Source organism: Ovis aries, chromosome 3 (genome assembly GCF_016772045.2).
Source record: "Ovis aries strain OAR_USU_Benz2616 breed Rambouillet chromosome 3, ARS-UI_Ramb_v3.0, whole genome shotgun sequence".
NCBI lineage: Eukaryota > Metazoa > Chordata > Mammalia > Artiodactyla > Bovidae > Ovis > Ovis aries.
In genome coordinates, this window is record NC_056056.1 from 41,264,026 (window position 1) to 41,408,204 (window position 144,179).

Consider the following 144,179-nt stretch of genomic DNA (forward strand, 5'->3'; position numbering starts at 1 on the left):
GAAAAGAGCACATCAAAGAGATGAAATTCAAATGGATCACTTCCAATTCTAGTCGTTATCATGACTGAAAGGTGTGATGGAGAAATTTTAAACTATTGGCCACTGGGAAGTATTCCAAATTTAAATAATATATGTACCCTTCCCATCACCCACACTCACCCCAGAACTCTCTAGAGCCTGCCCTGATTCTTTTCTTCATAGCATCTATTGCCTTGACAGACTATATATATGTAGTTATTTAGTTGTTATTTATATTCTCCTACTTAAACTATAGGCTTCACCAAGGCAGGGATTTCTGTTATCTAGTTCATTGCTAATAGTTAGCATCTATGAGAGTATCTGCTACACAATAGCTAAATAACCAGTATTTGTTGAAAGAATGAAGGGTTTTTTTTTTTATTTGCACAAGTATAAAACAATAGATATATTTTATAAACTAGGTTTGAAATTACAAATCCAAGCTTGAAATGACTTTCTCTGGTGCCTTCTTTTAGCTAGCAAACAATTTTAAAACTTTTCTTAGACTTCTAGTAAAACTTGGATCCATGCAGAACATATTTAATTCAGGGAAGTGTATTTTAAGGAAAATGGAGTTTCACTCTTTCAGGGAGCAAGGAGAGAATGTGAAGACTTTTAGAATACTGACTTATTTTACATATCTTAAAATTGCAAAGATATATTGTTTTCCAATGTACTTTTAACTAGAGATGAATCATCCTCTATTGAGACTAGGATCACATATAAATTAATTTTCAAAATGCTTCAGTTAAAAAAAAAATGGTTAATGCTTTCAACCCCTTCCCTGGCAGAAATATGAGACAGAAATATCGCAACTCTTAGGGTAAAACATGGTGGCCTGCAAGCTTGCACTAATTTTTGCTCCTCTTCTCCAAGTGATTTTTTTCTTTGCCTGGGAAGGTTGTACCGCCTTCCCTGGGCTGCAGCAACCTCCTTGGCTCCTCACCATTCTGTTCCCCTTGACTCTTCCTCCTCTCTCCCCTATCCTTTGAGAGGAGGTTGCGGTCCAGTGATCTGCAGATAGTTAACAAGCATTGAGCAAGTGTGGGGTCCATATGATCCCTTGGGTCCATTTGTTCCCCTAGAGTTAAATACCAGGTTTCTTTCAATAAGTACCATCCCCTCCTTGTTCAAGGAGGAGATGCTTGTGAATGAAACTCACTCCTGCGTGGCTCACTATCAAAGACAGGCTTGTTAAATAGGTCATCAGAGGGCTTCCAGCTTTCAGTGACTGGGGTACCATATTTCCTTGATAGAAGCAGGTAGTCAACCAGGACGTTTATTCACTGAAGGTCAGGCTTTTGTATTATGAAACTACTAGCACATGTGATAAGCACTAAATTGCAGATCTACCCCTTTTTTTTTCACTCCAGAAAGTGTGTGTGTGTGAAATCAGCAGAATCCTGCCTCTCTGTGATTTATGACCCACTTTTGACCAACTCTTATCAGGTTCCCACAAGCCCCTTTCTGATGTCGCCTGTGTCTGAATGACAATAGACAAACCAGCACCATTATACACCCAAATCTCTCTCTGCATTCTATACACCAAGATTACATCTGGGGCATTGATTTATTGCTGCCATTCCCCCCACAGGGACCAGTTTGTTCAGTCTGAACAAGATCTACTATTATTAAACGGAGTCAACAACTCTATGTGAACTTGGGAAAGAAATTATCATTGGCTCTCACCAATCTCACAACACAGGCATATAAGGAAAAGCCTGCATTTAAATATTTAGACTGTTTATTTGTCTCCGCTAGTCTCTTTTTTAAGCATGCAAAATAAGATAAAACAAGGCTTGGGAAGAAGGGAATCTTTGTGGTTTCTCAGATGTTGAAACACAATGTGCTTTTTTTTATGAACTGCACTGAAATGATTACAAATCTCTGCTTTGGTGTGTATTTCTGAAACACCTACTATATCTGTAGCAATGAGGTTTTATGACAGCTTTAACAGTTTCTGCAAAATTTATATGTTCTACCAGTAGATCATTTGGGGGAGTGATATAAATTTTACAGCGCATCAGAGTTTTATATCACCTACAAATGCCTGATGCAGGATTCACTATAAGCAGGCCCTACATCCACCCACAGTTTTCTATTCTTCAGGGTATTTATATTATCAGGCAAAAGGGCCCTTCAACACTTTTCTCTTTACAAATGATCATTCCTCCTCCCTTGTTACCTCTCACTTTAACATCACTCGATCTGACTATTTGTCTATGAGATTCGCTCCTCCTCTCATCAATTTACACAGCAGACAATCTCTGCATTACTTCTGCTCTCTAACTCCCACAGAGGTGGGCAGTGGCTTCTCTGGAGTTTCTAGAGTCTCTGAAGACTTGAGCTAAATGATAATCCCAAAGGGAAATCCTTTTCTGTAGAGCTCTTACTTTCTGAACCACCAGTTGTTACCTATCTGACATATGTTAGTGAACTTAGGAGTGGCCTCAGAACAGAATACTTTCAATTATAACTGCTTTAAGAAATCTGGGCCCATTATTGCTAAATCTGTGGGAACATTCTGGGTCATGATCCCAGAGATTTAGACACACTGAAGAAAGTCAAATTCAGGTTCAAAGCTGTAGTGGTCCTTTTGTTGAGGTTGTTACCAGAATGCCATTTTGGGAAAACTTTCTGCCACCTTTGTTCATTAGGTCAGGAATCTTGTCTTTCATCTTTCTCATCGCTATGAGCCCTATTCTTGGTGCCTGAATATCTGAAAGATTTCCTGTAGGCATTTCAGCATAATGGATGAAGAAAAATATGTGTCTTGAGAGATACAGTGGGCATATAGAAGTTTGCTGTTTCACTGGGAAAATCATATTCTCCCCCTCCCCAGCTTCTGCACCCACTCCAAAAAAAGAAAAGAAATGTTCTCAATCCACTTGGTTTGAGTAGGAGCAGACCTAGACCTTCAACTCAATTTGGCAGATTTCTGACCTAGGCTTAGCCAATCAGGAAGATTCTCTTTGTGTCTATAGGATCATGAGCTACATGAATGATACAGGCTCAGGACGACAGGGGCCATCATGGAGCCACACAGAGAAAACCTGTCTGAGATTGAAACAAAGCAGATGAAAACAGAGCCCAGAGTTGGAGACAAAGTTCTACAACCTCAACTGCTCTGACTACAGCCCCTTTCACCTCTTGGACTATTCATTTAGGTCAGTCAATAATATTCCCCCTCTTTCAACTTAAATCAAAACAAAGGGAAGGATAAACACCAATGCATGCTCGCATACTCAGTTGCTTCAGTTGTGTCCAGCTCTTTGCAACACTATGGACTGTCGTCTGCCAGGTTCCTCTGTCCATGGGATTCTCCAGGCAAGAATACTGGAGTGGGTTGCCATTTCCTCCTCTAGGGGATCTTCCTGACTCAGGGATCGAATTCATGTCTCCTGTGGCTCCTGCACTGGCAGGTGGATTCTTTACTGCTGAACCACCAGGGAAGCCCAAACACCAACACATAAGGAGTCAATTCAGATAAACCACATTATACCTTGGGGACCTCACAGCCTATGCTTTTCAAAATAAACAAAATTCACAAGGTCATTTGTCTCTTTATGTCCTGTGCTATGCTCATTTATGATTTATGACATTGTTTGGAACAATAAGTTGAAAAGTATAGGGTTCTATTAAAGCAAAGATCCCAGTACCAGTTTCTATTATAGTTGGCCTGAGACACCAGTCTGAACAAAGGACAGACCAGAGGTATCTGGACTTAATCCCCAAGCAATAGGGAGCCAAGATAAGTGTTGGAACAAAAGAGTGACAATTACAGATTTGCTTTCCAAGAAGCCAACACCAGCAACTGTGTGAAGAAAGGCAGAAAGTGGGGAGAGACTTAGAGAAGGCACAGCTTCTCAGCCAAGGAGAGAGCTGCCAATGCAGTGGCAGAAGCATGGAAAAAGAGAAAATGAGCTTGGGGAAAGTTTCTGAGGTTGAAGGACTCAGTGATTGAATACATGGGTGTGGGAATGGAGGTGTCAGAATTCTAGTAGAGACAGGTGGAAAGTGATGATGTTACTGATACTAAGAAGGGAATGAAGAGCATTATTGAACAGGTGGAAGGAAGGAGAGATGGACGTTTTCCATAATAGTTTCAGCTTTGACTATTGTTTTTCTGCATTCAGGATAACCAGATGAGTTTGGAAGTGAAGAGTGGTGTTAAATCTGAAGACATTAGTGCAAGAGATTTCTACATTTGGTGGCAGTAGAGTCGTGAGGATGAATGCATTTATTCATAGAAAATAAACACATGGGGCTAAGGGAGAAAGAAAGGCAGAGCCACAGGGACCACCAGCATCCAAGTGGCAGACTCAGTCTAAGGAGCTAGGGAAGGAGGTCTAGCAGAAGCTGTCAGAGGTGAAGCAGGAGGAAATAAGTCCTCAGGACTTAATATGCAGAACATTTTCAGAGGAGAGTAGTTGACAATCTCCTAAGTGACAAATGGGGGCTTCCCTGCTGGCTCGACAGTAGAGAATCTGCCTGCAATGCTGGAGACCTAGGCTCAATCTCTAGGTCATAAAGATCCCCTGGAGAAGGGAATGGCTACCCACTCCAGTATTCTTGCCTGGAAAATTCCATGGACAGAGGAGACTGGAGGTCTATAATCCGTGGGATCGCAAAGAGTTGGACACAATTGAAAGACTAACATTAAGCTAAATTACAAGCATAAGGACATCCCTGGACTGCTCAGTTTACTTACAAATGAGGTGAAAGCACCATTTACTGAAGAGCTTAGTTGGGAAATAGCATTGCTGTAGCACTGGCTTTTGTTGAGGGGAAAAGTCCCTTCCCAGGGACAGTAATAAAGGTAAGAGTATATTAAATATCAACCAAAGAAAGCCTATGCCTTTCCAATTGTAGAATGTTCTTTTTCCTTCCCACTTGTGTGTGATTCACCCTCCAGATCATATTCTATTTCTGAGAACCCAATACCTCTTTTTTTGCCCCTGTATCCCATATATGTGTCCTTCCTGAACTACTAGCATTAAGGCTATATTATATTGCTGACACTCTTTACATGCCCGGCACTGTTCTAAGCACATTGCATACATGTTAACTTACTTAATCATCCCCCAAACTCTATGACATAGACAATATTATAGCATATGAGAGCACTGACATATTGAGATGTTAAGTGACTTTTCCATGTTCATACAACTCAAAAGTGCAAAAACCAGGGTTTGAAACTGGGCTATTTGGCTTCATTATACACCAGACCACCTGACCTGCCTCTTGAGAAACCTATATGCAGGTCAGGAAGCAACAGTTAGATCTCGACATGGAACAACAGACTGGTTCCAAATAGGAAAAGGAGTACGTCAAGGCTGTATATTATCACCCTGCTTATTTAACTTATATGCAGAGTACATCATGAGAAACGCTGGACTGGAAGAAACACAAGCTGGAATCAAGATGGCCAGGAGAAATATCAAGAACCTCAGATATGCAGATGACACCACCCTTATGGCAGAAAGTGAAGAGGAACTAAAGAGCCTCTTGATGACAGTGAAAGAGGAGAGTGAAAAAGTTGGCTTAAAGCTCAACATTCAGAAAACGAAGATCATGGCATCTGGTCCCATCACTTCATGGCAAATAGATGGGGAAACAGTGGAAACAGTGTCAGACTTTATTTTGGGGGGCTCCAAAATCACTGCAGATGGTGACTGCAGCCAAGAAATTAAAAGACGCTTACTCCTTGGAAGGAAAGTTATGACCAACCTAGATAGTATATTGAAAAGCAGAGACATTACTTTGCCGACTAAGGTCCGTCTAGTCAAGGCCTTGGTTTTTCCAGTGGTCATGTATGGATGTGAGAGTTTGACTGTGAAGAAAGCTGAGCTCCAAAGAATTGATGTTTTTGAACTGTGGTGTTGGAGAAGACTGTTGAGAGTCCCTTGGACTGCAAGGAGATCCAACCAGTCCACCCTAAAGGAGATCAGTCCTGGGTGTTCTTTGGAGGGAATGATGCTAAAGCTGAAACTCCAGTACTTTGGCCACCTCATGCGAAGAGTTGACTCACTGGAAAAGATTCTGATGCTGGGAGGGATTAGGGGCAGGAGGAAAAGGGGACGACAGAGGATGAGATGGCTGGATGGCATCACCGACTCAATGGACGTGAGTCTAAGTAAACTCCGGGAGTTGGTGATGGACAAGGAGGCCTGGTGTGCTGCAATTCACAAAGAGTCGGACATGACTGGGTGACTGAACTGAACTGAACTGATACGTGGATCACGTTTCTGCGGTCTGTTTTGTGAATGTGCATGTGTGTATGTGTTTGTATTTAGTCGCTTGGTTGCGCTGTTCAGTGACTTTCCAAATAGCTTTCAAACCCATAATTGAAGTGCCAAGATCTTATACTTATTTGAATTCTTCTTAGAATTCAGTAATAATAGCTCATTTATTAAGCTCTTACTAGGTCTCCAGTCCTTGTTAAGTACATACAGAGTTAACCCTTGAACAATGAAGGGTTAGGGGTGCCAACACTTTGTGTATTTGAAAATCTGCATATAACTTACACTGGGCCCTCTGTATATGTCTGGTTCCTCGGCACCTACGTTTCCTCTACATCTATGGAATCAACATTTGCAGATCATGTAGCACTATAGTATTTACTATTGAAAAAGATTCACAAATAAATAGACCCCTGTATTTCACCTGTGTTATTCAAGCATCCACTATATTTCATTTATTGTCAGCTTCAATGACATGGATGAGAGGTTATTATTTTTTAAAAGAAACTTTACAATTGGGGAATTTGAAGTTCAAGGAGATTAAATAACTGGCTTAAGGTCACAGAGTAGGTGGGAGAGTTAGGGTTTAAATGCACATGAACACTGACCTTTAGATGCTGTTCCTTTACATCCTGTCAATTGCATGAGTAACTTCAGTAAGTAGAGGACTTATTGATTGCCTGTAATCATGCACAAGACTGTAGGGATGAAAACACATTCTCTTCATGCAGTCCTGCTTGATGGCCATGTCCCTTTTCCTATTTTCCATCTGATTGTTGCTGTTTAGTCATTAAATCGTATCTGACTCTTGTAACCCCATGGACTATAGCCCACCGGATTCCTCTGTCCATGGGTTCTCAGGCAAGAATACTGGAGTGGGTTGCCATCTCTTTCTCCAGAGGATCTTCCTGACCCAGTGATCAAACTTGCATCTCCTGCATTGGCAGGCATATTCTTTACTGCTCAGCCACAAGGGAAGCCCCTTCCATCTGATGGGGAGCCTTGTAAGCAGGTGTTAGACTCAAGACTATATGGGGAGCTCGATTATCTGAACAAATCAGAGCTCAAAAGTGTTCAGTTTGACTAATACAGTTTGCAGATATTTTTTAAAAAGGAAGAATGAGAGAAATTTTCAATTTCAGCACGTCAGAGCATACAAGGTAAAGGAAATTGGCTTCGGGGAGTCATTTGAATAATGGGACAGTTCAAATAAAGGATGTTCCGATTACTGAGTTTGCACTGTACTTAATCTACCATTCAGAGAGCAGCCCTCCAGAGCATTTGCTTCCACACTGTGTGTCTCTCTCAACATTCAGCTCAGCCATGCTCCCCTCTCCAGCTCATGATCAGGTTTTGAAAGTCCCGGACTCTTAAAAATCACTTTTCAGAGAAGAAATACCTTGCGTTATTATTCTTACTTTTTGTAACATGTTAAACTGTGTGTTAGCCAGGGATACATTCCTTCCAGCTGATCTCTAGGTTGGGACCATATTGTCACCTTCTTTCCACAAAAGTCCTAAGAATGGTAGCAGCAGGAATAGTGAGGTTTGCCTTCCGTGTGTTCATGCGTGTGTGCTCAGCTGCTCAGTCACTTCTGGTTCTTTGCAACCCCATGGACTGTAGCTCGCCAGGCTCTTCTGTCCATGGAATCTTCCACGCAAGAATACTGGAGTGTGCTGCCATTTCCTAATCCATCCTCTCTCAAAGGTTTAGTATCTCATTGGGTATTTCGCTTGGAGCACAGTCCAGACACTTGACCTGACCTAGGTCTATCAGGGGAGGTCCATCAGGAGGAGAGAGGCAAGAGAAATGCTTTGGCTTTCTAGTTGAGGATATCGAAGATTGATTTATTCCTGACTGGTACTGCCCCACCTCCAGGGCAAGGCATATACCACCCCACGGTAGCAGAAGAGGCAGTTTGACCGGCCCTCAGTTGAAAGACCATCTTGATCATTCGGATGGTCTTCTAGCAGAAAATCATTTTGCAGGATGAGGTGTCTGATTGTCCTGGGAATGCTCTAGCTACAGGATCTGAATTGTCTCCCACCACCCAAATGAAATGGAATGGCTGAAATCTGGGAGAAGAACAGACTCTGGGAAAAAAAAAAACAAACCATAAAGCAGAAAAGTAAAGAACTCTCAGGGGAGTCAAAGAGCCAGAAGATGGCAGGTGAGAAGGGAAGATCCAAAGAAAAGGGAATTATTCTTTGCTGAAGTCAGCAGTATTGTCTACCTGGGGCTTCCTGGAAAACTTAGGCCATAGAATCCACCCGCATGCACTGATGAGAAGAAGGGAGCAGATGAACTGGATCCATTTTCATATCTTCATCTATGCCCTGCTTCTTGTAGATGCTATGGCTTAGAAGACATGAGGAAGGAAAGGGGGGAAAGAAGGGAAGGAAAGGGGGAAAAGAAAGGAACAGAAAGGGAAGGGAGAGGAGGGGAGGGCAAGGGAGGGAAGAGAAAAGGATACTTTGATCCTGGAGTTGACTCTACATAAAGATAAAATGCATTTTTTACGTCCTTTCCATTTAGAGAGATTGTTTGACATTTGTTCCAAGATATTCAAAGTCTTTAAAGAAAACATGTAATTCCAAACCTTCTTCCAATTGTTTGAGTTACTAAAGGTAGGATTTTGAGCAGAGACTGCTCTTAAAGTTAGAACAGCATATTGATGGTCCTCTTAGTTAGGAAGGACTATTCATGAGTAGGAATGGGAGAATTCTCTCTGAAGACCACAGGAGAAGCAGGGTGGAGCACCTTGGCCTTGAAGAAGTGTGGATAGTTATACAGGAAGGGGAGCAACCTCCCCATTGCAGTGTGTCAGTCAGCTGATCACTAAGGGAAACACCCACCCTTGAGAAAGGAGTCCATCAACTTCAGGAATGATAATATCTACTGTTGTCCCATGTGCCACAAAACAAGCTCCCTTTGTTACTCTCGTACCCTTATTGACTATGCGTTTCTTACAATAGTCTGTGTTAGTGACACTGTCAGGGAGTTAGTGTGTATGAAGTGCTCACTCCTGGAATGGGACAGGAAAGAGAATTGCAGTCTCCACATATCACACCTGCTTTGGGGTTAGCAGGAGGCCAGAAGCATCACTTTGAGAGAAATCAGTAATCCTACATTTCCAGGAGTCAGATTCTCTGAAACCCAAGGTATCCTGGCTAGGAACATTGGGAGGCAGTGAGAACAGAGTGGCGGGACCAGTGTGAATTGATTCTAGGAGGAGAGGCAAGCCAAATCCCCCTTTCTCCAAACATAAAGGCAGATGGAAGGATGGAATAGGGGAGCACTAGACTAGATCCTGCTAATATGTGGCTTCGGACAAAGCAGATGGCAGATAATTGAGTTATAATTCATCCAATAAGTGTTTATTGAGCACCTGTTACATGAGAGGCACTGTGCCAGGTGCTGGGATATAAAACCAATTACACAGACAGCATCCTCAAGAAGTGTGCATCTAGGAAAAAAGACATCCACGTGGGTCAGCAGTTACCCATCAGTGAGATGAGTAGGATGATGACTAGAACACTGATAACAAGCATCACTTCTCTTCACAGAGTAAGCACTGTGCTTGGCATTAAGCCAAGTGCTTTTTACATTCTACATTTGCCCTTCCTAACAACTCGACTTGAAAAGTATTAGTAGAACCATCTTATGGATGAGGACATGGAGACTTAGATAATCTTTTTTTGGTCAAGTTCATAATGCTTATGCTATTCCTAAAGAGGGAATGGAACCTCTTGGTCTAATCCCAAAGCTTGTCTTCTTCATAAGGTGCTGCCTGGGAGACGGCCAGATGCACTGGTCAGCCCTGAAGGCTTTAGAGCAAGAGATGAGATACTTTTTGATTTGATATTAAAACATAAGTAATAGCTTCATAAAAGATGTTGGGGTGGGAGTAGGGGAAGTGTGTGTATGCAGACTGCATGGAGGAGAGTCACATGGTGCTTCATGGAGGTTGGATGCCATGCTATGCTGACATACTTCAATCCGATTGGAATATAGGGATGAAAGTGAGTGTTGAGTGAGCAAGGAAGAGGGGAACCGTGGTACATGGACAAGTGGATTCTTATCATGGAGGGTGTGGTGCGCCAAGTCAAGGAGAGTGAAATATAAAGGCTCTCAATCCATGGATGATACATCTTAAGGAACAGGATGATCTCATCTGATTCTGATGGCAGGGGTGACACAGACATGGGTATGGGTGGGGAGGAGAGAGTGAATCGAGTTATGAAGGTGATGTTCCTGTTGGTTTGACCTAGTTCGTCACATCCAAGAAATGAGATAGAAGGCAGTTTAAGAGAAAGTAAGAAAATAGACCAAGAGAAGAGTTATAAAAAGTGATTCACAGAGAACCCCACAGACCGTCTGTGCCTTCACACCGTTCCTTCATCACCACCAAGACCAGATCATCAAGGTCCTAGGAAATTATAAACTCAGGTATCATCCTTGAAGCACACCTTGGGACCTGACTTACCTCCTAGCATATCTCCTAGTGTGCCCAACAAACTTCATCTAGATGCCAGAGAAGGAAAATGGGGCCAGGCAGCTACAGTGAGGGTTCCTTATTGGGTCAGCAGGTGAAGAATCTGCCTTCAATATAGGAAACACTTGTTTGATTCCTGGGTTGAGAAGATCCCCTGGAAAAGGAAATGGCCACCCATTCCAGTATTCTTGCCTGGAAAATTCCATGGACAGAGGAGCCTGGCAGGCTACAGGCCATGGGGTTATAGAGTTGAGCACCACTGAGTGACTAAGCATGCATGCACTTTGGCCTCAAACTTCTTGCATTTTTAAAAAATTGAAGTACAGTTACTCTACAATATTATATAAGTTATAGGTATATAATAAAGTGATTCACAATTTGAAAGATTATACTCTCTTAATAGTTATAAAATATTTGCTGTATTTCCTGTATTGTATAATATATCTTTGTAGTTTAATTTATACCTAATAGTTTTTACCTTTTAATCCCTTACTCCTATAATGCTCCTTCTTCCCTCCCAACTACTGGTTTTCTCTTGTGTCTGTGAGTCTGCTTCTTTTTCCTTATATTCACTAGTTCGCTGTATCTTTTAGATTCCACATAAACTTCTTGCGTTTAAGTTCTATCTCTGTTTCTCACTATCTGTATGCTCCTAGACACTTTTTTTAAATGCCCTATACTTCAGTTTTCTTGTCCATAAAATGGAGTTTAAATAGCAATAGTAATCATAGCACCCACTTCATAAGATGGATGAGAATTTTATGAAATAATGCATACAGAGCACATAGACGGATGCACATACCAAGCGCATACTGCCTGATGGATGGAAAAAGTTAGCAATGCTTTTCCAGATAACCACAGGCCTGATTTCTGGGGGTTCTCCTTTTTTTGCCAAGCAGGAAAGTGGCTGTCTGAGTCCAAAGCCAAGGCCTTTTGGCTTGAGGAAACATTTTCCAAGAGCTCTTTAGGCCCTCCAGCTCTATTGCGGGGGCCTCTGCACCCTTCCTTTAGAACAGGAAGCTGTCCCTTGGCCCCAGTGTACTCACTATTCAGGATGACTTCTAGCTCCCAATGAAACGCAGGCTCCTGGACAAACTTCACAGAGCTTCTTTTTCCACGAAGCCCAAGACTCAGGCTAAATACAACCTCATTCAGATTTTTTTTTTTAACAGTGAAGACAGATGGAAGCCTGTATTCTAGATGTGTCTTGGGCCATGAGAATTTGTTTTTCGTGCCAGAAAATTCCTGTTTGCTTCCTATGCTAATAAACATAGTCAAAGACGATCTCTAATCTGAAGCATCCCACTTTGTGATTTCCTAAGCTACTCAACAGCTCGGGTTTTGTCCTCATCCATCATTCAGAAAGCCCTAGATGGAATAGGTCAAACAAAAAGATAAGTTTGAATCCTTGGCCCGTGGAGGGGGTTTGGGTTCTGTTGTACAGCCATAACATCTCCACAGTCAGGCAAGGAACCCAGAGACATGGAGTGGGAATCCCTGTGCATGATTAAAGCCATGTAGGGATGCTTGCAGTCCATCAGGCTTACTGTTTCCCTGCACCAATTACAGTCTTCTCAGAGATAAGCCCAATCTGAGGCTATGGAGGGGACATTTTCATCCTCGAAGGTTAGGTCTGCCCCAAATCTACTCCAATTCAATTTTACACCCTTGATATCTCTACTACTATTATGAACTACTATATCATTAGGTTTTGACATGGGCAATTCAATTTAGAGTCAATGCTTAAAATCAATACTTCACAGAAGCCAATTCAGTTGAGAAGATAAGCTTCAGTCTACAGTCAGAAGTGGGCTTCCCAGGTGGCTCAGTGCTAAAGAATCTGCCTACCAATGCAAGAGATACAGGAGACATGGGTTCTTCCCTGGGTTGGGAAGATCCCCTAGAGGAAGAAATGGCAACCCACTCCAATGTTCTTACCTGGAGAATCCCACAGACAGAGGAGCCTGACAGGCTATAGTCCATAGGGCTGCAAGGGGTTGGACATGACCAAGTGACAGAGCCCGCATCAATGCACAGCCAGGAGTAGCTCTGTCAAGATTAGAAGCTGAGCCCACATGACTTGAGCATGCTTTTGCAGCATTATCACCTCCATGATCTCTAGCTCTGCCTTATATACACTTTAGACATCAGAACCAGAGCGGAGAAGCTCTGAAACAGCTGGAAGAGGCCACCCCAACAAAGAAATCTCTGCCCAAACTGTTAATACCAACACGCAACAGATGGGGCTAAGCTGAACTTGGATAAGTAGCAGACAGATGTCTGTTCTCAGCAGTGTCTGACTAAATTCCAGAAGTCCCAGGGGATATTCATTGTACCAAAGTGACCCTATTTTCCAGGAGAGGCCAGCACCCCATCGTAATCACCCTGGCTGCTCACTGCAGTCCATTCAGTTCTCTGAGTGATCATCAGATTCATCGTGTGCCCTGAATTTCACAAGTCATCTTTAACAACTTCCAGAACATGAATTAGCCTAGAAGTCCAAAAAATCACTGCTTATAACTACCTCTAACTTCAGTGACACCATCACCATTAAATGGATGTGTCCCCTTCCACAGTCACAGCACCATTCATGTGGGAAGCAACATCTTATTAGTGATTCCTCTCATGCCTGGGGTTACTGTCTTGTCTCATAACTGACATCATTCTGCTTATTAACAAGTGCATCTCTAAGGCTCCCCAGCACTAGATCTCTAACTGAAGTTCTGTGTCACATTCCAGCTTTTAAAAATACCTTCAAATTCTGCACACCTGTATGTATCCCTGCATTGGCAGTCATGCCCAGGAAAACGGTAAGGAATGAACACATCAATAAGCCTTAGACAAGAATTTCCATTTCTGGATACTTGACAGCCAGAACCCATCCATCCATACAGCCACTGCGGATTTCCTATAAAGATTGGTATCATCTCTTCAAAGCACTGCTTCACAGCTCTCCCTCTATCTTCCCTCTATATCTGAAATCCCAAGCCCACTGCCATTTCAGCATGTGGACCATAATTAGTAAAACCATAAGCCTCTCAAGACCTGCTTGATTCATATTTAATGCACAAGAGAAAAGCCTAAACATATGACAACTAAGCCTGGGATATTTTGAGATGACATTCAAGGGCATACATTTATACACATCACCAACCTCTAAGGAGAACTAAAACATGAATCCCAAAATAAACAAACAACCACACACACACACACACACACAAAACACAAAACTCATCTGCAGCTGCCCATGACCTAACCAAACTGCTTCATTTTACAAATTAGCATAAAAATTTATGAAACTTTCCTAAAGCATTCTAAATGGTAACACATTTTTTTTCTCCAGCTCTCTTGAGATATAACTGACAAATAAAAATTGTATATATTTAGGGGTTGGAACGATCCCCTGGAAAAGGGAATTGCTACCCACTCCAATATACTTGCCTGGAGAATTCCATGGACAGAGGAGCCTGGTTGGCTCTAGACCATGGGGTCACAAAGAGTCAGACACAACTGAGAGACTAACAATTTCACTTTTTTCCCCCAAGGTATATAACATAATGTTTGATAGAGAGAAATGTGAAATGCTTACCCCAGTGAAGTCAACTAACATCTACTACTTCACAGAGGCATCATCCTTTTTAGTGAAAACAGTTAAGATCTACTCTTTTAGAAAATTTCGGGTGAACCTACAGTCTTAACTATAATCACCATGCTGTACATTAGACCTCCAGCTCATCTGAAACTTACCCTTTGACCAACATTTGTCCTACCTCCAAGGCCCTGGTAACCAACATTCTACTCTCTCCTTCTATAAGTTTGAAAAGTTTAGATTCTACATATAAATAGAAATCATACAGTATTTGTCTTTCTATGTCTGGCTTATTTCACTTAGCTTAATGTTTTCCAGATTCATCCATGTTATTGCAAATGATAGGATTTCCTTCTTTTTAAGGTTAAAGAATATTCCTGTGTGTGTGTGTGTGTGTGTGTGTGTGTGTGAGAGAGAGAGAGAGAGAGAGAGAGAGAGAGAGAGAGACTTTATCCACTTATCTGTTGATGGATACCTAGATTGTTTTCAAACCTTTGCCATTGTGAGTAATGCTGCAACAAACATGGAAATCGAGATACTGATTTTATTCCATTGAACATGTACCCAGAAGTGGGAAGCACATTGACCTTTAAAATTATTTAAAAGCAATCTATGAAAGCTGTGAAGAGTATAACTTAAAAATGCCTATAGCAACCTGTCACCATCATCATTATTACTACTGTTTTTATTATTGCTATAATAATTATTGTTTCAACCAATATGCATTGAAGATCCAAGGCGTAATGTAGAAGGGCATCTCCCTTCACCCTGAGAAACTTAACGGCCTAGTTGGGAAGACATGACACAGCAAATTCTTCAGAATCCACTGTAATAGGAGTTTAATAAGAATAAAATGAAGCTATGAAAAATTCTGCACTCATGTAGGGGAGTCAGAGGGAGGATTATATGATCGGTCCCTAGACAGTCACTAGATAGCTAAGGACATTCCAGGGAGAGAGAATAACAGGAACAAAGATTTGGAGACAGGAAAGAGGAAGGAATATATTAGTTAAGGCTTCGAGCTAAGTTGTTGTAATAAAGAGGCTAAACTACAGTGACTCAAGGAAGATAGCAATATGTTTATTTCTCTGTCCAGATGTAAGTGGGCAGTCTGGAACCAGCAGACTTCTTCGCTCCATGAGGTCAGTAGGGTTTCATATTCCTGACTTTTGCCATTTTCCAGCAGTTGCCAACATAAGGGCCATGTTGCAGCCCACAGGAAAGGAGGAAGAGAGATGGAACTTTTATAAGCCATTTCCTCTTTGCACAACATGACCTCGAAGTTGTACAGATCACTTTCACTCGCATCCCATTAGTTGAACTTGAAAGCATGGAGTTACAAGGAACCTGGGAAATGTAGTTTCCAAGAGGGCCATGACAGCTAGCTGAAACTCAAAGGATTTTATTATGAGAAGGAGGGAGGGAAGTGCAGATAATGAGGGTCAAATCCGAGGAGTGTTTGAGGGAACTTTTGTGACTCTTGCCTGGATACCGAGGACTAGCAGGCGATGAAGTTTTTTGCAATGTGTGGTTTCATAAAAAACTCAGTCAATAATCAAAGCAGAGGAAGTAGAATGCAGAAAAAAAAATCCCAATAAAGGTGTACACTTAAAATGGAAACAACCTATTAGTATTATTGTTAGGGTCGGTATTGTATAAACTTCTGATACGATGGCTTCATTGGCAAAGAGAGATTGCCAACTCTCTGCTCTTGTATTCTGTTCTACCAAAGTAACTCATCATAAAAGACGTTAGCTTGGAATGCTTTATATAAATTTCTGTGAAATAAAAATAAGCAACATCTCAGTCGAATAGAAACAAGGGATGCATTTTCAATGTGCTTCATAATATGTATTGGTCATTAATAGAAAGCAAGACATCTTGTTAATTATGGGTATGCAAGTTCTGTGCTTTATTGCAATTGTCGATTAACTCAGTTTGGATGGAATATCTATATTACAAAATCTTAGGAGAGAAATCCTTAAGCAGGAGGACCTGGTAAGGAGGAAGAGTTGTAAAACGTGTAATGAGTGTGCTATATAAAGTAATTTTCTGCTTTCTTGAAGCACACAGAGATCTAACACTTATGTCATATTACAGAGAGGTTTAAGCTAATTACTTAGAAAATCCAACTTCTTTCAAAGAACCACAATTACATCTAAAAGGCAAACCATCACTTTGGACATCTCTTGATTTCTCATACTTGGAGTTTCTTTAGTAATTGGATGGTTCATCCTTGTAAAAGAGGCTACAGTTAATAAAATCAGATGGATGCTGACCATGATCACTGTGCAAGGGCATCTCCACAGTTAAAATAACAGCTGTCTCGGTGGCCAAAGACGTTTTCTGGACCTTGAGATACCCAGAGCAATGGCGGAACTTTCTTATGGTCCTCCCTGTTTTGTTAAGGCCTACAGGACGTTAGCTAGCAAGTGACAACTGGGAAGTACTAGTGACAGGTTTTTAGCTTCCTATCCACAAGACCAGCTGCTCCATGGTGACCCCACTTTGGCAAGCTCCACTGGCAGCTGGTGAAATGTGTTGCGCTTGGCAAGTACCCACCAGCTGTTCCCACCTGTGGTCAAATGCAGGATCTGTCAATGACGCTTATTAGATCTGTGAATCTGAGGGATTATCCAACCTGTTACAAAGAGCCTCATGCACAATGTATGAGCACCAAATTTAGTGAATTCCCTTTTAATGTGTGATTATTTTACACACGGTGTTTCTGTCTGGTTCTCTCATACCCTCACAACTACACCATCTTTGATTAAGAAGCTAATTAATTGGCAAGTCATTCTGCTATCGGATAACAAATACATAAGACTTCAGAGTTCAATCTACCACTGAGAACATGCCTTTGCTCAAACCAGTAATTCAAGAACCCATTTTATTCTCTCACTTTTTACTTTCTCCTTCTGCGTGGCAGTTTAAGCCATATAATTTGCTCTCTGAAAGAGTTGCGTAAGGCACCAAGCAATCACCCTGTTAATTAGACTCTCACATCATAGGATCACAAAAATTAGAAGTGTAGAGGCTCTGCAGCAATCATTTTTGCCCACCTTCATCCCTTCTGCTTTCTGCCCAAACGGGATGATTTCATATTGTATTTACTAGTTCTTTGTCCATTTAAGTAGGAAATAGATTAAACATGGCTCTTTTCAGTGGTCCATCCAGCGTTATCACAAAAGGTCCCAAAGTAATTGACACTACCTCCCTTGAACCTGTATGATGAATCCTCACTCGGTGGCCTTTCCTCTATAAATACAAGGACCTGTCCCAGCTGACATGCTTGTATTATTGGACAGACTCTAATCTCAGCATTATACAGACCCACATTTTTCCTCTGCCAAACGCTATTTGCAGTTCTGTCCCAGATGTAACAACCTAATCAAAACAAAATTTCATAGAGCACCACACAGACGATTGGTTTCTAGGGGACTGTGCAACAGGTATCTGAGTGTTTACTGCCTTCTTTTACAAAACTTGATACAATACAATTGGCAGATTACACACTGAATACTGGGACTCCACTCATGAGAAATTAATTGTAAAAATAAGGTTTAGTAATGGCTAAAAACATTTTCAAGTCCTCATAATGCCAGCTTTCTCAACTATAATAGCATGGATGTCAAATTAATGCTGCACACTTCTGACTTCTACATCCATCTTTTTCTCGGACCCTATTGTCAACTGAATTGCATCTCTGATAGTGAATGCTGCCATGTTTAGGGTGAAGAAGAGGAACCATTATTTCAAAGACCTATAGAAACAAGAATGCCTTTCAGAGCACTCTGCCACAGAAATGGTCAAAAGACAATGGAATCCATTAGAAATTGAGGAGGTTTGACCTGAAAGAGTTTTTGGAAACCACCTACTTAGAAAACATGCATTTGAAATATGCTCTCTAATTAGAATAAACAATGTTACCCAAAATTAAATAAAATGCCACCACCCTGCCCCAAAAAATGGAAAGCCCAAATTTCAATCCTTGGTCTGTCACCCAGTAGTGCTATTGAATCCATGTAAGTATCTTGATTATTCTGAGCATCATGGCTCTCAAAAATTGTCACATTGGGGTTTACAAGACCTACCTGCATTCCCTACTTTTCAGATGGCTTTTAAAATAATCAAGTTAAACCATAACCAAAATCACTTTTTAAATAATAAAAGTCTACATAATTGCAAGGCATTATTAAAATTCCTACCAGGAACAATATCAAATTCAACTTTTTCATTTTATAAATGCAGAAATTGAGGCTCAAAGACACTAGAACAGTCCTCCAAGGCACCAGATGGTACACACCAAAGCTAAGCCAATAACCAAAGCCTGTCCTTGCCCACTGGGTAAACTTCCCTTTACATAATACAGAAGATTCACAAAATTCCGATTTGCTTGAAGGTAAGTGCAAGGCAAAACTGTGATAGGATCCTCCAAGAAAAAAAATTCCACCTTGCTCTCATACCCAGTGGTCCCTTCCATGGTAGCACTTCTGTAATAATATATTATACTTGCAAACTGAGATATGACAATTAGTTAATTGAATCTTTGTAGCAGATGGCGGAAGTTTATGAATTGCATCAATTAATGAATAAATAAAAATAAACTGTTGCTCTCATTAGTGTCCCTAAAAATATGTAAATAGCATGCATTCATTTTCCTAGTTCACAGATGGAGGTTTCGAGGCCTATCGAGGTTCCATTTGCTCTTGGGCAGGTGGATAATAGACAGATACTCAGTCTAACAAAAAAATGCCAACAGGCTATCATTATCCTTTTTTTTCCCTTTCTCATCCAGAATAAAGCTTAGTAGAGACTGTTTACAGTCTTTTCTTCCTATCTTCTTATCACTATTTCATAATCCAACCACTAGGTCTTGGCCTAGGACCGCTAGTTACACCATCTGTGATCAGCTTGGCTATCAGTCAAGGCTTGTCCTTTTCCCTCTGAAAAGTCTCACAGCCACAGGGTCAGAGAAAAGAGAGCTGGAGGCCTTGGAACAAGTGCCCTACAGGGAACTATGGAATCTTCAATCATGTAAAGCATTAGTAACACTCGAGATGTCCCCATTTCCAGTAGAGTCTATGTAGCAGGAAAGGAGGGAGACAGTTGAGTTGACCCTGGGTTGGTGTTTCCAACAGTAACATCTGGAGGAACTTTGCTTCTGTGCAAGACTGACTGCTGCACCCCACCCCCCACCGCAGCCTTGCCTGTCCCGTCAGCCACCTCGGTGGTCCTGATCCTGAGTCAGAACTTCCAAAACCTTTTGTGAGGCAGCCTCATGCTGTGCAACACGCCACTGATGGTTAGGACCACATTAAAATGTCATTTCAGGCAATTAATATTTTATTTATAAACACTTATAAATATTTATTATAAATGACTATTTAAATAGCAGCTCATGAGAAAACAAATCTATTACATTTGTATTAAAACATCCTCAGATGCTTAATTATAGGGATATTTAGACAAACCATTAAACATTTATGCTGACTTTCTTGAGAAGTCTGGGACAATCCCCCTTAGACTTCCTCATTTAGCTGAGGGGGTACATTTGATAGGATGCCATAAACACAAGGCAAAGAAATCCACTTTAAGTTCCCCTGTCTAGTAGCTGGATAGATTCTGCCTTCATACTAAGGAAGTCAAAGGACAGCTTTCCTTTTAAGAAAAGTCGTTCCTTAAAAGTTGTCAGGAAAGATGAACTCATTCTGGACAAATTTCCCAGGAAAACATGGAGACAAAATATGCCAGGCCTTCAAATGTATTGGCCAAAGGAACTTTTTGGCCAAACCAATATCTGACTAAGCATTGTCAGCTATTTTAATCAATTCCCAAACATGCAATCGGCAGCCCTATTTTTCAGCAAGAAAGAAAAATGGTTATTGTCAGAATTGATCTGTTGCAGAGCACATCATCTTACCCTACTCAGTTTCAAAAATATAATTAAAACATTCTATTTTAATTCTGGTAACTCACCAAAGTATATAAGAATCTAGGTGTAAGTTTTGCTTTTTTTAATGGCTCTTAAATTTAGGAAGAAAAGAGAGTAAACAAGACTGAGTCTCCTTATTGGCTGTAACATTTATTTCTGTTGAAATGCATTGCCATTTCCATATATCATGTATTTCTGCCTCAATTAATACATTATTTGATTGGACTTTAACTTTCTTCTCGTATTTTCATTATAGCTATTGCACAAACATCCATAAAGACGTACATACATTTGGAGCTTTAAAAGTACAACAACCAATTTGATAAAGTTGCAGTTTCTCCATGTTATTTCCAAAATTTGCTCTTTGGAACATTGTGTTATTGTCACAACATGCCTCTCAGTTACACTCACTTTAGTTGCTCTTGGCTTTTGGTATGAGACAGGTTTACTCCAGTATATTACCAAGTGGTTTGAAATAGCATCGTAATTCATGAGTCATCTTGTGAATTTTAGAACCATCCAACCCCTTTAGCTACTTTTAATGACTGGAAATATATTTTTTAAAACTGGCATTATCATTTGTAGCAGAGAATATCATATAGCATAAAAAATATGGACTGGATATTTTGCATAATCAAATCAAGATAGAGATGGCCAAGCATTGTAGAACAGAAATGCGACATCTGGAAAGACAAGCTGATGGCCGTATCTGATGGGCACAGCTTTGAAATAAAACCCTAATAACCTAAGGAAATCATTTTAGACTCAGAAAAACCCAGGCATACTAGAACAACTAGTTCTTTGCTTGGCATTTCCCCCCAAAGACACAGTAAACAGTCCTGAGTGCACTTAAAATTTTGACAACATTGTTTTGAAATATTCACCATAAGGTCACATGCCAAAATGAATTTTCCACTGGAAATGAACAATATGATATTACTAAAAAAGCAGAACTTAAGGGCTTCCCTAGTGGTCTAGTGGTTAATGCTCCATGCTTCCAATGCAGAGGGCATGGGTTCAGTCCCTGGTAAGGGAATTAACATCCAAAATGCCATGTGGCACTACCAAAAAAGAGAGAACAGTTTAAAAAAATCCATTTAAAAAGCAATTATATATACAAAAGCACAATTTCTGCATACGTAATTCCAATTAACCACTTGAAACCTGGTTACAAATATAAATTTGAGTCGCTTGTTCAGTGTTCTCTTTTTCTTCTACAAACAAAACCATGATCCAGGATTACTGTGCTTTACTCCAATAACACAAAATGCTATAATTCTCAAAGCAATAAGACCTATTCCAAAAACATCTAGCTGTCATTCCACAAAGAGTGTGAGGTTTTGTTTATTTGTTTGGGGTCAGCTCTTTTATTCCAGAAGCAGCGGCTATTTTTGGATTCTCCCTTTAATCACACCCAGAATGCAATGCTTGTAAACTGTCCCAATGTGTCACCGCTCCTCTATTTATTACATCTTATGCTTTAAATATCACCTCTGACAAACAAAAGAAAAGCAAATGTCCCTAAATTTCCTGAAGGGCTCAAACATCAAGCCCGGATTATTATTGTTTATGTCTCAGCTTTAGCAGCTCCAGTGTCTCCATGGTCTGCTGTGTGCTGGCCTGGCAATGATGGATGGCCATTACGGCAGCTTATTGGAAATGGCTTGATTTATAACCTGTTCTCCTGCCTCAGTCTAATGGCTTCATTTCTTTCCTCCAGTGCGTGATGCCACAGCCAAGGTCATTGCGCCAATGGCCTTTTGTTGTTTGTCTGCTGATGACCAGTGTGCCTAGGAGTCAGCATAGGGAGGGGTGAAGGGGAGGGGGTGGAAATGGGAAGGGGGGCGAACCACAGGGGTGGGGAAGTTCCAACCTTTACATTTTAATTTTTTTTTTTTATTTCAGTCCTTGATAACTGCAGTAGAACAGTAGATTAAATGCTGTCTTCTATTTGCTTCCCGTACTTGCCAGACAAGGAGCTGCTTTATGATCCTCAGTGGGGAAGTCTATTACTCACCTCTACTTTAAATGACCAACATCAAATATATACAGCTCCCATTAAAGCTGAGATCAATAAAAATGCCATTAAGATAGTAAAAGTTGCTGATATTAGTGAAGCCCCCAAACAAAATATTTGATTTTCTTTCAGGTTGTTAGTGAGATGGAATACGAACATATAAGTGAAAGGAGAACTAGCCATGCCTATGGTCAATAATTTATCTCAGAGATTCATTCAGCCTCTCACCCAATATTTCCCTCCTGTCTATTGATTCCTCATCATTATTTGTCATAAGCTGTCCTAACTCAAGGAGAAAATATGCCCTGCTGGTCTAAGGGGAGTCATACCTGGAGAAATAGAAAGGAATTTCATTAAAAGCAAGAAAGAACGGCTGTGGCTTTGAGAAAGCCCAACAGCAAGTTGCTAAGACTTTTGTTAGAGTCTTAAGGTGAGTTGTAAGGAGCTCAGTGGCATAGTATAGGACATTGTGAACCCTGGGTTGTGGTTGCTCTGTTTGGGGTTCAAGGAAAATCAAAGGCCTTCCCTGTGTATGATTTCAGCTTGCAAAAATTGCGTGTGCCTGTGAGTGTCTGTTTGTTTTTCCTTTCATATTTTCCCTTTCACTAGAATCTTCCAAGTTGATTTTTCCACTGAGCTCTCATGGATACTAGAGATAAGTCAATGGTTACAGGGACATATGAGTAAAGAGTATACACAGTATACAAGATTATGTTTCTGTGGTTAAGTCAAACTAAAACCCCAAAAGTAAAGGCATGACTTTGGAAACAGGATTAATTTTTTAAAGCATGACTATTTGCTTAGGGGAAATTTTAAATAAGTGGACTACATTTTATTTTAATGGGATATGTGTTTGTGATGTGGCATTCAGTGGTAATCTTTGAAACTGGTTTTGAACAGTTGCTTATGCACCTCTAAAAGTCAATGTCAGAGAATTTTCTTTAAATTAAATCTACTTGAATTAGCTAATCCCTTACAACAAATGATCTTATTTAAATTTTCTTGAATCTTAGGTCAAGTTAGTCTGGAAAATAAATCCATAACATCTTAACACTGAAAGGGACCTGCAGGAATACCTAGTCTCATTCTTTTAAGCAAAAAGCAAAGGAGAAAGGGAAAGACACAAGCATCTGAATGCAGAGTTCCAAAGAATAGCAAAGAGAGATAAGAAAGCCTTTCTCAGCAATCAATGCAAAGATATAGAAGAAAACAACAGAATGGGAAAGACTAGAGATCTCTTCAAGAAAATTAGAGATACCAAGGGAACATTTCATGCAAAGATGGGCTTGATAAAGGACAGAAATGGTATGGACCTAACAGAAGCAGAAGATATTAAGAAGAGGTGGCAAGAATACACAGAAGAATTGTACAAAAAACATCTTCATGACCCAGATAATCACAATGGTGTGACCACTCACCTAGAGCCAGACATCCTGGAATGTGAAGTCAAGTAAACCTACGAACAAAGTTAGTGGAGATGATGGAAATCCAGTTGAGCTCTTTCAAATCCTGGAAGATGATGCTGTGAAAGCGCTGCACTCAATACAATATGCCAGCAAATTTGGAAAACTCAGCAGTGGCCACAGGACTGGAAAAGCTCAGTTTTCATTCCAATCCCAAAGAAAGGCAATGCCAAAGAATTCTCAAACTACTGCACAATTTTACTCATCTCACAAGCTAGTAAAGTAATGCTCAAAATTCTGCAAGCCAGGCTTCAGCAATACGTGAACCGTGAACTTCCAGATGTTCAAGCTGGTTTTAGAAAAGGCAGAGGAACCAGAGATCAAATTGCCAACATCTGCTGGATCATTGAAAAAGCAAGAGAGTTCCAGAAAAACATCTATTTCTGCTTTATTGACTATGCCAAAGCCTTTGACTGTGTGGATCACAATAAACTGTGGAAAATTCTGAAAATGATGGGAATACCAGACCACCTGACCTGCCTCTTGAGAAACCTATATGCAGGTCAGGAAGCAACAGTTCGAACTGGACATGGAACAACACACTAGTTCCAAATAGGAAAAGGAATACATCAAGGCTGTATATTGTCACCCTGCTTATTTAACTTCTATGCAGAAGTACATCATGAGAAATGCAGGGCTGGAAGAAGCACAAGCTGGAATCAAGATTGCCGGGAGAAATATCAATAACCTCAGATATGCAGATGACACCACCCTTATGGCAGAAAGTGAAGAGGAACTAAAGAGCCTCTTGATGAAAGTGAAAAAGGAGTGTGAAAAAGTAGGCTTAAAGCTCAACATTCAGAAAACGAAGATCATGGCATCTGGTCCCATCCCTTCATGGCAAATAGATGGGGAAACAGTGGAAACAGTGTAAGACCTTATTTTTTGGAGCTCCAAAATCACTGCAGATGGTGATTGCAGTCATGGAATTAAAAGACGCTTACTCCTTGGAAGGAAAGTTGTGACCAACCTAGATAGCATATTAAAAACCAGAGGCATTATTTTGCCAACAAAGATCTGTCTAGTCAAGGCTATGGTTTTTCCAGTGGTCATGTATGGATGTGAGAGTTGGATTGTGAAGAAAGCTGAGCTCCAAAGAATTGATGCTTTTGAACTGTGGTGTTGGAGAAGATTCTTGAGAGTCCCTTGGACTGCAAGGAGATCCAACCGTCCATTTTAAAGGAGATCAGCCCTGGGTGTTCTTTGGAAGGAATGATGCTAAAGCTGAAACTCCAGTACTTTGGCCACCTCATGCAAAGAGCTGACTCATTGGAAAAGACTCTGATGCTGGGAGGGATTAGGGGCAGGAGGAGAAGGGGACGACAGAGGATGAGATGGCTGGATGGCATCACCGACCCAACAGACATGAGTTTGAGTGAACTCTGGGCGTTGGTGATTGACACGGAGGCCTGGCATGCTGCAATTCATGGGTTTGCAAAGAGTCGGACATGACTGAGCAACTGAACTGAACTGAACTGAACTTCCTTTTATTTAATAATAACAAAAATGCCACTGCTATTACAATGCTTATGCCATGCCAAACATTACACTAAGCAACTTACATCTTCATCTTGCCTTTATGAAGTGAGCAATATTCCCACTTTATAGATGCAAAAAGAGATAAGGTAGTCTGCCCAAGATCACATGGCTCATAGTGGTAGAGTCAAGATTCATACCCAGCTCTGGGTATGAAATTCATCCCCAGATCTCACAACTAATCATAAATGGGATATTTAAAATCAACTAGAAGAGCCTGATCCACTCACTTAACTTCATAATAGAAAGTGCTAAATTGAAGAATACCAATAAGACAATTTGGATATAATTTTGAGAATATTAAGAGATTCGATAAAACTATTTACTTTTACTTTTATTAAAAATAAAAACCAGAGAGTCACATACTTGCAGTTGTAGAATTATCTTTCTTCTTTTTTCTTGCAAATAAAAGATAAATATCAATCCTCATAATCCCAAATGTCAGAACCTGTAGTGTGCCAAGGGGCATGAAAGGCTATTACAAAGATGAAAATTGTAATTTACTTGGATATTTGCTAATGTCCAGATTTGATTGTGTTGTATTAGTTAATAAATTAGAAATTAGAAATGATGTCTAATCCTTTCCATTATTTGACTTGAAATCTATAAGGCTATATCTTTTTAATTTTGTGGCTTTAAATATAAACTTTGAACAAACCTCTGAAATCTCCCTCTTAGTTCTTAAGCAAAAATTACTTCTGAAGAAAAAGTAAACACTGGCTTGTTTGCATTCATATCATCAGGAAATGGAGTTATCTCGGGGGAAAAAGGGAGGAAGGCTCAAATAATATATACAGACCCAGTCTCATATCGACTAACAAGTTATTAGTGGGGATATTTACCTAAATTTAGTGAGTAACAGATGTTAGTGATCTCTCCATTTAGTCGTTTTGTTCATGTGACTCTACTGAGTAGTTCGCAATTATCAGGCCTCCACTCTGGGCCAGAGGGACTGATGGTCCATGTAAGGGAAGCTACATGTCTAAACCTCATTTATTATGGCATTTAATTCCTGGCGCAACTCTGTCCACCGCAATAGTCTACAGATAGGAAAACCAGTTAGGAGATGCACGTCATTTAATTTCTAGAGAAAGACTGTAGAAGAAAGGGAAGAGCAAAGGAGGAGGAAAGGGCAGGAAAGAAGTCAGGAAGAAATAAAAACAAAGAACAAAGAAAGGGAGGACAGTACGAGGGAAGGAAAGAGGGAGGGAGAGAGGGAGGAGAGGAAGGGAGGATGATGCACTCGTGTGGCACCTCCAGCTTGCCTTCAGGTCAGTCCTGCACGTCCCTTCCTCTGCTGTTGTAAGAGCACTATTTGGACCTATAACCCCTCCGCATGGCCTCAGCTACAATCACCGAACACTTGGTGTGGCTATTGTTCCTGCAGTGATCTCTAGGCGGTACATCATTGAAAGAGTTGTTTCCCCAGCTGTTGGGAAGGTTACCCACTGACTGCTGTCCACTAGTTACTCTCTTCCAACACAGCTTCTGTTGAAGATGGGAGCCAGCAAGTGGAGGCACATCCCCTCCCAGGGGAGCCCCCTCATTCAGTGACTATGGACAGGTGAGGAAGTCAGTGCAATAAAAAGCAGCTTCCAGATCCCAAGTTCTTCCTGACCCGCACTAAGCGTCCTGTACTGTCTTCATTATCACAGAGTACACATACAAGGAATCTGTGCTTATGTGTGTACATTCCTTCCTTCCCCCAACCCCTGGCAACCACTGTTCTACCTTCTGTCTCTGCAAATTGGACTAAGCTAAGTACTCTATATGGCAACCCACTCCAGTATTCTTGCCTGGGGAATCCTATGGGTAGAGGAGCCTGGCAGGCTATTGTCCACGGGGTCTCTAAATGAGACACGAGTTAGAGACTAAAAAATAACAACAAATGTCTTCAAATTGCATTATGTTGTAGCATGAGACAATATTTAACTCCTTTTTAAGGCTGAATAGTATTCTATTTTGCATATATGCCACCTTTCTTTTCTTAATCCATTCATCTATCAGTGAAAATTCGGGCAATTTCTACTTCTTGCCTATTGCAGATAATGCTGATCTGAATATGGCTCTGAAAATACCTCTTCCAAGCTCTACTTCCAATTCTTGTGCATATATACCCAGATGTGGGATTGCTTGATCACACGGTTGTTCTATTTCTAATTCTTTAAGGAATAACCACACTGTTTATCAAAGCAGCTACACCATTGTACAATTCCACCAGTAATGCACAAGTCTTCCAATTTCCCCACATCCTCATCATCATTTATTATTTTCTGGGTATTTTTTTAATTAGTAGCCATCCTAATAAGTATAAGGTGGTATCTCATTGTAGGTTTTTATTTACATTTCTGTAATAATTAGTTATGCTGAGCATCTTTTCATGTGCTCGTTGGCCATATTTTCTGTGGAGAAATGTCTATTCTAATCTTTTGCACAGCTTTAATCAGATTATCTTTTTGTTGAGTAGTAATAGGAATGGCATTGTGGCTCAGGTGGTAAAGAATCCGCCTGCAATGCGGGAGACCTGGGTTCGATCCCTGGGTTGGGAAGATCCCCTGGAGAAGGGAAAGGCTACCCACTCCAGTATTCTGGCCTGGAGAATCCCATGGCCTGTATAGCCCATGGGGTCTCAAAGAGTGGGACACGACTAAGCGACTTTCACTCACTTCACTTTGAATAGTAATGGCGACCCACTCCAGTATTGTTGCCTGAGAAACCCCATGGACAGAGAAGCCTGGCAGGCTATAGTCCACGGGGTCGCAAAGCGTCAGACATGGCTGAGTGACTAACAGTAGAAATTCTTTATGTGTTCTAGATATTAACTTTTATCAGACATATGATCTGCAATTATTTTCTTCCACTCCATAGGTTTTATTTTCACTTTGCTGATGGTATTCATGGATATGCAGTTTTTTTGTTTGATTTAGTAAATTTGTCTGTTTTTGCCTTTGTTGCTTGTGGTTTTGAAGTTATTGTCACATCCAATGCCATGAAGCCTTTCTCTTATGTTTTCTTATTAGCTCTGGATCTTACATTTAGTTCTTTATTCCATTCTGAGTTAATATTTTGTTTATGGTGTAAGGTAGGTAGGAGTTCAGCTTTGTTCTTTTCAATGTGAATATCTAGTTTTCCTAACACCATTTGTTGATGAGATTGTTCTTTTACATAACCATGACTGTGAATTACCCTTAATGCTTACCTCATATTACTCATTCCTCGCCTCCTTGGGAAAAAAATTTTTTTTTTCTCTATTCCACTGTAGACTGTCTCCTACATTGCATTTGTTTGGATTATAAGGCTCCTCTGTAATTAAGTAAATTCCTTCGGTGATACCTTGAATTTGCTTTATATGAAAAGAGAATAGGCAGGTGACCCATTGTTAGTGGATTGATGAGAAATCTGCAATAAAACTGAAATGAGCAAGACATGTCACATTTCTTTTTCTTTCCTTTAAAAGTGAAAGTGAAGTCGCTCAGTCGTGTCTGACTCTTTGCGACCCCATAGACTGTAGCCTACCAGGATCCTCCATCCATGGGATTTTCCAGGCAAGAGTACGGGAATGGATTGTCATTTCCTTCTCCAGGGGATCCTCCTGACCCAGGGATTGAACCCTGGTCTCCCACATTGTAGACAGATACTTTACTGTCTGAGCCACCAGGGAAGTCTTTTAAACTACTGAAGATTTAAATTACTGGTCTGTATTCCAAGAATGTTGGAAAACTCAAACTCAGAATTATATAGATTGGGCAGACTACTTCTCTAGAATTCTGGAAGCTCATATAGAGCCCAGAAAATTGGTGAAGGGCTGCTTCTTTTTCAGCCAGAGTATCCTTTCTGTCCAAAGACATAAGGTCCTTAACGGCAAAAGCTTCTGCTCAGTTCAGTTCAGTTCAGTTCAGTTGCTCAGTCATGTCCAACTCTTTGCAACCCCATGAATCGCAGCACGCCAGGCCTCCCTGTCCATCAACCAACTCCTCACTCAGACTCACATCCATGGAGTCAGTGATGCCATCCAGCCATCTCATCCTCTGTCATCCCCTTCTCCTTCCACCTTCAATCTTTTGCAGCATGAGGGTCTTTTTAAATGAGTCAACCCTTAGCATCAGGTGGCCAAAGCACTGGAGATTCAGCTTCAACATCAGTCCATCCAATGAATACCCAGGACTGATCTCCTTTAGGATGGACTGGTTGGATCTCCTTGCAGTCCAAGGGACTCTCAAGAGTCTTATCCAATATCACAGTTCAAAAGCATCAATTTTTTAGCATTCAGGTTTCTTTATAGTCCTGTCTCTGCTTTTTAATATGCTATCTAGGCTGGTCATAGCTTTTATTCCAAGGAGCAAGCGTCTTTTAATTTCATGGCTGCAGTGATTTTGGAGCCCCCCAAAATAAAGTCTGCCATTGTTTTCACTGGTTCCCCATCTATTTGCATGATGTGGTGGGACCAGATGGCATGATCTTAGTTTTCTGAATGTTGAGCTTTAAGCCAAGTTTTTCACTCTCTTCTTTCATTTTCATCAAGAGGCTCTTTAGTTCTTCTTCATTTTGTGCCATAAGTGTCGTGTCATCTGCATATCTGAGGTTATTGATATTTCTCCTGGCAATCTTGATTTCAGCTTGTGCTTCATGTGCTCAGCATTTCTCATGATGTACTTCTGCATATGTTAAATAAGCAGAGTGACAATATATAGCATTGAAGTACTCCTGTTCCTATTTGGAACCAGTCTGTTGTTCCATGTCCAATTCTAACTGTTGCTTCCTGACCAGCATACTGATTTCTCAAGAGGCAGGTCAGGTGGTCTGGTATTCTCATCTTGAATAGTTTTCCACACTTTATTGTGATCCACACAGTCAAAGGCTTTGGCATAGTCAATAAAGCAGAAATAGATGTTGTTCTGGAGCCCTCTTGCTTTTTTGATGATCCAGCGGATGTTGGCAATTTGATCTCTGGTTCCTCTGCCTTTTCTAAAACCAGCTTGAACATCTGGAAGTTCACGGCTTGCAGCCTGGCTTGCAGAATTTTGAGCATTACTTTACTAACGTGTGAGGTGAGTGCAATTGTGTGGTAGTTTGAGCATTCTTTGGCATTGCCTTTCTTTGGGATTGGAATGAAAACTGATCTTTTCCAGCCCTGAGTTTTCCAAATTTGCTGGCATATAGAGTATAGTACTTTCACAGCAACATCTTTTAGGGTTTGAAATAGCCCAACTGGAATTCCATCACCTCCACTAGCTTTGTTCGTAGTGATGCTTCCTAAGGCCCACTTGGCTTTGCATTCCAGGATGTCTGGCTCTAGGTGAGTGATCACACCATTGTGATTGTCTAGGTCATGAAGATCTTTTTCGTATAGTTCTTCTGTGTATTCTTGCCACCTCTTCTTAATATCTTCTGCTTCTGTTAGGTCCCATACCATTTCTGTCCTTAATTATGCCCATCTTTGCATGAAATGTTACCTTGGTATCACTAATTTTCTTGAAGAGAATCAAGTCTTTCCCATTCTATTTTTTTCCTCTCTTTCTTTGCACTGAATCACTGAAGAAGGCTTTCTTATCTCTCTTTGCTATTCTTTGGAACTCTACATTCAAATGGGTGTATCTTTCTTTTTCTCCTTTGCTTTTGGTTTCTCTTCTATTTACAGCTATTTGTAAGGCCTCCCCAGACAGCCATTTTGCTTTTTTGCATTTCTTTTTCTTGGGGATGGTCTTGATCCCTGTCTCCTGTCCAATGTCATGAACCTCATTCCATAGTTCATCAGGCACTCTATCTACCAGATCTAATCCCTTAAATCTATTTCTCACTTCCACTGTATAATCATAAGGGATTTGATTTAGGTCACACCAGAATGGACTAGTGGTTTTCCCTCATTTCTCCAATTGAAGTCCGAATTTGGCAAGAAGGAGTTCATGATCTGAGCCACAGTCAGCTCCTAGTCTTGTTTTTGCTGACTTTATAGAGATTCTCCATTTTTGGCTGCAAAGAATATAATCAACGTGATTTCAGTGTTGACCATCTGGTGATGTCCATGTGTATCTAAGTATCTTACATAAATGCATTTAATCCTCACATTCACTTTGGGAGATTATTTCATTATTATTGCTACTTTATATAGATCAGTAAACTGAGGAACAGAAAATTGGGTAGAACAAGGCCCGGTGCCCCCACAATGAGAACCTATGATTTAAACCAAGAGATAATTGGCTTCAGAGTCTGTGCAGTTCATCCCAATACTTCCCTTCCTTCTTTACAACACTTCATTTTCTTACAGAAAGATCCGCAAACCACATTCTTCTCAAGTATACAGGTAACATTCTCCAGGACTAACCATACGTTGGGACCCCAAGCAAGCCTCAGTAAATTTAATAAAATTGAAATCACATCAGGCATTTTTTTTTATCACAATGCTCTGAGATTAGAAATAAAGTATAAGAAAAAACACAGTAAAGAAACACAGGTACATGGGGGCTAAATAATATGCTACTAAATAACTAATGGATCACTGAAGAAATTAAAGGGGAAATCAAAAAAAATGCCTAGAGACTAGTAAAAATGAAAGCACAATGGCTCAAAATCTATTGAATTCAGCAAAAGCAGTTCTAAGAGGAAAGATTATAGCAATACAATCTTGTCTCAGGAAATAAAAAAAATCTCAAATAAACAATCTACACCTAAAGCAACTAGATACAGAAGAACAAATGAAACTTAAAATTTGTAGAGGAAAGAAATCATAAAGATAACAGCAGAAATAAACAAAATTGAGACAAAGCAATAGCAAAGATCAATGAAACTAAAAGCTGATTCTTTGAAAAACTAAACAAAATTGGTACTTTCATCAAAAAAAAGAGGAAGCAGACTCAAGTCAATAAAATTATATATGAAAAGGGAGAAGTTACCACAGAAATATAAAGGGTCATAAGAGACAACTACAAGCAATTGTATGCCAAGAAAATGGACAACCTGGAAGAAATAGATAAATTCTTAAAAATGTACAATCTCCCAAGAAGAAATAGAAAGAACCAGGAAGAAATAGAAAATTTGAGCAGATCAGTCATAAGCATTGAAATTGAAACTGTGATTGAAAAACTCCCAACAAACAAAGCCTGCTGGCTTCATAGCCACACTGTATCAAACATTTAGAGAAGAGCTAACACCTATCCTTCTGAAACCGTTCCAAAAAACTGTAGAGGAAGGAACACTATCAAACTAACACTATGAGGCCACCATTACCCTAATACCAAAACCAGACAAATATACCACAAAAAAGAAAGTTATAGGCCAGTATCACTGCTGAACATAGACACAAAAATTCTCAATAAAATGCTAGCAAGCAGAATCCAATAATACGTTTAAAGAATCAAACACCATGGTCAAGTGGGATTTATCCCAAGGATGCAAGCATTTTTCATTATCCACAAATCAATTAGTGTGTTACACCACATCCACAAAATAAAGAATAAAACCATATGATCATCTCAACAGATGCTGGAAAAGCTTTTGACAAAATTCAGCATCCATTTATGATAAAAACTCTCCAGAAAGTAGGCATACAGGGAACATACCTCAACATAATAAAGGACATATATGACAAACCTACAGCTCATATCATACTCAATATTAAAAAGCTAAAAGCATTTCCTCTAAGTTCAGGAACAAAACAAGAATGTCTACTTTCACCATTTTTATTCAACATAGGTTTGAAAGTCCTAGCTATGGCAATCAGAGAAAAAGAAATAAAAGAAATCCAAATGGAAATGAAGTTAAATTGTTACTGTTTGCAGATGACATGATACTCTACACCCAGAAAACTACTAGAGCTCATCAGTGAATTTAGCAAAGTTGCAGGTTACAAAATTAATACACAGAAATCTATTGCATTTCTATATGAAACAATGTAAGATCAGAAAGAGTAATTTAAGAAGCAATCCCACTTACCATTGTATCAAGAAGAATAAATTACCTAGGAGAAAACTTACCTAAGGAGATAAAAGTCTTGTATTCTGAAAAGTGTAAGATGCTGATGAAAGAAATCAAAGATGACACAAACAGAGATATACCATATTGTTGGATTGGAAAAATATTGTCAAAATGACTATATTACCCAAAGCAGTCTACAGATTCAATGCAATCCCTCTCAAACTACCAATGGCATTTTAAAGATTTTTACCAAATCCTAAAATTTGTATGCAGATACAAAAGATCCTGAATAGCCAAAACAATCTTAAGAAAGAAAACAGAGTAGGAGGAAACAGACTACCTGACTTCAGACCATACTAACAAGATATTGTCATCAAAACAGTATGATTCTGGCACAGAAATAGAAATATCGATCAATAGAATAGGATAGAAAGCCCAGAAGTAAACCTACACACCTATGGTTAATTAATCTGTGCCAAAGGAAGCAAGACTACCCAATGGAGGAAAAACAGTCTCTTCAGTAAATGGCACTAGAAAAACTGAACAGCTGCGTGCAGAAACAATGGAATTAAAATATTCTCCAGTACCGCACACAAAAATAATCTCAAAATGGATTACAGAGATTAAATATGAGATTGAACACTATAACTCTTAGAAGAGAATATAGGCAGAAACACTCTATAGCATAAACAGCAACAGTATCTTTTTGATCTGTCTCTCAGAGTAATGGAAATTAAAACGAAAATATTAAAATGGGACCAAATTAAACTCAAAAGCTTTTGCACAGCAAAGGAAACCATAAACACAACAAAAAACACAGCCCTCAGAATGGGAGAAAATGTTTGCAAATTATGTGACGGACAAGGGATTAGTCTCCAAAACTGACAAGCAGTTCATGTGGCTTCAGTTCAGTTCATTTCAGTCACTCAGTCGTGTCTGACTCTTTGCGACCCCATGAAATGCAGCACACCAGGCCTCCCTGTCCATCACCAACTCCCGGAGTTCACCCAGACTCACGTCCATCGAGTCAGTGATGCCATCTAGCCATCTCATCTTCTGTCATCCCCTTCTCCTCCTGCCCCCAATCCCTCCCAGCATCAGAGTCTTTTCCAATGAGTCAACTCTTTGCATGAGGTGGCCAAAGTACTAGAGTTTCAGCCTTAGCATCATTCCTTTCAAAGAACACCCAGTCTTGTGGCTTAATATCATAAAAAAAAAATTAAAAAATGGGCCAAAGACTTAAATAGACTTAAATAGACATTTCTCCAAAGAAGGCATACAGATGGGTAAGAAGCACCATGAAAAGATGTTCAATATTGCTAATTATTAGAGAAATGCTATCAAAACTATAATGAGATATCATTTTATACGAGTTGAAATGGCCATCATCAAGAAAATCCACAAATAGCAAATGCTGGAAAGAATGTGAAGAGAAAGAAACTCTTCTACACTGTTGGTGGGAATGTAAATTGGTATAGCCACTATGGAGAACAGTATGGAGGTTGCTTAAAAATACAGTTACCGTGTGATCCTGCAATCCTACTCCTGTAAATATATCCAGGAAAAAAAAAAAAAACATGATTCAAAGGATGCATGTACCCCAATGTTCATTGCAGTACTGCTTGCAATAGTCAAGACATGGAAGCAACCTAAATGTCCATGGATAGAGGAATGGATTAAAAAAAAGATATGGTACATATACACAATGGAATAGCGCTCAGTCATTAAATAAATGAAATAATGGTATTTGCAGCAACATAGATGGATCTAGAGATTGTCATACTGGATGAAGTAAATCAGAGAAAGAGAAATATTGTATGATATCACTTATATTGAGAACCTAAAAAAAATTTATACAGATGAATTTATTTACAAAAGAGAAACAAATATACTGACTTTGAGCACAGACTTACGGTTACAGGGGGGAAGGGTGGGAAGAAGGATAGTTCAGGAGCGTAGGACTGACATGTACACAGTGCTACATTTTAAATGAATAATCAACAAGATCCTAAAGGTATAGTACAGGGAACTCTGCTCAATATTGTGTGACAACCTAAATGGGAAAAGAATTTGAAAAAGAATAGATACACGTGTATGTACAAGTGAATCACTTGCTGTACACCTGAAAGTATCACATTATTAATCAACTATTCTCCAAAATAAAGTAAGTGATTTTAAAAAATAAATAAATTTTAAAAAAAACAGAGGCCAACGCTGCCTGAGGGCAGTTGCTTCTCAGCCTATGCCAAGAAGGGGACAGGATCTCCTCCATCTTACGCTCCTGATCCTTGTCTTCCCCTTCCCCTTGTCTTCCCCTTCCCCTGCGTTATAGCTACAAGCAGTTCATATTTGGCAGAAAAACAAAGATGGAAGGGGAGTTTTTTTAAAGCAAATTCTGCTCTCTGTCACCAAAACAAGTCCCATCTTACCCCACTCCTTACCCCATCAGTGGAGCAGAAGGCCCTGGCCACCTGCTTGGCATAGGAGTTGAGAAGAATATCCAGCTAGGACTCCAACAAATAGCCCCATACATTTCCCTGCCAGGTTATTATAAATCTTTCTCACTAAGGGCCTTGCTGACATCTTGTAGGAGCTGAGACTGGTCCCTTATGTTTGTTTATTCATAAAAGGCAATATAGATTTCTCCTCGGTCAGAAATGTCTCCTTGAGGCAATCCATAGAAGTGACAGCACTGGAGTTTTCCCATGATTGGTGCATCACCCTGACAGGAGGAACAGTGCTGGCTAGGCCAGATGAGAGTGGAGATCTAGCTCCAACACTGGGAGGGTGGACTCTGCCTTGTGCCACCAGGACACGAGTCATCAGAATACAGCTCTGCATCTCCTGAGCCTACCACATGCTGTTTGGTGGTTCTTGTGAAATAGACACATGGGGACCCAGGGTAGATTGCAGGAGGCCCCATATACCATCCTGGAGTCCAGAGATGAATGTCCGGATAGTTGAGGAATAAGATTGTCAAGCCCAAAACAACCATGGTCTCTGTTTTCCTTGTTCTTTCCCCACATCCCTTCTCCACTAATAACCAGACATTCATCAAAATGGTTTAAAATACCTCCAGAAAATTTAAACTAAACTCTTAACCCTAAAGAGTTAATATAACATGTATTCAGTTCAGTTCAGTTCAGTCACTCAGTCATGTCTGACTCTTTGCGACCCCACGAACTGCAGCACACAGGCCTCCCTGTCCATTACCAACTCCCAGAGTCCACCTAAACCCATGTCCATTATGTTGGCGATGCCATCCAACCATCTCATCCTCTGTCATCCCCTTCTCCTCCTGCCCTCAATCTTTCCCAGCATCAGGGTCTTTTCAAATGGGTCAGCTATCCACATCAGGTGGCCAAAGTATTGGAATTTCAGCTTCAACATCATTCCCTCCAATGAACATCCACGACTGATCTTTAGGATTGACTGGTTGGATCTCCTTGCAGTCCAAAGGACTCTCAAGAGTCTTCTCCAACACCACAGTTCAAAAGCATCAATTCTTCGGCGCTCAGCTTTCTTTATAGTCCAACTCTCACATCCATACATGACCACTGGAAAAACCATAGCCTTGACTAGATGGACCTTTGCTGGCAAAGTAATGTCTCTGCTTTTTAATATGCTCTCTAGGTTGGTCATAACTTTCCTTTCAAGGAGCAAGCATCTTTTAATTTCATGGCTTCAGTCACCATCTTCAGTGATTTTGGAGTCCAAAAAAATAAAGTCAGCCACTGTTTCCACTGTTTCCCCATATATTTGCCATGAAGTGATGGGTCCAGATGACATGATCTTTGTTTTCTGAATGTTGAGCTTTAAGCCAACTTTTTCACTCTCTTCTTTCACTTTCATCAAGAGACTCTTTAGTTCTTCTTCACTTTCTGCCATAAGGGTGGTGTCATCTGCATATCTGAGGTTATTGATATTTCTCCAGGCAATCTTGATTCCAGCTTGTGCTTCTTCCAGTCCAGCGTTTCTCATGATGTACTCTGCATCTAAGTTAAATAAGCAGGATGACAATATACAGCCTTGACGTACTCCTTTTCCTATTTGGAACCAGTCTGTTGTTCCATGTCCTGTTCTAACTGTTGCTTCCTGACCAGCATACTGATTTCTCAAGAGGCAGGTCAGGTGGTCTGGTATTTCCATTTCTTTCAGAATTTTCCACAGTTTATTGTGATCCACACAGTCAAAGGCTTTGGCCTTTGACTAACATGAATTAAATAAGCATAAATATGTTTCAAACAAAAGTCACTGGTGAGGGGGGATTTTAACAAAACTGTTTATCCTTTCTATTGAGGTTATCTCTTTATACCTAGGATAAGAATTTTTAAAAGAAATGTCGGGCATGGATATGGGAACTGGAGGGTTTCAGTAAGCCTCTACTTGAGAGATTATCACTGATAATGACATATCTCACCAGTTTATGATAAGGACAAAGTTCATGAGGTAATACACACATTTAATGAATGAACCTATAATGAAAAAACATTGGCAACATTAGGCTGGCAGGAAAATGACTTTCAAATAACAAGTACAAACCACTCCCTGAGCTGGGATTATCAGAAACAGATAGAGTTTGTTTTTAGAGTATAAATGCAATACCACTGCTGCGATTACCCAGAAAAATGAAGCTAAACAAAAGTCTGTTTTGAGAGGCACAGAATACTGAAGAACCAGAAATCCATCCAATCAGATTCACCAAGTACTGAGCAAAAGAACAGGTAGGTGACTGCCGCCATTATGGACTCAGAACCTCAGTGGGACTTTTCCCCTTTACCTAGAGCATCACACAGTTGGGAGATCAGGGTGGGACTTTATACACGTTCTAAAGCCAGAACTCCTTGTTTTTTTACTGGCTATGATTAATAAGTTTCAGCTACTAGTTTATGTTTCTTTTCTGGTCGGCAAATGAAAGATAAGTCCTATGGAAGAATCAGTGTTCAGTATCTCCAGGCTCTTGGCAAATGCCGGCTCCTTGATCCCCATAGCAGTTATAGCATGAAAAGTACTCCAGGCCTTAGGAATGAGTCACCGAGCATTAAACAGGCCTACCCACAGGTTGTGCAAAATGTTCTATGGGTGTGAGGAAGGCAGGCTTCCCCCAGATCCCAGGTGGAAACAATGAATGTTTTCACAGTCCCCAGCCTCTCTGAAGGAGACATAGATGGTGTGTGAACTGACATTGTCTCCAAGTGATCTTGGCTTCAGAAACACAAAATCTTGTATTCATCCATGAGTAGCCAAAGACTGTGAAACTGCCAGAAGTATCTTTGGCAACTTGGCAGGACGACAGATGTTAAAAGAGATGATCACTCTCCAACATATAGAGTGGTGGTTGAGAGCTCAGACTTTATAAATGCCCCACTTTGTCCTTGAAATCTGCCTGAATCTGGGCAAATACTTTATTCTTTAAGCCTAAGTTTCCTTATTTATAAAAAGAGACTAGCAAGTGTGCCTTCCTCCTAGAACACTGGTTCTTAGCTATGGCCATCTGTCTTTGAAGGGACATTTGGCAATGTCTGGAGACAGTTTCGGTTGTCAAAGTTGGGGTAGGGGCTGGGAGATGTTATTGGAATCTTGGAGGTAGAGACTAGCAATGCAGCTAAACATCCTGTAGTGCATAAAACTCCTCACAACCAAAGACTATTAGGACCAAAACAGTCAACAGGGCTAAGGCTGAAAACATCTGCCCTTGGGTTATTTTGAGAATTCAGTGCAATGCTCTGTGCAGAGGGTGTGGAGAAAGAGGAAATCATCTACACTGATGGTGGAAATGTGAACTGATGCAGCCACTATGGAAAACAGTAAAAACTAAAAGTAGAATTGTCCAGAAGGCTACTGGGCATATATCCAGACAAAACTCAAAAACACATGTACCCCTATGTTCATAGCAGCATTATTCACAATAGCTAAGTCATGGAAACAACCTAAATGTCCATTGACTGGTGAATGGATAAAGAAAATGTAGTTCATATATACAGTGGAGTGTTAGTCATAAACAAGAATGAAATATTGCCATTTACACAGTACATGGATGGACCTAGAGATTAGCAGACTAAGTGAAGTCAGAAAGGGAACTAGAAATACCGTATTATATCATTTATATGTGGACTCTAAACTAGGCCACAAATGAGCTTAGTGGGACAGTGGAGATAATGGAGGATAGAGGAGCCTAATGTGCTGCAGTTCACGAGGTGGCAAAGAGTCAGACACGACTTAGCAACTGAACTGTGAACAGGAGAACTATATTCAATATCCAGTGATAAACCATACTGGGAAAGAATATGAAAAAGAATGTGTGTGTGTGTGTGTGTGTGTGTGTGTGTGTGTGTGCTGGAGAAGGCAATGGCAACCCATTCTAGTATTCTCGCCTGGAAAACCCTATGTGCAGAGGAGCCTGGTAGAGTCGGACATGACTGAGCGACTTCCCTTTCACTTTTCACTTTCATGCATTGGAGAAGGCAATGGCAACCCACTCCAGTGTTCTTGCCTGGAGAATCCCAGGGACGGGGGAGCCTGGGGGGCTGCCATCTCTGGGGTCGCACAGAGTCGAACACAACTGAAGTGACTTAGCAGTAGCAGCAGCAGTGTGTGTGTGTGTGTGTGTGTGTGTGTGTGTGTGTGTGTGTGTAACTGAATCACTTTGTTGCATAGCAGTTATTAATACACTATAAATTGACTATACTTGAATAAAACAAATTTTAAAAAAATCATACTCCATGTAGAAGCTTTTAAAAATGGACCAGTATCATAGTACCAAAGTAAGTCTTCTGTTACTATTGTAGGTTTCCTTTCATAAGACATTACATTGTCTACTTCTAGGTGAGTCAATTAACTGTAAGAGATACATATGCAATTTGTTAACAAACATAAATAATTCACACCCTACAGGGATTACTTGTCATGCACACACTAATGTCAGGGCTCTGCTCTAGGAGAACAAGGCTGCTCCATCTGTGATAGGCCTGATGTGGGTAGAGCTGGGGACCCCGAGCAAAATGTCAAGGCTCCATCCAGACTGGAACTGATTCGAGAAGTCAGTGCTGAAGGAAGCAGCAGCTGCAACAGCAGGGCTATAACCCATCCATTCTGTCCTCTGGGTACTTGACGGGGAAGAGAGAGTGCCTCTCTCTCTGGGCCTCAGCTTAACTGGCCTATTTCATGGCTCGACACACATAGGCTCCTCAGCTACTTTTATATCCTTGACTGAGCTGTAAGTGTCCAACGGTGTGACATAAAGCAAAGCTGGAATGTTATGCTTCAAGGGCAGTGTGTAAAAAGAGGAAGGCCTCCCAGACAGCAGGGCCAGGCCGAAGCCCCTGATAAGGCCGATGGTGGAGCGGCAGGTTTCCTGAGGCCCAGGGGGTGCTGAAGTTGGTGGGGCATTTCTGTGGACCTGTTGCCTCTCGGACTTCATTCCAGCCCCTTTGGGGCCTAGTGTCAACAGTGGGCATTGCTATTAAGAGGAGCCTTTCTGTGGTGCTGATGTTCTAATATCCTTTCCAAAGCCTAAAGTCCTGCAAATCTCCTCAGGTTCAGAGAGTGCTAGAGAAGACTCTTGAGAGTACCGTGGACTTCAACAAGATCAAGCCAGACAATCCTAAAGGAAATCAATCCTGAATATTCACTGGAAGGAGTGATGCTGAAGCTGAAAACTCCAATACTTTGGCCACCTGATGAGAAGAGCTGACTCATTGGAAAAGACCCTGATACTGGGAAAGACTGAAGGCAAAAGGAGAAGGGGGTTGCAGAGGATGAGATGGTTGGATGGCATCACCAACTCACTGGGCATGAATTTGAGCAAATTCTGGGAGATAGCGTAGGACAGGGGAGTCTGGCATGCTGTAGTCCATGGAATCGCAAAGAGTCAAACATGACTTGGGGACAGAACAACAACAACCAGTCAGGAAGGCACTTGCCTGTCACCTCCCAGACACTCCTCCCAGCCACACGTGAGGCTGAAATATCTCTGATGACTAAAGGTCTAAAGACCAAAGGTGTCTGAAGAAACTTGTTGTCATGGGGAGTGTGCTTCTGTGGGGCCACTACCTACTAGGTGTCCTGCTTCATCCTTAGTGAGAAATAAAGTTCAGTCACCTTCTCAGGCCCAGAGAGCATTGCTGTCATGGGTGCGTTTCTATGGAGACACTGCCTTCTATGGGTCCCTCTAGTCTATCATGAGGTTTATAGTGCAGCAAGCCTCAAGTTCAGGAAGCTCTGACCTTGAAGGCTTTACCTATGTGGGTTCTGTCTTCAAATCACTCTTCCAAATTTCCTCAGGCCCTAAACTCAAGCGCCAGATCTTCTCAGGCTCAGAGAATTCCAGTATTAAAGAGGACTTTACTCAGAAACTTCTTGCCTAAAAGGTGTCCTTCTAGTCCTTGGAGGTCCTAAAGATAAGCAAGAAGCTTCCTCAGATTCAGAGAGCACTTCTGAGAAAGAGATCTGTTCCAAGGCGTAGCTGCCTCTCAGACATCTTTCCCAGGCCTTGAGGAGGCCTGAATACGATCAAGACATTTCAAGGTCAGAGATCTGTCCTGAAGAGCAGAAGAATTCTGAAGAATAGCTGCCACCTAAAGACCCTCTCCAGGCTTCTAGAAACCTCAAGGTCAGCAACAGATCTCCTTAGCTCCATGAGTGGTATTGCTGAGAGAAGCATGTTTGAAAGCAACCCTGGCAGCTGGTCCCCATCAAGAGACCCAGATTCTCTTGACAAAGCCAAGAAACACAGCCAAGGCTAAGACTCTGAGTTAAAGCGTTAGTCACTCAGTAGTGTCTGACTCTTTGCAACCCGATGGATTGCAGCATAAGCCTAGCTTGCCAGGCCCCTCTGTCCATGGAATTCTCTAGACAGAAATACTGGAGTGGGTAGCCATTCCCTTATCCAGGGGATCTTCCCAACCCAGAGATCAAACCTGCATGTCCTTCATTGCAGGCAGACTCTTTACCATCTAAACCACCAAGACTCTAAAGATCTCATTAGAAGAGCATCCCAAGAGCATCTTGCTTCCAAACACAGAACTTACCATTTCTGCCTGGCAAAGATCCATTTCTAAGGTTTCTCATTCCAAAGAGAAGGCCGTCAGTAAAAACTGCCCAATACTCAGAAAGTCCAAAATCATTTAATAAAGTGACCAAAGAGAATGCCATAGAAGATGGCAGTTTTAGTGTATCCATCAAAGAAACTGAAATTCTTGAGAAGGATGATTGAAACTTGAAGCAGAGTCACGGAAACTCTCTCTTTAAAACTTTGCAGTATAGTCGCTGAGTAAATACCAACAATTTACTTCAACTCTCTGGGCCTTGTATTCTTATTTATACAATGATACCAAACATTAGATATGGAACACCTAGTGAAATTTGAATTTCAATAAAAGTATGTCCTAACTGTTGCATGGGACTTCCTCAGACTAAAAAAATTGTTGTTTATCTGAAACTCGAATTTCCCCGGACATCCTATAGTTTTATTTGTTAAATCTGGCAATCCTAGATGGATGGACTGTGGCTGGGGGATAGGTGGACAGATGAGTGCATGAGATGGGATAGGTTATAGAGATAGAACCTTTGGTATAATTTTCAATGGTCAAGGGGTGTGTGTCTCTGTGCTTACGAAGAGTGGATGTGAGTGTTGTGTGAATCTGTGTGTTTTCCTCAGAATTAAACCAGCAAAGGAAGGCCTATGATGAGAATTTGAAGAGATAGTCCAGCATAGAGAACAAAACATCTGCTGCTGGGGAGATGAGAATGTGAACATTTGCACTATGATTACAGCAGTGACTCACTGTGTGATCTTTGATAAATCATACAATCTCTCTGTTATACAGGGTTTCACATTAATATAGATGAGATAACAATATTGGTTTTATTTCCACACAAGAGAACAAGGTCACTTGAGTATTACTTACAAATTCCAGAATTGAAAAAGAAGCAAGGTACAGGTATTTTTGTTACATTATGTCAATGAGAAGGAAGAATCAGAAAGCCCCAGGTAAGCTTGGGATTTCTTTCTAGTATCTATGGGAAGCACTGGTTAAATAATGATTCCAACCTAATATAGGATGCACTGATTGCAACCCATACTTTGCTTCCAAGCCTTAATTCACACACCTGAGTGTTTCCCTCGTTAACTGCACACATCACCCTCTCACTGCCTCAGAGGAAATTAGTAAATTCAGACATCAGCTGTTTCTTTACTGTGTTTAACGGGAAGCCTATTGCAACCCAGTGACTCCCCAAAATTTATTTTTTCACAAGTGCCAACTCCAGCGGAATCCAGGCTGGGACTGTGTGCCAATAAAAGCTGTTTGTTTTTTTTTTTTTCTTCCCTGTGGTCGAATTTGTATTGAATCAGCAATGAATAGGGCTCTCTATCTTTGGAGGTAGAAGTCTATTACATTTCACTGGGTCTTTGTTAATTTGCTAATAAAACCAATACAGCCCAAGCAATAAGAACAGTGGAGGGTGGCAGTGTTAGTCCTTTAAGTGATACTCTCAGAAGCCTCCAAAGCACCCTCCTACAAGTGATCAAATGGCCATAATCCAAAGCAAGCATGGAGTTGGAATACAAACACAGGGGAGACCCCCAAAGAGGGCACAAGTAGAGAGGACTCTGGCTAGGTGGTGAAAGCAGATGGGAGACTGTTTGAACCTAATGACCCAGCTTGGAGACAGTGCATCCCATACCACCTTCTAATGCAGGTGGCCTTACAGTGACTGTCATGAAAATCATGAAATAACCATTTCTTCCTGGTCATTCACAAAGAACTCTTGCTTACAGTAGCTCAGTTCATCCTTACTGGATTGGTGAGAAAACCAAATAGCTTCCTCTAACGCATATGAGAGGCAGTATTCAAAATCAGGGCTACTGAACCCAGGACCAGGACTCAGCAGTATTTTCCGAGTGGTGTAAATTAATACCTGCCAAAACATGACCTTCGTCCTCCTATCTACAGTTGTTGAAATTCCCACTATTAGAGTTCCCTTAGGGGATAGAGAGGAAACATACTCTATGTTGTATAACCTGGTTTAGGTAGTGCCAGGGAAGGAAAATAGGGACCAGTTCTTTCTGGATCTTTCATCCTTGATGTCATCTTGGAAGGCCACCATTCCATCATGGAAAATGTGATTTATTGGCATTCATTCATTTGTTTATATGCTCATTCAATAAACAATAAATTAATTAATTTTCTGTAGGCCAGAACTTGTTCTAGATACTGTGTGTTGAGTGGTGAATAAAAGAGAGATGGTACTTGCCCTTGTGGGGCTAAGAACGTGACAAAAGGGACAGACAGCAAAGAAGGAAACAAAGGTCTAAGCATCTAATTAGTCACTGTGAAAAGTACTGCAAGGGATAAAGGGACAAAAGTGCTGCAAAGGTGTTTTACAAACAAACTATAGAGGTGGCTAGTGCAGCTTTATCAGGCCTCCCTAAGGTGGTAGGTGATCTGATGAATGAGTAAGGCCCCTTCTATATGAAGAGTGAGAAGAAAAAGCTTGAGTGGAGGCTGGAGGGGAGAGAGGTCTGTCCTTTCCAGCAGCTGGACCAAGACTCCTGGAGTTAGAAAGAATTGAGCGGACAGTGAGAGAGAGGATGGTAGGGCTGCAGAGGAGGAGGAGTACCGAGAACCAGCCTGGGCTACTTGTGGCCAACAGTGGAGAAGGGAAACACCAGAAGGGCAGGATGGAGGTAAACTTTGCTCAGTTGCTGGGTGCTTACGGTTGACCTGACACCTCCATTGGTAATTTATTCCCCCAACTTTGAATACTCTATCACTAATCCTGCGGAAGCTGAAACTCCAATCCTTTGGCCACCTGATGCAAAAGAACTGACTCATTGGAAAAGACCCTGATGCTGGGAAAGATTGAAGGCAGGAGGAGAAGGGGATGACAGAGGATGAGATTGTTGGATGGCATCACTGACTCAATGGACGTGAGTTTGAGTGGGCTCCGGGAGTTGGTGATGGACAGGAAAGCATGGTGTGCTGCAGCTCACGGGGTCGCAGGGGTTGAACAGGATTGAGCAACTGAACTGCTCAAGGTGCCTAATCCCACCTCCATATCTACATTATAATAGTACTTGATGAACATTTCCTGAGTTTTGGTTTTGCAGATATAAAAAAATCTCCCCCTCTCCAACAAATGGAAAATGTTAACTACTTGACCTTCAGCACATAGCTCCAGGTCTCCTGGAGTCTAAGAAACTGATAATGTTAACCCCTGTGACACCACTCTGCTATCTCACAATTAGCCAATCAGAGAATTGTGCACAAGCTGATCACAGATCCCGCGAGCCCCCTCCTCCACCTGACTTTGAAAAGTGCTTTGCTGAAACCCTTTGGGGAGCTCTGGGCTTTTTAGAGCAGGAGCCACCCGTCTTCTTGCATGACCCTGCAATAAACCTTTCTCTGCTCCAAACTCTAATATTTCAGTTTGTTTGGCCTCACTGTGCATCGGGCACACAAATTTGCCTTAACGATGGTTAAATGGCCTTCAGTTCCACACGAGAACAGGGGAAAAACACAAGCTGCCAACTAGGTGTGTCAAAAATATTTTCCCAAGCGCCAGATGGAGACTCTGCCCTATCTGGAAAGCTTCTGGCCACCTGCGGAGGCAGTTCTCTGGTGCCAGTCCCACTTTTCTCCCACCGCTTTGTTGGCTGTTTGGGGCTCAGGAAGTGTCCCATCTCAGTGTTGGCTGGTGTATCAGTAGAAGTAACTGATTAACAGCGGTGGCTGTCGAAGTTCTGGAGTTTGGTTTTCTGCAACCTGAAAGGGTGCTTGCTTTATGATTTTTTAATTAGAGTGTAAATAGTGCAGGCCCATAAACCTCTTGATCGATTGCTGACAGGTGTGAAAGTTTGCACTTGCTAGAAAAGGCACCGAGTCTTCTGTTATTTCCAGCTTCTGTTTTCTCAGGCTCCTCTTGCAGCTGGCTGGGTTGACACACAGGGCGACATCCAGCAAAATTGCCACATAGAGGGCTTCTCCTCCGAACTCTCCATTTATCTCCTGTGGAGCATCTTCCTCTCTGTCACTTCCCCTTCTTTAGGAAACCACAGTAGGACCTCAGCCTGGTGAAGAACTCCTCACAATGTCTCTGCTGTTTCAATCATGCCCCATGTTCTGATTTCCCTTCTGACCATATCACACATTCTATGGGCCTCTCACTTCTTGAACTGCCAAGAAACAGAAATCAATTTAAATATTTATTAATGGATTCATTTGGTCAATAAATATTAAGTATGGCTTCAGCTACAGTACATGCATTATTTCAGGTGCTTGAGAGATAGCAAAGAGCACACTAAAGTCCTTGCCTTCTAGAAGGGGGAGGTAAGAAATACACACATCACTAAATAAGTTAAAAAGATCATTTCAAATGCTGATAAGTACTATGGAGATGATAAAATTGGGGCACATGGAAGAGAGTCATTGGGAAGACACTTCGGCCAGAAGAGCAGGAGTTTCAGTTATTTTCTGCATCTTTCTGCATGAGGCCCCTCACTTCTGTTTCTCTTGGAAGATCTGTTTTATTCTTCTTGTTCTCACACCGTATTGATTTGCCTATCCATATGACAAAAACAAAAAAGACTATATCTCTTTTCACATTGATTCAGTATAAGCAATCAACAAGGACCAATCATCCTCCCTGGCTCCCTACTCCTAAAAAGTAGAATCTGACTGGTTCAGCTTGGGTCAGTGTTCCTCTTGATGAAAATCACCCTTGAGCAAATCTAAGTTGTGTCACCTAAGAGTGGGACCTAAGTCCTCATTGTTGTGGGCAGAGAGCATTTATTCTACAGAAGGAGGAGAGTATGGCTTGGGAATATGCCAACTAGTAATCTTGCTTATGGATAATTGTTGTATTGTAGACTTCTCCATTCCTGTATAGAGGCAATAACCCAGGAAAGAAGTAATAGCATCCTCAACTGAGAAGGCAGAGTACATGAAATGAAGAAACAGTGGGACTTTTAGAAGCAACATGTTTGGATAAACTGAACTAAAGCTTAGAATTTGAAATCTGGACATCTCGAGGAAGACACCTGAAATAAAATACCATGGCTATTTAATATACTCCTAAAGTTCTCCAGAAAAGGAAGAAATATTGCTTTTCAAAATATTTTGATATTTAAAACTTCTCAGTTCCTATCGTCACTAATTGCTTCATGTGCAAATGAAGCAAATTTCCTGGGTTGATACACAGGGTGAAACCCAGCAAAACTGCCACATAGAGAACGTATCCTCTGAACTCTCCATATCTCCTGTGTGGCTTCCCTGGTGGCTCAGAGGTTAAAGTGTCTGCCTGCAACGTGGGAGACCTGGGTTAGATCCCTGGGTTGGGAAGATCCCCTGGAGAAGGAAACGGCAACCCACTCCAGTATTCTTGCCTGGAGAACCCCATGGATGGAGGAGCCTGGTGGGCTACAGTCCACGGGATTGCAAAGAAACCCAGCAAAACTGCCACATAGAGGACGTGTTCTCTGAACTCTCCATATCTCCTGTAGAGCATCTTCCTCTATGTCACTTCCCCTTCTTCACAAAACGGAGGTAGGACCTCAGCCTGGTGAGGGCAAATGCTCCAAATCAGGTGACAGCATTTATGTGAACCTGTGTAATCATTCATAGTGCTCATTTTACTCAAACTACTGTCCCAGTTTGGATGATAAATTAAAAATCTTCATACTCCTAGGGCAAGTTTGATAAAGGTAACCATGTCTATTATTTCAAACATCAAGAAACAAGACAGGACAACTTTAAAAAGTTTCTAGGAATTTGAGATATTAAGTCACATGTAAGTTTCTACATGGGCTTTCCTGGTGGCTCAGTGGTAAAGAATCTTCTTGCCAATATAGGAGTCGTTGGCTCAATCCCTGGCTCAGGAAGATCCCTGGAGAAGGAAACAGCAACCCACTACAGTATTCTTGCCTGGGAGATCCTATTGACAGAGGAGCCTGGTGGGATGTAGTCCATGGGGTCACAAAGAGTCAGACATGGATAATAACAACAAAGTTTCTAAGTGATGGTGGTCACTCTTTATAGATTTTGGAGATAATACAAAACTCTTCTTGTACAGCGTTGGTGGCATAGTGGTAAGCATAACTGCTTGCAAAATTCTTTTGATATTATTATGCTTTCTCTGATCCTTACTCTGTCAGGTAAGTGGCTCTGCCTTAATGCCTAAGATTTTATTCCCAGAGCAAAAAAGGGAATGCAAATGCATCATGGCCTTTTGCTAAAATGACAGCTATTACTATCTTTGGCCAGAAGAAGAATATTTTTGACAGCAAACCAAAGACCGAGCAGCGTATTATCATCTTTTCAAACACTAGAGTGAAAAAATAAATGGAGAGAGGATTTGTGTGTCATTCAGCAAAGTTTTAGTGTCAGCCATAACAGTTCTTAGTGGAAAAATGTTTAATACCCTTGACTTAATCAAAACTAAATTCCTCATAAATGACTGTTTGATAAAAGGAAAGAATTGTCTGTGAGTAACTTATCCTACAATGTAAAATTGCTCCCCAATTCCAAAGAATGAAGTAAAGCTGATTGAGAATATTCTAAGTACAGTGTTAAAGTTTTGATAAACACCATAAAATCTCAAATACCAGATCGCTCAGTCAGTAACAACAATTGGATAACCTTGGACAAGTTGATCCCCACTGATTATTTTTCCCCAGAAGCTTAAAGTGTGAATAGAACATTCTGGCATTTCTCTCTCTCATCAATTTTTACATACTACAGTTTTCAAATTTCTCATACCATTGTATCCTATTATCCTCCTTTATCTTTCTTGGAGTCTATTCCAGGAATTACTCATGCATAAAGATTATGTGAGAAGCCTTCATCTCTAACACTTTTTTCTAATTGTCAAATTTACAGTAAAAAGATAATAGCTAGTGAGTATCTATTGATCCAAGTTTTCATAAATGCTATGGCAATTTCGAGAGCAATCATAACATAGTTTGCACTGCTGCTGCTGCTGCTAAGTCACTTCAGTCGTGTCCGACTCTGTGTGACCGCACTGCCCTAATAATCAGGTGCTTTCCAAATTTAAAAAAATCTGAGCATATCTAATTCATTCATTTTGATAATGGAAGGCAGGAAAAAAAAATGTCATTGGAAATGCAAAGCCAGTGTTCAATGGAGACAATTTCTTCATTCTCTTCATTGATTTAAGCTTTGTCTCTCTCTTTTTTTTTTTTTCTTTTGAGTCACAGGCCAATCCTAAAGTTAGAGGGGATGGCATAGCTTAATGGTTAAGAGTGAATATAGCAAACAAAAAAAGAACCAGACTATAGGTACAGAGAACAAAATAGTGGCTACGAGTGAGGAGAGGGGAGGGAGATGGGCAAAATAGGAGTAGAAGATTAAGAGGTACAAACAGTTGTGTATAAAATAAATAAGCTACAAGGATATATTATACAACACAGAAATATAGCCAATATTTTATGATAAATAAACATTGAATATAACCTTTAAGAATTGTGAATCCCTATATTGTACACCTGTAACCTACATAATATTGTACACCCACTATATTGCAATAAAAGTAAGTCAATAAATGCAAATAAACAGGAAAAAAGTTTTTAGTTTTTTGGTGTTTTTTTTTTTTTAATCTATGAGTTAGAGTTACAATGCCTATGTTCTAAATCCCAAGCTCTGTAACTTGCTATCTGGATAGGATTCTTAATATCTGTTAGTCTCAATTTTTAAATTTGTAACATAGAATATCTGTTGTACCTATTCCAGTGAGTTAAATCCATATTTAGCATCAACACAGAGTCTGACATAGCGTAGAAATTTAATAAAATATCCTATGACATGAAAGAAAAAAAATAACTAGAAGATAAAGAGCTTGGATAATCAGCCCCTAAATATCTTAGACTAAGACGTTCTCCTCCAACAGATCTTGGTATCTGCTGACATCCTTTCTTTAATTCATGTCACATTCTCCATCTACAAGCTTAGAATTCTCTATCTTTTTGGCCCAGACTGAACACCATTCCCCGAGGAGGCTGTTAATTCATTCAGGCCAATGGAAAGCAATCATTACAAGCAATTCAAAGTTCCCTTTGGACTTCCTCTGGGATGTAGATACAACCGATTCTTTATTATTTCCTAGATAAAGGGCGACATCAACCCTTGTAACATATTAAGGTTGACCCAGAATTAGAAGGAAATGTTTTCACAGAGTTACACTTCTTACCCCTATATTCATGTCAGGAAGATTTCAGACATGATTCCTTCTGGTTCACTTTGTGATGCGTCTAACAGACACGACCGGAACATGGCACAGTGATTTGGCAAGTTCCCCAGAATTACATTTCTGGAATGTGTTCTTTGGATTCATTTGAGGTGACTGTTAACTCAGTTACACACAACTAAACTTGTTGACATACAAATCTTGATTTATTTGTACTGATGTTCAGTCTGGCAAGTTTTTTCTCAATGTGGTACTGGCAGAATTCTGGTTTTTATAAGAATTTCAGGGTTCAAGTCAGCTTTAGACTTAGAATTCTTGAAAATTTGCCCAGTGCCCAAAAATGCCAGTTACTCTTCAAAGCATAAATTCTTTTGTAGATGTAACAGCTACTGAAATCTGAGAGAAATTCATGCTTTTTTAAATTCACGGTATGAAAATGCTATAACATTGGTAGTTTTTGACAAACAGCGTTTTCCATCTAGCTTCTAAGAATATTTTCTTACTACAACTGCTGTTCTGTACAATTAAATGCCTTTAAAGACCTCTCTGAAAAGCCATGTCTCCATGTTTCTCTTGGGCAAACACAGTTTTACAGATAATCCAGGAAAGGCCTCAGTGGTAATTGCTCTTCACAAAATTATGAGGTTGTGAAATGTCTATTTTTTGCCATTTTTTCACAAAGTTTATTAAAAACTTCCTTTAAAAGTGTGGTTTTGTTCATTTTTCAGAGTTTGCAATGGGTCTTTTTCCTGAAAAAGATTTTCAGAGATGCTCTAGCCTCTGAAAACATGAATGTTATTCTCCCCCTACCATTTTAGTTCTATTCAACAGAATCAAGAGTTTGGATGGAAACATGAATTAATATATCTAAGAAGCTTAGTGCAAGATTCACTCCAAGAGTATCAGTCACACACTAAGATCACTAAGATAGTAGGTAGGAGGCACTATTTTCAGCATGTCTTTATTTTATAAAAAAAAAAAAAAGGAGAGTGCTGTAAAGTGATCATGTATTTCTATTCCATTTCCCTGAAATCTTTGGTTAAAAAAAAAATTCAGAAAACATTAGGTCAAGGCTCTCAGGGTGTTCTAAGTGGAAAGAAATTTTTTATTTATTTATTTTTAAAATCTTGCCACTGACTGCCAGAAAATCCCTTGATAGGATACAATTGCTACCAGTAATAAGACTGTGCATGAAAAACCTCATTTTTGGCACTATACTAAAGATGAAAGTAGAACAAGGGCAGGGGGATCACCTTTGTCAGACAGAAGGTTAGATGTATTAAAATAAAATCTTAATGGAACCAAAGTGAAGACCTGTATCATGTCCAAGATTTCTGGTGGGAAAGTTTCAACAGTGATGAATGACTTCCCAAATAGGATAATTAATGAGCAATGCAATATTTCACAATAGAAACAAAGTACTTTTGGTAGACCCAGAGAGACATGGGAATATCCTTCACACCAACTCAAAGTGATCAAAGTTTGTATTTGTTTGTTTGCTTTAAATCCTTAGTCTACTCCATCAACCTGGAAATGTCCAAGGAAGGAAAGTGTGCAGAGTCTGAGCACTTAATTAAACATAATTAAGTTACCTCAATCTTTTGTCACTCAAGTATGAATCATGAAAAATTTTCTAACTTGATGGTTTTTTTCCTGAGTATTGCATTGAAATAAACTAAAACCACTTGTTATTTTTGCTTCTTCACTTTCCATTCACTGGACAAATCCTTTGAGTTTATTTGCAGTCACCAACATTGATTTAAATTTCTCCCTGTCAAGATTATCAGTTCCATCCATTGGCCAAAGACACTGGTAGCTTTCCAATTCTCATCCTAGTCTACATCTCAGAGGTAGTCAGTACATATGATCATTTCTTCTGGAAACATGTGTCCTTTTGTCTTATCTGACTTCCTCATGATTTCCCTTTACCAGGTCTTTCCAATTCAAGCTCCTTCTCCTCTGCCTTCTTCTCTATGTTCATTGCCCCAGGATCAGTCTTGTCCCCATCTCTTTATTTATACTAAGTCCCTATGCAAATTGATCTCACTCCATGACTTAATCTTTAAGCTATTCCTGATCATTTCCTTGAGTTCCAGGTTCATATTTCCAACTACCTCCTTGACACATCCAGCTGTATGTTAATAAGGATCTCATCTTTGACTCTTTTCAAACGTATGTCTATTCTTTCTCTCCTACTCATCTTTTAACATATACACTCACATCCTACTTCTTCAAATGTGCTTCTGTCCTCAGTCTTTCTCTATCTCAGTCACAAGTGTAGCATCCATTCAGTTGTTCAAGAAAAAGTCTTAGGAGTCATGTTTGAGCCTTATAATTGTCCTCAAAGACCTCACCCACCATAACCCTAATGCAAACTACTATCCTGTCTTTTCTAATCCTGTAATGGCTTATTCAATAGTCTCCTTGTTGTTAATCTTACTCTGCACATAGCATCCCAAACAATCTATTTCAATATAACTCAATTTTACCATTATGTTTAAAATCCTACTATTCCTTTTATCACACTTAGAGTAAAATCCAAAGTTCATTGCGGCCTATAAAGCTTTGCATGATCCAGCTGGTGTCTAACTCTTCTCCTTAACTCATGCTATGTCCTATACCACCAATTCCACTACACTGAGCATTTCCTTCAGCACAGCAAACTTATTCCTGTCTTGTTTCAGGACCTCTGCACTTACACCTTTCCTTAGCATCTTTGAATGGCTATGTCTTGTACCTTTAAATCTCATAATGAACATTACTTTCTAAAGTAATCAACCTCATTCCCCTTTCCCTGTCACCATCAAAATAGTGGTTACCTCTAGAAAGATGAGAACAGAGAGTGCCTAGGAAGGTGAATGAGAGAACTTTGGAGGTAACAAGCTTCTGTCAACATGTTTGTGAATTTGTCAAACTCAAAATATACGAATCACTGAAGATTTGCATATTTCATTGTATGTGAATTTAATTTCAACAAACGTCAATAAATATAGAACTCTAGTTAAAGCCATGAATGATGAAGCTTATAGGAAACATGTACTGATGTCTGAACTTAGAAATATTTCAAAATTCAAGTTATATTCATAAGTGGGGAAAATGTATAGAGTAAAAATATGTGATAAAGCAAATATAGTACAGTGTTAATGGTAGGATCTATGTGGTGAGTATACAGATGTTGACTAAAATTCACCTCTGCAATGTGCTTGAAAATGTTATATTAAAAACTTGGAAAATTATTTTTTGAAAAAATTTAAAGATAATCAACTAAAAATGATTGGATCTGATAAGGTAGTTCAAAATGTGGCTGGATAAAATATAAATAAGCAAACAAAACTTTCTTTTATAAAAACTAAATAGAATATGTCATGGAAAATTAAGACAATTCAAAATAGTAACAAAAGCTGTAATATACATAAGAATACATTTGACAATGTCTGATAACATGACAAAGAAAACTATACCTCACTAAACTCAAAAAAGCCGACCTGATATCTCACATTTCATTGTAAAATGAGTGATATCATAAACATAGAATGTTACCCAGACTACTATAAATTCAAAGAAATTTCAATGAAAAAAATCCAGTGGAAACACTTATTAATGTGAAAGCTCAATTCCAAATTTGGAAAAGCCAATGGGTAGGAATAATCAAAATTTGGAATAAAAATTAAAATGGAAGGGAGAACACTTTTGGATGTTAACATAAATTATAACATTGCACTAATTAAAACAATATTTATTAATCAAATAGACCAGTGGGACTAAATAGGCATCTCAGACTCTTATAAATATGACAATTTAATGTTCTAAAAATGCCATTGTAAATCAAGAGACATAGGATTTAATGAAAAGTGTTGACACAATTAAATTGTAATATATGGAATACTATAATGTGTAATAATTATATAAAATGTACTCTGGATGGATTAAGTTTCTAGTAAACATGATATAAAATAATAAAATCACTAGAAACAAAAGAGAATTTTTTCTATTATTGTGGTAGATTATATCTTTTTTAAGAAAAAATAATGATTATAAGCCATAAAAAATAAAGTTGACAAGTTTGTGTACAAAGTAAACATTTCTATTAAAAAATAGACATTATAAATAAAGACAAAAACCACACAGAGAAATGTATCTGTGCATAGATAGTAACATAAAATGAAAGAAAGTGAAAGTGTTAGTCACTGCAGTCATGTCTGACTCTTTGCAACCCCATAGACTGTAGCCTGCCAGGCTCCTCGGTCCATGGAATTCTCCAGGCAAGAATACTGGAGTAGGTTAGACATTTCCTTCTCCAGGGGCTCTTCTCAACCTACAGATCAAGCCTGGGTCTCTTGCATTGCAGGCAGATTATTTACTGTCTGACCTGCTAGAGTATAAATAAATGAATCATAGGAATAGAGCTATTTATTGCGTATGTATTGATGTGAGCTGGACCATAAAGAAGGCTTAGCACCTAAGAATTGATGTTTCAAATTGTGGTATTGGAGAAGACTCTTGAGTCCCTTGGTTCTGCAAGAAAATCAAACCAGTCAATCCAAAGGAAATCAACCCTGAATACTCATCGGAAAGACTGATGCTGAAGCTGAAGCTCCAATACTTTGGCCACCTGATGTTGAAGAGCCTTCTCAGTGGAAAAGACCCTGATACTGGGAAAGACTGAAGGCAAAAGGAGAAAGGGGTGGCAGAGGATGAGATGGTTAGATAGCATCACTGACTCAATGGACACAAATTTGAGCAAACTCCAGGAAATAGTGAAGGACAGGGAAGCCTCATATGCTGCAGTCCATGGGATCACAAAGAGTTGGACAGAACTTAGAAAGTGGAAAACAACAATAAACTGCACATGTAGACAAGTTTTATCTCTATCTTCCCTGCTGGCTAAAGAGGTAAAGAATCTGCCTTCCAGTACAGGAGACATGGGTTCAATCCCTGGATCTGGAAGATCCCCTAGAGAAGGAAATGACATCCCACTTCAATATTCTTGCCTGGGAAATCCCATGGACAGAGGAGCTTGGCAGGCTACAGTCCATGGGTTCTCAAAGAGTCAGACATGACTTAGCCACTAACAATAACAGTAAACAAGAATAGATGCTAAATCTCATTAGAGAATCAGGAAATATATGTATTGGGACAAAAGAGCCTCTCTTTCATTATTTTAGTCTGTAAAAATAAGGAAAATAAAATTCAAAAGAGATTTGATTGCAATTTGTATTAGGAAAATTGAAGAGTAAAACATTTTTCATACATTGGTGTAGGGGTATAAAAGAATTCTGAAAAGATAGTTTGCAAACCTATCAAATTTAAAAATACTCTTTTAATCACATGGTCCAAGTCTAGGCATACATCTGTAACATGCAAGTACATAAAGATGACTGTGCAAGTTTGTTTATTGCAGCATATTTAATAATGCCCCAAACTGGAGAAAACCTACATTTGCAACTATCAGAAAGGGTTAAATAAATAAACGTTGCATTCTTAATATGAAATACTACATACAAATTAAAAGTTCTGACCTGGAAAGAGATTCATTATTTATTGCTGAATGGAAAAGGAATAAATTATAAAACTATATGTGCCTGATTATTTACATTTGTTTTAAAAAAATACTTTTTAAATGTGCAGAAAATGGCCAAGAAATACAAAAACTAAGGTTTTAGCAGTGGTTTTCTCTGAGAAGGATGTGTACTGGAGGAGTGTAAAGATGGAATCATTTCACCTTTCTATATTCCATTTTGGATTTTTATACATTCCCCGCTCCCACCCCTCAACACACAAACATTTTAAGAAACAGTGTGCTATGTACTTCTTGAGAAAACTTTATTTTAAAAAGAGAAGTTGCAGTGAAAGAAAAGGGAAGGGAGTGGGAGAAATAAGGAAGAAAAAGAGTTTCTAAAAGAAATGGATGGGAAGAAGGAATCAGTGTCCTGTAGAGAGGAAGGCATGAGAAATATCTGGAGAATGAACAATGAGGCAGCTGAGTAATGAGATGTAAGGACAGAAAAACCTTCCTAGCTAATATGCTTGGACCCTCGAGAGATCACCTACCCTGAGCTCCACACTTAGAAAGGACTAGCATATCACGAATACACACCATATCAAATATGGTGAAGGACTCGTGGGCATTGATCTGATGTCCAGTACTGGCCCAGGCTGACCCTACAAATCCACTGTTGCAAACACCACTGAAGCCCCAAAAGAGAAAATACTTCTCCATGTCTGTTCCTTACGGCTTTAAAACAAAAAGCAGTTTGCATCTGAAAAGCCAGGAAGGTTTGTGAATAATACTGATGCCGACATCAGAGGAGACACTGCTTCAGGTACAGAACTACTTGAGCAACGAAAGCATTTAGTGAAGAGAAGCAATTAACATATCAAATCCTTCCTCTAAGTCAGGATGAATGCCATAGATTCTTGCATTACACCATATCATTTCCAAGCGTCCATTTTCTTACTTTTCCTCATTTTCCAGTTTCCAATTCCTTCCACTTAATGGTTTTGGAAAAAGAGAGCATCATTTGGAAACTTTGCACATAGTGGTTGAAGGCATATTTTTCAGCATTAAATAAGCCACAATTTCCTTAAATATGTGCATGTATGTGTATGTTCCTACATGTGTCATGCATAAAATATAATGCTAATTTCTTCTATTAGTGTGTAAATCTAGGTACTTTTTTAAAAGGTGAGGAAAATTATGATATGTATTAATAATCTGTGTGAAGAAGATAAAGTAATTTATAATAACTTTTAATAATAATTTATGATAAGAAATCCAGCTAAATATTCAAGCATAATATACAAAATTCTGACTTTATTTATAAATCTAAGTGTTAATGTAAGAATTTTGTTGGCAATTTAAGATGTTATTGCCACAGCAGAGTGACATTTCTAAAACTGAAATGAATACAACACTGAAATTAATAGACTGAAATAAAGCTACAAGTCACAAAAGATTGTTAAATTTAGCATCAGTTCATAAATTATGTAAAATTCTTGAGTATAGTAATATAATTGGTGATTTTGCTGAGATGAAGGTGAAAAATTTATTCAATGAAAGATATATAATAATCAATGAATTATTTGTGTCTTAGCATCATTACTCTTCCAACATCACTGTCATATCAGTAAAAGAGCCAGACATGAAATAATAATTGAATATAATTGTCTTTCATATTTGACAACTTTCAATGATATAAAAACTTTAACTTTACATTTTTCTATTTTATGTTATAAATTTAAAAGAAATAAATCTTTTTTCACCAGGCCCTGTAGATTTTAGACGTGGACCTCTTGATAGCTTCTTCACAGTTGAAGCCCGCATCCAGCCGTCTTCCTTTCCGCTGCCACTCTGCATTGCACACAACCAACTAAACTACTAATCCACTAATGTTGCATATGCTGGGCCTGATTATTTCGAATTGTTAGGATCAAACAGACGCCATGACAGGCTTCAGGGGGCCAAGGTAGGCCTAAGTCTCCTTCACAGAGGGGCTGAGTTATTGCCAAGGAGGAGCTGAGATCATCCTCTGCCGGCGTCAGGACTCGACCAATCAGTGTACTCCCTGTAGCCTGGTTCAAGCTTATCAGGACGAGGATGAAAACCCCCTGAGAAAGCCCGCACGCGTGAAAATCTAGCCAATTAGTAGATGCTAAGGAACCCTTGCAACCAATCCGCCCCTGCCAACTCCCTGTCTTTGTCTTGACCCTATAAATACTGCTGTAATTCAGGGCTCAGGGCCCTTTTTCCACTCCACTGCGTTGGATGAAACTTGGGCCCTGGCTCAAGCTAGCAATAAATTCCCTTTTTGCGTTTGCATTGCTGTGGATGTCTTGTTCTCTCAGTTCTGGGGATTGGGACCTTGGGCATAACAGAATTCTAGTTCCTAAGATTACCATATTAACCACTGCAATGTGTAGGCATGGCACAATACTAACATCAGGCAGATTAATGCCTTTGAGAAAATAGCTGAAACTTCTTTTCTAGACTATAGATTTCTTGCAGAAGGAGTTGAGCTCTTTTCCCCCTAGCTTCCCAAAAAAGTTAAACCAGAATTTGAATCTGATTATCTAGGATTTTGTCCCAAGGGAAAGTTAACAGGCTATTTATTGTTTTTAAGGTCTAATATTATTTGGTAAAACTTTTTTCCAAACTTGGTCATGTCACTCATGCTCTTCTGCAATGTGATTGCTTTAACTATTGAATCTGGTGGGAGTAACACCATACTATTTCCACACAAGAGACCTTAACTAGCCTGCAGCTGTTTCACTAGTTGGTCTCCTGCCTCTTGGATACGGTCTTAGAACAAAGCCCCCATGCTATGAGGAGCCCAAACCACATGGAGAAGCCACATGTTGGCGGTCTGGTTGCAAGCCCCAGCTGAACTCCCAGCTGACAGCCAGCATCAGTTGCCAGCTGTGGGGGTGAATCATCTTGGACAAATAGCTCAACCCAGCTGAGCCCTCTGTGATAACAGCTTTGTCATCATTTGGGGGCAACCACATGAAAGACATCAAGCTAGAATTGCTCATGGGCCTCATCAACCCCCAGAACCACAAAAGAAAGGAAGACATTGCTATTTTAAGTCTTGGAGTGGTTTTAACAATGCCAATAGATCATTGCATTGCTAGATTTTAACTGGGGATTGGTGTAATCTACAAGATGGGTTAATATTGAGTCCAATAGAAGGAAAGACTTAAACTTGTTTCAGTAGAATGACTCTGAGGACAAACCATTGGAAGGGATGTGCACACAAGAGGTCAATCTATGTTAGTCTCAGGAAGGTAATGAGATTTCTATAAGTACCAATGATGGGAAGAGAAGTCTCAGGTGAGTTATGGCTGGAAACCAGTGAAGTTCAAGAGCTGACCAGCAGCACTTTAATAGCAGAATGAGTTTTTTGTTTATTTTCTGAAGGCAAAGCCTGAGAAAGTTGGATCTAACTCTGTGTTTCCTATCTGCCTCACAATTTTGCCAAAGGCACAACTTACCAGGGGAAAACGATTGGAACCCACAGTGGGGGGGGGGGGGGGGGGGGGGAAGATGAAAAAGAATGAGTTCATCACATGAGCATGTACCTGAAGCTTGTCATTCAAGAATAATTAGACTTAGGTGAGGGGGGATGAAAGGCAGGATCCTTATCAGACAGCTTTGTTTTTTTCACTAGAATTTGGTTTAGAGAAGAAATGTGACCTCTTCAAACTAATATCAACTGTGCTAGCATCTCTTTCAAATACATAAACACCAAAATTAAGGGGAAACACCTTAGGGTAGAAAAAAAAATGCATAACATGTCATAGGGGATTATTTCCTTTTCATTTGTAAGAAGTCAGACATGATTAATATCTACCTTAACCCAAGAGGGCTCTCCTAATTCTTCTGATCTTACCTAAACAACTTCTGTGATGGACACTGATAAGGCCAAAATGACATTTCTCTGGAATGTGAACCATCTTTGCTCACAGCTAAAAACGTGTATAAAATATGGTCTAAGAGGAAGAATAGCATATCCTTTAAGATGATGAAAAATTTAGGTTTATGTTAGGGTCTCACACTCTTGCCTGAGAAGAAGAAACAAAGAGGCAGATGATATGGGAAAATTATCTGATTCCACTGAGGCCATAACTAAAAATTCAATTCTTTATATTTTTAATATGTACTTATGTTTGTCCTCTGGATATTGGAGTGTGCTCAACTCTGGATGAACAATTCAGTTCACTTCAATTGCTCAGTCGTGTCTTACTCTTTGTGACCCCATGGACTGCAGCACAAAAGGCTTCCCTGTCCATCACCAACTTCCGGAGCCTACTCAAACTCACGTCCATCGTGTTGGTGATGCCATCCAGCCATCTCATCCTGTCATCCCCTTCTCCTCCCAACCTTCAATCTTTCCCAGTACCAGGGTCTTTTCCAATAAACTGGTTCTTCACATCACATGGCCAAAGTATTGAAGTTTCAGCTTCAGCATCAGCATCAGTCCTTCCAATGAATATTCAGGACTGATCTCCTTTAGGATTGACTGGTTGGATCTCTTTGCGGTCCAAGGGACTCTCAAGAGTCTTCTCCAACACCACAGTTCAAAAACATCAATTCTTCAGTTCTCAGCTTTCTTTATAGTCCAACTCTCACATCCATAGAAGACTACTGGAAAAACCATAGCTTTGACTAGATGGACCTTTGTTGGCAAAGTAATGTCTCTGCTTTTTAATATGCTGTCTATGTTGGTCACAGCTTTTTTTCCAAGGAGCAAGCGTCTTTTAATTTCATGGCTGCGGTCACCATCTGCAGCGATTTTGGAGGCCAAAAAGATAAATTTTGTCACTGTTTCCATTGTTTCCCCATCTATTTGCCATGAACATTCTTTGGTATTTTATGAAATCACGATGACTTAAGCCCCAATCTCAATTCATTTGGAAGACTAGCATTACAGTTTATTGTGAAAATGTCCTCTTATCTTTATTATTCTCATGGCTATTTTTTTAATGGACTAGAAAATTTAATTTTATCCCTACCTCCCCATGTGTGTACAAACACATATCCAGCTCTGGTAGGATTTGTGAAACATCCAAAGAATATGAAAAGAAAAATCTTTATATTCTGCCATGTATGAATGTGAATAACAGTATGGTGCAGTAATAAAAATAGTGTCAAACCAATGTTAATATTTTTCTTCTGTTTTGTGCAAACTTTGTGCAAACTTGGATAGTGATTAATTGTAGTTTTGTCTAGTTGACTGCAGAGCTAGCTTAAATCTGATCTCTTGAGCAGATTGCCATTTCCTACTCCAAGGGACCTTCCCGATTTAGGGTTCATTGAGCCTACATCTTGTACTTCTGCTGCATTGGTGGGTGGGTTCTTTACCACTAGCGCCACCTACCCTAGGCAATTTAAATCAGACAAAGGCAAAGTATAATAAGATATCAAATTCAAAATCTACATATAGACCGTGTAAAATCAATTTGTTTACAACCTTAGCTTTTATATTTGCTTAAAAGTGACAAAGAAGACACCAGTGATACTGCAGTTGTAGTTCTACTTTTACAGAAATATGTGTTTATTTGCTAGCCTTTATATTGGCTGATGAGCTTGAACTTGTTCAGAGTCTTTTGTATATGAGAGAGAGAGAGAGAGAGTGTGTGTGTGTGTATATATATATATATACACACAGTATTTTTCTCTTCCCCTCTTTGGAAAGTAGAACTCAGTCCTCCTGTCTTGCCTTTCTTGATTGTCACTGAGTCTTTTCTGGAACTAATAAAATCAGATCTTTGCTTTATCTTTTGTTCATATTGCTAACTTCTTGGATTTGTATAGCCTAGGATACCCTGATATTGCCACTGATCAGGTTATTATTATATTTACAGTGATTTTGCTAGAGGAGAAAAATACTGTTGATCCTAGAGGAAGAATGAAAATGAAAAAATGAAAAAGACTAGGTCTGTTTCTTTTTGGATAAGATGTGGGTTTCAAATCAGCAGGAAGGCAAAACCATAAAGGCAGTCTCCTGAAAAAATTATCTTGTCCATTTCAGATTGCACTTTTCTTTCTTTCTGCGAGTATCCCTTAGCCTTCATGGAAAAGTTTAGGCATAATGAGAGGCAAGAGTAGCATTAAAGCATGTCACTCATCCATTGAAAACAATAAAATACTATTTGAAGGTATGTACCATTGTCCACACAGTGCTGCTCAGAGCATCTTGTGAACTATTCCTTATCAGGTGTGGTTAGTTAAGAAACTTGGGTCAGAAAGCAAATCAACTGCATCAGCAAGCATGCTGTTTGGATTTGTTGACCTTTTCTCATGGAAAGACGTTTTGAAAGTGAATAGCATTCTGATTTACATTCTGACACAAGCATCTTGTTTCAGTGGTTAAGGTGGCTTACCAAGTAGCGTCAGCTTAGCGCATTAGTCGAGACTGCCTTTGTTACACTGCAGTAGCAAGCGATTTCTATATCTCAATGGCTTAACCTAACCAACCATAATTTCTCAACCATGCTACCATCTCAAACAGGCTGATGGGTTTAGCCCCAAGCAGACAAGTGGGGACTGGGCTACTGGAGACTCAGCTATATTGTATCTAAACTTTCTGAAATATGTGTTCTCTTCATTTACTGTGACAGGAGAGACAACGGAAAACCTGCACTGTCTTGACTACAGAAGCGACACAGGCCACTTCCGTTTCTTTGCCAAGAACTAACTATAAAGTCCTACATGAGAGCAAAGAGGATGGAAAACGGAATGGTGGGGACAAACAGAATTTTTGGTGAGCAATAGAATCTCTGCCATGTCCTCCATCCCAAATTATATGATGCTAGAATTATCAGTTCACCAGCGACACCTTTGACTTCTTCATACGTTTGAACATGGCCCTAAATAGGATTAGAGAGGTGTGTAGGTTGCAGTAATTTCTAATTCCTTCCATTCTATTCAGTCTAAAACTAGTGTGGCATTCTCAATTCTTAACAGCATTACTATAAATAGAAAAACTCATTATTGTGTTAAAATTTGAATCAACACTAACACAATCACATACTTTGATGTAACTGCATTCCTGAAGAGGAAAAATCCTCCTCGACCTCCCCTTGTTCAAGATCTTTCTGGACGTCAGCTACATCAAGGAAACCCCTCGAGTCTCAAGAGGGCAGCTCCATCGCTGGTGGACTCATCTCCTCTAATATAGTTTTGATAGGCTGAGCATCACTGGGCAAGCCACCCACCATCTCAGCCTTGTGCAGAATTTGCATTATCTAAAGATCACTCTGTAAGCTATGGTCCATTCGCCTTGGCAAATACTGTTTAAATATAGCATCCATAAATAAATGTTAAATAATTCATGAACATAATTTTGTAAATTCTGCTAGGCCACACCTCTCTGGGGGCATATTTATGAACATGCGTCAGCCCGGAATCAATGTGTCTGCCAAGCTCCTTGCCTCTGAGGCAGAATTCCCACATCTAGCCCCAAATGCTGCAAACAGCTCCGATTCCCCTTCAGTCGTCATCCATCATACTGTCACTTTAATTCAGATGCTGCTACTTGTTTTAATAACATACATCTTACACAAAGAATATTGCTAACACAAGAATCTTGGGGTAGATTTTTACAACCTCATAAAATGGTATTAACCCTCTGATCCCTGACGTTCTTTCCACGCAGCACAGACCTCTGGATGCTTCCCTGCCCCCTCTACTCCCTTCAATCTTCCTGATGCTTATCAATAACCTCCGTTCATGGGGGCTGTATAGCACTAGGACCTGTCATCAATCACTGCAGTAAAAATATTATTCTTCCAGCATTGCCCTGAAGAATTATGGAAAGAATAAAAGTGTTATTGCAGGAATTATTTAGCAAACAATAGATGGATAAAATGTATTACGATAAGTGTTAAATTATATCACCTCATTACCAAGAGCTGACTTCAGATAGCAGGAAAGTGGCTCGCTGCCTTTGCTACGTAGTTCAGAAGGACAATGGGGAAGACCACAAATGATTTCAAAAGGCAACACCAGTCTATGAAGAGTAGGATATGCCCTACTAAAGAGAAATATGCTTGGGAGAATGATTTGGAGTAAAAACCTCTTCCTGGACTGTTTTCAACATTGCATGAAATTTACACATGAGCAATGAGTGTTTATATTTAGTTATTTAATATAGACTGGCATTCTAAGAAAGAGGTTCTTTAAAACAAAAAAGATAGAAAATGGATGCGTGGTCTAACCACTTCACTGCAAATCACCCACTCCTATAGCTCCTACACACTTCTCTCAATAAAGATGGGGGAGCCATTTGCACTGGTGAAGGAAATCTACATATTGCCACATTTAGATTTTAGTCAGTTCTAAAAAAGCGTACCGTATTAGTACTTATAGTCTTTGCCCGGGTTGGAAAATAATGTTCCTGAGATGTCAGATTAAGCCAATTACTAAAATCAGGCTTGCATTTTAAATACTATTAAGGATACCTAAACAAGGTTGGAAACGATGTTATTTTTTTAACCAAGTAGTCTTTTATCAGTTAAAGCAGATTTTTTTTTTTTTTAAGGCATAATGTTACACTGGGCTCCTGGGATTCATTTGATCAACATGATTAAATTATTTCCTTACTCAGCTAGAAGGAAATTACTAGTTACCAGACATTATGTGTCTATTAATTATGTGCAATAAGGCTCTCTCCTATCACACCAGCTCCTGCATTCATGTTCTGTGCATTTTAAAGGCATTATCATTAAAAAAATTTAAATATTGAAAAAGGACAGCTATAATTTTGTTTCATCTATTTAATAAATAAGTAATCTGTGAAATCAGTGGTACAAAGTGTCTCTTTGCTCTTTGTGTCAGCATAGACATTCTTAAGAAGAACATACGGAAAGATCCTTTTGATTTCTATATTCATAAAAGAATATTTCCCCGCCAGCTTTCTAGGGCAATGGTTAGGTCCTCTACCACTGAATAGAATGAATAATGAGCGTCACCCCAAAAGAACTTTATGACTGTGAGGCTCTTCAGTGTAGAATCTGCTCACTTGGGGTGGGTGCTGGTGCCGAATTTACCTTCCCTCTTATAGCTCAATCTACAATCAAAGGTTTCAAAAGATTTTTTTTTTTTTTTCAAAAGAAGAGACAACATATGGTAGTTAAGAGGCCTTATTTTGTCTCCTAATGAAATGATGTGCTTCTGTTTCATATTAAGGCGTTAATCGGTCTGAAATTAGGTCTCACAAAAAGAATAGTGCTTTTAAAATGCTTAATATGATTCATTTTCTGCAGTCAAATCCAGATGACTTTTATTTTTGTATCAAAAAGAGAAAGTGGAAAGCCAGCTCTTCGTCCTCTGAAGCCCCCACTTTTCCCCCATCTGCCCAGGCTCAAGACCCAGATCCAATAACCGGTTTATAGAACAGAAAGCTCTTTAGAGTCGGGGCTTGCACTGAAGCCTAGAAGGTTTTGTTTGAGTTTGAGAATCTTCACAGGTTTATGAAATCTCAACAAATATTTCAAAGAAGGAAGTTTCACATTTGAAGTAGGTGATCCTATTAGGCGCTGAGAGACGGCGCCTTTGTTGTGGGCGCAGGCATCATTTAATGTAAGATAGAGCCGTGTCCCACTAATATGCCAAGACATCACTTTCATGCCAGAAACAGATAGGGCTGAACTTGTTTCATGCACTTTGGCTTTCATTGTTAATAATGAATGACGAAAGTTCAGAGGAGAGGGGCTAAGTGGATACTCGGCTTTAAAAGAATGAATTTTAACTAGCAACGTGCCAAAGTAGTCAGAAACCACTTAGATGGGCAAGAAAAAAAGCACAAAGAAAGAACTCATCCTGGAGTCCTGTCCACAGCCATCAGTTCCCATGGAGCCTACAGGGATATTGGTGAATCTCCTTCCAGAAGATTCCAGTGGCTTCGGGGGTCACATGACTTGTGTACCACCTAGGCCTGAGTGTCTGCCTCAGGAGGCATAAAATGGGAAACTCTCATAATGCTTTTGGAGAAGGAGATGGAGACAGAAACAAGGACAGGAAAGATGATTAATAGAGTTTTATATGTCTCAGTGGATACAAATATTGATTAAATAAATTAGAGCTTTTTTAAACTCAAAGTGACACTTGAAACCCAAGAATTTCTTTCTAATTTCTTTCCTTCCTTCCTCCCTCCCTTTTCTTTCCTTCCTTTCTTTCTTGTTTTCCTTTATTTTGTCTAAAGTTTGACTCTCTGAAGAAAGACTTTGATCCACCCATTAGAAACTACACTTTAAAAAAAAAAGATTCTCAACAATAAGGATCAAAAGCATATGATTTGGAAGTTTGAGTGAAAATTCGAACTTTCCAGAATGTCATATTCTCTGAACAGGACATTATCTATGGGTAGAGAAAAAAGGCCCTGCACTAGGAATCAGGACAGGGCAACTCTAGCTTGTCACAGCCTGTGTATACTAAGTGACCTTGACTTCATCCTGCCTGTGTGTATGCTAAGTTGTTTCAGTTGTGTCTGACTCTTTGTGACCTTATGGACTGTACCCCGCCAGGCTCATCAGTCCAAGGGACTCTCCAGGCAAGAACACTGGAGTGGGTTGCCATGCCCTCCTCCAGGGGATCTTCCCAATCCAGGGATTGAACCCGCCTCTCTTAAATTTGCTCCATTGGTAGGCAGGCTCTTGACCACTAGCACCACCTGGGAAGCCCTGACCATATACTGTCTATGATCAATTGCCTGGGCCACCATAATGAAGGGTTTACCACCTGCTTTCTCAGTCTCACTGGGTATAAAAATCAACACAAACACTCTACAAAATGAACTAACTAAGCTAGCATCTTTTGATAGCCAGGAGTACTGCAAATTTAAGTTCTGGGCTGTTAAAGCAGAACTTAAATTTGCAGTACTCCTGACTATCAAAAGATGCAAATTAAAAGGAAGAGCTTCTTGATCTTTGATCCTATACAAATTAGCACATTCTTAGTTTAGAAGAAGGCCTTAAACTGGGGTCACTTCCCTGAGATGCTAAAGCTGTTATTCTAGCATTTAAATCAAAGTGTTCTTCTTGACAGAGGATTTTCTGGAAGGGAAGATTCCACTTATTTTTTGCTCTAGAATATTCTCCCAGCCCATGGTAGTCCAGTGTAACAAATAGGCACACTCTCATGACCCTTAAAACTGTGATATGAAACAGACTTAATCCTTTCATCATCTTAGAAAGTCAGGCTGGTGCAGATGAACTGGGAACTGATTATAAACTTGGACTAGTTGCGAGGCTATAGAATGTAGATATAACCCAATTTGTCTTTGTTTTCTTATTAATTGAATCAATTGATGGCCTCAGTGACGCATCTGTAGACTGGCCCGACAAACCTTGCCACTGCCTTTCACTTGTGAACCCACTCTCCTTTGCATAATTCATGGTTAAATGTCTTTCCACATCTGAAGCTGGCCTCCTGGTTAAAGCTGTCAGAAGGCAGGACTGGGTGCACATTCATGTTGCTTTGTGCCCATTCTATCTGGTGCAGTTGGCCTCCTAGGCTTTCCCACCTCACCTGTCTTAACCAGTCATAGAGAATCTTTTTCCCTGGCTCATGTGTTTTTTGTCATGTTTGGAATTTGGGATGTCATCGTTCTCCTCTCCTCTCAAGATTTGTTTTGGATGTTTAATTGGAAAGTCCCTTTATTTCCCTTGTTTGGCATGTAAGTTGATCTCTGCTCCTTTTGGACAATTTCTCCTAATTTGGAGCCTAACTATAGCCCTTGAATTTTTGCTTTACAGTCTTGAAATATCAACGCTTGCCTTTAAAGAACACTACTGATAGTCTATTTTTTTTTCCTTTCTTTCTTTCTTTCTTTCTACTTTTTGGTATCCAGGAAATTCCCTCAAGTTAACCTAGCCCTTAGTTAAAGATTTTATCTATTTTTAAGAAATAAAGACGTTCCCAGGTGAATGAAGGGGAGGATAATAGACAGATGTATGCAGTCCTGTCCTGTATGCGGTGCAAGTATATATGTATTGCACAAACTTCCATGTGGGCAACGTGCATTAAACCTGACAACCACACAGACCCTCTGCCCAAGTGATTTCAATTCTAGGGTTTTTCAAAGGAAATGACTGTCCAGTGTTCAGAGGTGTATAACCTATACAAAACAAATCTTTGTTTATAATAACAAAAATGCGAAAGTTAGCTGTCTATCAGTAGATTAGAAAGTTTGCTATATTAATACGACAGAGTGCATGCATGCTAAGTCACTTCAGTCATGTCCTACTGTTTGTGACCTTATGTACTGTAGCCCACCAGGCTCCTCTGTCCATGGGATTCTCCAGGCAAGAGTACTAAAGTGGATTGCCACTCCTGTCTCCAGGGGATCTTCCTGACCCAGGGATCAAACCCGGGTCTCCAGCACTGCTGGCAAATTCTTTACCATCTGAGCCACCAGGGAAGCCCATAGGTAAGGATCAGTTCTAAACAGTATGGTGTTTAAACTTGCTCACCAATCAGTCCTACAGACTCAAGTTTGGGTCGCTGAGAAAGAAGATGAAAGCTGTGCCAGGTGACAAGTAGTGACCAGTAATAATTTACCATATTTGTGTTGGAGAAGTTATGAGACACCCTCTAAGGTTTCCCCAAATTATGAGACAGAGAACATTGCAGAAGATGCACCTTTATTCAAATGGTGGCAAGACCCAGGATGAAATGCAGTTCATCACTGTTTTACATGACTGTATTCAAGATAATTCCATTTGTTCTCAGGGAAGAGTAAGGCATCAGGAAGCACAAGTTACACTGGTGCTGTTCCACAAGTGGAAACCAGTCCTCATCATGTTGCTGCCAAATGGGATGTTTCACTTGAGTTTATAACCAGTTCCAAACACCCAAACAGGAATTTGGGAAGTTTGAGCCAATGGAATTCTCTTTTAATAATTTTTCAAATTTTCAATGAAAATTGCTGTCCACAGGATCATAGTGACTCAAAAAATGAAAAGTAGCTTAGGGTAGCCAGAGAGAGAAATCAAAGAATCACAAAAGGTGTTCCGCATCTGAGAAACATCAAGCTAAAAATGGAAGAAAATGCTGTCACTTTATTCCATAAATTCAATCCAGAGCTGCTCTTCTCTTTATTTTGAACCACTTCTTATAAAATTGTAGCAGTAGAGTGATTTAACATGCTCTGATGGTTTCTATTGAACTCTCACTTTCAAAAAAGCAAAATTTTGTTTGCTTTTGGTACTGCTTGAATGGGTCATAAGTATGTGGACACCACAAATTAAAATGCTACCTAAACTTTGACCAATTGTTTTAATATACATCAAACAATGTACCTTCTTTCTTTTATAGTCTTTTTGACCTACCCTGTCTGCATCTTAATCATTTTCTTGTTGTGCCAATATTGTTTGCATAACAGTAGGTTTATAATTTATGTTTTTTATTAAAAGGTGTCTGTGGAAAAGAGATTTACCATGACTCTTCTGAAAATTATATTTTTAATCTGCTGTAGAAATTCATAGTACTTTCTACATATGGAGCACCTTATTACAATGATCCAAACAGACCAAAGTCAACAAATAATCTTGTCTGTCTATTGTTAATTCTTAGAAAAACAAACATATGTTTTGAACATCGTTACTGCTAAATTAGCACGAGCAATCAGGCATTCTAAGAGAATAAAATAAAAATGCAGAGCACTATAGTATAATTACTATTTGCATTTAAATTGTGTGCTATGCTTTTCTAACACTGTGTAGTAATAGTAAAGTCTAACACCGAGTTCTGTCTGTGTCAATAAATAAAAGGATTATCTCAGTTAATCTTCACAATAACCCTATGATAGAGATACTGTTATTGTAGTACAATACTTTGCATATGAAGAAACTGAAGCTTGAAGAGAGAAAATCTCTTGCCCCAGGTTGCAAAACTACTCAGCAAAAGCAAAGATTCATGCCTGGCAAAGATTCATGGGCTTCATCCCATGTTCTACGATATGCTTTTATTATTAATCAGCTAACATATTAATTTTGATGTTACAGATTTCAATTCTATAACTAGCAGAGAAAATCCTATTCCTCTGAAGGAAATAACTCTTCAGGAAATACTTCATTATTGGATTGTGAAGAGAGAAACAAAGGATTTATCTAAAATCAAATATATCATTTGTATTTTTCACCAAAATAATCATCATGGATATGCACAGTAGCACCCCAAGGATTACTCTCTTTTTTGCCATTTATTTATTTTTTTTTTAATTTTTTTTCTTTCTTTTCTTTTTCTTTTTTGCCATTTAACACAAAAACAACTCTAAGAAGCAAGTGCCATAACTTGATGATGCTTAAATTTCCAGGCTATGAAGTACTCGATTGATATGAAAAATACAGGGAATAAGGACAGATACAAATTGGGGATCACACTGCCTGAAATGCACATGTTTGTCATTCTTCTGAGGATAGTCATTGAGCACCTCCAATGTGCATTGTTCTTGATATGCAGATACAGCAATGAACATGTCAGGCAAATTCTATCTTCATGGAGTTTACATTCTAATTGAGAGACATAAAAACAAGAAAGCACTCAAGTTCTTCTTAAAATTAATTTTATTGGAGTATATGGCTCAGATGGTAACGAATCTGACTGCAGTGAAGGAGACCTGGGTTCAATCCCTGGGTCTGGAAAATCCCCTGGAGAAGGGAATGACTACCCACTCCAGTATTCTTGCCTAGAGAATTTCATGGACAGAAACGCCTGGTAGGCTACAGTTCAATGTGGTCACAAAAGAATTGGACATGATTTTGTGACTATACAGCCACAACATAGTTCATTTACAGTGTTGTGTTAGTTTCCGCTGTAAAGCAAAATGAATTGACTATATATAATATAGATAGATAGATATATCTAAAAAAGAGTGGAGATATATATATATAGAGGTCATTATGGAGTATTGAGTAGAGTTCCCTGTGCTACACAGTAGTTTAGTATTAGTCATCTATTTTATGTAAAGTAGTACATTCAAGTTCCTATTGTACTACTTTGATGAAAAATAATGAAAGTGAAAAGACAGTGATATAAAAGGCTTGATGTCACAGCTCCAAGTTAATTTATAGGTACAAAAAGCAGAGCAGTGTCATATCTGTCTTGGTACTGTGCTTATCCAAGGGGTGTAGTTGTGCTCACACCAAGCTTACTAATAAATTGGAAGAAATAGTATGCCCATATGCTAAAGTAAAAGGAGGAGGAAAGAGCATTTCTATGGTATCCATCTTGAAATGGAGTTCAATAACGGTAGGCAAGGCAGGCTTCCAGGAGAAGGAGGCATTAAAAATAGGGGAAGTTTGGTTAGGCAGAGGTGTTCTATCACCTCTAGAAGAGTCTGGGCCTCCTGAGGACAGAGGCTACTATGCCTGTCTTCTTACTGCCCTCTGGTCATTTCTATATTGCAGAAATTCTCTTTTCCTGGTGACCTGTAAGCATTTCCAAAGCTTTTAGAGCAGGCAGAGATATAAGAAATGTGATGAGTAGAGTCTTATACTAAGGGCAAAATGGGGAGTTTAGGCTCCTTCTGGCCATGGGATCTTGGACATGGCGCCCAACCTCTCTGAGCTTCAGTTTCTCCACCTGAAGAAATGGCACAGCAATCATTGCTCTGCCTGCCACCAAGGACTATCATGGTATTTAAAGGTGACAAAGTGGTGACACAAAATTTCCTTGGTGACCAGAAAATGCTAAACACCACTGGGGGCTAAGAGAAACTCTTCCCTTACAGTAGGCAACACAAAATAGACATGCCTGACAAGAGTTTTAGAAGTAACCTCATCCAGTTCCTAAATTTGGCAGAGTAGGGAATCTCAGGCTCAGCGAGATTTAGGGACATTATGAGATGACAAGACTATTTAGTGAAGAAACTCTTTCCCATGCTTCTGATTTCCTATCATCTTCTATTGATCAGGCCATCCTATTGCATCAGCACTAAAAGAAAGCTCTTCATCGAAGGGATAAAACCTGTAAAAATTCCTTCTGGTTTAACCTCAGATGTACAGTTAGTCCTGCGGTTTCAGCTGAACCCTAGGGTCCTGTTTGCTCTGAAGATAGTATTTTAGCCAGCTCCTACAAGGTGTCAGTACCTCCCAACCCAAACACTTTCTATGTGGCAAGACAGTAAGACTTATAGCAGACTAAACTGAGAGAGTGTTACCTACTTAAACTGTTTTTCTGACTTAATAAGAATTTTTCATCTACAGCAAGCCATTTTAAAATATTGTCTATACACAAACAGTCACTCTGAATAATAGGTCTGCACACAGTAAATGTCACCTCTCTAAATCACACGAGACCTCGGCGGCACAGCAGAGGAGGCTCCATAACAGTTTAAACTTCCGCCTCCCATTTATTATAGATGTGTTTATAAATCTCAGAGGGCACTCTTCTGCCTCCTGGGAAATCCAAAACACGGTGCCGTTGCTTGTCAGGGCAACTTGCCCAGGATACTGAGGTCCTGGCCACCCTTCTTACATCCAGATCCCATTTTGCTCCAAAGTGGGTCAGCCAAGGTTGTTGTCAAAGATGCCATATAGTCTATAATGACAAGAAAACTCGGTTCCAGAAAAAGTATAGGGGGCTTAGAAAACTAGGGTTTAGAGAATGGATATAGACACTTTCTTTTTTTTTTTTTTCCTTTACCTTGAATAAATGATCTCTACAAAAGTGCTTTGAGTTTCTCACACGAGGGAAGCAAAAGACAGCTTACACAGCAATGGCATTGAAAAACTCCTTAGCCGCTCCCATTCGTCTTGGTTAGTATGAATACTTTAGCATTAAGTGGAGAAAAGGAGAATCCATCAATAGTTAATAACTGACCTTAAGATGGGAATTCAAAGTTCACCACAATTACACCCAAGTGTCAGAGAACACACATGGGACATTATCAGTATATTTGACTACAAGAACCTGGGATGGCAAATTTAAATACCATCAGAGAAAGAACTGGACATTATTTTTAATGATAAAATATTGTTACCATATCCAGCAGCTCATAGTAAGATACTCAAAACCAAAATTCTCTGTTAGGAATGACTGTGAAAAGGTAAGCAAAGTCTAAAAGTGCAAATACAAGTCAGTCTGAAATTCTATCATGTGGTCAATTTGCAAACAAAATGTTTTCTAGATCTAAAGGGAGACAATATTTTAAAGGTGAATATGAGATTAGGTGAAAGGCAAAAGAAAATATTTGTGTGCAAAGATGCTCAACGTGGATTATCATCAAAGAAATGCAACTTAAAACCACAATGATTCATCTTTGTACTAGAATTGCTAAAATGCAAAAGACCATAAAGTCACACCAAATGCAGGTCTGCTGGAATTCTCTTATATTCTGCCAGTAGGAGTATAAAATGGTACAGCTGCTGTGGGGAGCTATTTGTCAGTTTCTTAGTTAAACACAAACATACCTTATGATCCAGCTATTTCATTTTTAGGTGTTTACCTTGAAGAAACTAAAAATATATGCTCATAAAAAGATTTTTACAAGAATATTCTTGGCAGCTTTATTCATAACAGCAAGATTTTGGAAACAACCCAAATTTCCATCAAAAGAAGTAATGATAAATGTTATCTCAAATGTATAGAATGGAATACTACTCACCAATACAATGGAATGAATCATAAGCTTTTACAAATGCATAGGTGACTCTTAAAGACATGTTGAATAAAATAAACTGGACACAAAATAATGTGTTTTGCATGATTCCATTTATGTGACATTCAAGAACAGGCCAGACTAGTCAATGAGAATAGAAATCAGAATAATGGCTCCACATTGGAAAGGGACAAAATAAAGACACGGGTGAAATCTCTAGGGAGAGAGTGATGCTTGTTGTTGGCTGTCAGTTACACTGGTTTGTAAACACAAACTAGACTTTAGACTAATTTCTATTCATTTTAATATATGTAATTATACTGCAGTTAAAACAAAAAGAAAGTATATGTGGATTAAGAACTCTGAGGCTAGTTATTTTCTTGGTAGTCACTGTTTCAAAGCCTTACTACTCAAAGGCTGGTCCACAGGGCTGCAGCGTCACTGGATGATGCAGGAATGCAGAATGTCAGGCCCCAGTCCAGATCTACTGAGTCAGAATAGGCAAGTTAGTAGGAAAGCCAGAAAAATAATGTACACATTAAGGTCTGGGAAGTACTATAACAGTGTCTATCTGCTATTTAAAGAAGAATATATCAAATTATCTTATTTAAGGCAAACTCAGCACACTCTGGGAGAATCACCTCCCTTCCATCGTAATCCTGAGGTTGCTGTTAATCAAACTGCACACTCTAGCCCTCCTTAGGCTGAGTAGATGGGCACACTCCTCAGCAAGGCCAATCAGATTCTCTGTCCTTGAATGGACAGAAGCAAACATCAAAAAACCACTGAAGCTCATGCCTTTAATGAGGGTGACAGATGGAACTGTTGCCTGGTTCCTGTTGCCATTATCTCTTCACTTGCCTAAGATTTGAGTGTTTGGGGGCCTGGTTCTATAATCCTGCTTTGAGTTCTATCAGCTATCTGATATTCTTCTAGTAAGTTCACTTTTGGTTATGTTATCCAGGTTTGGATTCTATTGTGAAATCCTAAAATGATGTTCTGTGTTGAAGCATCCAAAATACTTGAGGAATCTAAATATAATATTTCATTGCATGGTAAAAAGAAAACAGAAAAGAAAAAACAACTTTTTGTGTTTTTTCCCCTAAAGCCTGGAGGAAATTGATTTATGGGCCACCATAGGCTGATACAAAAGATCACATAGAAATTTCATTCCCATGTCATCTCATTTTATTAATATAACCCTCAGTAGTCTGAGCTCCTAAGAGTCTGCCCTCCATAAAATAATTCCACCGGGTAAGGCCATTCATATGTACTGTTCTCTGCATTTTGTTCTACACCCAAAAACGATGAACGGAGAAAATCAGTAAGAACTCTTCAAAAGTCAACTGCCAAAAAGTAAAATTAATTTGGAATCAATAGACCGGCATGCTGTTTTCTGAGTGGGCTGCTCATATTTTAAACTAAGATTTCTGAGGACCATTTGACATTAGCTAAATTTGTGGGGAGCAAAACAGAAAACTCATCATTGTGTGAGAGAAACCCTCAGATGCCTTTCCATCTTGTATTGCGTGCTCAGAAAATAGGAATGTTTTCATGTAAAAAATAAAAGCTCATGGACAAATTTTTTCATCCAAATGACATTGGCAGATAATAAAATGATTCCTTTGTTATTTTAATTCAATGAAATTAATTATTTTTTTACAAAAATACAGATAATTTAAAAAGAATGACTAGATTTTTTTAACTTACTGATTTTCTATTAATATAGTCTCTTTAGATTTGTATTTTAAAAAACAGCAAAAATGCCTTTCTTTTCACTTTTAGTATCACCTAAAAGTGAGAATTGTTTTTAAGAATTTAAATAAACTGTTAAATTTGCTTTGAGATGGGTTAGTAGGTATCAAATTGGATAGGACTCTGCCATCTGCCATCATAGTCATGATTACAAAATGAAAATGAATTATTTCTGTGTGTTGATTGGGCTCTTTCCTAGAACCAGGAGGCATGGCATAAAAATATTTTAAATACAAAAGAAATAACATGGCTGCCACTACCAATTGTCTATTCAAAATCCATTCTTCTTCTCTTTCTTCCTAAGAGAACCTGGGTTTATTCTCAGCCACAGTGCATTCAGCTAAAATTCTCTATTTCCTAGTCTCTCTCTCACAACTGCTGATGTCCGTAAGATAGAGAAAGAGTTCATCATGTGGGGATTCTTGGAAAGCTCCTTAAAACAGACTTTGTAGGTGGTTCATACTTTTGTTTCCAATCTCGATTTCTCTTTCTGTGCAGAATATGGATGTAATTACTAGAGGGCCAACTACCACCTGGAACAATGTCCTTTGAGGCTGGATGCCCTCTGCAGATTACCAGTCCCGAACACAGGTACAGATCTCTTTTCTGTGCAGGGCTTTTCTGTTAGGTACAGCTGAATGTAATTCTAAGTGATACAGATAGATGAAAATAGACATCTATTAAGGTAGATTTACAAGTCTTTAACATTTATTTCAGAACTCCTGGTGTAAGAGTTTGGCTGTTTAGAATCAAGAAATCTTTGAGGACATCTAGGCAAAATCCCTCATAAGTCAGACAAGGTCCAGCGAGTTTCAGTGGTTTACTCAAGACCCTGCCAGGAGTAATTTACCAAGTATCCATTATTATCAGCATTTATCAAGTACACATGGTTGTGTTTGTCAATGAGACACTTTCCAGTATCCAGGAAGTCAGTCTTCTTTCCAGGACCCTTCCATGCCCCTCGATGCATTGCCTTTCCTTGGGTAAATCTATAAAGATGTGTAGATCATAATATAACTTAATATATAACTTAAAAACAGAAATACTGGGGAGAGAAGCTTGCCTTTTTAAGCACTACCTTACCTCCCATCATAAATATAGGCTGACAAAGAGTCAGAGATCATTTGGATTCCACTTTTGTGTGTGCGTGCGTGCGTGCTTCTGTGTGTGCGTGTGTGTGCTAAGGAGAGATAGTCATAGTGTGAAAACCATTTTCAGAGAAAGCATCTCACACTGCTGAAGGAGAATGATGCCTGACAAGCATTTCTTTTATTGAGTAATCCAGTTTACCAATGCTTCCAGACAGACTGAGGGGACTTGACTAGGTTAAAAATATGACAACCACAATCAAAGTCCTGACGGAAAGACTGCTGTAAATGATAGAGGTAGGGACAAGAAGGTTTCTTCTCAATGAACTCAGCTATTTTAGTAGATCCTCTGGTCTTGATATATCACTGTTCCCTTTTATAGCAAAATCCCATTCAGGCAAAAAGGAGAGGGGCGAATTGCTCTGAGTGCTTTGCAAGATCTGCTACTTGTGCGTATTTGGAACTTTCTGAAGCACCGTGGCCTGGGTGCAGACTGACAGTGGAAAATAAATTAAGACAGCGGTTGAGAAAAGGCACTGGAGTAGCCCACTTGCCTGCTTCACAGATCCTTATGGGGAATATAGGCATGCTGGGGCATTTTTGTCTTTGCAATTACTACTGAGATTCACCATTGCAGCCATCCATGGGGATTCACTGAAAAGGTTAATGGCATCTCTCAGATTTACAGGGTACAACAAGGAAGTTGGCACATTCCCCCGATGCAAGGTGTAATGTCACCTATGCGAGCTGAGCAGTCCACATTCATTACCATTCATTGGCCAAATGGCCTGGGTTTTAACCAGCCTTGGAATGTAATCCGTCAACAGTTGAGCATTCATAGCAAGAAAGTAGCAAGAAAGATTCTAAGAGAGAAGACAGCAGAATTGCCATGCTGTGCTATCAGCTGATGGACCTTCTGAGAAACTTGAGAAATCAGTGCCTGTAATGAAAAGTTGAGATAGCGTAGGACCAAGATGAATATAAATATCCAGACTCTTAGAGCAACTCTTAAAAATAGAGTTCATTAACACACCCACAGGCATCCTACTCTCACTCTGTGTAAAGCTGAAGCTGTTGTTTCTCATCCACTCATTCTTACACAGAGTTTTCAAAAAGCTGTTCAGATTTGTGTAAATATGTGACTATAATTGGCTTTCCAATTTCACAGCTTATCAAAGGCAGAAAGGGGGTCTCGCCGACATTTCAAAGACAATAAGCACATTTGATGCAATGGTCTATGATTCTCCCCAGTGTTTTTAACCCATGATTGGAGAAACAGATGGTTAGATTTTCTAGGAAGCGTAAAACAGAAGCTGAGCTAATACAAAACTGCTCAGCTATCAGATGGGGCAAATCCATTCTGTCGCCCCTCTTTTTTTTTCCCCAAATCAAAACCCATCAGAGGAAGGATTTAGCTTCACAAAAAGTTTAATACCAGGAAGCTTTCTGCAGAAGAGAAGGGCATGCTTTGTTAAACCAGATGCATTTTATTTTTTCCTGGAACCAAGATTTATGAAAGCAGTATGCTCATATTTCTCCATATACAGTAATTGGAACTCATTATGCTAATTGTATTTCCATTATCACTAATTAACAATCAGAGTGACCTGGCCCACAGTCTAATTTGTCTTTAATCTGTTTTTGTATAGGGAGTTTTACCCTGTAATTTCAAGGTGATAATTCTATTCAGTGCAACTTTATGAATTGCAGGAGGTAACACTTTTGATGCTCCATGCGATCCCCTTGCAACTGTTTGGGGTAGAATGGGGAAACAAATAGCTGTACCTGAATATACTGTCTCATTGGTGAAACAGATGCTTCTCCTGTGATAATAATCCTTTATCATTCTTGCTCAGGTTGAACGTCCAGTCAAAACAATGGTAGGGTAGCCCATACTCAAACTCCAGCTCTCAATTTAACATCATACAGAAAATCCTGAACAAATTTTTGGCCAACCAATACAATATTCAGTACATAGTCTAAGAATTAGCTGACATTTGCTGTCATCAAGAAGGAAAATTAATGTTTCCAACACCTTCTAATGATTGCTGCTTCTGTTTAGTCACTAAGTCGTGTTCGACTCTTTTGTGACCTCAGGGACTATAGCCTGCCAGGCTCCTCTCTCCGTGGAATTTCCCAGCAAGAATATTGTAGAGGGCATTCCTTCTCTTCCTTCTCCAGGGGATCTTTTCAACCTGGGGATCAAGCCTAAATGTCCTGCGTTGGCCAGTGAATTCTTTACAACTGAGCCAGTGGGGAAGTTCGCCTTCTAATGATCAGTTAACACCTTACAAACATTTCCATGTGACAATGTTTTACAAAAAGAAAAGTGACAGGTTTGGATGCTCATGAAATTTGCTTCTCATGAAAATGAGATATTGAAGAGAGAGATGAGATGCATCATGGCATTCTCTCTCAGAGGATATGATTATTTATCAGGCAGATATACAGCAGTGGGATGGTATAAGGGGAAAGGACCTGGATTCAGAGCTCAAAGTTCTGAGATCAAGTTCAAGTCCATTGCTTAATAGAAACCACCAGACTCTCAGAACTTGTTTTCTCATCTTTAAAATTGAGATAATGCAGCAAATAATTGAGATAGCATCAAGCAGTGGCTAAGAGTGAGAACTTGGGAATTTGACTCAGCTTAAATTTAGATTCCAGCAAAGATTAGCTGGTGGCTTTAGGGAAATCTTTGGTTTCCTAAATATATTTTTAAATGGGCATAGTAGTATTTCCTGCTTCATAAAGCTGTTTTGAGATGAATGTGAGATTAACATGATAAAATTAAAGATTAATATGTATAACATTCTTTGCCCAGTCCCTGGTACATGGTGAGCATATAACAAAGGCCAGCTCTGTTGCGAGAGAAGTAGTAAACAAGGAAACATCATACAGGGAGGGAGTTGTGATAATTGCCAATCACTGAGATGTATTGTGTCATTCTGGGTATTGACATTATTGTTACCACCCTGACCCACTGGGAAGAGAAGATTTCTGTTAGAAAGGACTGAAAATCATATCGGGAAAGAGAGGATAAAAAGAAGATTGCATGTGAAAAACTAATTTTAGAAAATATGCCTCTACTTGTCCTAAGAACCTTGGCCATTTCAGATCGATCATCTCAGAAGCTGATTTCTAATTTGAGTAAACAATACCCCAACTGTCCTCTAGTTGTGTGGGATCCATTAGATCTATCTTCTTAGCCTGATTGACCTGCCTTTGTATGTCCTTCAGGGTACCACTCATGCCAACAACTTTGAGGGTTTGTTGTTTGTTGCTGTTGCTGTTGTTAAAAAGCCCATTTGTGATATCTTATTCCCACTAGTACCTGGTCCTCTGTCAACACTTGAGAACCAATTAGATCATGAGGCCTCTTCTTCTACAGAATGCATAGACTTTTCCTGTGCTCACGAAGCCCTTGTTCTTAATCTGGCCTCTTCTTCTATGTGACAAGGAGATGTTTCTGAATCCAGGGTCAGAAACAATTATAGTTGTATAGCATACTCTGGTTTCACATACTCCAAAAAAAGTATTTGGTTTTCCTTGTCCATAGCATAAATCATAGGATATCACCTAATCAACAAAATAATCTTAATCAATGCTTCACCGTCTGGCTTTCCACAATAATTCCAACTCCCCGTTGATGTTTTCCATCTTCCCTTCTGTTAGACCAGATGGTGTATGTTCTAGCCTCTTTATTATCTTTTTCTGACCATTGTACTCTGTCCAAAGACCATTGTAGGGAAGCCTCCACACTGTCAGCAGCAGTGGCCCTGCCCTGACTGTTAAGCATTGTGAAGGTTCATGCAGTTTTTGCTAATACTTATCCTTTTCTAAATCTGAGCTTTCTTCCAAAGTTGCTGACTGACTAGTCCATAATTTTTCAATAACACAACCACTTCAGTTTCATACATCAATTGTGAGGTGTCTTTTTTTTTTTTAAGGTAGGAGGAAGGTCTAACTGGAATCTTTTCCATGTGGCATGAATCTCTCTCACGAGCAGGGTTTGCAATGATCACCCACCAATAATCATGTCTTCTTTCCTATTCTAAGAAAGGGAAAGGAACCATCCTCCCTTTCTGTGGAAGAAACTGGACCATTATGCTTTTTTCACACACAACATCATAGCTTAATTATGTTAATCTTTCTAGACCACTGTCTTCCATTTATCTTTCTATATAAGCCATATTGTACATTTAAAAAGTTAAAATATATGAACATTAGTGGCACTGTGGCTTGAAAAAAAGACAATAGGGAAACTGGGAGTCAATTAAATCCATGGAGTATTGTAAACAGTGATCATCCAACCAATCTTTTTTCCTACTGTGTGTGTGTGTGTGTGTGTGTGTGTGTGTGTGTGTGTGTGTGTGTGTGTGTGAAAATACCAAGATCAAATACCAAATTCATTTCAGGATAGAAATAACCCTTTTAAAGAAATCATTTTTAAAATAATATCATCAAATTGACTTGTTTTCTGAACTTTATTCTGATCTCTCCAAAACACAAGCTCACATAATATAACAAGTAGGAAATATAACAGCTACATGGAGTTGAAAGAAAGCATCAGGATCTAAATTCCAAAGAGTATGCATGAGTCAGTGAGTAGAGGAGAGCTATGCTAACTTGGAACCATTTTTCTATAGTATCTGACAGAACTGAAAATCACAGTGTGGAGAGATTTTTATCACAAAGGATTTTCAATTTGTTGTTTAGGAAGATAGATCTGCAAGAATTCTCTTTATCCCTAATGACTACAGAATGTAAATAATGTTATAACCATATTTCATGTAAATTTTATCTCTGAAAGAAGTAGATTTCATTCTAGGCAATTTCTTTTATTTTTTTTTTCCTGACTGACTAGCAAGCACAGTACGTACGTGGTTCCCTGTTTAAATTGGAGCCCAGTAAACTCACAGCTTTGCTCCTTATGAGCTGTCTTATGGAGACATATCAGCTGTATTTTCTTAGCAAAGTAGTGTCTCTCACCTTTCCATCCTGACTCCTTGTAAAAAAATTTCCTAGAGCACACATAATCCAAGTATTTTTTCCTTTTAGAAAATTAATTGATTGATTAATTAAATTTTATTGAAGTATATTTGATTTACAATGTTGCGCTAGCTTCTGATGTACAGCAAAGCCATTTAGTTTATTCATTCAGCCATTCAGACATGTATACATACACATATATATGTATTCCTTTTCAGGTTCTTTTCTCTTAAAGATTATAGCAAAACACGGAGTACAGTTGAGTCTTAAAGCATCTTCCAAACAAGAAACAAAAGATAGAATCATTTAGGCTATCAAAAAAGCTTCCCATTTTCACCTACCTTTATGATCATAACTCAGTTACCTAAGGAAAAATAACAACCACCTTCTTTTTTCCTCTTTAGAAATTTAGGCCAATACTGCAGAATGCAAATTTTACCCCAAGCACTTTATCAATAGAGGCTAATGTGGTTAACTGCTTCCCTGAGACTTAGCAAAGACTTTACATAATTCTTCCTTTACTGGTGAGGTTTCTAAGATTTGGGACACTTACAGCTCTTCCTTTTCTATTCAAGAGGAGGAATGGAACATTTCATGTTGCAGTTGCTGCATGTATTACTGTTCTCCATTTGCATACTGTCTGATAATTTGCACATGGGGCCAGCCAAAAGGTCTCAGAATCATTTCCCTCTAAAGCCATTTCCTTGCTGATAAGGCTTCCCAGAAGCATGGCTGAAAAAAATGGGTCAGACTGGATTTCTGAAACTGTTTCAGGAAACCTCTTCCAGATTGAGCAATACACTCCAGGCTTTCAAAAAGCATCAAAAGTACTCATTTCACTTAATCCACACAAAAGAAAAACACCAAATGTCTCCCCTTTCTCCTATTCTTCCCAACATTTGAACACGGCCTTCATCTTGCTGTGTTCATACTTTGTGGTCTTGCATGTAACTATAATGGGAACCATTCCCAAAGATGTTTATTTTCCTTCTTTCTTTTTTTTTTTTTGATTGAAGTAATGCCTTCACTGGTAGCTTGGTTGGTAAAGACTCCACCTGCAATGCAGGAGACCCTGGTTCGATTCCTGGATCAGAAGATCCCCTGCAGAAGGGATAGGCTACCCAGTCCAGTATTCTCGGGCTTCCCTGGTGGCTCATCTGGTAACAAATCTACCTGCAATGCGAGAGACCTGAATTCATTCCCTGGGTTGGAAAAATTCCCTGGAAAAGGAAACAGCTACCAACTCCAGTATTTTGGTCTGGAGAATTCCATGGACTGTATAGCCCATGGGGGTCACAAAAAGTTGGACATGACTGAGCAACTTTCACTTGTCTTACAATATTACATTAGTTTCTGGTGTACAACATAATGATTTGATATTTTTTATAAATTTCACACTGTACAAATTTATTATAAATTTTTTGTCCTTCTTGGTTGTTTATACACCTCAAAGTATAAATACAAATCATATTTTTTTAATCAAGGTTTTTTAATGCTTTTTTCAATGTTGTTCTTACTCTAGAATGAGAAATAATTAATTGACCCAAGACTTTAAAAGCTTTTTTAGATATGGTCTATAGGTTGTTTAGAATTCTAAATCTTTTGTCCTTTTTATTGTTCCTTCTTAACCAACATAGAAAACAAAACTGACTTAAGTCCTTTAGCCAGAACCTCTATTTTTGCAAATCCTGCAGAGTCTCCATGTTGTATTTAATATTTCCCTTTGGAATCTTATTTCTTGGGAAGCTCCACCTCTCCTCTCTGCCATGAACTCTGCCTATGAAGCCTGATCCTCCAGATTAGGAAAAAGGGTGTATGTTAGGGTCCCCGGTGAGAATCTCATAGGATGGTGTGTGGTGTGTTTCTAACAAAGATGGTTGATTTCAAATTCACCCAAGTTTAGCTGCTGCTAACCTATTTGTGGCTAGTAAATATAGGTGTTTATTTCATTCTCTGGTTCATTTATCCATTCACTAATTTCATATTTATGAAATAATCTCTTTGTAGGCTCCTAAGAATTGATGCTTTTGAACTGTGGTGTTGGAGAAGACTCTTGAGAGTCCCTTGGACTGCAAGGAGAGCCAACCAATCAATTCTAAAGGAGATCAGCCCTGGGATTTCTTTGGAAGGAATGATGCTAAAGCTGAAACTCCAGTACTTTGGCCACCTCATGCAAAGAGTTGACTCATTGGAAAAGACTCTGATGCTGGGAGGGATTGAGGGCAGGAGGAAAAGAGGATGACAGAGGATGAGATGGCTGGATGGCATCTCTGACTCGATGGACGTGAGTTTGAGTGAACTCCGGGAGATGGTGATGGACAGGGAGGTCTGGCATGCTGCGATTCATGGGGTTGCAAAGAGTTGGACATGACTGAGCGACTGAAATGAACTGAACTGAACTGAACTGAAGATATTGGACTAAATAAATATAGTTACTGACCACAAGGGACACATAGTTAAAATGAAAAGACCACACCTAAATGACTAAATATAAGTTTATGAGAGCAGAGAATTTGTCAGTCTTAATAAACAGCTGTCACAATGCCTAGAAATGTCTGGCATATCAAAGGTACTGAGTGAATATTGGTTGAATAAACCAGTGACTAATAAGGCATAATAATGGCAAATGCTTAATCTCCCTTTTTACTGTTGCGCCCCCAGCACCTAGAACAGCACCTAATTATAAAAGGAATTCAATAGATATTTAGAAATAGCAATGTAACTGGCTTGTAACTGGTGTATGATGATGCTGCTGATAATAATAATGATAGAGAAAATATAATGGCACTTACTATGTGCCTGAACATATCCAAAAAACTTAACTTAATCTTCATAGCAATCCTATGAGGTAAGAACTGTTACTATCCCCACTGTCAGAAGTTAAATAACTCATACAAGTCCCAGAGCTAGTATTTATGGAGCCTAGTTTTGAAAGCAAATGGTCTGCTTCAAAACACAGCCTTTTAAATGCTTTACTATCCTGCCCAATGCTGCATTGAACTGACTTGGATTCATCCATGGCCAGACTTTAGAAAGTCTTGAATAACAGGCTAAATAGTCTAAATGTTACTCTCTTTGTTTTCCCTACTATTCTGAATCCTGCTACTCATATTTATCTAGCACTTTACAGCTTTAACATAGATTGCTCCATAGAAGCCTCACTTCTTGAATATTTCTCGGATATGTTGCAGATGGATGACTCCATCCGTGGTTTGCAAGAGATAACAAAGAAGGAAAGAACTAAAAACGAAACAGTGAAGAAGAGCCTGCAGAAATAACATAGTAATAGGGACTTCCCTGAAAAAAGTGAGTGGCGTGGAAATAGTGCTCTGAACACAAAGATTGTCGGGCCATGGACAGTGAAGGAGCAAAATACCATGCCAATGGTTTAAGCGCTGGTTGAGCTGACTACAGGACTGGAGGTACCATTAAGTAAAAGTTTTTAATTGTCCAAAAGATGCCATTTAAGGATGCCCAGTATAATTTTTAATTGTTAGCTCAAACGCGGAAGTCATTAAGTTACAATCCTTGGACCAGATAAGGCCCATCTCTTATATTTGTAAATAAAGTTTTGCGAGAACACAGCCACATCCATTGGTTTACAAATCGTCTGTGGCTTCTTTCCAGTTACAATAGTAGTGTTCAGTAGTTGCCTAGAGCAACTCATGATCTCTATATGATCATGTGATGCTCTTTGTTATTATCCCTGCCCAAAAGTGAAAAGTGAAAGTGAAATTGCTCAGTTGCGTCCAACTCTTTGCGACCCCATGGACTGTAGCCTACCAGGATCCTCTGTCCATGGGATTTTCCAGGTAAGAGTACTAGAGTGGGTTGCCATTTCCTTCTCCAGGGGATCTTCCCTACCCAGGAATCGAATCTGGGTCTTCCTGCATTGTAGGCAGACGCTTTACCGTCTGAACCACCAGGGAAGTCCATCCCTGCCCAAAAGTCATGGTTAAATCAAAAGAATGGTTAGAAATAATATATTGGATCCCATGTATGTGTCCTTGAACTGTTTTTCAAAATGTGTAACTGTGTTTCTAAACGTTTGATTAATGAATCAATGTTGTTGAACTCTGAAACTGAGACATACACTTTCAAAACAAATCCCATGACACATGAATTATGCATATATCAATCTAATCTAGGCAGGGTCCCAAGGTACCCACGTATAATCAAATCAATTTAGTTTATGACAACTCAAAAATATTTATTTAACACTATTCTTAGAGTTAACTGGGCAGTGATAACATGAGTGCAGACAAAAACAATAGTTGGAGGGACATAAAATAAAGTTTCATGGAGATATTAAAGTGGCCAGAGCTAGGAATGCCATCAAACTGAGACCATTTTCCTTCTCCTAGCATATTTTCAGTGTCTTCCCTTCTTTCCTCTTTGACCTACCCCTAAGGTCACCTTTAAGTTGCCCTTCCTCCATTGAATGAGGTGATGTGAAAAAAGCACTTTCATTCTGATCCTTTTATCACTTCCTGAGTGATCATACTTGTCAAATTATTTTGCTTCCCTGACATTAGTTGTTTTTTGTGTTAAGTGTTGATCATTTCCTACAAGTCGAATGGCTAGAGGATGCTTGCTTTGCCTCCAGAGATCATTTTCAGGTCTAAGATCTTCATTGCTAAAGCTCTAGCCTTATCTTGACATCTCACCTCTCTGGCTCCTTTGAAATGTTATAATCACATTAATATGTCTCTGGTTGACTGTGTACCCCCAGAACATATGTGGGAGATGTGGTCTTATTTGGAATAGGAGTCTTTACAGATATAATGGAATGAAGCATCTCAGTAAGTGATCATTCTAAATCAGATCAGATTCAAAATCCAGTGATGATGTCTGGATAAGAGGAAGAGAAAAAGAAGAGACACACAGGGAAGAAGGCCATGTGAAGACAGAAGCAGAGATTGGAGAATGCCTCATTAAGCCAATCAACTGTAAGGATTTCCCATAGCCATCAGAAGCTAGAGGCATGGAACAGATTCTTTCTCAGAGCCTCCAAGAAGTAATCTATCTTGCCAATACCTTCATTTTTGAGTGCTGGCCTCCAGAATTATAAAAAATAAATTTCTGACGTTTTAAGCTACCCAAATTGTGGAATTGGTTATGACAGTCCTAGGAAATTAATCCATCTTATTGAATAATTTCAGCTTTCTGATTCTCTGTGCCACTCAACATGGGCCATTGCTATCTGCTGCTTTATTTTGTCCTGCCTTATTGATTGCTATAATATTTTGGAATTATTTGTTAATAAGTCCCAGACTTTGAGGAAACTTTATTTCCTCCAAGAATTCTTTCTTTCATGTAAGTTCTGCATTTGCTAGAAAATAAATTTTTATAGTTAAAAATATATTTTGGAGAACACATTCCAAGCTCCTATTAGAAAGCTTCTATCTGCCGAACTGTTAGCTGTGGACCAAGATATAACTGTTTTCAAAATCCCATTTTAGTGTATTAAAAACATTTACTTGCTTTTCAACAGATGCAATTAATGCCATCGGCTTTGATTCGGGACTCCAAAACCAACTGACTCATGTGTTCAGATGTTCCCCCTACCCCGACTTGGAATTAGAGTCTTTGAATAAGGTGTTTCCTTTTCAAAAAAAGGCTGATGACTGACTTTGTTTTGGAATTTAAGATGCCCAGGGTTTACGGATGTTAAGTCATATTTACTAGCAAGGTTTCATCAATTATGTAATGGATTGCTGAATGTCACTCTTATGCTTTATTCCCAAAGTAACTACATGCTTTATGCTTAGGAAAATATCATATAATTATAAAGTAATTCTATGTTCTAGCAGAATCCTTAGTAATTATGCTTAATACTGTAGCTCCAATAGTGATTACAATGAAAGCTCATTATAAAAGGCAGAAACAGTCACATATGTATTCTTAATTATATCTGCCACAATAGAAGTTAATGGTAATTGATGTGATTTATAGTTATTATGGTAACTCAATTAAAAGTATACACTAGCAGTGATAACCAACCTTCGAAAGAACAGAGTGTCAAATTAGTGTCAGAAAACTTAAAGGAGAGTCACTCTCAACCCAATTCTGTTTGGTTTTCTTTATTCAGACAATGCTCCCACTATTTCCTTCCTATGAGCTTACCCATCTTTATCTCCCTAACACCTTGGACTGTACTTGGCATCGGAAAATACTCCATGAATATACCGAGCGGCTTCCCTGATAGCTCAGTCGGTAAGGAATCTGCTGGCAATGAAGGAGACCCCACTTCAATTCTTGGGTCAGGAAGATCCCCTGGAGAAGGGATAGGCTACCTACTCCAGTATTCTTGGGCTTCCCTGTGGCTTAGCTAGTAAAGAATCCACCTGCAATGCAGGAGACCTGGGATCGATCCCTGGGTTGGGAAGATCCCCTGGAGAAGGGAAAGGCTACCCACTCCAGTATTCTGGCCTGGAGAATTCCATAGACTATAATCCATGGGGTCATAAAGAGTCGGGCACAATTGAACAACTTTCACTTTTGCTTCTTTCCATGAATATATACTAAATGGATAAATAAATAGCTTGTAATATTATTTTCATCTAAAATTAAGTGACGAGATGCATCTAAAATTATTCGCAAGGAGATGCTGAGATTCTCAACTGATGTTCTTACCGTTTTAGGGTCATTGACCTTTTTGAGAACATGATATAAAAGTGCCCTTCCTCAATAAAGTGCACAAAGTTTTGCAAACATTTCCAGGAAGTTCAAGGACCCCCTGAAGGTCATTCATGAAACTCAAGGTAAGAACAACGGCTCTGGAAGAGCATCATTTTGTGAACCATACTCAGTCACCAGGATCTGGGGCTAGGCACCATCCAGAAGAAATTGATGGTAGTTGGCTTTCCTAGATTTTCCTTTTACCACCATTTAGACAAAGTATGTGGAAAGTTAAATCACCAGTTTAGTCACAGTTTATTTTGCTTATTGATTTTTAAATTGTTCAGCACGAGAAATTATACAAACGCTATTCTTTTGTCAGGAGACAACAAACAGCATGCATTTTTTTCCTATTTTTAAATTAAAAAATTTTTAATTGTTGCAAAGTTGTGTTGGTTTCCACCATACAATAATGCAAATCAGCCATAATTATACATATATTCTCTCCCTCCTTAGCCTCCCTGCCCTGCTTCATCCCATCCCTATAGGTCATCAGAGAGTGCCAGACTGAGCTCCCTGAAACACAAATAGATGACCTATTAAAAAGACAAGTGTGAGATGTGGAGTTTCTGGTTCACAGGAGATATTTGACCCTATTACTAAAAAATTGTTCATCACACCCTCCTAAATGCGGACACAGTAATATGGCAGCAAGACATAATCCAAAATAATGGGTGTCCTAGAGTGCTCATGGTCTACACAGTCTTGAGTCACAGCTTTGGTGGACCCAGGAAGGGCTAGACAGAAGCAGCACCCTTGAAAAGAAAAAATGAGATGCCCAGAAAATACCACATAGCAGGATTAAAGCTGATAACCGTAAGTGCTACAGAGAATGCAGAGAAAAGCCATGTTGAGGGTGGGAATAGTTGATCAACTTCAGAGTCAAGGTGGCAAAGACTTACCTTATATTCCCCAATGCAGAAATATAATGTACTTTGTATGCTTCAGTGTAGACATACAAGTAAATATGGGCAAAATTTAAATTATTATAAAGGTCCTACTAAGATCTGAGCTACAAAAAACCTAAGGGAAAAAATGCAAGAGCATAACCTATTGGGTTCAAGAGGCCTTAAAATCTTACATATTTTGAAACTTCCCTGAGTATCAAAATACCTGGGACCTCTGAGCATTTCTCATGATTTTTCCCCTGCGTCTTTGCATAGGACCAGGGCTTGGCTTAAACTCTAGTTTGGAGAGAGTTAACCTGGCACAGAACACACCTGTCATGTTATTCTTTGAATCAGTAGTGAATTTATTCCCAGTCCCCATTCCTCAGTGATACAGAACACTTCCTGCATCGTCCCAAATTTGCATAATCACTTGTCAAGATGAGTGATTTCTATCCACTTGTCAGTGTTGCTGTTTTTTAAAACATTACCTGAAAAAATTGGTTTAACATATTTTAACTGACATACTTTTCTATGCAACTGGATACCAGAAATATATTCGATAGTCATTTCTCCCTTCCCCAACTCCCCAAGTCAGTTCAGTGGTCATGAAATGAGCTGAATTTCCCTAGGGAATTAAATTCATTACATTCTTGCCTCACAGTTATGGGTGATACCTGTATTATAGATAAGTCAACTCAAGCTCCTTCACCATACCGAGGCATTCTGTGGTGAGAGGAAGAGAGATCTATTTCCATTGATTCCTCTGCAACTTAAGACATTTCTTCATTCCAAAGTAGAATATTTTGTAAAACCCTTTTGCCACAAAACATCAAGAAATTATAGAAGATAATTGCTTTAGCCAATTCTTTTAAAAAATTGTTGATGGTCATCTTTTGGCCCAGTGGTGAATCATAAGTTCAGCTTAAAAGTCAAATCCAAAGGTATTTTCCTGGTATTTGACAGGGGGAGAGATTTATGAGTGACAGTCACAGAGTTATCAGAAATGGAATTGTAGACCAAGTCCAGATGCATTTCTCCTCTTTCTATTATTTTTATTCTCTTGTTGGAAAGTGTAAGACTGTTTTGTCTCTGTTTTATTTCTAATTTCATGTTATGAAATGCTCAGATCAAATTCTCAAGGGCTTGAAAAATATATGCAAAGTTGTTCAAATGTTAATTTTTTTTTTTTTAAAAAGCAGAGTATCTCCAGACAGGGGGAAAAATACTTAATAGAATTCTCTGCTCCTCCCCCAAGATACAGTCAATGTCTTCCTCCAGTCATAGGCTGTCCTTGCCCTGGACACAGGCATATTTAAAGGAATCCAGAAAACAAACAAACAAACAAACAAACAGTAGTTCCTTCTGTCCCACGAGCGGAAATCAGAATTTTGGATTCTGGTGGGTTGTGAACAGTCAGACAGTATTTTCTACAACCAACCCAAGGAGTGACACTTGATTTCTAGGTGGATGAAAAACATTTTCTGTCTGTTTTTAGGTTAAAGACTGTTGTCAAGTGGGACTTCCCTGATGGCCCAATGGTTAAGACTGCTTGCTTCCATAGCAGGTGGCCCAGGTTCTTTCCTTGGTTAGGGAACTAGAACCCACATGCTACAACTGAGAGTTTGCTTGCCACCACTAAAGATTCCAAGTGCTGCAACTAAGAATTGCATTGTTCTTAAAGCTGCTTAATATGTCATTATGTGAATGTACCTTAAATAATATTTGCTCAGCACCTATTGATGGACCTTTGGGGTTTTTTAAAGCTATTTGCTATTTTAAAATACCAGGGATAAATAGATAAATTTGGCTTATGTCATTTCTTATATATATAAGTATATTTGTAACTTGGATTATCATTGTGAAATTTCTGGGACAGTGAGGGTATTCATTTGTAATTCTGACAGATCAATATTAATAAATTATCCTCTATAGAGTTATGGCATCACCAATGACATGGACATGAACTTGGGCAAACTTTGGGAGATGGTGAGGGACAGAGAAGCCTGGCATGCTGTAGTCCACGGGGTCTCAAGGGTCAGACACGACTGAGCAACTGAACAACATGGAGTTATACCAATTTGCATGTCTGCCTCCACACAGCATTGCCAAAGAGTTCACTGTCAAACTTCTAGACTTTTTTTATTCTGATGATTAAAAATGTGACAATAGGGATGTTTTTAATGTGCATCTTTCTTTTCATGAGTGAAGTTAACATCTCTATAAATTTTGTGTTTTTATGTTTAACTTTTGATCAACTTTCCTTTCCCCCTCTTCCTAATGGATATGAGAACATTCTTTTCATTTTTAGGAACACTTAAAGGAAGAAATATTAATTCTTTGTTGCTCAAATGAGTTACATATATCTTTTCTGATATATATATATATATATATCACTTGCCTTCTTAAAAGTTAATTAATTATTTTAATTGGAGGCTAATTACTTTGCCATATTGTGGTGGTTTTCACCATACATTGACATGAATCAGCCATGGGTGTACATGTGTCCCCCATCCCGAAACCCCCTCTCACCTCCCTCCCCGTCCCATCCCTCTGGGTTGCCCCAGTGCACTGGCTTTGAGTGGCCTGTTTCATGCATTGAGCTTGGGCTGGTCATCTATTTCACATATGGTAATATACATGTTTCAATGCTATCCCCTCAAATCATCCCACTCTTGCCTTCTCCCACAGAATCCAAAAGTCTGTTCTTTATATCTGTGTCTCTTTTGCTGTCTTGCATATAGGGTCATTGTTACTATCTTTCTAAATTCCATATATATGCATTAATGTCCTGTATTGGTGTTTTTCTTTCTGACTGATTTCACACTATATAATAGGCTCCAGTTTCATCCACCTTACTAGAACTGATTCAGATGTGTTCTTTTCAATAGCTGAGTAGTATTCCATTGTGTATACATACCACAACTTTCTTATGCATTCATCTGTCGATGGACATCTAGGTTGCTTCCATGTCCTAGCTCTTGTAAACAGTGTTGTGATGAACATTGAGCTACACGTGTCTCTTTCAAGTCTGGTTTCCTCGGTGTGTATGCCCAGCAGTGGGATTGCTGGGTTATATGGCAGTTCTATTTCCAGTTTTTAAGGAATCTCCACACTGTTCTTCATAGTGGCTGTACTAGTTTGCATTCCCACCAACAGTATGAGTATTCCCTTTTCTCCACACCCTCTCCAGCATTTATTGTTTGAAGACTTCTTGATAGCAGCCATTCTTTTTTTTTTTTTTTTCATAACATCTCTCTGGGTCATCACCGTGTACCAGCCCCAAGCATGCTGTATCCTGCGGATAGCAGCCATTCTTATTGGCATGAGATGGTACCTCATTGTGGTTTTGATTTGCATTTCTCTGATAATGAGTGATGTTGAACATCTTTTCATGTATTTGTTAGCCATATGTATGTCTTCTTTGGAGAAATGTCTATATAGTTCTTTGGCCCATTTATTGACTGGATCATTTATTTTTCTGGTATTGAGCTGCATGAGCTGCTTGTATATTTTTGAGATTAATTCTTTGTCATTTGCCTAATTTGCTATTATTTTCTCCCATTGTGAAGGCTGTCTTTTCACCTTGCTTATAGTTTCCTTCACTGCCCAAAAGTTTTTAAGTTTAATTAGGTCCCATTTGTTTATCTTTGCTTTCATTTCCATTACTCTGGGAGGTGGGTCATAGAGAATCTTGCTGTGATTTGTGTCAAATAGTGTTTTGCCTATGTTCTCCTCTAGGAGTTTTATAGTTTCTGGTCTTACATTTAGATCTTTAATCCATATTGAGTTTATTTTTTTGTATGGTGTTAGAAAGTGTTCTGGTGTCTTTCTTTTACAGGTGGTTGACCAGTTTTCCCAGCACCACTTGTTAAAGAGATTGTCTTTTCTCCATTGTATATTTTTGCCTCCTTTTCAAAGATAAGGTGTCCATAGGTGCGTGGATTTATTTCTGGGCTTTCTGTTTTGTTTTATTGATCTATATTTCTCTCTTTGTGTCACTTGTCTTTTAATTTTGTTCTTCTCTTTTCATCTAATTAACCCTTTAATTTAGAATAATTTTAGATTTACACAAAAATTGTAAAGATAGAATTTCCATATACCTGACCCCCAGTTTCCTTGATTAATAACATTTTTATTAGTATGCCACATTTGTCACGGTTAATCAGCTGATATTAATAGAATATTGTCAACTGAAGTTCATGATTTGTGCTAATTTCCTTTATTTGTCAAAGCTTTTTCTTAGAGGTGAAATTCACATAACCATAAAATTAACCATTTTAAAGTACACAATCTTATAGAAGGAAATGGCAACCCACTTCAGTATCTTTCCCAGGAGAATTCCATGAACAGAGGAGCCTGGCAGGCTACAGTCCATGGGGTCACAGAGTCAGACATGACTAAGTGACTATCTCTTTCACTTTCAAAGTATACAATTTAGTGTCATTTAATAAATTCACATGATTTTGGGTGAACTCTGGGAGTTGGTGATGGACAGGGAGGCCTGGCGTGCTGCAATTCATGGGGTCACAAAGAGTCAGACATGACTGAGAGACTGAATTGAACTGAACTGAATAAATTCAGTGTTGTGTACCTCTATTTAGTTCCAATAGATTTTTATCAAACATCCCCCAAGATTTCCTATTATGCAGTCATTGCCCATTCCCCTGAATTTCCAACTTCTTGTTGTCATTTTGTCTTTATGTCCTATCTGACTCTTGCAACCCCATGGACTGTAGCCCTCCAGGATGCTCTCTCTCCATGGGATTTCCCAGGCAAGAATACTAGAGTGGATTGCCATTTTCTTCTCCGGGGGTTCTTCCCAACCCAAGGATTGAATTCATGTCTCCTGCATTGCTGGCAGGTTCTTTACCACTGAGCCACCTTCCAACTTCTGGCCTTCTGTCTCTATAAATTTACTTATTCTAGGCACTTTGTATAAATGAAATCCTACAAAATGTGAGTTCTTTGTCTGGATTCTTTCAGTTAAATCATGTTTTGGGAATACATCCATGTTGTAGCATGTCTCTGCACTTCATCTTGTTTAATAGCTGATTAATAGTCTATCAAATATATACACCACATTTGTTATCCAGTATTCACTGATGGAATTTTGGGTTGGATCATATGGTAACTGTATGTTTAAATTTTTGAGGAACTGCTAAACTGCTTCCCTCTGTGGCTGCTAACTTACTTCCCACTTTACATTCCTATCAGAAATGCACGAGAGTTTCAATTTCTCTATTTCCTCACCAGCACTTGTTATTTTTCTTTTGGGTTTTGTTTTGATTTTTATAGTCGTTCTAGTGGATATAGAATGATATCACATTGTAATGTTGATTTGCATTTTACTAATGACTTTTTAAATTGAACAGTTTATTAATGGAGGATTTTTTCATTGATTATCTGTTATTAGTATTCTTTAATTTTAGAAATGTATACTCAAGTCTTTACCTACTATCTAGTTGGACTTTTTGTACTTGTGTTGTTGAGCTGTGAGATTTTTTTTTTACATGTTCCAGATACTAAACCTTTATTATATGTGATTTGCAAACATTTTCTCTCATTCTGCAACTTGTCTTTTCATTTTCTTAGAATGTTTTAAGTATACTTTGAACACCAAACCTCAAAACATCAAATATCTTCCCCTATATTTTCTTTGAGGAGTTTTAGAGTTTTAGTCTTTATATTTTGGCCACTGGTCCATTTCATAGAGATGTGAGTGAGTTGTGTGTGTGTGTTAGTTGCACAGTCACATCTGATTCTTTGTGATCCCATGGGCTGTAGCCCACCAGGCTCCTTTGTCCATGAAATTCTCCAGGCAAGAATACTGGAGTGGGTTGCCATTTTTTCTCCAGAGGATCTTCCTGACCCAAGGACCAAACCTGTGTCTCCTGCGTTGCAGGCGGATGCTTTACTGTCCGAGCTACTAGATCCAGTTTTATTATTTTGCATATAGATACTCAGGTGATCCAGTACCATTTGTTGAAGAGACTATTCCTCTCCTGTTGAATGATCAGCTCTGGTCAAAAATGAATTGGCCACAGATGCTAGGATTTATTTCTGGAGTCTCAATTCTCTTCCATTGGTCTATATAACTGTTATTATGTCAGTACCAGACTGTTTTGATGACTGTAGCTGTGCAATAAGTTTTGAAATTCAGAAGTATGAGTCCTCCAACTTAGATCTTCTTTTTCAATATTGTTTTGACTATTCAAGGCCCCTCATAATTACACATCAATTTAGGATAATATTTTCCATTTTACAAAAAGGACCATTGGAATTTTGGTAGGGATTCTATTGAATCTGTTGATTGCTTTGAGGAATATTGATGGCTCAAAAATACTAAGTTTTTCAATCTATAAATACAATATGTTTTCCCATTTATTTAGGTTATCTTTTATTTTTTACATCAATATTTTCTGGTTTTTAGTGTACAAATTTTCCACTTACTTGGTTAAATTTGTTCCTAGGTATTTTATTCCTTTTTTTTTTTTACCCTAAATACATTTTTTCTTATGTTTGTGTAACCAAAACTACCAATATCTTTTAAAGTTTTAGATTTTGAGTGTTAGAAATATCTTTTGTACTTTAGGATTATAAAGAAATTTCCTCTTGTTCCTTTATAAAACATTTATGGTTTCCCTGGTGAATCAGATGGTAAAGAATCTGCCTGCAATGCGGGAGACCCAGGTTCGATCCCTCGGTTGGGAAGATCCCCTGGAGAAAGGAATGGTGATACACTCCAGTATCTTTGCTTGGAAAACTGCATGGACAGTGGAGCCTGGTGGGCTACAGTCCATGAGGTCTCAACGAGTCAGACACAACTGAGCCACTAAGCGCGCACACACATATTCTTTCCTTCAGGGGCTTTCCTGGTGGTTCAGTGGTAAAGGATCCGCATGTCATGATGTGGGTTTCAGACTTGGTCAGGCAGATTCCCTGGAGAAGGAAATGGTTACCCACTCTGGTATTCTTGCCTGGAGAATTCCATGGACAGAGGAGCCTAGAGGGCCACAGTGCATGGGGTCTCAGAGAGTCAGACAGGAGCTATTAACACTTTCATGACTTCACTATTATCATTTAAATCTTCAATCCCTTTTGAATTTATTCTGATGTAAACTGTGAGGTTTGGTCCAAGTTACCTCTCTCATTTGACTTTTCCATTGCTCTAACAATTATTATATATATAGACTTTTTTCCTCACTGGTTTAGGATTCCACCTTTAATGATATATTAAATTCTATATATATTTGGATTTTTGACTGAACTTCCTATTTGGCTGACTGGTTTCTCTGTCTAACCATACCCCACTATCACACTATTTTGATTGAGTTGGTTTGCTATTTTTGAATCTGCTTAACATCTGGATAGGTCTAGTCTGTTCTCTCAGTTCTTCTTTTCCACAGTTTTCATTGCTATTTTTATTGGTTCTTTTTTTGCGTGAACTTTAGAGTTAGCTTGTTAGGTTAAAAGTAAACTTTTTTTCATTTTTATTGAGATCAAATCAAATTTCAAAATTAATTTAGAGAAAATTTACATCTTTATGACACTGAGTCCTTCTACTCAGTATAAGAATATACTATGCCTTAAGTCTTCTACCAAGGATTCTAATAATACTTAAAATGCATTTTCATTCAGGATTGTCTCATTTATCATTACATGTATTCCTTGGTATTTTAACTAATTCATTAGTCTTATAAGTGGGACATTTTTTTTCATTATATCTTCTAACAGGTTTTTGTTTGAAATAAGTCTAATTCATGAGAATTGCATGAAAGAATTCTCATTAACTCTGCAAGAGAGGATTGATAAATAATTTCTAACTCTTCCAGCTTTACCCACAAAGCCCTATTTTAAATTATACATAGTGCTGGTATAAAATTTATCTTTTATTATAATTATAATTTATACTCTGGATTTGTAATCAGCAAGATTTAAAAATTATAAATGGATGACACTGAAGAATAACTTTCTATACTATTTCAATATTGTATATTATTTAACTTTAGCATTAATATATGTATCAAATTTGCCTACATATGGAAATATCTCTGTGTATACATATATACATGTATGCTCCTACACATAAAAACCTACACATATATTTCTAGAGTGAAAATATCTTTGAATTAATGCTTCTTTAGTTTTTACTGATGGATATATAATATCACTTCAAATTTATATTTATAGTTCAAGGACTGCTTTGGAAATAACTTCGAAGTTTGAAACATGAGGATTTTGCTCAGCTATATATTTCCAATTGTCTTTTATTTCTGCACCAACTAGCAGTGTAAACTAGATATATCCTGACTTTCAAAGAAATAGCTGATTTGCGTCATTCCTTCCTGCAGTCTTCATGACAAATTTGCTTTATTCTCTTTCTGATGTCAGATTCACTTTGGATTCTTCCCAAAGAAAAGAGAAGACTTTTCTAAACAATGAGGAAATAAGCAAAGTAGTTGTTAGCGTTTATATTTCAAAACAGATTTGCCTGTCACTTGGTCTTATATCATATACAAAATTTGGAATTTAGGAGCTGAGCATGGCCTTACAACAAAGATAACTATAATTAATTAATATGTTTGTTTATTTATTTGCATTCACCAAACCAGCTCAAGACTGTAAAGTATAACTTTATATATATATATGTATATATATATAATATTCTTGGAATATAATATAAGCAGAATATATTATATTCTGCTTATATAAGCAGTTTAAAAATTAAACATAACGTGTGTAACCCAAATAGGCATGCAATAAATGTTTGGCAGAAAAGTGAATAAATTAATTAAGGATTCAATAAAACGATGCATTTTCAAAACCCATTTTCAATATTTTAATTTGGCTTTCTCAGCAAAAGCCGGAACTTGTCTCTACTTCTGCTAATAAAATCTGGAGGACAGGAGCTTTGTCACTAATGCCTTTAGGGTTTCTGCATATTACCCTCTCCCCTCTTCTGCTTGTCAGTTGTGATGGATAATACTCCCATTTGGTCATGCTCTCTTTGATGTGATATATTCCAAAATATCCAGGGAGAGGTTCTCAAATTCCAGAGAAGCTGAAAGAAACAATCCAATGCAGGAACATTTGGAATGGTGGGTTAGACCCAACTGTTGACGGTCAAAGATAGTCATTATACTTTCACTGACTGCAGGAATATGGCCTGGTCTTAGATTGCCAAGTACATAGTAAACTTCAAGCTTGCCATCCATAAAGCAATATGAGGGGAGTATAGGTCAGGCCTGTTAGTCAAGAGGAATATCATAAATGCCTGCATTACATTTAATCTCTGAGGAATCAAAGAACAAGACAGTCACGGAATTTGTTTCTCAAAAGTCCAGATCTAATCCAGAAAACTTTGACTTAAAACATGAATCAACAAGAGAGCTATAGAAAAAATATATAAAATTCAAAAGGCATTCTACCAACCCATCGTTACTCAGAGAAAGAAATAACCTTACTTAGACATTAAAAAGTAAACCCATCAGGCAGTGGTTTTCATGGCATAGTGAAAACTGAATGCCTGAGAAACTTAAGATTCAAGATTTCTGTTTGTCTTCTGGAAACAGTCAGAATCTTTCCAAGGTCAGGGTATTAACCAACATCTATGGCATGCTTACTGTCCACTTGGCACTGCACCAAACATGGGACATATATCATCTCATTTAACCTCAAACAACCATATGAAATATTTCCTCTAATTATCCTTATAAATAAAGAAATAGTAAGACTCAGAACCTTGGACACCAATAAATGGTTAATCTGGGATTTGAACCTCAACCCTCTGCTCTAGAATCCAAACTCTTTAGTCACTATGCTTTTATAATAATTGGAATGAAATTGAAGATTTTTAAGTAAGATGAACAAAGAGGCAGATAAGGGAACTGTTCCTCGTGTGTAACTCGTTTTTCTTCTGTTTTCTCACACTCAGCTGAAACTCGAACATCTTTGGCACCTCCTGCCCCATTCAAAGAGCCTTAAGGCAAAATGCAAGGAAACCACATCATTACAACCTGTAGACCCTATAGGGGTCTTGCAGGCTTGCTCTAAGCATGCACACAATGGTGAGCTCTGAGAGACTGATAGGCTTCCCTGGGGCATCTAGAAGGACGTTGCATGCCAGGGCCTGGAGGTCAAAAAGGCTGTCCCAGAAAAGCAGGGATGACTGATGGCCTGAGTGCACAAGGGGCCCTGGAATGCTCTTTTATCTTAAGTCACTGTGCTCCCCCAGTCCCCAGCCCTCCATTCCCTCCATACCACATTTCCCATCCTTCATGCCTACAGATTTACTCTTCTTCCTGGCTTTGATTAGCCTGCCCCACCACCAACCTCCTCCCTGCTTTCCTGTCCTTCCCGAGAGCCTGGAGCGCTCCTGACATGAGGGAAGCACTCCATCATCATGATGGGAAGTGTCAGGTGCACAAGATCGATGCAGATTTCATGGCACCACTGCCTCCCTCAGCCAAGTTTTATGAGACTAAGAAAACTTGGAACCTTATTCTGTGGGGCCATTTGGTTGGCACGAAGCAGAACAGACTTTATCCAATACAGTCTGTTGGCATCCCTGGTGCCAGATTTATACAGAGAGGTGGAGATGGCTCTGGCTATGGAGTCTGCTGTTTAGCCAGCTGGGGGCCTCTCAAGTGATGGAAAAGTGATGGCCTGGATCCTAGGAGAGAGCCTTCCAGCTAAGCGCTCCCAGTGGTATCTTCAGGATCCTACCTCAGGCTAGAGAGGCAAGCCTCAAAGAGACTGAACTCATACTGAGATGGAGAATTCCTACTATTCCTAGCCAGCCCTCCCCAGTGTCCACCATGCTAATAACACCTGGCATCCACAGCATAACTGGAGCTGGATGAGAAACAGAGTCTGTTTTGTTATTTGTTTTCATTTAAGTGTGTGATTTTCTATTACAGAGTTTGTAGCTTTCTGTTCTATTACAGAGTTTGTAGCTTTCTGTTTTAGAGGATGTTGCTCCATCTCCCTCCAAATCTATTATCCTGAGGGGATGTCCACCTGGGAGGAAAAGTTTGACACAAGCTGGGACATACTGGTAGAAAAACAAATTCTGGAGCCCGACTGCCTGAATTTGAATCCAACCTTCTTCCTTTGAGTGAAGGAAACGGCCACCCACTCCAGCATTCTTGCCTGGAGAATTTCATGGACAGAAGAGCCTGGTGGGCTACAGTCCATGGGGTCATAAAAAGTCAGACACAACTGAATGACCAACACTTCTTCCTTTATCAGCTCTGCAGGACTCAGGGAAAATTTTTAAATGGCTCATTGAATCTCAATTCTCTCTCTTTGTAAAGGAAGCATAAGAGTAATAGCACTGACCTCATAATGTATTTGGCAGATTAAGGTAACAAAATACAAAAATATAAACCATGTAAAACAGAGCCTGGCCAATGGTAACTTCTCAATGAAATTTGGCTACTATTACTTTGGCAAATGCACTTTCCCATTTCGTGTATAGTTTGTTTTCCAGTCTATGAGAGTCAAACTGAAGACCTGTGATCATGATGAAAAATTTCAAAAGGGGTCTCCAGAATTATCTGAAGATTTGACTTGACTATGAGACAGTACACTGAGGAACTTAGCTCCAGATGCTAAACTCTTAAATGGCAGGACTGAAGAGAGGGAAAGAAATGTGAATAGCTATGTCATCATTTTTGGGGAAATTACACCAACCTGTCATCTCCTCTTCACAGGCAGAGTCAACCTATGATTGAATATTAAGGAAGTAATCATCTTTTCTGACCCCCAGAATATAGCAAGTCTTTGAAAATGGAGTGAAATTCTTTGTGGAGAAAATTCTAGATCTTAAGGATCTTGGCAATTAACTGCAAATGAGGAAACTGAGGCCCAAATGACTGCAATCTACGGTGTCCCAGCTTGACAAAAGCAGAGTCAAGATTAAATCCCAAACTCCAGATTTTTAATCAATACTTCTGTGTGCTTCTATGATCTAGTGGCTGGCAAGACAGTCCTTGTGATACTGTCTAATGTCTTCTAGTAAGCTGCAAATTGATGTTCTTTGCCTCATCAAAATTCCCTTCAGAATACTCTTCTCTTGATGCTGTCTCTGGGCAGAACTGGGTCAGTAATTAGAAGGTAAACTGAGGTAGCCAATTAAAATCTATATGTGAGATGCTAAGCTATGGAGGACTATTATTGTCAAATACCTTATAACCTAGTTGTCCATACCCCATGAGAAAGCCAGAAGACAACACAAGGTGGGAAGGGGCAACCTGTGATACCTTATCACAAGTGGGAGTCAGGAGGCTGTGTGAGCAGATTGAACCTATGTACAATCTTCTAAATATTTCAGTATAATCTGTGGATTAATGCCTCAACAGTGTATATACACTTAATTAATATGAACTCTCATGATTTTTCACTATATATTTTGAAAAGAATCATCAAAAAGGCTCTTACTAGCAGATACAAACTATTAAATATAGGATAAATAAACAACAAGGTTCTACTGTATAGCAGAGAGAACTATTTCAATATCCTGTGATAAACCATAATGGAAAAGAATATGAAAAAGAATATATATTATATATATGTGTGTGTATGTATAACTGAATCATTTAGCTATACAGTAGAAATTAACGTAATACTGTAAATCAACTATACTACAATAAATGTTTTTAAAAAGCTCTTATACTCCCTAGAACAAAGATTGTTTAAACTTTGTGACAATAATATTAATAGTAATAACCATTGGTTGAAAACTGACAGTGTGCCAGACGCATTGGTAAGAACTATGAGTTAACAGATGATTCATTGTGTTCCAAAAGTTCTGAGACAGCCTTGTCTTTCAGGAGTTTTCGAGTTCCACTCAGGGAGGTCTCCTGTTTAGCCTTGCTGAACTTCCAGCTGAGGAGGGGGCTTGCCTCAGGAGTCCCAAGTGAGTGATACAAAGCACAATTCATAAGCTTGTCCTACAACTTCCTGAGGAAGGAGCCTTCCAAAACTCACACACCAAATAAAATAGTTAAGGGGAAAATGAGAAAGTTTTTTTTTTTAATCAATTATACTTTAAAATTATTTTCTTCACAGGATTTATTAGAACAAGAAGAAAACCCCCTAAAGTTCTGAAGAAATATTAACATAACATGCCTGTAACTCATGCTGTGTTTAATGAGAGGTGCTGTTTTTCCTGCCATGGGGGCTGTAGCCCAGTGAGTGATGGCTCTGAAAAGGGTCACATACATATTCATCAAATTCGACGTGCACATGTAAACTGGTTTTAATAGGCCGTGACAGCAGAAGTTGTGTCGGGCAAATAGCTGCACATGTGCTTCTTCCCACAACTGGCATATTCAGCTACTAACAGTCTGGTATCCACGGATGAAATATTAGCTTGTTAACTTAAGACCATCACTTGCTGTTGATTCTCAGTGGAAACCAAGGGAAAGAATCCTCTCTGATGCTTTCTTAGGGATGAAGCGTGAACTTCGGCATGCTTATCTTACATTGATGATGCCATGAATACCATGGGGCTCTCTGAATCCAGAGACCAGAAGATGCAAACAAAACATCTTGACGGAAATTGATAACACACTCAGCCTAAAATGCAAATGGGTCCTCTTCCATCACTATCACAGAGGGTATGGAGTTTAAAACTTGTTCTTAATCTATTTCAATGCAAGATTCATTTTATTCAAATACCAACCTCTTTGAAGTCTGCTGAAGCTTACATATCCAGGTTAAGCAGACAATACAGGTTAACCATACACGGTTAAGCAGGTATTACTGGCAAATACATATGAGCCCTTCTAAGACGTTCTCCTTGGTTATTTGATAAATATATTCTCAAACTCACAGTGAATTAAATGATTATAGAGCAACTGAAACCACAGTCGATCCATGAGAAAAGGTCCTTCAGTGACAAATTAAAACATTTTGCCTTGTAGAGGCTTCCATATAAAATTAGGACCCCAGCTCATTAAGACATTTATGCCCTGAGTTGGGGCTGATAAATTGTCTTATTGTAACCATGTGGAGGCCTCTGGCCACCTCAGCCATCAGCCTCTGGATACTTATATTTGGTTAAACACAAGGATCTTTAATGACCCATGGACGTTTGGCCTTGTCCGTCAGTCAAGTTTCTTGAATTGAATTGGTGTTTTGTTCTATCTTTTGTAAGACAAACAGCTGTGGATTTGAATTGCCTAAAGATTTGTTCTAACCAAAGTGATTTGGGACGTGATTGTCTTTAAGCAACATGTGGGGAAGGGGTTTTTTAGCAAAACTCATCTATCATCCTTACTCAATCAGATTATTATTGCCCTCTTCCTCCTCACCCCCATCTTTTCCTGTGTCTTCTCCAAATCAATGATTGATCTCTGGAAAACAAATTCCTGCCCTTTATTACCCAAAGAGTCCCCAGATCTTTACAAACTAAAAATAAAATCAACTTTAGCTGCCAAAAATGTCACCAATATAGTAAAATACTTGATCCTTTAATAAAACTACACTATATGGTAAGAAAATATCCAAAAGCAATTAGTTGAACAAACTCACAGCTATTTGGCTCTTCCTCATGAAAAGATTTTCCTGAGCAGAAGGAAGTATTAAGCACTGTGCCTTTCTCTTCACCTCATCATAATGGGTTACAGATAAAGAGTATACTGGACTCAAACCTGAGTTTTGTAGAGCCAAAAATTTTCTGAAAAAAGTCAAAAGTATCAGGTATTCTCCTTTGCAATGAAGACACGTCAAATCTATTCTTAGCTTTTCAAAAGGAATGTATTTGTCTTCATTCTCAGACTTGGTATCCTGGGATGAGATCATTTAAGAGAAAATATGATTAACATCGGCCAGCTCTTCATTGTAATATATTAGTGGGCTCAAAACAATTTATCCAAATGCTCCATTTCAATATAGTGATTTTAATGCCCTGTGCCCCATAGAGTTGGGAGTTCTACGATTACACTCTCAGACTGTGTTCTGAGACAGTCTCAGTTGAAAAGATTGTTGTCATGCATCTAGGTGATGGAACGTGTATTCGTTAGTTTTCCAGCTCTGGCTTAGGCCCATTAGACCACTGTTGCCAAAAATTACAAGGCACAATTTGCTTGATTTCTGCTTTCTTGGAAAAAAAAAAAAAGACAATAGACCTCCATTCCGAACTATTCTAATTACATTTCAGTGCAATTGAGAATCTCATCCCTAGAAAGTAAAGCTATTTTCATTAACCAGTGAACTAGGGGAAGCCTGGCATGCTTCAGTCCATGGGCCACAGAGTAGGACATGACTGAACAACTGAATTGAACTAAACTGAGGTAGGAAGTGGACAGCCAGCTCTCCTTTGGCATTGCTGCCCATCTAAGAGTCAGGCACGACTGGTATACTTGGCTGATTCTGAAAAATGCCATCTGGTATAGATTTCCTTTCAACTCATTGGAAGGAATTCAGGCTCATGGGCAATAATTGAAAGCCGTTGTCTTTGGGGTGGTATTTTATTTAGCTCTCTTTTTCTAGTTAGCTTCTGGAAGCCAGGCTGTCTGAACTAACACACATCTACTTATTGTACCTGTATTCGCACTCCTGACAAATGCCCCTTCGGCTGAGAGTGCACGTCCATAAATAATGTGCGGTTTGCATTTATTCTGCTCCAAAGTGCTGTAAACATCAAGGCTTACTTATCAGAGGAGTATGGCTGGTAACAGAGGGTCATTGAGAGCTAGAGGCAAATGAATTGAGGTAAGCAGAATGAATGGCATGGCTGGTCCTAACTGAACGCTGGGTCTGAATTGAGGCCACTCAAAGGAGATCACATATGACTTTAATCCACTCTCTGCCCAGCTTTCTCAGGGGATAAATCTGTCTCCAGTTTTTATTTACATATTATCATTTTACCGTATGTCACTGTCATAGTTTCAGACTTGAGTAAATCCACATTTAAATAGCGATTTGTCTCCTTTTGATAGTAAATATTCTCCTAAGTGGTGGTTAGGATTAAAGGGAATTTGTTGACAATAGGTAAAGGTGGCTATTTAGGATCAAATGAAATTATACACACAGCCAAGACAGCCTTCCCTGGGAAGCTCAGTCCAGCAGGTGCCGGGCTGTCCCACAAATTCCCCCTTTGAAAGTACAGTGATAATTCCCTGAAAGGAGCACAGGTAGGGAGGAGTGGAGAAACACATACAAATATTCTCAGCTCTCCAGACACCCCCAGGAGAGGGGCAAATCCTGCCTGAAACAGCCCTCAAGACGCCACCACTTAAAGGTTACCAAAGAGTGCTTTTCAGGTGACATTTAAACCTTTAATAGCTCCCAGCCAGTTTGGGCAGGAATAGTTTCCGCTCACAGAGGCCCAAGGCTGGGCACTGCTCAGTTACCTGTCTACAGAAGATGGGAGGGTGTGGATGAAACCCAAGTAGGGCGATTTCAGAGCAAGGGGTGGAGCCTGCCAGTGTCTACAGGCCTAGACCTCCTGCCCTAATTGCACCAAAGGCCAAAGAAACCTTCAGCTTCCACGTTAGGCCCTTGCTGAGATTAGTAATTATAATATCGGTTTCCCCCAAACAGGGCTGACAGAATGGCTGGGGGAGCAGAGGTGACGCAAAGTTTAGTAAGTCTCAGGGAAAGTTTACTGGCTCCTGCTGTTCCCTGGCTCACAAATTTGGCCTTTCTACTCCCCAGCACTGGCCACAAACAGTAGGAATCCTTTTCAATCACTATTAGCAACACTTCATTTCTGTCATACTTGACCCCTGGCAAACTGCAACTCGGTGAAGAACATTCTTTCCAGAAAGGAACCAGACATCGTTCAGCGAGAGACGATTTACTGTGGGACGTGGGGCTGATGTGCTTTTGTTGTCCCCCCCGGAGCTCCCCAGTCCATCAGAATGAACCGTCCTCTGGCACAGCAGTGCTTGGGGGAGGGCCTTTCCTGGGAAGCAGGGAGAGAGCTAGAGGCTGGCTGGACTCACTGCTGGTCACCCTGCATCCTTGCTCTGAGCCGGGTTCTGTGGCCTAGCTTGTCTGTCCAAGTATCATATGCTGTAGCTTTTCTTTTTTTTTTTTTAATTGAAGTATAGTTGATTTACAATGTTGCATAAGCTTCAGGTGTAGAACAAAGAATCTGGAAAAGAATATATATATATATTTTTTTTTTCCATTATAGGCTATTATAAGATATTGTGCACAGTTACCCGTGCTATGCAGTAGGTCCTTGCTGAGTATCTATTTTACATTTATTAGTACCTGCCGTGTAGGAGACCCAGGTTTGATCTCTGAGTCAGGAAGATCCCCTAGAGAAGGTCATGGCTACCCACTCCAGTATTCTTGCCTGGAGAATTCCATGGACAGAGGAGCCTGGTAGGCGGCAGTCCATGGGATCTCAAAGAGTCAGACACAACTGACATACAAATAAAAACACAAGTGTGTATCTGTTAATCCCAAACTCTTAATTTATCCTTCCCCTCCTTTCCCTTATGGTAAGTATAAGTTTGTTTTTTATGTCTCTGGGTCTATTTCTGTTTTTTATATACATTCACTTGTATAATTTTTTTTTTAGATTCCATACATAAATGGTACCATATAATATTTGTCTTCCTCTGTTTCGCTTCACTTAGAATGATAATCTTCAGGTCCATGCATGTTGCTGCAAATGGCATTATTTGCAGTACTATTTACAATAGCCAGGACATGAAAGCAACCTAAATGTGTATGGACAGCTGAATCGATAAAGAAGATGTACATACACGCGATGGAATACTACTTAGTTTTTCTGAAAATAAGACTTAAGTTATTTAGTTGAGAACAGCCACTTTTTCCTCCATGTCAGGGCCATAATGTGGCTCTCTCCAGCCTTGTTCAGACTTAATTTGCCCAAACATGAAGGAAAAAAATAAAAAAACAAACTAACATAAACACTAGAAGATTGAAAACTACTTCCATCGGCTTTAAGCCCAAGCATCCCTCTGGCCCTCTACTCCTTGAAGGAGAAGACATTAGGGCCTTTTAGTCTGTTGTTTCTTCCCCATCCAATTATCTCTCATGGAAATTATCTATCCAAGCAGGACTATAACTCAGTCATCTCCTCTACCATCTGCACATCTTTCACTTTTTTTAAATATTAATCTTATTGGGGGGAAGTGAATGCTATTGTTTAATGGGACAGAATTTTTGTGGAGATGATGAAAACATTTGGGGTCTTAATACTGGTGATGGCTCTACATCATTGTGAATGCATTGAATGCCACTAAATTTTACACTGAGGAGTGGTTAAAATAATAAACAGTATGTTTTGCATATATACCACGATAAAAATATTTATCTAATATTAAGTCAGATATGCACTTGGCTGAAATGGCTGAGCTGTGCTTTCTGTCTTAGCTTCTCCTCCTAAGATGCAGTGTTTGCATGAATCGGCCAAAGTAAGGAATGGTAAGCCTACCGCAAATCTTGCCCTGCTTCAGATGAAACTAGAAGCAGAAGTAGGGAATCCAGAGTCAGAGCACACAGACCTGGGCAGAACCTTGGATGTCCTACTCACCATATCATTCCATGGGTGTGAGATACTCAGATGGTTTATGGGGCTGCAAATTAGGAACAAGATGGTCCCAGGTAAAAATGATGGGAAGTGCTTCTCACAATGATCCACAGACATTTAAAGAGACAGGAGATATGGATTTCTAGAAAATCACACATTCTGGGGGGAAAATAGAGGTCATTCTCCAGAGGCTTTGATCCATTACTTGGCATTTCACAGAAGGCGTCCAGACTCTGTTGATTCGATAACAGCAGTGCAAGCTGGGACCAATTAATTTGCACCACTTCATGTGGGAAAAGAAGCAAGGCCTGGTATGCCCACTGCTAGTCTTGAACAAAGTAATTGTGAGATGTTCAAATAGTTTATAAATGTATGAAATCAATGAGTGATTTGATCTTTTGTAATCACTCAAACTCACTAACGAAAGTTTGTGAATTGCCCTCATCAATCTTTGTGACCCCATGTTTCAGGCACCAAAGAGAGTATAAAATTTGATATCCAAACCATGCTTTTTTCTGACATAAAAAATTTAAGCATTGAGGTCATTTGGGACATTAAACTCTCACTGATTCTGGAGTCAGTCATTAACTGTACACCAGTCAGTCTTGGTTTCATGTTGGTTGAGACTCATTATCTAGAGTTTCAAACATGATTCAGAAGAGACGGCCCCATCTGAGCAAAACCTTCCATGACCACTTCAGCCCAGACTTTATTTTTTTCTCTCTTGCAAGGGTAATGGCCATTCATTGGCAATTAATCTGAACCCAAGGGGCATTCTGAAGTAAGCCACAGAATGTGTTGGCAAGATCCACTCTGGATTTCTTAAGGCAGCAGTGAGCTTAAGGACCATGCTTAGAAGTGATGCCCCTTAAGTTCCATTGCTCTAAAAGTTCAATAAATTGCCTCTTCCTACCTGACATAGACAAATGAACATATTTGGTGAGATATGACTTTCAAGGTGCACTATGTAAAAGACAGAATCATATTAAGGGGAAACGTAGGGGGAAGTGATAAATTAGGAGACTGAGGTTAACATATATACACTATTATATATAAAATGGATGACTAATAGGCACCTACTATATAGCACAGGGAACTTTACTCAATATTCTATAATAACCTATATGGGAAAAGAAATTAAAAAAGAACTAATATATATAACTGATACACTTTTTCTGTACACCTGAAAATAATACAACATTGTAAGTCAACTATGCTCCAGTAAAGTTTTTTTTAATAGCAGGGCTCCATTAATAGCAAATATACTTTATTCAAAAAAAGAACAATCTATCCACTATTTCAGCAAAGTTAAATCACTGATTTCCCATCACCCAATACTACTGGAAATGAAGCTGAACTGGGAGTCTCCCTGCCTTAGTTTTCAGTGAGACACGTATTGAACTCAATAAGTAAGATTAGATAGAAAAATGGGAGATAGACCCCATGTCCTGTGCAGACTTATACAAGGAATGATCCCAGGAACTGTTCCAGGACTCTGACCCATTGGTCAGATACAAGAGATAAAAGGAATTCTATGAAAAAGAGAACTTGGAGGAGAAAGCTAGGGAGGATTTTTTTTTTTTTTTTCTGGCACAGAGAGCTTCTATGTGGTCATTTCTTTTTCCCTCTCCATGCAGGGGGGAGTGGGACCCTCCTCACACCAATCAGATGTGGGGAGGGGTGGTTAAGAAAATACTCCTTAGAGCTTCTTTTGTGTCCACTGACCAGGGTCTGATTCTTGGGGCAGTGAACTGACTCCAGCCCCAGGAATCTGGATAGCCAGGCAAGTCTGACTGCCTGCTTTGGTGGCGCAAGAGGAGACAGTATCCCACACTCCCTGAGGTGGCAGGATGAGACATAAGAATGTTTCCCATGAATCACATAAGAGACGCGGAGGAGAGAAGGCCGGTGTCTTGGCAAGAAAGTCCCCCAGAAGGGAAAGAATGAGTCTAATCATTTTCCAGGTCCTGAGGGCCTGATGCTTCCCACCTAAGTGGCATACGCCCTTCCCCTTTTCCTCTGCCATCCTCACCCTTTCCACTTCTCTGTCACCCTGACCTTTAGCCTGGACGTAAAGAAAAACTCCAGTACTCTTGCCTGGAGAACCCCATGGACAGAGGAGCCTGGTGGGCTGCAGTCCATAGGGTCGCTAAGAGTCAGACACGACTGAGCAACTTCACTTTCACTTTTCACTTTCATGCACTGGAGAAGGAAATGGCAACCCACTCCAGTGTTCTTGCCTGGAGAATCCCAGGGATGGTGGGAGCCTGGTGGGCTGCTGTCTATGGGGTCGCAGAGAGTCGGACACGACTGAAGCAACTTAGCAGCAGCAGCAAAGAAAAACTGTAACTGGAGAGTGTGGGGAAGGAGGTAGCCTGTGACAGAGAGGACAACAGTGGGACAAACTGCCCCCACATCCCCTTTTCTACTGTGAGCATTCAGCCTTAAGCATGTGCCAGGTAGAGCTGAGAAGCTAAACTGAGCTTGGGAGTTTGGAGAGAATGGCATCCTGGAATAACTTTACAACCTGACTCTGCGACTTGATGTCTTAAAGTGACCCAAGGAGTCTTTGTTATCAGAGAGTGCCCAGAATTATTGCAGGTGGCCAAAATTTTTATCCAGGATAGAGAAAGTGAAATAAAATCAAATGGAAACTGCTATTTCGGTAGACTGGTTATTCTACCAAAGGCCCTGTCATTAACAAAGATGTCCTTTTCAATGAGGATGTGAAGATTTAAGAAGTTAAGCTTGGGTGCCACAGAGGAGGATAAAAGAGACGTAAGAAACAAAGTGCTGACCAAGGCTCAGATGGCTCTGAGAAAATGCGCAAGTCCTGCAGGGAATAAACCTGGTTTCAAAATTAGGATTCCTGTGCTAAGAACCATATGCGACATTAGAAATGCCTAAACTCATGGATAAGTCTACCTTAAATCTTTCAGTCATTTTCATATAATTTCCATTTGTCTGCAGTGGTGATGATATAATTCCATTCAATGGTTTCCAAGATAGAAGCAGTTTACTAATTCTACCAGAACCAGTTAGGGATGATCCAATAGTCAATCTGCCTTATCCAGATAATAGTGTGCACATAGCTGTGGTATCTTACATACATACCTAGTCACCCTAGCTCCATCATATGCTTTGCAAGATAAAGAATCAGACTTCCTCCTTTGACATTTAATCAATATTCATTAAATTAATAAACAAATAAAATAATAAAGCAATTATGCAGACCTGTTTGATTCCCATTCTCCAACAAGTGGAATCTTACTTTTACCCAAATTACTCAAATGATAGTCTCATTTTACTACCTAATTAATAGAACACTAGCTCTGTGAATGTTTTCTGAAATCAATTTATTGGTCAATTTTCCATTTTGGTATATTATTATTCATCTTTACTAGTAAATCCTATTAAAATAAATTTAAGCCATAGCTATAGTCTCCCCTAAAATCCCCGCCCATCAAGGCTACCATATAACATAGAGCAGAGTTCATATACTATACAATTGGTCCTTGTTGGTTATCATTTTAAATAAATCAGTGTGTACATGTATATGTATGGGTGAGTCTCTTTGCTGTTCACCTGAAATGATCACAACATTGTTAATTGGCTATATCCCAATACAGAATCAAATGTTCAAAATAAAAAAATAATTTAAGCCATAGTGCCATATGAAATACAATATGAATAAATTGGCTAGGAATATCTTAGCTAATTATTACATGGAAAGGAAAAACGTGACTTGTCTGGTAAAACTATAGCTAAACACTTTTAATTTTGTTAATTTCTGTTCACCTAGCACTGGAATGATAGGAAACACAGAGAAATAATTCACATTTACAAAAAACAGAGTCATTTTTCCAGACCTGGAAACAAATAGGAAGTCAGTTTTCCCATTCTTTGGACTAACTAGCCCCCCAGTGAGCAGGGGAGCCAAGGAACCAGTTCATTCATCCAAGATAACTGCCATTAGAAGACCTAATGAGTAATTTTAGAGGAGGACTGGTAGCACACTTTCTTTTGCTTTCCCTGAAGGGATTTCCCTTTTGCAGATAACCCAGCATCTCCACTTTCAGAATAGGCCTTTCCAGAAGCAAGAACATTAAAGTGAAGAATGAAAACTTGCCAAGTATAATTCCTGAAAAATCACTTTGGTCTCAGAGAATTGTTTTTATCTCTTGATCTTTCTCAGTTGTGCCATCGTGGTTTTGTCAAAAACAACATTGGCCCCAAACTGTAAGAATCCTTTGGGGTCACCATTAGTAACACTTCCTTCCCACTAAACTTTACCACAGCAGGCTGCAGCCCCGCTTTCAACATTCCTCTGAAAAAGCAACCCAGCATCCAACTACCACAGATTTATGGTGTGAAAAATGGCATTTTTAAGGACCTTTGAAAATGTTAAAAATGAACGTGGCTTTCCTATTATTTCCCACAGCAGGAATTTAAATTTATAAACACTACTTCTAATCAATTTGGGAACTGCCCACAGAGCTAGAGGGAAAAAAAGTTCACATGAACATTCTTCAGATATCATTATATGTTACAACCAGCTTTCCACGTTGAAGCCTTGCCACTGTAAATGTGTATCTTTCCACACATTTTCATTTTAAATTCCTAAAAGATCTTCTTGCCACCCTATGGCTAAGAGTTAACACATTTGTGTCCAGCATAGATGGCTGTTTATCTTCCCCAAAGCAATTTTTGTTGCAATATTGTATTAGTACAGACTGTTTTCTGATTGGTGACAAGAAATATGTTTTAAAGCAATATGTCTCTTAGAACATTTTGTCCACTTCATCACAGTCATGTCTATTAATGCTCTATTTGCCATACTTAGAAGATAATTTATATTCTATTAGTACCTTTATCTGTTTCAACCCTCTATTACAAATATAGGTCAAATATTTGGCACTTAAATGTTTAGCACTTAAAATTCCAGATAGAATAGTGATAATGTGACTTAAACACAGACATTCTTTTGAAAAGAACTAAAAGAAAATAGAAAACTTTAAGGTTTCAGCAACACTTCATAGACATGAAATTGATCCTCAACCCAAACAACTCTATGCTCCATTATCATAGAGTAGATTTCAGAGCTATTTAGGAAGAGCATAAAGTTCAGAGAGTCATGTGACCAAAAACTCCAAGAGCAAGTAAATGCATCAGGGGTCAAAGGGCACAGAGCTGAGAGAAACATCTGGATTCCATCTTTTGAACTTTTAATGGAAACTCTGATCACTGGGTGCACATCTGGGGATTTTGACAAGAAGAGAGGGGATTTTCTTTTTCTTTTTCTTTTTCTTTTAATGGTGTTTGCTCTAGTTTACTATACAGGTTTTCTTCACTTATGTTGGATAGGAATCTTTTCACATAATGTTAGTTTAATAGTTGAGATAGAGTGTTACTGAAATTATGTTGTTTGATTATTTCTTTAACGAAGTAAGCTTTTGCTGTTTTTAGTTTCTTTCTTTCAGGTTTTGCTTAAAAAGGAGTACTGAGAAAAAGTGTTAGGGGACCCGGTTAGCTATGCAAACTGCACCTTCCCTGGGGAAACTGTTCTTGTTACTCAGTGGGAAAATCATTTTTAAAATAACCAAACAATAAGAAAGAGCCCTGTAGCACTTGTCCATGCTGGTTCATTGCCTACACCCCAAATTAACTCTCTGAGACATCTGTGTAAGAAAAATGTTGCTGAAAAACATTGAAGAGCCTCTACTGCACTGTTCATGGATGAAATATGTATTTCAAGCACAAATTTAAAAAAGCTAATTTCTTTGCTGGAGACTTGCATGGTTTAGCTCCACATCTACTACTAAACAAGTCACTTTAATCCTTTGGAACCTAGTTTTCTTTTTTGTAAAATGACAATTCTAGACTATTTGTTTTAGCCTAGTGTGTTTGCAGCAATGGTGTTTTATATGTGTTGATCATTGTTCTGGCTCTAGCTCTAATAATAAACTCTTAATATATTGATTGTTTAAAATGTACTTTTCACTTTGTACAGTACACTTACATGTCTTATTTCTCTTGATCTTTTGAGGTAGATGTGGCAATCATTCTCCCCGTTTTGAAATCAGTCCAAGAAGGCTCAGAGAGGTCTTGGTGTCTCCTTAGTGATCACAGAAAAGCAATTCATTTCCTCCCAGAAAGTAATCTTTCCTTGACATTAAAGAAAGTGAAAGAAAGTGAAGTCTTTCAGTTGTGTCCAACTCTTTGCAACCCCATGGACTGTAGCCTATCAGGCTCCTCCATCCATGGGTTTTTCCAGGCAAGAATACTGGAGTGGATTGCCATTTCCTTCTCCAGGAGATCTTCCCAATCCAGGGACTGAACCAGGGTCTCCAGCATTATAGGCAGGTGCTTTACCATCTTAGCCACCAGGGAAGTCCTGGACATTGGGAGACTAATTCCTTTCAATTAATTCCATGAAAATTCCATGAAAATGAAGCAAAAGTTCTTCATTCAACAAGATCAATGCTACAGAGAAGCCAATCAATGACATAGACTCGAATGAGGGATGTGCCCCCCAAAATTCAGAGAAAAAGGGCAATTGCTATTCCTTAGACAGGAACTAGGTAAATACATGAGAGTATTAATCAAGGCACAATGGGACACTTTTCTAAACTGGAAAAGAGCCAAGTTTCCAGGCCAAAAATGTTCAAAAATACCAGTGAAAAAGTAATGAAGAGGTCAAAAAAAAGAAAAACAATGAAAAAATGAACATCTAAAAACTGTGTGGATTTTTTCTTTAATTTCAAAAGTAAAGGAGAATTCTATATATTTATAGATATTAAAGTAAAAGAATGCAAAATATAGAGGTTCTGAGTTTAAGGTTTGACCTCAGAAATATAGCACTGCCACTTTCTCACTGTAGGATGTCAAGTTCTTCAACCTCGATAAGTGAGTTTCCTTTTCTATAAAATGAAAGTTAAAATAGCAATTAACTTATAGATTTGTTGACAGGATTGAAGGATCAGGTCAGTTCAGTTGCTCAGTCATGTCCAGCTCTTTGCAACCCCATGGACTGCAGCACCCCAGCCTTCCCTGTCTATCACCAATTCCCAGAGCTTACTCAGATTCATGTCCATTGCATCGCTGATGCCACCCAACAGTCTCATTCTCTGTCATCCCCTTCTCCCGCCTTCAGTCTTGCTCAGCATCAGGGTCTTTTCCAATGAGTCAGTTCTTTGCATCAGGTGGCCAAAGTATTGGAGTTTCACCTTCAGCATCAGTCCTTCCAATGAATATTCAGGACTGACTTCTTTAGGATTGACAGGCTGGATCTCCTTGCAGTCCAAGGGACTCTAAAGAGTCTTCTCCAACACCACAGTTCAAAAGCAGCAATTACATAGTCCAACTCTCACATCCATACATGACTACTGGAAAAACCATAGCTTTGACTAGAGGGAACTTTGTTGGTAAAGTAATGTCTCTGCTTTTTAATAAGCTGTCTAGGTTGGTCATGGCAACCCACACCAATATTCTTGCCTAGAAAACCCCATGAACGGAGGAGCCTGGTAAACTACAGTCCATGGGGTTGCAAAGAGTCGGATACAACTGAGCAACTTTACTTTCACTTTTACTAAGTTGGTCATAGCTTTCCTTCCAAGGAGTAAATGACTTTTAATTTCATGGCTGCAGTCACCATCTGCAGTGATTGGAGACGAAAAAAATAAAGTCTCTCACTGTTTCCATTGTTTCCCCATCTATTTGCCATGATGTGTTGGGACCAGATGCCATGACCTTAGTTTTCTGAATGTTGAGTTTTAAGTCAACTTTTTCACTCTCCTCTTTCACATTCACTGAGGCTCTTTAGTTCTTCTTTGCTTTCTGCCATAAGAGTGGTGTCATCTGCATATCTGAGGTTATTGGTATTTCTTCCAGCAGTTTTAATTCCAGCTTGTGCTTCATTCAGTCCAGCATTTTGCATGATGTACTCTGCATGTAAGTTAAATAAGTAGGATGACAATATACAGCCTTGACATACTCCTTTCCCAATTTGGAACCAGTCTGTTGTTTCATGTCCAGTTCTAACTGTTGCTTCTTGACCTGCATAGAGAGTTCTCAGGAAGCAGGTCAGGTGGTCTGGTATTCCCATCTCTTTAAGAATTTTCCACAGTTTTTTGTGATCCAACAGTCAAAGGGTTTGGTAGTCAATAAAGCAAACATGAAAGTGAAAGTTGCTCAGATCTGTCCGACTCTTTGTGACCACATGGACTATAGAGTCCATGGAATTCTCCAGGCCAGAATACTGGAGTGGGTAGCCGCTCCCTTCTCCAGGGGATCTTCCCAACACAGGGATCGAATGTAAGCTTCCCTCATTGCAGGCAGATTCTTTACCAGCTGAGCCACAAGGGAAGCCCAAAAATACTGGAGTAAGTAGCCTCTCCCTTCTTTAGGGGATCTTCATGACCCAGGAATTAAACTGGAGTCTCCTGCATTGCAAGCAGATTCCTTACCAACTGAGCTATCAGGGAAGCCCTAGCAATAAAGCAAGAGTAGAAGGCAATGGCACCCCACTCCAGTACTCTTGCCTGGAAAATCCCATGGGCAGAGGAGCCTGGTGGGCTGCAGTCCATGGGATTGCTAAGAGTCGGACACGACTTAGCAACTTCACTTTTACTTTTCACTTTTATGCGTTGGAGAAGGAAATGGCAACCCACTCCAGTGTTCTTGCCTGGAGAATCCCAGGGACGGGGGAGCCTGGTGGACTGCAGTCTATGGGGTCGCTCAGAGTCGGACACGAGTGAAGCAATTTAGCAGCAGCCGCAGCAGATGTTTTTCTGGAACTCGTGTTCAATGATCCAGCAGATGTTGGCAGTCTGATCTCTGGTTCCTCTGCCTTTTCTAAATCCAGCTTGAACATTTGGAAGTTCACGGTTTACATACTGTTGAAGCTTGGCTTGGAGAATTTTGAGCATTACTTTGCCAGCATGTGAGATGAGTGCAATTGTGCAGTAGTTTGAACATTCTTTGACATTGCCTTTCTTTGTGATTGGAATGAAAAAATCTTTTCCAGTCCTGTGGCCACTGCTGAGTTTTCCATATTTGCTGGCATATTGAGTGCAGCACTTTCACAGCATCACCTTTTAGGGTTTGAAATAGCTCAACTGAAATTCCATCACCTCCACTAGCTTTGTTCGTAGTGATGCTTCCTAAGGCCCACTTCACTTCACATCCCAAGATGTCTGGCTCTACGTGAATGATCATATCATTGTGGTTATCTGGGTCATGAAGATCTTTTTTGCATAGTTCTTCTGTGTATTCTTGCCACCTCTTCTTAATATCTTTTGCTTCTGTTAGGTTCATATCATTTATGTCCTTTATTGTGTCCATCTTTGCATGAAATGTTCCCTTGATATCTTTAATTTTCTTAAAGAGTTCTCTAGTCTTTCCCATTCTATTGTTTTCCTTTATTTCTTTGCATTGATCACTGAGGAAGTCTGTCTTATCTCTCCTTGTTATTCTTTGGAACTCTGCATTCAGATGGGTATATCTTTCCTTTTTCCCCTTTGCTTTTAGCTTCTCTTCTTTTCTCAGCTATTTGTAAAGCCTCCTCAGACAACCATTTTGCCTTTTTGCATTTCTTTTTCTTGGGGATGGTCTTGATCACTGCCTCCTGTACAATGTCACGAACCTCCGTCCATAGTTCATCGGTCATTCTATCAGATCTAATCCCTTGAATCTATTTGTCACTTCCACTGTATAATTGTAAAGGATTTGATTTAGGTCATACCTGAATGGTCTAGTGGTTTTCCCTCCTTTCTTCAATTTCAGTCTGAATTTAGCAATAAGGAGTTCATGATCTGAGCCACAGTCAGCTCCTGGTCTTGTTTTTGCTGATTATATAGAGCTTCTCCATCTTTGACTACAAAGAACATAATCAATCTGATTTCAGTATTGGCCATCTGGTGAAGTCCATGTGTAGAGACTTCTTTTGTGTTATTGGAAGAAGGTGTTTTCTATAACCAGTGTGTTCTCTTGGCAAAAGTCTGTCAGCTTTTGCCCTGCTTCATTTTGTACCTCAAGGTTGAATTTGCCTGTCACTCCAGGTATTTCTTGACTTCCTACTTTGCATCCCAGTCCCCTATAATGAAAATGACATCTTCTTTGGATGTTAGTTCCAGTAGGTCTTGTAGGTCTCCATAGAACCATTCAGCTTCAGCTTCCTTAGCATTACTGGTCAAGGTGTAGACTTGGATTACCATGATGTTGAATGGTTTGCCTTGGAAACGAACAGAGATCCTTCTGTTCTTGTTGAGATTGCATCTAGGTACTGCATTTCAGACTCTTTTGTTGACCATGATGGCTACTCCATTTCTTCTAAGGGATTCTTGCCCACAGTAGTAGATATAATGGTCATCTGAGTTAAATCCACCCATTCCAGTCCATTTCAGTTCCCTGATTCCTACAATGTCAACATTCACTCTTGCCATCTCCTGCTTGACCACTTCTAATTTGCCTTGATTCATGGACCTGACATTCCAGGTTCCTATGCAGTATTGCTCTTTACAGCATCTGACCTTGTTTCTATCACCAGCCACATCAACAACTAGGTGTTGTTTTTGCTTTGACTCTGTTCCTTCATTCTTTCTGGAGATATTTCTCCACTCTTCTCCAGTAGCATAATGGGCACCTACTGACCTGGAGAGTTCATCTTTCAGTGTCATACCTTTTTGCTTTTTCACATTGTTCATAGGTTTCTCAAGGCAAGAATACTCAAGTGGTTTGCCATTCCCTTCTCCAGTGGACCACGCTTTGTCAGAACTCTCCACCATGACCTGTCTGTCTTGAGTGACCCTACTTGGCATGGCTCATAATTTCATTTGCTAAACAAGGCTGTGGTCCATGTGATCAGTTTGGTTAGTCTTCTGTGACTGTGGTTTTCATTCTGTCTGCCCTCTGATGGATAAGGATAAGAGGCTTATGGAAGCTTCCTGATGGGAGAGACTGAGGGGGAAACTGGGTCTTGTTCTGATGGGCAGGGCCAAGTTCAGTAAATCTTTCACCCAATTTTCTTTTTATAGACAGGGCTATGTTCCCTCCCTGTTGCTTGACCTGAGGCCAAACTACAGTGGAGGTAATGAAGATAATGGCAGCCTCCTTCAAAATGTCCCATGCATGCACTGCTGCACTCAGCACCCCCGACCCTGCAGCAGGCCATTGCTGATGCATGCCTCCACCGGAGACTCCTGGATACTCATGGACATGTCAGGGTCGGTCTCTTGTGGGGTCATTGCTCCTTTCTCCCAGGTTCTGGTGTGCACAAACTTTTGTTTGTGTCCTCCAAGAGTGTGTTTCCCCAGTCCTGTGTAAGTTCTGGTGGTTCTATGGGGTGTTAATGGTGACCTCCTCCAAGAGGGCTAATGCCATACTGAGGTCTGCTGTACCCAGAGCCCCTGCCCCTGTGGCAGGCCACTGCTGACCTGTACCTCCACAGGAGACTCTCAGACACATTTCTGGCTCAGTCTCTGTGGGTTGGGCATGCATTTCGTGCCCTTCCCAGATTTAAGCAGCTCAGGTGACCAGGTGCTTCTCGAGTACACTGTCCCATGTGTCTTAATCACCTCCCTGGTCCCGGCTGCTCAGTTTCCTGGTGCACCATGAAAGCACCATCTCAGGTGTGCTTTCTCAGGAAAGCTGATCTCAGGTTGCAACCCTCCTTGTGGATGTCAACCACCTAGGATCTCAGGAAGATGTGGTTAGCAGCTGGGAGCCTTCTCACAGTTTGGTGGAAGATGCCATCTCTGTGGCTGAGATTGCAGCAGCCCCTTACCTTCTGGCTCTGGCTATCTCAAGCCCGCCTCTCTGCCTCCATGTGGGGAGGGCACGGTATGCAGACAGGCTAGCTCTCCTTTGTTATTCTCTCAATCCTTTGTTCTGTGAGCGGGCCAGGCTGCATGTTAGATTGTTAGGTTAGAGCCTTTCACAGGAAAGTTCTCTTTTCCACAGTTGCGTTTAGGCATGTATTCTGTGGGTTTTTTTTTTTTTTCCTCCCTGTTATGTTGCCTTCTGAGATTCCAAAGCTTCCCACAGACCCATCTGTGAGAGGGTTTCCTATTGTGTGGAAACTTCTCTTCCTTCACGACTCCCTCCCCAGGATAAGATTGAAGGATAGTATCTCTATATAGGAATATATATATAGAGAGAGAGTCCTCATTGTTATTATTACTATCACAAAGAAAGAAAAATCATACAGAACTCCAACTTCTTCACAAGAACTCTGGGTTCTAGGTGGTAAAAAATTAAAAATTATCAAGTGGAACAAAGGGGAGGTATTTTATCTATGGAGACAAATCTAATATAATTTTTAGAGTTACTAATACACCACTGATAAGAAATAAAATGTTAAGGAAATTTGAGATTTTAAACAAATCTCTCTGTAGGCATTAATTAGAGCTATCAAAGTTAATTAAGAGAAATTTAAAACATTAAATTAATAAATACATAATTAAGGTAATGGCCCTATAAAACAGAACATACTTCTTACACACTAACAAAACTGACAAAAATTAATCAGTTATTGAACACGATGAAACTGATCAGTGTTGGCTGTAATGAAACTTCAATAAATTCTAAAAGGGCAGAAAATGTTTAAAATATATCCTACCATTATAATTAAACAAAACTAGCAATTAATATCAGAGGTACAAATAAACTCTTGATTGATTGAACTTTATAAGCAATTATTAACATAACTATTGGATTAGAGAGGAATCAAAAATTGCAATCTAAGATATTAAATTAAAAAATAATAATGATAACATATTACTACAAATTTTAAGAATTGTGATCAAAACTTACTCAAGAAATCAATCATTTCAATGTCTTTTTATTTATAATTTTTAGTATTTTATAGATTATAAGTAATTAACATGTAATAAGATGCAATTAAAAATGATATTTTGCAATCTATTAAGAGAAAAATAGCCATACCAACAGAGAAATGACAAAGGCTATCAAGAAACAATTTACTAAATAGTGATAATAAAATTAATAATAGAAAATATAGAGTACAGACTATTTTCCAGATATTTCCTAAGTAATATATAATTATATAATAGTAATATGTATAATATATGACAATTATATATGTGAGTGAGTGATAGTCGTTCAGTCATGTCTGACTCTTTGCAACACCATGGACTGTAGCCTGTCAGGCTCCTTGGTCCATGAAATTCTCCAGGCAAGAATATTGGAGTGGGTTGCCATTTCCTTCTCCAGGGAACAATTATGTAGGGAGATGTAATTATATATAATTACACCTCACAGAGAGTCCTACAGATTAGGTACCATTATAATCTCTGATTTAAGATGTGTAACTTAAGGCACAGAGATAGTAAGCAACTTGTCCAATGCCACATAACTAGTAACTGGTGAAGCCAAGATTTGGACCCAAACTGCTTGTCTCCAGAGTCTGTGGTTTTACCCCTTAAGTCAAGAGGAAATATATTTATCAAAGAAATGTAAACAAAGACAATTTGTTCTTATTTCTTTATGCTAGTGATTACCAGATTTACAAGAATACAGCTAGTGTAAATGCATTGTGAGAAAATAGAAGTCCTGTACACTTCCGTTGGGTATATAAATTTGCATAATGTTTTATTGAGTATAACTTACAATATATATTTGTGCTTGTGCACAGTCACTCAGTCATGTTTGACTCTTTTGTGACGCTATGGACTGTAGTTCACCAAGCTCCTCTGTCCATGGGATTCTCCAGTCAAGAATACTGGAATGAGTTGCCGTTTCCTCTGCCAGGGGATCTTCCCAACCCAGGAATTTAACCTGGGTCTCCTGCATCTCCTGCATTGGCAGGGACATTCTTTACCCTGAGCCACTTGGGAAGACCCTAAAACAAACATTAAAATCCCTAAATTGTACAAAACATTCACTCCAGTATTTCTACTTCTAGGATTGCATATTAAATAGACATATATTCCCAGGTGAACAATAGACTTATGTTTGTTTCAGTTGTGAAAGTGATAATTAAGTCATCAAATTGAGTGCAGAGGCAAAAACACCAACTTCTCAGTCTTTTTTATGGACTCAGAGACTCAGAACAGTGTTCAAGTCTCCTTTAGAGTAAAAATTTCAATTCAATCCAAGCTGGAATCTCCCTTATAGAAAACTTAAGACTATACTAGTTTAAATCTAGAGCCACAAATCAAGAGACCTGTAATGTCTATGGACAAAGGGGAACCAAGATAGAGTATATGCATGAGACACTTGGCAGCTGATATCCTCTCATTTTGCCCAACATTAAAAATATACCTGTGGCTGATTCATTTGGATGTTTGGCAGAAACCACACAGTTCTCTAAAGCTATTATCCTTCAATTAAAAATAAATATAATAAAAAATAAAAAATATTCTTATGATAACAACATTCTTCTGTAGTGTTTCAAAGTTTAAGTGGAAAGTTTGGGTGTGTCGCTGAAGGGTCAGAGTGCTAAAGATCTTGTATTTTCCTTCTAGATGGAAAAAAAAAAAAGTAGAAGGTCTGGGGAAATGGAATGGCTTTTCATTATGTTCAATAAAAACTAAAGACTGACCAAAAAAATAAAAAGAAGGATGCATGTCATTAGATAAGTGTCACCAAATTTGGTGTGTTAGGGACTTCCCTGTTGGCTCACAATCCTCCTGCAATGCAGGAGACCCATGTTCGATCCCTTGGTAGGGAAAATCCCCTGGAGACAGTATTGGCAACCTATTCCAGTATTCTTGCCTGGGAAATCCCATGAGCAGAGGATCCTGGCAAGTTACAATCTGTGGGGTCACAAAGAATCGGACATGACTAAATGACTCACAAACACACATCAGTTCAGTTCAGTCGCTCAGTCGTGTCCGACTTTTTGTGACCCCATGAATCACAGCATGCCAGGCCTCCTTGTCCGTCACCAACTCCCAGAGTTCACTCAGATTCACGTCCATTGAGTCAGTGATGCCATCCAGCCATCTCATCCTCTGTCATCCCCTTCTTCTCCTGCCCCCAATCCCTCCCAGCATCAAAGTCTTCTCCAGTGAGTCAACTCTTCGCATGAGGTGGCCAAAGTACTAGAGTTTCAGCTTTAGCATCATTGCTTCCAAAGAAATCCCAGGGTTGATCTCCTTCAGAATGGACTGGATGGATCTCCTTGCAGTCCAAGGGACTCTCAAGAGTCTTCCCCAATACCACACTTCAAAAGCATCAATTCTTCGGCACTCAGCCTTCTTCACAGTCCAACTCTCACATGACTACTGGAAAAACCATAGCCTTGACTAGACGGACCTTAGTCGGCAAAGTAATATCTCTGCTTTTGAATATGCTATCTAGGTTGGTCATAACTTTTCTTCCAAGGAGTAAGTGTCTTTTAATTTCATGGCTGCAGTCACCATCTGCAGTGATTTTGGAGCATCCCCAAAACAAAGTCTGATACTGTTTCCACTGTTTCCCCATCTATTTGCCATGAAGTGATGGGACCAGATGCCATGATCTTCATTTTCTGAATGTTGAGTTTTAAGCCAACTTTTTCACTCTCCTCTTTCACTTTCATCAAGAGGCTTTTTAGCTCCTCTTCACTTTCTGCCATAAGGGTGGTGTCATCTGCATATCTGAGATTATTGATATTTCTCCCAGCAATCTTGATTCCAGCTTGTGTTTCTTCCAGTCCAGCGTTTCTCATGATGTACTCTGCATATAAGTTGAATAAGCAGGGTGACAATATACAGCCTTGACGTACTCCTTTTCCTATTTGGAACCAGTCTGTTGTTCCATGTCCAGTTCTAACTGTTGCTTCTTAGCCTGCACACACACATACACACACCTCTACATTTCAAGATGGAGCTCCACTAATGAAAAGACAATACACTCTTGACTCCCAATCTGATTGATTCATGAGGAGACTTCAAAAGAAACTCTTTTCCTACTTAATTTCAGATGATTTCAATGATATAACTTAAATATAAACAGTCCTACAAGTATCAACATTACTGACGTCTAATGGCATTTAGAATTCTCAATTGATCTGTAACTGTTTACCACTTCTTGAGAATCCTCAAACCTATGAAGGAAGAAAAATAAAAAACTTTTCCTTCAAGAAATATCATTTATCCAAAGGTTGGGTAGACATGATTCTTATTTTTCTCATGCAGAGGAGTATATTTCAACCTTTCCTTATGCACAGGCACAAGTAGTAACACTTGAGGTGCTTATGGTGATAGGTGGCTGAAGCATCTTGCTCGGAGAGCTAGCTTCAGATGGTGGCATTGGAGTGGGAATTCAGTTTCTTGGGCTTGGAGTCGGAGGTCTGGATCCCAGCAACATTGGGCTTCTCTTAATACACATCATTTTCTCCCCTCTACTTACAGTATTCTTCTGCTTCTCCTTTCATACTTTAAAACTCAGCTCATGTCCCTCTTTTGAGATGTCTTCTTTACATCCCTAAACAATCAGTCCCTCCCTTCTCTTAGGATTCTATAAGCTTTTTTGAAACTCAAAAGTCCTTCAAGAATGCTTTATCTTTAGGGTACCTTGGTAGAGTCTGTCACTATAGTTTATAGATTCCTTAGTCATTAGTAATATTTAGCTGAACGAAAGGAAGGAAAGGGAAGACACTCTAGAAACTTGATAGTCATCTTCCAATATTTAAAGGTCAGAGGTGTGAAGAGAAGACTAAACTTGTTCTAGACGATCACAGGGATGGAATAAGACTAACTGGTAGAAATTCTAGAAGATTTCAGATATATTCTAAAAAGCAATTCAGCAAACATGTATTGACAAGTAACATGTATAAGCTTTCATTAGAAGTGATAAGAGTAGAGTCTTAAAAGGAACATGAAGTGAGCTGCTTGACCCAGGAGAGCTTCAAAAGAGACCAGCCATCACTTGTTACCCATTCACCCATTTATTCGATATTTTCTGAAGACCTGTTATCTGTCACACATTGTTCTGTGAGTGTGGGTCACCTCATCCCAGCCTTACACTGCCAAATACATTGACATTGATGGGGTGGTTGGTCTAAATGTCTCATCCTGAGATATGTGATTCTAGGGGATACCTAAACCAACATTTTTTGCAATTTATGATGAAATTGAATGATCAAGCAACTTTTTCAGGCATCATAGTTTATGGAAGAGTTGAATATAATATCTGTGACTCTGAGTGGTAGTGGTTTGTGTGTTTGTGTGTGTGTGTGTGTGTGTGTGTGTGTGTGTGTGTGTGTGTTATCTAATTGACTCTTGGAGAACACAAGCTTTTACAATTACATAGAGTAGAGTTACCTATGGTGGCAACAGAGGCTATAGACTAAAACACAAGAAGGGAAAGCAATGAAGAAATAAAGTAAAATCAGATGCAGAGTTGCAGTGACTCTCTTCTAAACATCCCATAAATGTGCATTTAGCTCACGTTTATTTTTACATACTTCACCAGAAAATAGCAACTGAAACATCTCATTCCTGATGGTAGCTTCAGGCAAAGAGGGGGCATAAAGTGAGAAAGAGACACAATAAACAAACAAGCAACAAGCCCCTTACATGCAATGCAGATTTCAAAACTTCCACGCCATTTCTCAGCCTTAACAGCCAAAAGGACTTTCATCATGCTTTGGGTGGATGCTCATGCTCTTTCCCTAATATTAAGTGTATGTTAGGATACATTAATGGTCACTTAACTAAGAAAATGCAGTTTTGTTCACAGACAAATAATAATTTTTTTGCACTATATTCAGTTTTCTTGATAAAAAACCTTGGTTTGTACACTCATGGATTTGGCTTAATCAATTATTGACTTTATTATTTTTTTTGAGTTATAAGGAATATTTTATCCCCACTTAACAAGTAATAAAACTGAACTATATATATATATATATATCATGAGAGGGTAAATACACTTTTCTACCAGGCAATCTTCACAGATTTTCATTCTAATTATTCCTTTAGATGGGCAAGATTTGTAAATGCTGTTTGATGACTTCTCTGTTATCTCAAAAGCATGTTGATCTCAAAATGTAAAATATTAATAATATGATTCCCAGAGGTCTCAGAAGATTTGAGTTCAGTGAGTGAGCCACCAACCTCCATCTCTAAAAAAATAGGGGCATCCTGTCTACCTCCACCAACTCAACTCCTTTACCCAGCCTACCACCTATACTATGATTTCACCTTCTAAAAATCTCTTACATCTGTTCTCTCTCTTCCACCATGATGACTGCCATAGCTCCCACTTGATGTCTCACATCCATTCTTATTTTTATCTGCTTGACTCTCCCTACTGCAATAAAACAATATCTTAAAAATGAAAATCAGGAGGTACTATTCCTCTGATTGGATGGCATCACTGACTCAATGGATGAGTTTGAGTAAGCTTCATTGGGAGTTGGTGATGGACAACGAGACCTGTTGTGCTACAGTCCATGGGGTTGCAAAGGGTCGGATATGACTGAGCAACTGAACTGAACTTACTGTTCCTCTATATAAGTATTAGATGTCTGTGCTTTGGTTTTAGTCATAAATTGGCACTTGAAAAGAGTTTATCCAAAATGATGAGGGAGAGGGTGGGATGATTTGGGAGAATGGCATTGAAACATGTATACTATCATGTAAGAATTGAATCACCAGTCTACGTCCAATGCAGGATACAGCATGCTTGGGGCTGGTGCACGGGGATGACCCAGAGGGATGTTGTGGGGAGGGAGGTGGGAGGGGGGTTCATGTTTGGGAATGCATGTACACCCGTGGTGGATTCATGTCAATGTATGGCAAAACCAATACAGTATTGTAAAGTAAAATAAAGTTAAAAAAAAAAAAAGATGATCACAGTTTTAACATTGCTCTGGTCTGGGGTCTCCACCTCAGCCTGTCCTGTATGATCTTGTTACTCTTATTTTTCCTCAGTCTCTCAGATGGGGTAATCTCTATTGCCACAGGGTTTTTGCACAAGCTAACTCCACCTTCAATGCTCTTTGCTTCATATCCTTTCAATTTTTTGATGAATTTTTCTTATTTAGAGGAAGTCTTTTTTGACTTCTGCAGATGGGATAAAATATTCCTGTCATAGATTTTGAACATTTGACATACCTCTCCTTTGCAGTCCTTACAATAGTCATAAAAATGGAATATCTATTTTCGTATTTGGGTGACATTAGCCTCTTTTACTTACTTCTTTGAGGGAAGCGTTCATATGAGTTTCTGATTGTTCTTATATCACTAAAGCTAACACTATTGCTGGCATACAATAGATTTCAATAAATATCAGTTAATGGAATGAATAAATGAATTAATGAGTGAGAAAATGATATATTCAGTGTGTGAACAGTTAATAGACACTGTGAGAAAGGTCACCCAAAATAGTACTAACAACTTTTCTCTCATATCTGTGCAGATGGAAAAATCCACATAACAGAAGCAGAGCCTGTGAAATCAAAACATGTGGTTCCACTCTGGTATCTCGCTTTTGTAATTCCATGATCTTATCAAGATCCCTAAAGCACTTAGGTACCAAATTCTTCATCAACAAAGCTAGGAGAAAAGCCACTCACCAGGGGAAATGTGAGAATTTTACTATATACATTTGAAAAGGCTTGAAGGATTGTAAAAAGCAAAGTGTTAGGAGCTCAGTTGTGTCCAACTCTTTGAGGCCCCATGGACTGTAGCCCACCAGGCTCCTCTGTCCATAGGATTCTCCAGGCATGAATACTGGAGTGGGCTGCCATGCCCTCCTCCAGGTGATCTTCCTGACCTAGGGATCAAACCCAAGCCTCTTGAGTCTCCTGCCTTGGCAGGCAGGCTCTTTACCACTAGCACCACCTGGAACAGTATCTTGAAGGATTATAAACCCCAGTAAATCTAATTTAAGAAGCCAAAGGTACAATGGAGGCCCCTAGGAAATGGTAGAAAAGAAGGTAAGTACCTCCTTGGCTGGATCAGGACCAGTGACTTGTTCTTCAGAGTTTTATGGAATAGGATCACATGCAGAAGCAAAGAGGTCCCCTGATTTGAAAATAAAGATCTATCCTGGGCAATAGAAGATAGACAATACAAGATACACCAGACAACTATTCCCTGCTCAATTCTGCTTTCTTCTGAAAACTGATATCTGTATTCTCCTTCTCAACAAATAAATATACTCAGGTTCTAGCTAACAGTCCATACTCATCATTGTAGAAGTCCCCACTCAAATGCCCACAGGGACCTGGGAGAAAATATCACCAAGCAAAGCAAGGCAGAAAGTGACTATGGCAAAATGATGTCACAGACTATCCAAAGGGCGATCACTTCTCCATGTCAGCCACTTGTTGCCATTCTAAATGAAGGCCCCATGTTGCCAGAGCCTGATTTTCTTTAAGCTGGAAATTGGCTCAACTTTTTTTAGAAACAATAGTGCAGGCCAAGGAAAACATGCCTTTGGGAAGTTTGTGACCTGATTCTAACCCTTTGCATACTATAACCAATACTTTCGAGAACATTTATTGTAAAAATTCCTGGAAGCTCATTCTTTTAAATGAGGAGAACACTATAAAGTGTGAAAGTGAGAGTGAAGTCGCTCAGTCGTGTCCGACTCTTTGTGACCCCATGGACTCTAGCCCGCCAGGCTCTTATGTCCATGGGATTTTCCAGGCAAGAATACTGAAGTGGGTTGCCATTTCCTTCTCCAGGGAATCTTCCCGACTCAGGGATCAAACCCAGGTCTCCTGCATTGCAGGCAGACTCCTTACCATCTGAGCCATCAGGGAAGTGGCTATAAAGTATACTTAACACAAAGGGTTACTTTTAGGATTAAATGAAATCACATGTAAGCATGCCTATTCAGTGCCTATGTTTCTGTATAGATGGTCAGTAAATACTATTTTCTCCTCTTCCTTTTCTCTTTCCTGCCTTTTTAATTGAGAGAAGGGGTTATTTGATTTACTGGGAAACATACAAAGAGAAAAAGTTGTATTATTTTTAATAAAAGATGTCATTTTAGAAAGATAGGCTTAAGGGTGTATTGTACAACACAGAGAATATAGCCAATATTTTATAATGACTGTAAATGGAAAGTAACCTTTAAAATTGTATAAAAATAAAAGTTATTTCATTATATCAAATCCATATCAACCAAGTCAATGTATTCCTCTCATTGAAACTCTTTTCCAGGATATATCTCTGTAGACTTCTTTTGGCCCAGATTAGGCTGGCTTATAATTGATAGTTGGATTTTTATATAAAAATTATGTTTCACACAGATTTAAGAATGCTTGACTAGAGAATTTTCTTTGATGACTTAAAATATTCTCTCAAATTTTATTTATACCATAAAAATTTATAAATAGTTTCTTGGACAAAATAAAGCATTGATCCAGTTTTTTATCTGACATTTTAAAATTTGTGTCCAATTCTGTATGCATGCATATGTGCTCAGTCTTGTCTGACTCTTTGTGACCCTGTGGGCTATAGCCTGTCAGGCTCACATATCCATGGGATTCTCCAGGCAAGAATACTGGAGTGGGTTGCCATTTCCTTCTCCGGGGGATCTTCCAAATCCAGGGTTCAAACAGGTGTCTCCTGCATCTCCTGCATTCCAGGCAGATTCTTTGCTGCAGAGCTATCAGGGAAGCCCCTTGCATGCTATTTTATGTATTCTCAGAAGCACAACAAGCTCACATATTCCCAAACCAGTTCTTCCCTAAATCATTAACCCTATTGTAAGTCATCAATCAGGTCTATGGGGTTGTACAAACAAAGAGACCACTGGAGCTGGAGCATAAGACTCAAGTGCATTTATCTTAAAGGTCTGGTTCAATGTAGACAAGTTATTGAATCCTTTCATTCTTCATTTGTGAAACGGGACAGATACACACTATACTCAAAAATTTATTTTGAAAGTCAAATGAGTTACTATTTGCAAAATTGTCATGCAAACTGCAGTGGGTTACTCCAATACATATACTACTTAGAGTGGGAAGAACAATAAGGAATTTGGATGAAGACCCAACCTAGCTATGCTGGTGGCAGTGTCTTGATGTGAGGGTGAGACTTACTCTTTGTTTCATCTTTATTTCCATCTGTGTTTCTGTTATAGCCGCTTCAAGTGTTGTGAGTTTTCCTGACCTACAACTTATCCCTTGCATTGGCACAGTATACATGATGAGGAGGGGAAAATAGGGTTTTGTTTATGTTGTTGCTGTTATTCAGCCATCAAGGCATGCCTGATTCTTTGTGACCCCATGGACTGCAGCATGCGACACCTCTCTATCCCTCACTATCACCCAGAGTTTGCCCAACTTCATGTCCATTGAAGCAGTGATGCCATCCAACCATCTCATCTCTGTCACCCTCTTCTCCTTCTGTCTTGAATCTTTCCCAGCATCAGGTCTTCTCCAGTGAGTCAGTTCTTCGCAGCAGGTGACCAAAGTATTAGAGTTTCAACTTTGGCATCAGTCTTTCCAATGAGTATTCAGGGTGTTTTATACTATGGACAACAATTTCCTATATTCCAGGCATGGAAGTAAGCATTAGACACACATCAAATCAATCCATTAATACTTAGAACATCACTATGTTGCAATATTACAATTCCCAGTTTACAAATCAAGAAACTGGAGTTAGCAATGGGCAGCCCCTTGCCTCAGACCATTGACTAATAAATAATACATGGTTGAGGCAGCACCCCAACCTTGGCAACACCAAAGCAAGACATTACTGGGGCAGCAGCATGGAATACAGATTTCCCAGGAAAACAGTCTTCCAGATAACTGTGATAAATGTATCATGTGCCAAAGTTATTTGGAGGAAAAATCTCCCCTTTTCCCCACCATTTCTGAGTATGATATTTGCTATGAAGATAGCATCAAAACATTTTTAACCATATTTAACTGTACAGTTCCAATGGCACTAAGTATATTTACATTGTTTTTCAACTCTCACCATCATCCATTTCCCAAATTTTTCACCTTCCTGAACTGAAACTCTGTTGTTGTGCTAGAATATGTGAAGTACTATAATTATTTTTGATGTTTATATTTGGCTTACTATACCTATAAATGTTTAATGCAAAGAAGATTTTTTAATTGTAATCTCATTGTCTTACTTTTGGCCAAAATAAGTTTTTAAAACTGGAGCTAATTGAATGTGCTTTCTCTTTATAAAATTAAATATATCTTCCCCTATTTAATTTTTTTTCCTTTTCCCTTTTTTTTTTTTTTTTTTGGTGGAGAGGCCTTGGAAATCATCTAAACTACTTATCTAAATTTTCAAGTCACGTAATTGAGATAAAACTTATTTGGCTTTGTTATAAATAAAAAATTACCTCGAGGGCTATAGTGATATGTAGAAGCCTCCCTACTCTAAAAGGTAACACATCACTATGGTCTATTTCAGGCTAAGTATCTTTATTTTTTGTTTGTTTCATGGTTTTCTTTCTTTTTCCTTACTTTCAGATTGTCAGGCATCACTAGCCCTGGTTATAAACAAAAGGCCCTTCAGTAAACACCTTTCCCTCTAAGATTAAGTATTCAATACATTCTGAGCAGGGACTTAAGAAGAACTCTTATGGGTGAAATGCATAAGGTTTTATGAATAGCTGTGGCCTCCATGTTTGCCTCCCTGACGACTATCAACTGTATCTCTCTGAGTTTAACAGAGAGATGAATGTCATGTGAGTGAGGAGTTGAATACTCTTAGTGATACACATCCCAAAAGAAGGCATAAGTCAGGCTTCTAAATAAATCTATTCCCTCTTCTAGTCCCCTGCAGCGATCCTTAGAGGTAGCCAGTCCCACCTGCTTCCCTTACATTATTCTCCCTTGTCTTTTTTATAAGTATAGTCAAATCATCCTTTACCCTTTTACTTCAGTTGTCATTTTCCATCTGGAAAGCAGCAAATTTGATCATTCAAACAGAAGCAGCGTCTGTTGCTAACCCCTCAAGCCGGTGTACTAGTTTCATTTCTTGCAGTCAAACATTCAGTAACATGTGTTTATATGTATATCTTTTCCTTTATATTAGTAATAAGTGGGTCATTAAGGGCTGTCTTATGAGAGAATGCAGTTTTCTGGCCTGATAAGTCCCCCAGCCTCATTACCAAATTCATCTTACATGTCAGCCATTAAATAGCATGGAATTTTCCACTCTCACCCATGCAATATCATTTAATTTCACCTAAATGGAGTTTTCTCTATGACCGTAATCATCATCGTCTTTACCACCACTACCGTCAAGAAGCATTTATTACCTACCGCAGTGCATGTGGTGCTATATTCAGCATGGTTCTATACAACTCCAGCATCATGGCCCTATACAACTCCAGCATCATGGCCCTCATCCTAGGGAGGCTGAAAAGTACAATGAGATTATTGAAAAGAGTGAGATTTGAGTTCAAGGCTAGACCTCAGCGCTGAGCAGCTGAGTGAGCTGAAGAAGAGCATCCTCCTTCTTTGGGCCATGCCTCTTCTGCAAATGAGGCAGATGAGTTGCCTTATCCCTAAGACATGTCACACTAAAATGGCAAGTCCTATTCCAGACTCAGCTGCAGGCATTTCAAGTGGGAGGAAGCCCAGATGAGGAAAAAACTGATCCGGAACTTTAAGCCAGTGGCTTACGTCCAGTGAAGTAATTAGCCTCTGGGTCTCAGCTCAGAGTTGTCTATGCTGAATGGTGTTTCTCTCTCTGACCACTGGATTTGTCTGTGTTTTCAGTCTCTTCTACCGCCCTTATTCCACTCTCTGATTCTGATCTTGGCTCTGTTCCCATTTTCTCCAACTGCTGGCTTTCTCTTCCAAGTGACAGTCCGCACCAGGCCCTCAACTTCAGTTCCGTTACTTTTCCCATCCACACACAAGCACTGTGCCCCATGAGAACATCAGCTTTGAATGTTTTTAGGAGGCAAATCCTGAGCTCCCTGGTTTCCTGTTAGGTGAACTATGTCTGATACCCTTGAAAAAGGGGGAAGAAACTGAGGGTAGATCACCAATGAGTGTCCCAGGAACTGAGGACTGGAGCTCATCATAAAGGGAACAGGAAGAAGAACACAAAATGATTTTGAAGAGAATAAAGGAGAAAACTTAAAGAAAAGCAGACAAGTCTAGATGGTGATTACAGAGACACAAATGGAATCAAATACCCCAAAACCATGCCTGGGCTGGATTGGACACACACAGGAACAAAGGACAGCTGGGCAACAGGAAGAGCAAGGGCAACGATGGGATCCAGAGGGGAGTTCTGTGATTTATGTCCTGAAATGTACCCACGGGTCAAGAGAACCATCATATCCTCTCTCAGCCTGTGTATTAATTACATAGAGTCAAAAGACATAAAATCATATAAATAAGTCTGATATGTGGACAGTAGCCAAAAATCCCTCTAAGCATCATAGTTACTTGTATTAGCCATTCATGACTTTATGCTAACTGTCTGATGTGCATATTTCCTTATGGAAACTGCCAAACTACCTTTTTTTGTTGTTAAAATACATATGACATAAAAGTTACCATTTTGTTTGTAAGTATACAATTTAGTTGCATTAAGCACATTTATAATGTCGTGCAACCATCACCACAGTTTGTTTCCAAAACTTTTTCATCATCTCAAACAGAAATTATGTGCCTATTAAACTCCCATTTCTCTCTCCCTCTAGCCTCTATTCTAGAGGCTCTATTCACCATTCTTCTATTTTCTGCCTCTAAAACCTAGCCACCTTTTAAGAATGGCCATAAAAAAGTGGGAATTTTCTGTATGACTAGGGGAACTGAAACCAGGGCTCTGTGACAGCCTAGAGGGGTGGGATGGGGTTGAAGTGGAAGGGAGGTTCCAGAGGGAGGGCATGTATGTATATCTATGGCTGATTCATGTTGATATATGGCAGACCCCACTCCAGTACTCTCGCCTGGAAAATCCCATGGACGGAGGAGCCTGGTGGGCTACAGTCCATGGGGCTGTGAAGAGTCGAATATGACTGAGCGACTTCACTTTCACTTTCCACTTTCATGCATTGGAGAAGGAAATGGCAACCCACTCCAGTGTTCTTGCCTGGAGAATCCCAGGGATGATGGGAGCCTGGTGGGCTGCCGTCTATGGGGTCGCACGGAGTTGGACACGACTAAAGTGACTTAACACAATATTATAAAGCAATTATCCTTCAATTAAAAATAAATAATTTTTTTTAAAAATGAAGTTAAGTTTACTGATGGTCCTTGATTCATGGGATGCTTATTATTTACATGGGATTCGCCAGGCAAGAATACTGGAGTGGGGTGCCATTTCCTTCTCCAGGGGATCTTCCTGACCCAGGGATTGAACCCAGGTCTCCCACATTGCAGGCAGACGCCTTACCCTCTGCACCACCAGGGAAGCCATAATAAAAAATAGAGTAGGAAATTTATTTTCCATCTGGGGAATTCCCATTGCATTATCACCAATGCAGTTGTCACTTCACCTGAGATGCCTTCTCCAGCTCCCTCATTCAGAGGAACTGGATGACATCTCTGTCACCTTTAGAACTTTGGAAAATTTGTACACGCACAGAGATCTAATATGCATATATACCTACACATATAAGCATGCACATACCTGGATATATATCCACCCATGTAAATATTTTACTCATTTTTTCTTTCTTTCTTTTTTTTTTTTTAAATTTATTTATTTATTTTTTTATTTTTTAAATTTTAAAATCTTTAATTCTTACATGCATTCCCAAACATGAACCCCCCTCCCACCTCCCTCCCCATAACATCTTTCTGGGTCATCCCCGTGCACCAGCCCCAAGCATGCTGTATCCTGCATCGGACATAGACTGGTGATTCGATTCTTACATGATAGTATACATGTTTCAATGCCATTCTCCCAGATCATCCCACGCTCTCCCTCTCCCTCTGAGTCCAAAAGTCTGCTATACACATCTGTGTCTTTTTGCTGTCTCACATACAGGGTCATCATTGCCATCTTTCTAAATTCATATATATGTGTCAGTATACTGTATTGGTGTTTTTCTTTCTGGCTTACTTCACTCTGTATAATCGGCTCCAGTTTCATCTATCTCATCAGAACTGATTCAAATGTATTCTTTCTAAAGGCTGGGTAATACTCCATTGTGTATATGTACCACAGCTTTCTTATCCATTCATCTGCTGATGGACATCTAGGTTGCTTCCATGTCCTGGCTATTATAAACAGTGCTGCGATGAACATTGGGGTACATGTGTCTCTTTCAATTCTGGTTTCCCCTGTGTGTATGCCCAGCAGTGGGATTGCTGGGTCATATGGCAGTTCTATTTGCAATTTCTTAAGGAATCTCCACACTGTTTCCCATAGTGGCTGTACTAGTTTGCATTCCCACCAACAGTGTAGGAGGGTTCCCTTTTCTCCACACCCTCTCCAGCATTTATTGCTTGCAGATTTTTGGATCGCAGCCATTCTGACTGGTGTGAAGTGGTACCTCATTGTGGTCTTGATTTGCATTTCTCTAATAATGAGTGATGTTGAGCATCTTTTCATGTGTTTGTTAGCCATCCGTATGTCTTCTTTGGAGAAACGTCTATTTAGTTCTTTGGCCCATTTTTTGATTGGGTCGTTTATTTTCTGGAATTGAGTTGCATAAGTTGCTTGTATATTTTTGAGATTAGTTTGTCAGTTGTTTCATTTGCTATTATTTCCTCCCATTCAGAAGGCTGTCTTTTTACCTTGCTTATATTTTCCTTTGTTGTGCAGAAGCTTTTGATTTTAATTAGATCCCATTTGTTTATTTTTGCTTTTATTTCCAGAATTCTGGGTGGTGGATCATAGAGGATCCTGCTGTGATTTATGTCTGAGAGTGTTTTGCCTATGTTCTCCTCTAGGAGTTTTATAGTTTCTGGTCTTACATTTATATCTTTAATCCATTTTGAGTTTATTTTCGTGTGCAGCGTTAGAAAGTGTCTAGTTAACATATGAGGCAAAAAAAAAAAAAAAAAAAAACACACACAAAAAAACTTGTCTACATTCTCATTGCAAATACCTGAGGAAGAAAGGCACTATATCAGTGACAGGAATATCATGTCTCAATGAATATAACCAACCAGTCTTACCTCCTTCAGTGTTCGACTGAGTCTCAGAGGAAGAGGCAATCTATACATTAGGATCTTTCTGTACAAAATAACATACTGTTTCTTAAAACAGTGGAAATGCTAGGTTTGTTGAGATGTTCATTTCATAAGATGACCTTGGGAATTAAGACTCAGTGAAGGAAGAATCAGTTCATACCTTCCATTTCACATTTACCTGGGAAATTCATTAAGTAGAAAGGCAGATGGGATCATTCTTGCGACTCAAATCATTTACCTTCTCTGCTCCTCCTTTTCAAACAAATGTATAGTGTTGAATTCTTTCCACTGACTGTGTATGAAATAATTTCTTCCTATGATACATCTTTATAATGATGGGGCAAAGGGAAGTTAAGGAATTGCCCAAATTCACAAAGCTTTGTAAGTCACTGAATTAGTACCTTCAAGCACTTACCCAATGGCTGCCAGCCAAATGGTTCTTTTTTTTTTTTTTTTTCAAGAAAAGAGACACTTTTCAATATTTTTTTTCTTTTCTTTTTAAGATTAATCAAGGGATATATCGATCAGGGAAGCTCATAAGAGGCATCTTTGAGGGTTACTCTAAAATTTTGAATCCATGTTCTCCAACAACACAATACGTAAAATCTCTGAATCTGGAGGCCAATTGTAAGCTGGTTTCAAATACCACAGAGCACATAAATCTTTCTTCTCCCTTCTTTATCCCCTCAACCGATAATCTACTCACTCTTTGACCTCCCCCACAAGAAGCATGACTGCCTTAAATTTAAAGTTTTCCTTTCCATTAAACAATGCACATGTTTCACCCTAATCATATTTCAGAGATGGAGCCAATCAGCCTTAGTGAGCTTGCTCACTGCCTCCGATGAAGAGCAGTCTACAAGGACATAAACTGCCAGGAAGACATCATTGATTGGAAGTTGGGAGGCAGAACTTTCAAGAATGATTTAGGGATGCAGACTACTTTTACTTATTTGAACTAGTAGAGGGGAAGGTCAGGCCAAAACCATGAAAAAAATCTAGATAAGGAAATATTTTTGAAGAAATACTGTTTTGCAACTCCCAAATACCCACAATAATTTAAATTTGTCTCAGCGTGTATCCATTCATCCTCCTATTGACTGGGAGCTCTTAAGAATGTGCTCTCAGAAATAGATGAGAATAGTTTCTAATTAGCATAACTATTATAAATAAATGTATGTTATTCAAGTGCTTGAAAATAATTTTTTTCCTAAGTAAACATGTTTACACCACTGATTTGTATTTCTTGTAAGAAAAGAGCATGCTGAGTAAAGGTAAATTTTAACCAAAATTAATACAATGTCCTCTCTGCATCATAATTAACTTTGGTCCAGTATAGATTAGTCTCAATCCAAATTTCAATTACATTATGGCCAAAGTAACACAACAAGCATACTATTCATTGAATAGCACAATTCACTTTCATAAAATAGTGACTTTCTTCAGGAGGAAGATAAAAAGGAAGGTGGTTCATGGCATGGGATGTGTACAATAGGTAGAGATAGTAATTTAAACAGGAAAATTCTCCTTTTCAAAGCAAGAATCCTGTCCTAAGCCAAAATGAGGACAATATTAAGCATGTTCATTGCCTTCCCATTTGAAGAAGTGCTCTCTTTCATATTATTTATTCTATTTTCAAATGCCATGCTCCAAACATAAAACTGATTTCCACTGATGCTCTTCAGCTTGGTCAGGCTCTCCAACTTCCCCTCCTCTTTCTTCCTAAACTTAATTAAAACCAGCATTCAGCCATGGTGGAAAGAAACCCTATTTACATAACACAAAGAAAAACAATTTTTTAAAGCCCACATTAATCAAAGCTTTAGAGAAAGTCACCATAAACAAGATGTATCTAGCTGAGGGACAAGCTCCAGCCACTTAGGGAAACTGTCTTTCTAGCCACAGGATACCAGTGTTACTCCAGAACATAGCTCTTCCATCCCCCAAATGCCTCATTTTCATATGAAGTGACATGTTTGCCCACTCTGGTATAGAATAATGCATATTCAAAGTTTTCTCACCTACTCATATAATCTGATGAAAACTGAGGTTTGTTTTATGGTATCGCCAGGAATAAAGGAAGGAAAGTCAAGTACCTACTATGTGCCAAGCAAAATGCTCAGGGTTCTGGAGACATTACTTTCCTGGATGGTCCTGGCAGCTTCATGAAGTTGCTCATTTACTCGCCTTGAGCTTTAACTCTTAATCCACAGAGGTTCTTCTGGCCCAGAGCTCCCTCCTGGCCCACAGAGATTCAAGGACATATTTATGAACCTCAGACATCCACTGCCTTCTTCTTCCTCACACATACACTTCTTTTGCCATTGTTTTCTTCCAACCATTGCACTGAGAACCACTTGGATTAACATGAATAGAAAAGTATAGGAAGATTGCCTATGGCAGGAACCTCAAATGGGTGAGCAAAATGGAAAGAAGATCCAGATTAAATTAAAAAGGATTTATACAGAAGGTTGCTAATGAGAGGGTATCCAAATTGAGTAGGATCAAAAAATTCACCCAGTCGCTCCCTATATCAATTTAACTCAAATATAAAAAATAATGGTGCTGTTTATACTATCAGCCCCAAAAGTATGAGAAAAGGTTACATAATTGCCACAAATACAAAACCATGCTTGTCAAAAATAAAAGAAGAAAAATATAGCATTAAATTTTTAAGCTGGACTCTTACGGAGGAATTTGTATGTTACTGTCGCTGTTCAGTCACTCAGTCATGTCCGACTGCAGCACGCCAGACTTCCCTGTCCATCACCGTCTCCTGGAGCTTGCTCAAACTCATGTACTTTGAGTTGGTGATGCCATCCGGCTATCTTGTCTTCTGTCTTCCCCTTCTCCTGCCTTCAATCTTTCCCAGCATCAGGGTCTTTTCTAATGAGTTGGCTCTTCAAGCAGCCAAAGTATTGGAGCTTCAGCTTCAGCATCAGTCCTTCCAGTGAATATTCAGGACTGATTTCCTTTAGGATGGACTGGTTGGATCTCCTTGCAGTCCAACAGACTCTCAAAAGTCTTCTCCAACACCACAGTTCCAAAGCATCGATTCTTTGGCGCTAGGCTTTCTTTATATTCCAACTCTCACATCCATACATGACTACTGGAAAAGCCATAGCTTTAACCAGACAGACCTTTGTTGGCAGAGTAATGTCTCTGCTTTTTAGTATGCTCTCTAGGTTGGTCATAACTTTTCTTCCAAGGAGCAAGCATCTTTTAATTTCATGGCTGCAGTCACCATCTGCAGTGATTTTGGAGCCCCCAAAATTAAGTCTGTCACAAGAAAATAAAGCCTGTTTCTTACTTAATCTGCACCACAAACAGGTAAGATGGATACTCTGATCCACATTTTACAGGTAAAGAATATGAAGCAAAGAGAGTTTAAACTTTTGAAGAAGGTTATACAACTAATAGATGGTAGAGCTAGAATTTAAATCCAATTTGCCTGATTCCATTTCTCCATCTACATCTGCTCTTCCTCACATGAGACGTGGCCCTGAATAGAACTGTTATGGCCACATCACAGAGTCAGGCCTGAATGGAGTGGCCTGGATTCTGTTGTTCACTCTCATCTATGATTCATATTTATTCTTAAAAAAGAAGAAAACAATTGGTCTTGCCATGGGCTTGTGAAATCTTAGTTTCCCAACCAGTGATTGAACCCGGGCCCCTAGTAGTGGAAGTAAAGTTCCAACCACTAAACTGCTAGAGAATTACTCTGATTCCTATTTATTCTAACTCCTGAAATGCTGTGACTATGTTGTCAGTTTCTTTGACACCTCACTAAACGAAAGCTCCAAAGGGCAGGGATTCATTGATTGACTGACTGATCAATGGAAAATAGCTGCAATTGCTATTCCCTGGAGATTATAGAGACACCAAGAAGGTGAAAATTGGGAGAAGCCCCTGCTAGATTACACAGAGTCAACCCTGATTGAACACCAGTCTGCTTGCCTTGACAGGTCCTTCTGTCCAAGCCTATGGATTTGTGGTATTTCTTCATGATCCGCCAGGGATACTCAGTGGGTTGGGGTGTGCTACGTCAGCCAGACTACTGGATTTGCTGGCGAGTTACAATCCCAAGTACAATACTGACTTCCCCTCACTTTATTTTTGGGTCTGTGTATTTAAGTCAGGTTCTGCTCTGCCAGAATTGCTCTATTTTGCATTTCTAAAGCCCATTTTTACCTAGATGTCCATCACCAGATGAAGGGATAAAGAAGATGTAGTACATATACACAGCGGAATATATTGCTCAGCTATAAAAAAGAATGCATTTGAGTCCGTCCTAATGAGGTAGACTAACCTAGAGCCTACTATGTATGCAGAGTGAAGTAAGTCAGAAAGAGAGAGACAAATATTATATATTAATGCATATATGTGGAACCTAGAAAGATGGTTCTGACAATCCTACATGTAGGGCGGCAAAGGAGACACAAAAATAAAGAACAGACTTTGGGACTCAGTGGGAGAAGAAGAGGGTAGGATAATTCGAGAGAATAATATTGAAACATGTACATTACCATATGTAAAAGAGACAGCCAGTGAAAGTCTAATGTATGGCTCAGGGCACCCAAAGCTGGTGCTCTTTGACAATCTGGAGGGATGGAGTGGGGAGGGAGGTGGGAAGGTGATTAGGGACAGAGGGGACACGTTTATGACCGTGGCTGATTCATATTGATGTATGTAAAAAACCACCACAATATTGCAAAGTAATTATCATCTAATTAAAATAAATTAATTAATTAAAAAGAAAAAGCAAGCCCATTTTTGTGGGGGTTGGGGCAGAACTGCATAGGTTTTCCAGTGGAGTCTGCACTGTTGTATCACTTGTTTCTATGTTTAATGTTCTTTTTTTTTATGTGGAGCATTTTTCAAATCTTTATTGAATTTGTTACAATACTGTTTCTGTTTTATGTTTTGTTTTTTGGCCGAAAGGCATATAGGATCTTAGCTCCTCGACCAGGGATTGAACCCACAGCCCATACACTGGAAGGTGAAGTCTTACTCACTGGACTGTCAAGGAAGTCCCATCACTTGTTCTTAATGGTCCCTTTTCATCTCTCTGATCCCTGAACATCAACAGAAAGTCAGGTTCAACAGACAAGCTTGCAAAGTAGCAAGGTCCAGAGTCACAGATTCACAACTTCTTGATGACTGAGACTTCAAAGGCCCCTGACAAACTGGGATGCCTGGACCTGACTCTATTGAACTGACTAAAGAGGGAGTAGTAAACAACTTCTTGCCAGGCTTGCTTTCTCTTTTCCTGCACTTAAATGATTTGCCCTTTTGGAGTGCCAGTACTAAGATCCCAAAATTAAAGCATGTGATTGGCTTTGCATCTTACTATGAATAGCATCGTAACCCAGACCCAATTACCTAGGCTTTTTTCAATAACTACTTGTAAAGTACTTTTAAAATTTCTTACTTGATACTGGTCTAAATCACATTGGTAAATTAATCATTATGCCTGTGATGACAAGCATTGGCAAAATCAAGTAAGCTATTCATTAGCCTCCCTCTGTCCTTCTTCCTAAAATTTCCTACAAATTCCATCAACATTTTTGTGAATGTTTAAGGTGGTTGAAATTCCAGATTCAAGAGTGCACCTGTTAATATTATCAGCAGTCTTTGAGAAACAGGTTTCCAGTGGGATACAAGCTTCCCAAAGATGGATGCATATCAAAGAGATGCAGACATACAGAATGGATATGTGGACGCGTTAGGAGAAGGGGAGGTTGAGACGAATTCAGAGAGTGCAGTTGACATCTATACACTGCTGTGTGTAAAATAGATAGCCAGTGGGAACATGCTAAAAAGCACAAGGAGCTCAGCTCAGTGCTCTGTGATGACATAGAGGGATGGACTAGGGGGAGCAGAAGGGACGTTCAAGAGGGAGAGGATATATGTATATATATAGCTGATTCACTTCATTGCACAGAAGATACACAACATTACAAAGCAATTATAATCTAATTTTTTAAAAAAACTAAAAAAAAAAAATATTTAAGTACATAAGTTCAGCCTCCCAGATGCTGCGTTGGGTAACAGCCACACATATTCTTCCTTATATAAGCATTATACAATTAACTTGAGGCCCTGAAAAGTGAAAGCGAAAGTTGCTCAGTCGTGTCCATCTCTTTGTGAACACCATGGACTGTAGCCTGCCAGGTTCCTCTGTACATGGAGTTCTCCAGGCAAGAATACTGGAGTGGGTTGCCATTCCCTTCTCCAGGAGATCTTCCCAACCCAGGAATTGAACCAGGATCTCCTGTATTGGCAAGGAAATTCTTTACTGTCTGAGCCACCAGGGAAGCCCTATGATACCATAAACTTAAACTCCTTCACTGATGACCTCTAAGACTTCTTAGTAACAAATTACACCATCTTTGGAGAGCTGCTAAACATCTGGAACCCTGAGCCTCCCCAATCTTCCCTCCAAAATTTAGTCCATTTTTTCTGATTCTAGGCAATTCCTTATTGGTCTCCTCTAATCTTCCCTCTCCCAGGTTTCAGCCAACCACAAAGTACCAAACCTACCAGGCATGAAACTTCTACTGATCCTATGAGAGAGTCCCTTTTCATTTGTTTTGTTTTCAGACATAACTCTATATTTGATTATCTCACATTTATCAGTTTGCCAAGCATACATGTGTTTGCAATGAAGACTGGAGGTAAGAAGATCAAAGATATTCAAGTAAAGAGAGGCTGATCTGACATGGATAAACTCTATCATATGTCTATATGTTTGGTCTTTCCCAACAATGTGCCACGTGGACTTACTATTAAATACTTTCAGGGTAAAAAACATAATTTTTAAACAAAAGCATATGAACAGCTAATGCTTAGCATGGAGACTGATATACAATAAGTACTTAATAAATTTATCAGCGTCAGAATATTTGACCAAAATTGTAGCCCACACTTACATGCTATTTTATCCAAAGAAGTAGTTACCAAACTGTTTTGATTGCATTCCTAACGCATACACGTTTGAGCATGCTACCCAGTGTGCACAACTAGACATAATATGTTCTGTTTTTATAAAGCATCAGTTCAGTTCGGTTCAGTTCAGTTCACTTCAGTCACTCAGTTGTGTCCGACTCTTTGCGACCTCATGAATTGCAGCATGCCAGGCCTCCCTGTCCATCACCAACTCCCGGAGTTTACCCAAACTCACGTCCATTGAGTCGGTAATGCCATCCAGCCATCTCATCCTATGTCATCCCCTTCTCCTCCTGCCCCCAATCCCTCCCAGCATCAAAGTCTTCTCCAATGAGTCAACTCTTCGCATGAGGTGGCCAAAGTACTAGAGTTTCAGCTTCAGCATCAGTTCTTCCAGTGAACACCCAGGACTGATCTCCTTTAGGATGGACTGGTTGGATCTCCTTGCAGTCCAAGGGACTCTCAAGAGTCTTCTCCAACACCACAGTTCAAAAGCATCGATTCTTCAGCACTCAGCTTTCTTCACAGTCCAACTCTCACATCCATGTGTGACCACTGGAAAAACCATAGCCTTGACTAGACAGACCTTTGACGGCAAAGTAATATCTCTGTTTTTTAATATGCTCTCTAGGTTGGTCATAACTTTTCTTCCAAGGAGTAAGCGACTTTTAATTTCATGGCTGCAGTCACCATCTGCAGTGATTTAGGAGCATCCCCAAAACAAAATCTGACACTGTTTCCACTGTTTCCCCGTCTATTTGCCATGACGTGATGGGACTGCATGCCATGATCTTCGTTTTCTGAATGTTGAGCTTTAAGCCAACTTTTTCACTCTCCTCTTTCACTTTTATCAAGAGGCTCTTTAGTTCCTCTTCACTTTCTGCCATAAGAGTGGTATAATCTGCATATATGAGGTTATTGATATTTCTCCCAGAAATCTTGATTCCAGCTTGTGCTTCTCCCAGACCAGAGTTTCTCATGATGTATTCTGCATATAAGTTAAATAAGCAGGGTGACAATATACAGCCTTGACAAACTCCTTTTCCTATTCGGAACCAGTCTGTTGTTTCATGTCCAGTTCTAACTGATGCTTCCTGACCTGCATATAGGTTTCTCAAGAGGCAGGTTAGGTGGTCTGGTATTCTCATCTCTTGAAGAATTTTCCACAGTTTATTGTGATCCACACAGTCAAAGGCTTTGGCATAGTCAATAAAGCAGAAATAGATGTTTTTCTGGAACTCTCTTGCTTTTTCCATGATCCAGCGGATGTTAGCAATTTGATCCCTCATTCCTCTGCCTTTTCTAAAACCAGCTTGAACATCTGGAAATTCACAGTTCACGTGTTGCTGAAGCCTGGCTTGGAGAATTTTGAGCATTTCTTTACTAGCATGTGAGATGAGTGCAATTGTGCAGTAGTTTGAGCATTCTTTGGCATTGCCTTTCTTTGGGATTGGAATGAAAACTGACCTTTTCCAGTCCTGTGGCCGCTGCTGAGTTTTCCAAATTTGCTGGCATATTGAGTGCAGTACTTTCACAGCATCATCTTTCAGGAGTTGAAATAGCTCCACTGGAATTCCATCACCTCCACTAGCTTTGTTCGCAGTGATGTTTTCTAAGGCCCAATTGACTTCACATTCCAGGATGTCTGGCTCTAGGTGAGTGATCACATCATCGTGATTATCTGGGTCGTGAAGCTCTTTTTTGTACAGTTCTTCTGTGTATTCTTGCCACCTCTTCTTAATATCTTCTGCTT